At 44.8% G+C, this 144,179-nt stretch overlaps 1 protein-coding gene across 3 annotated transcripts; it reads left to right on the top strand.

Moving 5' to 3' along the window:
• The first annotated feature begins 95,258 nt into the window (after window positions 1-95,258).
• On the top strand, window positions 95,259-139,452 carry SLC14A1 (solute carrier family 14 member 1 (Kidd blood group)). Of its 3 annotated transcripts, XR_010025562.1 has the most exons (11): window positions 95,259-95,427; window positions 105,249-105,427; window positions 106,184-106,328; window positions 113,126-113,315; window positions 115,709-115,837; window positions 117,972-118,164; window positions 130,059-130,206; window positions 130,524-130,658; window positions 133,521-133,570; window positions 137,349-137,611; window positions 138,226-139,452. XR_010025562.1 is itself a non-coding variant. In XM_063128293.1 (10 exons), the coding sequence occupies exons 2-10, from the start codon at window positions 105,254-105,256 to the stop codon at window positions 137,526-137,528; spliced, it is 1,344 nt and encodes a 447-aa protein (XP_062984363.1). In that variant the 5' UTR covers window positions 95,259-95,427; window positions 105,249-105,253; the 3' UTR covers window positions 137,529-139,452. The 3 variants fall into 3 exon arrangements, 2 of the variants coding, with proteins under 2 accessions (XP_062984363.1, XP_062984364.1); XM_063128293.1 differs by having other exon boundaries at window positions 137,349-139,452; XM_063128294.1 differs by lacking the exon at window positions 105,249-105,427 and having other exon boundaries at window positions 137,349-139,452.
• Window positions 139,453-144,179: the final 4,727 nt, after the last annotated feature.

Below are 144,179 nucleotides of genomic sequence, written 5' to 3'. Positions count from 1 at the left end.
AATCCACCCTAAAGCATCCCTGACAGATGGCTGTCCAGCTGCCTCTTGAAGGCCTCTAGTGTGGGAGAGCCCACAACCTCCCTAGGTAACTGATTCCACCGTCTCACTGCTCTAACAGTCAGGAAGTTTTTCCTGATGTCCAGCTGGAATCTGGCTTCCTTTAACTTGAGCCCGTTATTCTGAGTCCTGCACTCTGGGAGGCTCGAGAAGAGATCCTGGCCCTCCTCTGTGTGACAACCTTTTAAGTATTTGAAGAGTGCTATCATGTCTCCCCTCAATCTTCTCTTCTCCAGGCTAAACATGCCCAGTTCTTTCAGTCTCTCTTCATAGGGCTTTGTTTCCAGACCCCTGATCATCCTGGTTGCCCTCCTCTGAACACGCTCCAGCTTGTCTGCGTCCTTCTTGAATTGTGGAGCCCAGAACTGGACGCAATACTCTAGATGAGGCCTAACCAGGGCTGGATAGAGGGGAACCAGTACCTCACGTGATTTGGAAGCTATACTTCTATTAATGCAGCCCAAAATAACATTGGCCTTTCTTGCAGCCATATCGCACTGTTGGCTCATATTCAGTTTGCGATCTACAACAATTCATAAGACAAATCATAAGACAAATGTCTAGAAAATCAAAGTCAACTGTGAATGCTTACATCCATTTTTGAAAACAACACTGGGGTTGAGGATACGCATACGTTGTAACTGGAAACTGAAAATACACCGGGAGGAATAATCATTAAAAGAACAACAATCGTCTCCAAAAAGCCAAGAATAATAATTATTCCTCCCCCCGCCCCCCAAAAAATCTAATTAAAAACAATGCATCCATCTGCCAAGTGTATTGCCTTCAGGGGAGACAGAATACACTAACAAACAAATGACTCCATGTAGCCAAGAAGAAAGGCAAAATTAAAAATCAACACTTAAAAAAAGAACAGGAAAAAGAAGAAGCAAGTTGGTGAAAGGATCATATTTAAGTAAGGGCAATAAGAGCTGGAAAGTTTCGGTCAAAGAAAAGTTGGTTCCTCTTCTCCCTTATAATTGTAGCACAAATGGTAATTAAGGGGACCTTAAGGCGAGTCTTTCAAATTAGTTACATTCTCCAGCAAGGACTGCATGGTGGTCTTTGGAATAACATAAGAGCTGGGCCATAGCTAGACCTAAGGTTTATTCCTGGATCGTCCAGGGGTCAAACGTGTTCATCTAGGTGACACACAGGGGATCCAGTGCTCAGGCAGGGGCGAACCCTGGATGATCCCAGGATAAACCTTAGGTCTAGCTGTGGCCTTGGTCCCATTATGTGTTCCATTTGGCAGGATTCACCATTTGCTACAAATCATACATGTAAGCTTAGGGCTGAGCCAAAAAGTTCTCAGGAGTAGCATGAGCGCTAGGGGTTCATTTGAGCTGGACCTTCTCTCTCAATGCATCCTGTGTCCATCACATTTTTTTCCTCTCCATTGGAGTGCTCTGTGTGCACCCTTCAAATAGAGGAATGCCCTCTATAAAAGAGGGCATGTGGCTACCCTACCTGTTTCTCACTAACTGGAGGCCTGCCTCTCAAGACTCTGTGGACATAAAGCAGTTTATGGACTGTGTTGTTTCATAGAATCATAGAATCATAGAATAGCAGAGTTGGAAGGGGCCTACAAGGCCATCGAGTCCAACCCTCTGCTCAATGCAGGAATCCACCCTGAAGCATCCCTTACAGATAGTTGTCCAGACAGATGGTTGTCCAAACTGATGCCTTTCTGACAGGATTCTCCTGGGCACCTAGTATTCTATGGGAATTGTTTGTGGCATGGGGAAGGTGTGGAGAAAGTGGATAGTACTAGTTCTCATACTGCCTGAAGTCATTCCATGAAGCTGAATGGTGGGAGATTCAAGTCAGATGAAAGGAAGTACTTCTGCACACAGCACATAGTTAAACTATGGAACTCACTACCACAAGATGTAGTGATGGCCACCTACTTGGATGGCTTTAAAAAGGGAATTAGACAAATTCATCAGGAGAAAGCTATCAGATGGCTACTAGCCATGGTGACTGTATATTACCTCCAGTGTCAGAGGCAGTATTCCTCTCAATACTAGTTTCCAGGGAACATGTGTGGGAGGATACCATTGCACTCTGCTTGTGGGCCTCTCATGGGCATGTGTAGGGTGACCATATGGAAAGGAGGATGGGGCTCCTGCATCTTTAACAGTTGCATAGAAAAGAGAATTCCAGCAGGTGTCATTTGTATGCATGCAGCCCTTGGTGAAATTCCCTCTTCATCACATTGGTTAAAGCTGCAGGAGCCCTGCCCTCTTTTGCATCTGGTCACTCTAGTATAGCTCCTTCATGCATACAAATGACACCTGCTGAAATTCCTTTTTCAATACAACTGTGAAAGATACAGGAGCCCTGTCCTCCTTTGCATAGGGTCACCCTAGCCATGTTTAAACAGAATATTGGACTAGATCAGCTTTTGGTCTGATCCAGCACAGCTCTTCTTATGTGATCATTCAGCCATTAGAGCAGCAAACTGCAGTCTGACATGCTACCTCCCAGATACAAGATTGGCCACCCATCTGCTGTTTTGAGATAACTGAATCGAAATCTTAACCCAAAAGTTTGATCCTAAAGACGCCTCATCAAGTTTAATGGAACTTTCTTCCAAGTCAGCATGTCTAGGATCAGGTTGCTACTTTGGGAACATCTAACTGATTTTCTATTTTCCCCTACCCTCCTTTTTGCCACTTCCCTTTCGTATTGTTCTGCAACGCATTAGATGCATCTTGCTGTCAGTAGGTTTTCCCCGGTACTCAGCATAAATTTTCCTTCTCTTAATTTAATCATGCTGCTCTGCTATGCTCCCATCTATCACATTAAATAATTCCTCTTCCCTCACAGTGTTAGAACCCTTCAAAAATACTTGTTGACTGTTCTCATATCCTTCCTCCTTAATTGCCTCTTTGAATGGTGAGATACATATTTTAGCTCTTTTTCAGCCTTCCTAATAAATCAGTCCCTTCAGTTCCATGATCCTTTGGATTATCCTGCCCTGAACCTGTTCCAATTTGCTGAGATCTTTCTCAAACTAAGATACATGTAAGAGAAAACACCTCATTGCAGTATTTTCCCCCTTTGTATGAGATGCCCATAACAGACTCTCAGGGTCAAGCTATATGTTACGTTCATTGTGTAGCGAAGGATAATGAGAAGTATCCAATACTGCCTGTGTCTAGCCGTTGGCGCAGTGGGCACCAAGATGAGCAGGAACACTCATTTCTGGAAGGGCACAGATCAGAGGAGCTCACATTTCGGAAATGAGCATTTCTGCTTGTTTCCAGGTTGTTTTTAGAACAGCTAATTTCCCATTGTGCAAGCGGTGGGTTCCATGAACACAACAGAACTCGCAGAGGCTGAGGGCCTTGCTAGACCTAGGAGATAATCAGTCTGGGAGGAGGGACGATGGCACGCTACAGCTAGCGCGCGCCATCGCCCTTTTCCATACGTCAACACGCGACGGGGCAAGGGAAAGCCCCATCACGTGCTCCAGTTTTTTGCCCCTTAAAGGGACATGTGCACAGGAGCGCACCACTGAAGAAGATAATTGTTTTTTAAAAAATAATAAAGGGTTCCCCACTCCCCCTGATTTCCCCCCCGATGTCTGATGCCCCCCCTGCCTGCTCGCCCGTTGTCCCCCCGTCCGCCATGGCTGTCCCCATCCCCGTTCTTCTTCCCCTGCCCCCCCGTCCCCGATGCCCATCCCCGTTCTTCGTCCCCTGCCCCCCGTGTACCTTGGCTGTCCCTGCTCGCCGGGTCCTGTCCCCATCCTTCTTCCCCCCCCCGTCCTTCTTCCATCCCCATCCCCGTTCTTCTCCCCCCCCTCTCCTGCCGAGTCCGGTCTTTCCCCCGGCCCCCATCTGCCCCCCTGTGATTCCCCCCCCGGCCCGATGGGTGCAGCGCTCCTATGGAGTACTGTTCCTAGTCCGTGGCTTCCTCCAGCTACTCGTGAGTAAGCGAGCAGCCAGGAAAAGCCATGGAAGTCGCTAAACTTTCTGCAGCCCCGGCCTCAGGCCAGGGCTGCGGAAGAGCCAGGCCATAAGTGAATCCGCTTATCCTGGGTTAAGGGAGGACTTAGCCCGGCCAGACCCCAGAATCCCCTGTGCGTCATCTGGATGCACAGGAGGGAGACCAGGCCTCACACCGGGCTAACGCTTCGTCTAGCAATGGCCTGAGTGACAGTATTGGACACTGTCCAAGATTTTATTTTACTTTAGGGTAAGTATGTGTGACCCAAATTTGGAGCAGGACACACCATAAACCAGGGGAGAGGATTAAACCTTCCCCTTGTTCCCCCACACACACACACCCATGCAGGGATTTAAAAAAGAGAAAAGTTTACATAGGTATCAGTCTGAATAAAGGCCATGCACAATTACTCTAGAGTAAAAAAAGAAAGAAAAGAAAAAGGTCATCTCCATGCTGCGCAATTAGATAAAAGCTGCCCTTACATCTGCATATTTTGATCAGGGTTTCAACTAGTAAAAGGTTGCTGCCTACAAATGCAATGTTGCTGTCATTCTTGGAGAGGAGGAAAGTGGTCCTTCAGGTAACCTTGGCAGGATCTACACTACCGCTTTAAAATGCTTTATAACAGTAGTGACGACTGTGTTGGGGCCCAGGACACACTGCACATACAGTTTTCAAACCTTTTTCAAAGTGCTTTATTCTGTTTGGTGTAGATCTGGCCCTGGTCATAGGGATGGGTGAGGATTTTCTTTCAGATCATTTGTTATTACAATTTACCAACATTTGCAAATGTGAGGGGGAAACAAAAACTGACAGAATTGTCTAACGAGGCTCAGGGCTTTTAGTGCTTAGCTATTGAATATTTGGGTTTGAATACCTGTGCATTCAAACATGTTTGAGCTACTGGGTTAGGGTTGCCAACTCTTTTTTATTTAATCTATTTATTACATTTATATCCTGACTTTTTAACCCTCGTCTTCTCCATGTTATCCTCACAACAACCCTGTGAGGTAGGTTGGGCTGAGAGTCTGTGACTGCACCCTCCCCCCCCCCCCAACACCCAGTGAGCTTCCATGGCTGAGTGTGGACTGGAACCTGGATCACCCAACTCCCAATCCAACACTCTAATCGCTACACCATACTGGCTTTTTTTCTGACATGTGCCACATCTTTATCAGCAATAGGGAAGGCAGGTACAACATACTTCTTGATCTTGTCCAGTGCGAACAGGTGAGTATTTTATTTCAGTTTGTTTTGAAAAGAATTTACCAGAATTTGCAAATTTCTTCATATTTGAGATGGAAAGAACTTAAGATCTTTTAAAAATCAAATGTAGGGAAAAGTGCAACTTTCAGATTCAACCAGCATCTATACTATAGAAGTATAGCTTCCAAATCACATGAGGTACTGGTTCCTCTCTATTCGACCCTGGTTAGGCCTTATCTAGAGTATTGCGTCCAGTTCTGGGCTCCACAATTCAAGAAGGCCACAGACAAGCTGGAGCGTGTTCAGAGGAGGGCAACCAGGATGATCAGGGGTCTGGAGACAAAGCCCTATGAAGAGAGACTGAACGAACTGGGCATGTTTAGCCTGGAGAAGAGAAGATTGAGGGGAGACATGATAGCACTCTTCAAATACTTAAAAGGTTGTCACACACAGGAGGGCCAGGATCTCTTCTCCCAGAGTGCAGGACACGTAATAACGGGCTCAAGTTACAGGAAGTCAGATTCCGGCTGGACATCAGGAAAAACTTCCTGACTGTTAGCGCGATATGACAATGGAACCAATTACCTAGGGAGGTTGTGGGCTCTCCCACACTAGAGGCATTCAAGAGGCAGCTGGACAGCCATCTGTAAGGGGCCATAGCTAGACCTCAGGTTTATCCCTGGATCATCCAGAGGTCAAACCTGTTCACCTAGGTTCCACACAGGGGATCCAGTGCTCAGGCAGGGGCGAACCCTGGATGATCCCAGGATAAACCTTAGGTCTAGCTGTGGCCATAGATGCATTAGGGTGGATTCCTGCATTGAGCAGGGGGTTGAACTCGATGGTCTTATAGGACCCTTCCAACTCTACTATTCTATGATTCTATCTCTACCTGGTCCCAAGTCATTTAGGTCTTTATAGATCAAATAGCACTTTGAATAAGATCATGAACACACACACACAGCAAAATGATAAATAACAATTGGAATGGATGTCTGGGTTCACACAACTTGCTAACCCACCCAGTGTGGGTTGGCTTGGTGTTAATCACCCTAAACAGCCCAAGAACAAGCCATGAGTTCTCAAGGTGGCTTGTTCTAGAAAAATAAATCACACTCCTTGAATAACAAGCCACTGCAGCTGCAATTCCAGATTCTGGGTTTGGAAGGTCTTGATCATCAGTTTGCTCTATATAACTCCACTTAAACCAGCTTTCCCCAACCTAGAGACCTCCAGATGTTTTGGACTTCAACTCCCATCAGCCGAAACTGGCATGGCCCAATAGTCAGGAATGCTGGGTGTTACAGTCCAAAACATGTGAATGGCACCCACTGTCTCTCCCCCTCCCAGCCGATAATAGGCAGGTGCATTCTTGCTTGAGGAGGAAGAATGAGAGGGAAGCTTTATCTCACAATGTCAGGGAATACATTCCGAAGATTGATGTCGACGTTCGCCAAGAGTCAGAATTCATTTCACCGAGTTTGTCACTTTTCTTGCTGAAAATGCTTCTTCTGTCTTAAAATACTGAGTGGCAAAATCCCTCGGCATCAGCTACCTGCCACACAAGCTTTCAAGCCATTAAAAGTGGGGCGGGGAGGAGAAAAACACGAAGGAGTGAAATGCCAGGAGCCTGAGAATAATAAGCGCACTGCATCCTTAGAAACCCTAGATCAAGGGAAGACAGCCTTCGTACAAGCCGTCAGAGTCAATGGTCAGGGATTATAAAACCTGTAGTCCAAAAACGTCTGTAAACAGCCAGCTTCTGACTAGGGCATGGCTAGCCAATTATTCTCCAGACACTTATCCAGGGGACACTTATCCAACTCCTTCACGCAAGGATGATAATGCAGCTGGTATCACCAAGCAGCAGGCATGGGCGAGAATTTCATTTTGGTTTGGTTTTGATCAGAAGTTACCCAACAGTGGTCTTGAAATGATGATGCCGCAACTAATTATTGCCCGAAAGCGGTGTGTAGTATATTAAGAGAAAACAACATTGCAAAGCTTGGGCGTGTGATAAGACCAGCAAACCGACATTTGAAGGATCTTGGCAACTTCAAATATTGCTCATTCTCCCATCCCCACAGGAAGCATTCTGCCATAAAGCATTACTGCTGAAAAATGCCGGTCACAGGGCAATAGCTCTTTTTTTAATGTTCAGTGACAGGTTGGTCCTAGAAACCAAATGCTAATAACATACTTGTCTCTGCTAGGAAATAATGGCCGACCAATTCATAAGACTTGTAACATGTTAATAGCCATCACATTGAGAGGCTTGATACTAGGGCTGTGCACCGCCTTAGATCCAAACCCCGAGTCCAAAATGGATTGGGGTGATTCGGACCTCCGAATCACAGATCCGAGGCGGTTCGGGTGAAGGCCGAGGCAGCCCGAAGCTGAAGAAAATCGGCTCCAAACCTTTGGGCCACCTCGGCACTTCAGAGCTAGCCACCTCTGCCGTGGCAGAGGCGGAAGCTTCAGCTAAGATGGGGAGGGGGGAGGCTTACATGCCACTGCTGTCCACCGCCACCACCACCGTCCTTGTGTCGGCAGCATTGGAAGCCACCGGACGCAAGGACAGTGGCAGGGGATGGAGGAGCAGGTAAGCTCTCTCCCCCGTTCCCCACTTACCTGCCTCCGTAGGTAGCTGCACCCATGGCAGTGGACCCCCCCCATGTCCAGCCCTCATGGATCGAGCTGGACAAGACTGGCCCCAGCACAGACCCACACCCAAGCACTTGCAAGTCCCCTGTGGGCACTCCAGTACAGGTCCGCCCTTGCTTCCGGCCCTTCCTTTCCCCTCGGGGAGTTAATAGTTAATAATTATTTACATTAATAGGGCTTTAAGGACCCCACTGGCACGGGTGAGGAAATGCGTACTTTACAGAGGCTCCAGGAAGCACATGTCTCCCCACCACCATGCCGATGGAGGCCTCAAAGGTAGAATGCTGCCTGTCTTCCCATGTTTTGAGAGGAATTCCAGTGTTCCTGTCAGCATTCTGAGAGTTGTGGAGGGGCAAGAGGAAACTGTCAGCTGAAATAAGAGTGAGGGAATGTTGAAGGCTGAGGGAATCGCTCCCGCTGATGGATAGTTCACTGATGAAGAGGGGATAGGGAAGGCCTTTCTGAACATACAGGGACCTATCAATTTATTTGTACACATCATTTCAGTAAATGATAAATAGTTTGCTTTTTAGTTTGTATTTTGTATTCTTTTCTCCCCCACCCCAAGAAGACTGTAATAATGAATTTCATTTTTATTTTATTTTTTTAGCACCAAGGAAATTCAAAGATAAAAAACTGCCAATTAAAGACTAGAGTTACGGCTATCCCATATTGGCTCAAGCTCCAGAAATGGAAGCTAAGGCCGAAGCTTTAGCAGACATGTCCCATGTTCAGTAATGATGCTACATAAGGTCATAAACTGTGTTTGCTTACAAGCCATAAACTGCCTTGGGTCAACTCACAGGAGGATTCTGCGACATTATACCTATACCAGGCCCGCTGCATAAACCCTTCTCAGGCCCAGCGCCACCACTTGAAAACCTGAGAGAGGACTCAATAAAACCTTTCCCCTAGCTATGAGGGAAACAGGTCAAATATAGGATCTGTTTTAAAATGTACGGTGGATATATTATGGTGAGGGTGTTTGATAACTTTGAGGCAGGTAAATAATGCCATGCTGACATATGGTTGGTAGCTAACAAAATAAGAATAAGTTTATTGTCATGTTAAAAGCTTTAAATTAAAATATAATGCTTCCAATCCTGCCTAATACAAATTCCCCAAACACACCAACCACCACTCTCTCTCTCTCTCTCTCTCTCCCTACACCAATCCTAAATCCCTAGCAATTAATCTCCTCTCACTCCACAAACAATTCCAATCTCCACTTCCAACAACTACAACCAATCCAACACCCAAACAACAATTTAACTCCTCCCCTCAGTCACTCTTTATATACTCCTTCCTATGTATTACATCACAAACCACACCCACTCAGTTCTAACATTCCACACTCACCAGACATACTAAACTAGATATATACAGGATACTCAATTGCAGGGTAACTCCACAGATTCCTCTAGCAATACAGTAAGGATCAGAGACTTCATAACACAGTACAGGACCAGGACAATATGAGGCATTTTTGCTGGTCCCAAGCACTCCATCCTCCCCATCTGATTTGGGTCTGAAAGACCCAGGGAAAGTGTGGGTGGGTGCATGGAGGGTAAGTGCATTGAGCAGGGGGTTGGACTCGATGGCCTTGTAGGCCCCTTCCAGCTCTGCTATTCTATGATTCTAAGTTGTAAGCAAGCAAAATTTGTGACATTGCGCATTGCGCAACATCACCATTGGCAAGTTTTTTTGATCATTGAATTGTAATTTGCGCCTGTGGCACGCAACGCCGCAACAAACCTGTGCACTTTCCTTTTGTCTGTGCAAATGTTACTTTGAGTCACATCCCATGATATTTAAAAAGTTACATAAAGTGGGAGAAAATTCTCAGAACTGGAGAATTGACATATTGACATGAATTGACATGTCATATTCAAGCTTCACGAAAAAGTTATCATGAACGTAACTTTATTTAGAGTGATGGAGATTTTTTAAAAATAATAATAATCAAGAACAAGTTAAAAATAAGTGAACCACAAACAAAGTATAGCAGACCTGAAAGCCTCAGCATACACCCTTCCTAGTACATATGATATTTGGACATAAATAATGAAACTTTGCCCTGATATTTTCTGGCATCACACCACCCATTTTATGATGTTGACAACTTCGCATGACTTAGGTTTTCCTTCATCTCTGAAACACTGTTTCAGATTCTCTGAGAAGAATCTCAGATTCTCAGATTCTCCGAGAAGAATCTGCAAGGAATGTCTTTGGCAAGGGGAGAAGAAATGACTAAACTTGGGCCATAGCTAGACCTAAGGTTTATCCCTGGATCCTCCAGGGGTCAAACCTGTTCATCTAGGTGACACACAGGGGATCCAGTGCTCAGGCAGGGACGAACCCTGGATGATCCCAGGATAAACCTTAGGTCTAGCTGTGGCCTTGGTCAGAGTTTGTGGTCCTGAAGGAGCCTGGACTACTCACTTAACTTTTCACTTTTTAAATCAGTTAATCCAACACACCTTTTCCATGACTTGAATTCTAGAGCTGCACAAATTTCCTTTCAGAACTACATATTTTTTCCTCCTGGGACTGCACATTTTGTGCCTGGTTGCACATTTTTAAAAATGCTGTATTTATTATTCTTGAGTGCCATTTCTTTTGTGGAAAGGTGGGGCAATAAACAAATAAATACATTTAACCAGAGCCTCATTGCATCTGCTGTACTACTGCTCAGATAGATTTCTACAATGCTGTGATGGTTACCTGTATTTTAATGTCTTTGTTAGCTGCCTCGGATATTCATTTTGAATAGGAAAAGGAGATATACAGGACGAAAATAACTGAACATTGCATTTATTGCTTCCACACAGGATTCAATCCACCATACCTTATTCATTATTTTCATAACACTTTAAATAAAGGAAGCACCTTATGGAGAATTTAAAAACAAAAACAAATGCCAGCTTAGTGTAAATGTGATGGGAAAAGTGACAGTGTAGCCTAGTGGTTAAAGTCTTGGACTAGGACTGGGAAGACCTGAATTCAAATCCCCACTCAGCCATGAAATTCACTGGGGGCCCTGCTAGACCTAAGTGAGAATCCGGGGGAGAGGAGGGGAGACCTCGCTTTATGAAAAACGCGAGATCTCGCCATTATTCAGACACGAGCTGTGACAAGCTCTGGAGGAGAGCTGTCGCGGCCGCCATTTTTTTATTATTTTTAAAGCGGCAGGAGGCAGGAAAGGTAAGTAGGGGTTGTTGTGGGGGTTTTTAATTCTCCTTCCCCACAATCCGCAATCTCCCCCCCCCAGCCCCGTTCTCCTTCCCCCGCCCGATGTCCCCCTGCCCGCAATTCCCCCCCCTCGATGTCCCCTGGGCCATGATTCCCCCCTGATCTCCCCGGCCTCCGTTTCCCACCCCCAACATGTCCCCCCATAGCCCTGATGGCCGCAGTACTCCTGTGGAGCACTGCGGCCCGTCCGCCGCTATTCCCAGCTACTCGGGAGTAAATCCGGTAGCCGGGAAAAGCAGCGGACCTGGCTACACGCCTGTGGTCCTGGCCTCAGCCCGACCTGAGGCCGGACCGCGGGAAGAACCACGCTACAAGCGGTTCCCATTAGCGCGGTGCCAGGGCAGCTCGAGGCCTGGCTGAGGCCAGGATCCCCTGTGTGTCATCTGGACGCCCATGGACGAGCTCAGGTCTCGCACCGTGCTAACCCCTGGTCTAGCAAGGCCCCAAGTGACCATGAGTTGGTTATTATCTCTCAGCCTAACCTACTTATCTTCCTGAAAGTGAGCCCTCACTTGCTAGGACTTGATGGAAAGTTTCTTTTTCTGATTCTCATTTGTTTATTCGTTCGTTTGTTTTACTGTGCCACAAGTATCAAAAAGGTGAGTTCGTGATGCAAAGATGTGTAATTTTCTACTGGTTTCAGACCACCTAAAGACTTGCTGGTCAATGTCTACATGCACCAATTTTTTTTGTCATTTACTATAGTGCACATTCACACACACACACACACACACACACACACACACTGTGTAGTATATATGGCAAAATAAATTCAAGCAAGTGCCATAAAAATCAAGCTGTAATCCAAACTACCTTTGTGTATCTAAGGTGGTTGGAGAATACTGGGAATTGTAGGACTGTTTTCTCTATATATATGCATGGGATTGCACCTTAAAGGAGCTTTCAAAAGCAGTTTGTGATATGGCATAGGAAGCATGGCTATTCTTTAAAGAGAAATGGTGTCAAAATCCCACCGGGCACACCTGAGCCCTTGGCATGATTTATATAACCTTCTGGCTCCCATCTCCAATGTACCTTCACTAGATGATGCCCAGTCCTTGTCTTTAAACCTAAGAGATTTAGCTTAACTGTAGCTGTTTCCGTACTTGTGTGAATAGCATATTTGGTAGAGCTGTGCAATGCCTCGGAACGAATCCCCGAATCTGAGCCGAGGTAGGCTGATTCAGCACCCAGGAACCCACAAGGCTAACCCACTTTTGCAGGGCAAATCTAATTTCAGCACCGAGGTGAGACAGGCACACACACACCCGAAGTGCCCCGAGTCGATTCGGTGCCATTTTGGAAGCTCTGAAATGGCCTCAGAGTTGAGCTGCAGGGTGGGTGGGTGGGGGAGCTACGTACAGCTCTAAGGTTTGGTGATAACTCTCTACATATTTGATGATGTGGGCTTTCTAGGAACAATGTACGAGATTGTGGCTATTATGTTACAGCTTTTCATTGCGGAAAGAGAGCGCGGGGGGGAGGGAGAGGAGAAGCTTTAGGAGGAGATGAAATGTCACCACATTGCTGCAAAGGTCAAATTAAAGGCACCAGCCAATGCTGCAAAGGTTTTCTAAATTTAAGAGGCCTCTCTCCTCCCTGCCCCCCCCATGCCCTTTAGACCATTGCAGGTAATGGAAACTGTTTATCTAATTTGAACAGAGCGTGGGTCCTAATCCGTCTGTGATTAGACGCTTGAGTTAATCCCACATCTCAAGACACCACCCTTATTCGATGGGGGACATCACATCTTGCTGCTTGAGCAAAGCAAGTAGTTCTGTGCTTTCAGCGAGGAGAAATTTGCTATTGATTTTCGGCTTAAGAGTGATAAGTGGGCAATCTTTAAAATTCTTGCCATGTTTAGAGAGCTATTATTTCAGACATTAGCCTTCTGTGGGAGCGGCAGAAGATCCAGCATATTGCCTCAGAGAAGCTCTCCAGTTCTACAGCCAAGAGTATTGCTGACAGTGGTAACCTTTACTGGTGTACAGTTCACTAACTGATAGTCCATAAGATGTTGAGCATATGAGGACAAACGTCAGGAGACCGTAAGAGCTTGGTTGTCCTTTTCCTTATGATTTACGTTTCAGTTCAATTGAAGAGCACACAGCTATGATCTGAAGTCTTTAAAAGTGCTGATTGCAGCCAATAGCTTCCCAGACATGCTCTAAGGCTGTAAAAAAACAACAACCTGAAAACACCTGAATTTACTTGCAGTCCTTGGACTTGTATTGTATTCTGTCACACATTGACTCAAAGTGACATAAAGCAAAATCATAAAACCTACTAGCCAATGATAAATGTTAACAAGCATCGACACACAGTGGTATATTTTTTTAAAAAACCTGAAAAACTAAAATGCCACAACAACAATGAAAAGGGATCATAGAATCATAGAATCATAGAACAGCAGAGTTGGAAGGGGCCTACAAGGCCATCGAGTCCAAACCCCTGCTCAATGCAGGAATCCACCCTAAAGCACCCCTGACAGATGGTTGTCCAGCTGCCTCTTGAAGGCCTCTAGTGTGGGAGAGCCCACAACCTCACCAGGTAACTGATTCCATTGTCGTACTGCTCCAACAGTCAGGAAGTTTTTCCTGATGTCCAGCTGGAATCTGGCTTCCTTTAACTTGAGCCCGTTATTCCGTGTCCTGCACTCTGGGAGGCTCGAGAAGAGATCCTGGCCCTCCTCTGTGTGACAACCTTTGAAGTATTTGAAGAGTGCTATCATGTCTCCCCTCAATCTTCTCTTCTCCAGGCTAAACATGCCCAGTTCTTTCAGGATGTCCAAGGCCATAGCTAGACAGGGCTTTATCCTGGGGCAATCCTGGGGCAACAGGACAAAATAGCCATATGGGAGCAGACAAGGGAACCAGCCTGCAGCTATCAGGAAGCATTGCGTTCCATGTATCCAACAGATTTTCCCTCAGCAATGGGTCTTTCGAGCCAAACTAAGTATCTTCTCCTTCTGCCTATTGTGTCAGATGATGGGTTGGTTCCAAAGTTATCCTTCCACTCACAGGAGGAGTCACTGACACCGTCAACACAAGGGGTCCTTCCATGAGAGAATGTAGTAAATACTCACGCACACATCTGAGGGTTGAAGTGACTTGAAGCGACCGAGGCCATTCAAGTGCCTTTATTGAGCATACACAGAGTTTAAGTAGGGAAAAAATCTCCTCCTTCTTCCCCCCTCCCTTTCCGCCGAAACCCCTTGGATCACATTGCTTGTATCCTGAATCCACATCTTTAATCCCTTCTGTTTGCTGAGCTAGTCTGCCTTGGTTGTTGATTCCATGTTAGTTACTGGAAGGCAACAGGACATGTCTACCATTTGAACAATGGTCAATTAACAGGGAGGAAGATAACAGCAAAGCCCTGCTTTGCCCGGGCAGTCTTCTGTCAACGTAACTCCACAGGCCTGTGCTGAAATACTTCATCTCCCCTTTTCTTTATTAATTTATTATGCCGAATTGGTGTTGTCCTGATGAACTCCCGGGATGTGATTGGACAGCTGTTTGTATAACATCTGTATGTGTTCTGGACGATAAGGTCTCAGAGGGGTGTTTTTCCGCCAGCAGCGGCTACACATTTGCACCAGATTAGGAATACATTGAATAAGACATTTGGGATACATTGAATAAACCAACAGGCGACTATTAATACAGTGATCAATGCAATATACTATATATAATACTTCAGGAAAGAGTAGTACAATGTAATACATACAATACTTTACTTCAAGAGAGAATTTAGTCAGCTGAGAGGGAAGCATGATCACATTACTTCTCGCTAGTGTTGAAGCACATGTTGTTTGGAAGCTATAACTGTTTGTAAGTCCATGTTAAGTTTGTACTTTGTGGGAATTGTCCTGCAGGTTAAAGCAACACATGCTTTCTATATTTGGCAGCCTAGGTGTTGCTGAAGAAGTAGGTAGTCAGTGGCTGCACGACTTTGCAAGACAAGTCCTTCTTTATACAGGAGTAAAACAATTTTACTCAAAGTTCAATTTTATTCAGCTGAGGTATCAGTTCTTGACGGGATGGAAATTTTTAGAGCAAAGCAAGTCTTTGTGCTGGTTTCAACGGTAACCAAGTTATCTGGAACACTGCTTACAGTCCATTGTGGGTCTTCTCACTGGCTGAAGCAAATAGCCAATATGGAATCTTTGGGGCAGCTGTTTCTGGCTCTGATGGTTTTTTGATGCTGGAAGACTGCTGCAACTGATGTCATCTGGACTCTGGTACTCTGTACTGCAGCTCATCTGGACTCTGGTACTGCAGTTCACCTGGGTTTCATCTTTTATTATTATTTTCTGAGAGGACTTCTTGCGTCTCTAGGCCAGGCTGGGAAAACTCTGAAAACCTGTATTTTGGAAATAAACTACACAAGAGGTGTGGACTTCTCTCCATCGCTTGGATGAAGAGCAATAAAACAAGAACTATGTACATGGATCTGTGCATTTTTCTTTTAAAATAGGGCTAAGTTTTCACTTTGCACATGCTCTTGGCTAGGCTGCCAAGGGCTAGTTAAAGCTGAGTGAAACTTTCAATCAGGGGCTTTAATGGCTCTGCATGTGAGCGACAAAGAAAGGGTTTTGGGAGATTTGTTTGTTATATTAAAGAAGCCATTGTATTTGTAGCAAGTTTTGAGGTAACATAAGCTCTAGGTAAATTTGCAATAATAAAGCACACATTTTGGAAGTCTAACATAAGATTCAATTCTAAAAACAGATACATTGGCAGCGGTAAAATAGCTTGTCACTGCTGGGTGATAGGATTAAAGTTAGTCATTGTTAGCTCTTCTCTCATTTGCATACAAGGTGGGGGCATGAAGGAGTGGAACATGGGAACAGCGGTTAGGGGAAAAGATGAGTCAATACACAGGAAAACAAAGCGTTGGGGGACATGAAAAGAAAAAATCTTTTAAACTCATCTACTGATATTTGCAATGCTACAGACATTTGCAGAAGGCATTCTATCTGTATTTTAGTGAGAGGAAACAAATTAGTTAGGTAGTGAGCTCTCTTAAATTAGAGGCACTCAAGGGGTCGGTGGGCAAGCATCTGTTTTAGGGTGGATTCTTGCATTGAGCAGGGGGTTGGACTTATGGGCTCTTTCTAACTTTGTTGTTCTCTGAAATCTCTTTATGGTAAGGCTTTGAAGCTCACGCTTCTTTTTCTCTGCTCCCAAATCTTCATAAGCTTGTGTTTGGAAAACAAAAGACTGACAGACAGTGGCTATTTAACATACCTTGGGGCAGGGCAGAAACTGTAAGGCAACTTTAATCAGCTTTCGTCAGAGGAATGGTGGAAAAACTAGTCTTTTAGATCAATCACTAGAACTTGAAAATCTTTGGGAAACTAAATTTAGGTTGGGCGGCTAGTCATTTTTGAACTAATTTATGTAGAGCAATGAGTTTCTCTTTAGTGTGGCTATTGCTCTGGCGTTGTTGAAAGCTAGGTAAGAGGGATTGGCGGATGAGAACAAGCTCTTTTTACAAGAGCTGCAACTATAATGGTAATAAGGGGAGAGGCTGTGCCAATATTCTTGTAGGTTTTAATCATATTGGCTGGCTCAGAGTTCATGCCTGGCTCTGTAATGGCATGGATACATCTGAAAAAAGACGTTGGGCTGGGGCAACTCTGCGTTAACGTGTAGGGCTTGGATCAAGTAATTCTAACAATTGAGGGGGTCTGGTGTGAAGGGGGAGGATTCGTGGCAAACATGCTTGAGGCTGCACCATAATGGTGCTGGCACAATCAGAATCAATTACTCTTGGAACAATAAACATTTTCTTTTTTTCACTGCTTAAGCAGGGAAGCACTAGGCTTAAACATCTAGAAGGCAAAGGATCAGAAGGTTGGAAGGGAACTCTTTGCACTTCTCTGGGAGATTTAATTTCTATTTTTTCTTGCAAGGTAGGATCTATCTTTGCACTGTCACTTGTGGTGGCAGGGGTGGAAACTATGCTGGTGGCTATGGTGGAGGACACACCAAGCACACACGAGAAGTTTAAACTCAAACAGGCTTGCTTTTGCAGCTTCAGGGCGCGTGTGGGACTTAAGGTGCGCTCTTCTGGCCTGTTTTTTGCAAGCAGCTGCCTTCTCTGTGCGATGGCGCGGGGCTTGGGCTTACATTTATGGCTGCCGCTGCTGTGCATGCTCTTGACCCAGCCTCGCCTGGAGAAGCGGCGCGGCAGAAGCACTCTTAAAGCACTTCTGAGCTCAGGCCAGTGGTCTGGGCAACTTGCTGCATTCTTACTCCACTTCACTCGCTCTCTAGCACCGACTTGGTGCTTTTGTCGCTTATGGCTGGTGGCAGCTCTGTGACGGCGCTGCGCTAAGGAGGAGGTGGAGGCAGAGTTGGCAGGATGGCGAAGGGGTTTGTGTGCTTGCTGCCCAGGGAGGAAGGAAAGGAGAAAGGAGGCAGTTGCTGGACGCAGGGAAGGGAGCTTGCTTTGTCTGCTTGCCTGCCTAGAGGAGGCATCTGCCTTTAAGGGCAGGGCTGTTACTGCAGGCCAAACACTCTGCGCCTGAGATTTGCTAAGAACAGGGCATGGCAAGGGTTTATAATCTACAATACAGGCATTTTGTGGATTTATTTGGCCAGTATCGTGCGCAGGACTCAAGGAAGACATTTCTGACAATTTTATTATGTCTTCTTGTCTGCAAGTAAATTGGGCTTCTAAAACTTGCTGTGGTGAAACAATTTGAGTTGGCTGTGGGTCAGGAGTTGGTACTGACGTTAAAGTTAGGGCTAGGGAAGATTTTGGCTTACAAATTTCAATTGCATTATAGTACGGTGGCGGATTAACGCTCAAACCGCTAGTAGTCAAAATGTCTTGAGGTGGGTTTTCTTCAGGAGCGGGAGCTAATGCAAAAGCAGAAATTACAGTGGGGGTTGGCTTACAAATTCCAACTGCTTTGTCTTGGGGTGGTAGATTAACACTTAGCCTGCCAGCAGGCAAAGTGGCTGAGTTACTTTGATGAAATTTGTTGAGCGCTACCCAACACTGGAACCAAGAAAGCAAGATTTTAACTGAGGTGCGAGGTTTTTGATGTAAAACTTCCCCTATTTTTTCCCAATCACTTAAAAGTAGCGAACCGCTTTTCGGGTACCATAAACAAAATTTCCCAATCTCACCAACCAGCTTCTGAAGCGAGGACAATGTGGCTTGCCCCCCTGTCTTATTGACTATGCGGGTCAATTCTACCGCGTGCTTCTGCTGGTGGCTTGATAACCTGCAACCCATACTTACCGCTTGGGGTCTTTTGAAGACGGGGGTCTCGAGGAGACGAGGGTGCACCACTGGAAGCCTGTGCCAGGCTGACGGCAAGTATGTTAGGCGGTTGCGATGGTCCCTGTGAGCGAGCGCCACTCTGTAGTAAATACTCACGCACACATCTGAGGGTTGAAGTGACTTGAAGCGACCGAGGCCATTCAAGTGCCTTTATTGAGCATACACAGAGTTTAAGTAGGGAAAAAATCTCCTCCTTCTTCCCCCCTCCCTTTCCGCCGAAACCCCTTGGATCACATTGCTTGTATCCTGAATCCACATCTTTAATCCCTTCTGTTTGCTGAGCTAGTCTGCCTTGGTTGTTGATTCCATGTTAGTTACTGGAAGGCAACAGGACATGTCTACCATTTGAACAATGGTCAATTAACAGGGAGGAAGATAACAGCAAAGCCCTGCTTTGCCCGGGCAGTCTTCTGTCAACGTAACTCCACAGGCCTGTGCTGAAATACTTCAAGAGAAAGCTGTTTCGGTAAATGGAGCGGTAAGTTTTGATCCAGCCTCTTGATTTCACCCCAGTGCCTTATGGGGAAAAATAAGACACTATCCTGAATTAGCATCCCAAATGGCTCAGTAATATTTCCACAAGCAAAAATAAATAAACAAAAATCAATCAAACAGATTTTTTTGGGAAGGAGGAGGGATTCCTTTGTCGCTTCTTTGACCTTGCAGGTAACCTCCCCACCAGCCAATTAGTGCAGTTATAAAGCCTATCATTCTTCCAGGTACTGCAGAGTGTAACACATTCTCATTTTACAACGTTCTTCCTGATTTGTGGCACAAACCGTGTGCTCCTTACGGGGGGATTTGTTGGCAAGAGCTTGCTGGCAGCTGGAAGTGATCACCGCTGAAGCAATTACTGCCTGCACAAGATCCACATCTGGAAAAGAGCTCTGTGAAGATTTTAAAGTCTCCCTAATGAAGAAAGGAGCCTTGCCGTTGACTGGGTAGAAGAGGCGAAGTGGAGCTCAATGACCAGTTCATTAGAAGAGCTGGAACGAGAAGCACATGCCGCCCTGGGAAAAAAATGGAAAGGAGAGGAAAAAGTAAAGGGAAAATAAATTATGCTGAAATGGTTTGCAGGCATTCTTAAAGAAGGAAGCAACATCTTCGGAAAATATGATGGAGGGAAAAGTTGTCCTGCAGCGACAGAAATCTAGTTCTCTCTTAGGGAGTTAGCTTGTGTCTGGGCTAACCCATTTCAGGCTGCAAATGTGAGCTCCCATGAGTGAATACACCACCAAAGAAAGAATATATCCTTCATATAGAGAGGCAAGGGGAAGGCTTGTAGACCACTCTTTTCCATGTTTGCCAATTCCCTCTGTGTAGGGAAGAAATTAGGCAAATTACAGCAACAATTTATATAAATTCATCCCTTGGAAAGATTCCTCTGACATCCCAGAACCTACCTGGACATTGTGAAAGACATCTGAGGCCTTCTTGTGAGTGACTTCTCTAAGGAAGGCTCGAAAGATGGTGACAAGGGACAGGGCCTTTTCAGTGGTGCCCCCCAATTATGGAATGCTCTCACACTGAGGTCTGCCTGGCACCAATACTGTCTTCGCTTCGGTGCCGAGTTAAGATTGCCCTCTACTGCCAGGCATTTGATGGCATTTGATGCAGCATGTACATTAGTTGTTTCAATTAGGACCAGTATCTTTTAGTAACTGTTTTTTAGCTGTTTAAATTCTTTTAAATTTTCAATGTGAATGATTTTATATTACATTCTTATTATTTTGCATTTGTATTTGTGGTTTGTAACTTTTATTTATTTATTTATTTATTGCACTTATATACCATCCCCATAGCCAGAGCTCTCTGGGCGGTTTACAGAAATTCTAAAATTGAGATAAAAACGAGTATACAAAATTTAAAACTCTAAAACACAATATACACACATAAAACATTAAAAACCATTAAAAAACTATACATGTGGGTGATTAAGATGTGAGGCCATCTGCCTGGGCTAAGAGGAAAGTCTTAACCTGGCGACGGAAAGATAGCAGCGTTGGTGTCAGGCGAGCCTCGTCAGGGAGATCATTCCATACTCTGGGGGCCACCACCGAAAAGGCCCTGTCCGTTGTTGCCACACTCCGAGCCTCTCTCGGAGTAGGCACCCGGAGGAGGACCTTAGATGTTGAACGTAGTGACCGGGTATATTCACGTCCGGAGAGGCGTTCCGTCAGGTATTGTGGTCCCAAGCCGTGTAAGGCTTTATAGGTCAAAACCAGCACCTTGAATTGGGCTCAGAAACATGCAGGCAGCCAGTGCAAGCGGATCAGAGCAGGTGTTATATAGTTGAACCTTCTGGTTCCCGAAATCAATCTGGCCACTGCATTTTGCACGAGCTGCAGCTTCCGAACCGTCTTCAAAGACAGCCCTACGTAGAGTGCATTGTAGTAATCTAACTTGGAGGTTATCAGAGCATGGACGACTGAAGCCAGGTTATCCCTGTCTAGATAGGGGCGTAGCTGGGCCACCAACCGGAGTTTGTAGAAGGCACTCCGTGCCACTGAGGTCACCTGAGCCTCAAGTGACAATGATGGATCTAAAAGAACCCCCAAGCTACGAACCTGCTCCTTTTGTGACCCACCTATAGAGTGTCAGCTATTGGTCATCTTAGAGAAGAAATCAATCAATCAATCCATCATCAACCTCATCATCATGGTGTGTTACTGGGAAGCTCAGCCATGATGGCTTTGAACAAGTGTAGTATATATTTTAGTATTTGGTTGGAATAGAGTGACCATATGAAAAGGAGGACAGGTCTCCTGTTTCTTTAACAGTTGCATAGAAAAGGGAATTTCAGAAGGTGTCACTTGTATGCATGCAGCACCTGGTGAAATTCCCTCTTCATCGCCATAGTTAAAGCTGCAGGAGCGCTGCCCTCTTTTACATCTGGTCACTCCAGTATAGGTCCTGCAGCTTTAACTGTTGTGATGAAGAGGGAATTTCACCAGGTGCTGCATGTATACAAATATCACCTGCTGAAATTCCCTTTTCTATGCAACTGTTAAAGATACAGGAGCCCTATCCTCCCTTCCACATAGTCACCCTACTTTTCTGTACAACTGTTAAAGATACAGGAGCCCTGTCCTCTTTTCCATATGTTCACCCTACTGTCGGCTTAATCAAATTGCATTGCATTCCATTTGAACTGGCAATGTTTTCAGTGGTTGCAGTTACTCAACTTAATTTCTTTTCCTTGCAGTGCCACTGCATCATGGGTAGCGCAGTCTTCAGGCTGTATAAACAGCCTGGTTCACTTGCAAGACTGAAGATGGCTGAGGGTTTTTTTGAAGTTAAAATGTAACAAAAGTGCAAGAGGTTTTGTATAATTCCCATCCATGTATATAAGTGTGGCTTTAAAACAGATTTGTTGAAATACTGGTGGGTTTCAGGATGTCCACCAGAGGTTTCAGATTACAGAAGTGACAGAACATCAATATTCATGCTAAATTCTGGATTTTGCAGGGTGGGGCGGGGTGATGATTTGGGGCCAACTCTATTTTCTCACTCCCTTGAGCTCCCTTAATATTTCAGTTAAAGCCGTTCACAATGAAAATATTCATTGTGCTTAGAAAGCAGGTATGTGTGGTGGAAAAAAATTCCACTGCCCGACAACTGACCTTACACACTGCAGTCTTAAAGTTACAGTGTCAAATTACATCCAACAGGCATTCAAAGGCCTGGTAAGGCCAATCAAGTTCTTTCCTGATTTCTGGTCATGTTGATCTTAAGTCTTTGTATTTTATTAAACCCCCTCCCCAAACTTATGCCAACTTGAGAAGGAGGTAATCATTAAAACAGAGGAGGGAGCAAAGTCCTTGCTTGTGTGTGTGTTGGTTGGTGGCTTGCTTGCTTTTGCTTTGAAAAAGTCCACTACTAGGGTGACCATATGAAAAGGAGGACAGGGCTCCTGTATCTTTAACAGTTGCAAAGAAAAGGGAATTTCAGCAGCTGTCATTTGTATACATGGAGAACCATCACAACAGTTAAAGCTGCAGGCGCCCTGCCCTCTTTTAAATCTGGTCACTCTAGTATAGCTCCTGCAGCTTTAAATGTTGTGATGAAGAGGGAATTTCACCAGGTTCTCCATATATACAAAGGACACCTGCTGAAATTCCCTTTTCTATGCAACCGGTAAAGATACAGGAGCCCGGTCCTCCTTTTCATATGGTCACCCTATACACTACCCCCATTAACAGGTTAAAATTATTGGGGCTCTCCAAGGGAATCATTCAGCCCATCTGTAGCCAGACCCAAAGCCCATTAAAGTTAGTGGCGGGGAGGGAAGAATCCCACTGAGTTTGATGGATTATGGACCATATCTATAAACATTGTGTGAAAGAGAGGCAAGCAAGTCCTGAGAAAAGGCTACGTCACGTTTCCCTGGCTACTTGTCTATTCCAAAAGCATCTTTCAGTGTTTTTAACTCATGCCATCTTCTTCCATTTTCTGCTCGGTCCTGCCACTCAATTAGATCAAAATGTCAAACGGCTTTCTGATGATCCACTCAGCCACAGTCCAAAGTTCCTTATGCACATTGTGTGCTCTGAAAGCTGCTATTAGCTCGCATGGCCTGTTCCGTCTTGATTGGAAGGGACACTCAGGGGTTCTGCCAGTGGATGGTGGAGGCTCCAATGTCATTGAGGTGGTGAATCCGCTCCAGTTTTCAGTCAGAACCAGTCAAAAGCAGCTATTCTGACTGAAACCAGGAGCAGATTCACCACCCCGCTGACTTCGGAGCCACCAGCCTCTACTGGGTTCCGCATCAGCTTCTGTTATTCAAAGGAAGGACAGGTTTGTGACAAAGGCTACCTTAGCGAAGATCTGGCTCTGCAAATGCACACCACATGTGGTACTGCCTCTTCCACTCTTTTGTCAAACCCCAACCTAGAACCCACCTCCTCCAGGATGCTTTTGGCCCCAGTAGAAACAAACTCTATGAACATTTGATCCAGATTTATGCTGGATCAACTACACTCCGGAAATGGCCCTTTACAACCGCCGGAGTTTCCAACATTAGATTTACGACAACAGAGAGCCCCCATCTTCATTAAAGATGGTGGCTCTCAGCAAGGATGGTTGGTTGCCCAGCATGAGCAGTTGGCTCAGGTAAGCCGGAAGGCTGGGGCAGTGGTTCACCATCACTCCAGATCAGGTTGAAGTGCTCCAAAGCATTTCAGACCCAATCTGACCTGCTTCGTTCACGATCGTATCTCGGCATGTCTTTCAGATATCTCAGCTTGGCTGCTTCATCGTCGCTTGAAACTTAACATGGCAAAGACTGAATTGCTTGTTTTTCCTCCTAAACCTTCTCCTCATCTCTCATTCTCTCTTACTGTCAATGATGTTATGCTTTCTCCGGTCAAGGAAGCTCGTAGCCTTGGCTTTATATTCGACTCCTCGCTCTCCTTTATTCCTCATATTGAGGCAGTAGCTAAATCTTGTCGATTTTTCCTGTATAATATTGCCAGGATTCGATCATTTTTGTCTGTCTCTTCTGCCAAAACGCTTGTTCATGCGCTGGTTATTTCACGGTTGGACTACTGCAACCTTCTTCTCTCTGGCCTTCCTTCTTCTCACATCAGTCCGTTGGTTTCTGTTCACCACTCTGCCGCAAAGATCATCTTCTTGGCTCGCCGCTCCGACCATGTTACTCCGCTTCTGAAATCTCTTCATTGGCTTCCAATTCACTACAGAATCCAATATAAACTTCTCCTGTTAACCTTCAAAGCTTTTCACGGTCTAGCTCCTTCCTATCTCTCCTCTCTCATCTCACACTATTGCCCCGCTCGTGCTCTTCGCTCCTCTGATGCCATGTTTCTCGCCTGCCCAAGGGCCTCTACTTCCCTTGCTCGGCTTCGTCCATTCTCTTCTGCTGCCCCTTACGCCTGGAACGCTCTTCCAGAACATTTGAGAACTACAAGTTCAACCGCAGCTTTTAAAGCTCAACTAAAAACTTTTCTTTTTCCTAAAGCTTTTAAAACTTGATGTTGTGCAGACTTCTACTGTTACTTTCTACTGTTAGTTTTACCCTACCCTGTGCCTGCTTACCCTACCCTGTACCTGTTTGCATTCTCTTCCCCTCCTTATTGTTTTACTATGATTTTATTAGATTGTAAGCCTATGCGGCAGAGTCTTGCTATTTACTGTTTTACTCTGTACAGCACCATGTACACTGATGGTGCTATATAAATAAATAATAATAATTATAATAATAATAATAATAATAATAATAATAATAATAATAATAATCCAGATTCGTACCGAGCAGCCCAAAGCGATCTGCTTTGGTTTGGGAGTTGGATCTGAAACTGTACATTGCTAATTGTAAGGCACTGTACATAGGGCAACCTTGAAACAGTGGATGATCTACATGGACCAATGGTTTCACTCTGGTTGGTCACTGCATGAACAGAATGCTGAACTAGATGGACCCTTGGTCTGATCCAGCATGGCTCTTCTTACATTCTTATGCTCTCTGTATAAGGCAGTTTCCTATGTGACTATGCTCTTGCAGTGTTTACTTAAACTCAAAGACAAAATAGATACTGTAAGAGTTATAGAAACACATTCCTTTCCAGTCTTATTATGCCACAATGCATATTCCTGTAATTAATGAAACCAGTCCACTCGTCTGCTAAGTCTATTACTCTATGAGATCCAGATCTCCTCTAGAAGGCATCTGCAATGGCACCGAACTCACACAGAAGGCCTTGCCTCGCACGCCCTTCTCAAGCCAAGCGCCACCTCTTGAAAAGCCTGAGGAAAGGGTAAAATCAACACAACCTCTCCCGTATATGTGAAGGAACAAGGTAAAGGGTTTTGTAAAATAGGTTCTATTACTGAGGTACTGAACTGCAGGTGTATTGTTAGATGTTTTTACACTGTGTAATATAGTAGGTAATAAATCCGAGCTGATGCGTGGTTTGTGGTAACAGAACACAATGTAAAGTTTATTGAAATTTAACAAATCTTTAGTATTTCAATTTAGATCAAACCTGCATATTTTTATATTTAAAACAACAATCCCAAGTCCCTCAAAATTCTATCTCTTCTCACTCCTCACACCAAACACTCTCACGAAGCACAAGCCAGGCGAAAACTCCCAGACTAAAACCAAACTAAACTCACAATCCCTTCAGCCAACCTATTTATACTCCTTCCACCCCCCCTCTCACCGCATCACTAGCCACACCCACTCAGTCAAACATTCCACACTCACTAGACATACAAATCCAGAAAGGTGGGTATCACCACAGCATCCATCAACATATCCGTTCCTTCCAATTCCAGAGACTTTAATAAACCCTCTCAGAATGTTGAAGAGGCAGGATTTTTCCAGATGGAAGCCAAAACACATTTTTGCAGATATATGTGTAAGTTTACAATAAGTTATTTCAAAATACTCTGGATATTTTCCTCAGTCACATTAGACACTAGAGTATCTGGAGTTAGTTTATAGACTACCACTTGGGACACGTTCATTGCAACCTGTTCCCAGTTCTGACTGAAACCCGGAGTGGATTCACCACCCCAAATATAAGAACCACAAATGGTATGGTAATTGGAGGTGGGGCAGTTCTGTGAAAAGAACAATAGTTACTGGGAAATGGGGTGAAGACATTTGATGTAGGGAGGAAGTATGGACAGACAGGAAATAATCCATATCTGGAAAAGATGTCATAGGGCCTTGCTAGACGAGGTCTTAGCACGCTGTGAGGCCTGGTTTCCCTGCTGTGCGTCCAGATGACGCACAGGGGAATCCGGCATCAGGCTGCGCTGAGACCTCCCTTAACGCGCCATAAGCGAATTCACTTATGGCACGCCTTTTCCACAGCCCCGGCCTGAGGCCGGGGCTGCGGAACGTCTAGCAGAGTAGCTGGGAAAAGCCACGGACTGGGCACAGCGCTCATACGAGCGCTGTGCCCATTGGGCTGGGGGGTGATCCGTGAGGGAAGGGAGGGGCAGGGGGAAGGCTGGACCAGCCAGGAGAGAGGGGGGGAAAGCCGGACATCAGGGATGGCACAGGGTGGGGGGAAAGCCGGAGAGCCGGGGATGGCACGGGGGGGGGCGAGGGACGGACAGCCGGGGACGGGATGGGGGCGAGAGAAGGACAGCCAGGGACGGGATGGGGGCGAGAGAAGGACAGCCAGGGACGGGATGGGGGCGAGGGAAGGACAGCCGGGGATGGGATCTGGGCGAGGGAAGGACAGCCGGGGACGGGATGGGGGCAAGGGAAGGATATTTTTTTTAAAAAAAACCCACTTACCTTGTCCGGAGTCTTCGGGGAGCACGTGGCCCCTTTAACAACAACAAAAATGGCCGAAGCTGCAGGGCTTCCGGAGTCCCTGCGCATCGTGCGTGTAGGAGGCGGGGCGATGCACGCTAAAGTTAGCGCGCCGTCGCCCCGCTTCCCTGCCGGCTTATCCGGCATGGTCTAGCAAGGCCCATAAACAAATTTGGCATCCAGGTAAAAGAATATTAAGGGATGAAAGGAGAGAGGAGGGTTTTCTCTCCTAGAAGGGTTGACCACTGCTAACAGCATACGGTAACAGGGGTAGAAGCTAGACTATTTATTTATTTATTTATTTATCATACTTATACCCCGCTCCTCAGCCAAAAAAGGCTCTCGGAGCGGCTTACACTTAGCAAAAAAGACAGTCCCTGCCCTCAGGCTTACAGTCTAATAAAGACATGACACACAAGGAAAAGGAGTCCAGGAGGGAGGGAGGGAGAGAGAGAGAGAGAGAGAGAGAGAGAGAGAGAGAGAGAGAGAGAGAGAGAGAGAGTCCAGCAGGAGCAGGCCCCGATGTTACTTCTGCCTGCTCCTGTCCCCTCGGTCCTTCTTCTTCCCCACAGGGCCAAGATGGCAGTTTGCCCTGTGGGGGTGGGGGAAGAGTCCAAGAGGAGCAGGCCCCGATGTTACTTCTGCCTGCTCCTGTCCCCTCGGTCCTTCTTCTTCCCCACAGGGCCAAGATGGCAGTTTGCCCTGTGGGGGTGGGGGAAGAGTCCAGCAGGAGCAGGCCCCGATGTTACTTCTGCCTGCTCCTGTCCCCTCGGTCCTTCTTCTTCCCCACAGGGCCAAGATGGCAGTTTGCCCTGTGGGGGTGGGGGAAGAGTCCAGCAGGAGCAGGCCCCGATGTTACTTCTGCCTACTACTGCTTTATAATGGTATTGACAACTGTGGGGGCCATGACACATTATACTATTTTCAAATGGCTTTCAAAGTGTTATATCCTGCTTGCCTGTGTCTCTTTTAAACTTGTACGTCTTCTTTTAAACTTGTGTGTCTTGTATGTCTTGAGCCATCCCATCAGAGAATATCACCAGGGCCTGACCATTTCTGTGGTCCTTCATGGAAGGTTGTGTCATCTGGAAAGACAAGGAGCAGGTTATTTTCAGTGGTTGCCCCATCTTTAAAGAATTCCATCGTTAGTGATACCTGCAACTGTCCAACCCCATTGGAATGGGGAATGAAGGTTAAAACATTCTCTCTGGCAAGAACTTTCAATCTTTAATTCCTATGCTGAATTAATATCAAGGTTTCGTTATTAAAACATTAGATGCTCTTAAAATGTAAGTGGATTCTTCTTTGTTGCCTTTAACTTTGACATAATTAAAGTTAACATAACTTCCTTGACTTTTTATAAAGATATCAATGTATATATGAATTTATTTATTTATTTATTTATTTGTTACATTTTTATACCGCCCAATAGCCGAAGCTCTCTGGGCGGTTCACAAAAATTAAAACCATAATAAAACAACCAACAGGTTAAAAGCACAAATACAAAATACAGTAAAAAAAGCACAACCAGGATAAAACCACGCAGCAAAATTGATATAAGATTAAAATACAGAGTTAAAACAGTAAAATTTAAATTTAAGTTAAAATTAAGTGTTAAAATACTGAGTGAATAAAGAGGTCTTCAGCTGGCGACGAAAAGAGTACAGTGTAGGCGCCAGGCGGACCAATAACATATATTGATTTCTTTATTGTCCTTATCATGGTTATTGCTATGATATTCCCAGCCAATGAATATGAATCCAGCGTACCAAATCTAAATATAAATGGATTGGAGTAGAATTTGCTCAGTGCTTTTCTCTGGAATGAACAAAAAACTATACCTGTTGCACATTTCCTTTAAATATATGCAATAGTATGAAATTTCACATTAACTACTACTGATGTTGAACTACAGGTGCATAAGAATTCCAAAGGTAGAAAAAAAAATAAAGCAGGTGGCAACCCAGTAAGAACCAGAGGAGAATTAAATGAGGAGGAGAGAAATGTGACTGGAAATACAGAACTAACCCCAAAGGAAATATGGTTTTAAGATATGAGTTTTACATCGGCCTGGCTATGGATTCATTCACATCACTTGACCACCATGTGTATCCAGCTGCAATAAGATGCATTTAAATAATCAATTCTCCAGCCATTTGGAATTTCAATAAATATTACAATATTTAATCATGGACAAGTCACCCTCAATTTTGGAGATTCCTGTAGCTGAAGGAGTCATTTCATCATTGCCTGGCTCTATATGCCAACTATTTTTTTCTTTTATTATTTGCAAATATTATTATTATTATTAATTTATTTATATAGCACCATCAATGTACATGGTGCTGTACAGATTATACACAGTAAATAGCAAGACCCTGCCGCATAGGCTTACAATCTAATAAAGTTGCAGTAAACAATAAGGAGGGACTGAACTCAATAGGACTGAACTCAATAGGACTTACTTCTGAGTAGACATGCATCAGATTGTGCTCCGTATTTGCCTCCCAAGCAACCATGCCATGAGGATGAGAAACCTCAAAAAAGATGGAGGGGGTAGAAGAAAGAAAGGACATATCATAAAAAAATATCCATACACCATAATAATTTACATCCAACTATTCCCGCTATTGGGGGAGGTGGCCATATGGAAAGGAGGACAGGACTCCTCCTATATCTTTAACAATTATTTAGAACAGGGAATTTCAGCAGGTGTCATTTGTATGCATGCAGCACCTGGTGAAATTCCCTCTTCAACACAACAGTTCAAGCTGCAGCAGTGACCAGATACAAAAGAGGACAGGGCTCCTGCAGCTTTACCTGTTGTACTGAAGAGGGAATTTCGCCAGGTGCTCCATGCATACAAATGACACCTGCTGAAATTCCCTTTTCTACACAACTGTTACAGATATAGGAACCCTGTCCTCCTTTTCATAGGGTCACCTAGCTAATGGTGATGCATTACCTTTACAGGTCTCTCAAGGGTGAGTGCGTGTGCATGTGCACAGGTGGGAAGGGAAGAAAAAGAGAGGAGCAGGAAGTACAGTGCACAATTTTTGACCCTGTTCAGACAACACGCTAAGGCATGGTAGTTAAGCATTTTGAGCTAAACATTATGACTTAGTGTGTCATGTGAACCATTCCTAACCATGGTGGCTACACAACCATGGTTTAAATGTGCTAACTAATCATTTGCTGCAAAAGGGCTAGCGGACGAACCATGGCTTAGTGTGTTGTCTGAACAAGCCCATTGCTGCTTTGTTTTTGCTGCTGTCTCTCTGCATCTCACCAGTCACTCTCAGTAAGTGCATATAGATAATAACCGCCCTCCAAATATGTACACACCAAGCCAGAGAGAGAGAAAATATATTTCCCATATACAGCCATTAGAATCACCCATATATATTTTTCCCACCCCAATAGTTGAAAGCCTTTGGATTTTAAAAGTGAATGCCTTCATATTCCTTTCCCTTTCATCTTGGCATTAGCTGTGCTGCCCTCTTCTTTGACTTCTTTAAGCATTCAAAGGATATATATATATATATATATATATATATATATATATATATACCCATCCTCATTTAACTTTCATTTTGCAAAGATTCAGCCATCCTGTAAATCAGTACTGAGCAAGTGCAGGGGAGACACTGAACTAATCAAAAGTGCCAATCTTTTAAATGTTTAAATATAAATCAAAATAGCTGAGGGGGTCTCCTGAGCTTCTGCAGCTGTCTCTCAAAGCTCTGTTCCTTATTTTTCATTGCTTAGCTCCAAATTTCTTTCTAAGAATTTCCTAACAATCTTCTAGCGGTGTAGATGGGTGCACATTGAGATGCTTGCACAAATGTATTATTATTATTATTATTATTATTATTATTATTATTATTATCGGTATCCCGCCTTTTGCCCAATGCTGGGCCTCAAGGCAGCCTTACAAAATTCAAAACATATACATTTTAAAACCTAGGAAAAGAAATGTACAAAATTTAAAATCAAATAAAATATTTAAACATTAAAGGTTTAAAATACATGACAATTTTACAAGTCCTTAACATAGATGGAGGACCAGATTATTCTCCAAAGGCCTGCTTGAACAAAAAAGTTTTCGCCTGCTTCCGAAAGCCCATCAAGGAGGGAGCCAGCCTAGCTTCCCCGGGAAGAGAGTTCCAGAGCACTGGAGCAGACACCAAGAAGGCATATGTGCTATATATACCGTATTTCTTCAATTCTAAGACACACTTTTTTCCCCATATAAACATCTCTAAAAACGGGGTGCATCTTAGAATCACGGGTGTGTCTTAGGGTTTGTTTGTTTTTGCTGTTGGTGGCACTGAAATTAGTGTGCATCTTACAATCGATGGCGTCTTACAATAGAAGAAATATGGTAATGTCCTGGAACATAAAAGCATTTCAGAAGCTGATATTACATTTTTTCCTAAAGATCTATTAATGGGGAAATGAGAACTAAGCTTCTGAGCATCGAATCCTGGAATAAAATTTGCTTATAACTTGTCCATGGCTAGTGGTTTTTCTAGTGTCCGTAGAGCATAACTTTGATTGTCAGTTCCATTCTGAACTCTTTGCTTTTTTAAAGCTCCTTTTTCCTTTCCTTAAAATAAAAAGGCTTCTTCTTTTTTCTTAGCCTCGTATCACTTCTGAAATGTCTATTTGATCAAACATTTAATCTTCTTACCTGACTTAACCACATCTTATTATTCAGGTTATGGGAATTACGAACAGCATAAGCTTCTTTCGCCGGGTCCCTTTCTCTGAAGGAATGGTGCCTTCCTACTCAAATCAGCCGCTACTTTGAAAAGTCAATACTGAAGAACCACACAACTCATTCCACCATGTTTGAGGGGATGTTGTGTTTGCATTTCCCAAACAGCAGCTGTCTCATCCCAAATGGCAAACCATTTTGGAAAACGTCAGGGGTTTTAAAAAGCAGCTGTGAGGGTGTTCCATTGTTCTACTGTTCAAATGCAGGAGGCAAACATTCCACTGGGTACACTTAAGCCCTTGGATTAGGGTGGCCATATGGAAAGGAAGACAGGGCTCCTGTCTCTTTAACAGTTGTATTGGGAAGTTGTCATTTGTATTCATGCAGCACCTGGTGAAAGTCTCTCTCCATCACAACAGTTAAAGCTGCAGGAGACTTGCCTTCTTTTGTATCTGGTCAAGAGGGCAGGGCTCCTGCATAACTGTTCATCATAACTGTTGTGATGAAGAGGGACTTTCACCAGGTGGTGCATGAATACAAATGACAACTTCTCAATACAACTGTTAAAGATACAGGAGCCCTGTCCTCCTTTTCATATGGTCACCCTACCTTGGATGTGTCTACAGTAGCTCTGGATCTTGGTCCATATGATGTTCTGCCTAGGGCAGGCCCCAACATGAAGCAAGAGGAAGCCGGCACAGCCGATGGTGGAGTATGGGAAGACTGGAGCACTCTCCCTCCAAAGGGTCTGCCACCTCTTGGTCATGCCAGCCACCTGCATGGCCGGCCGGCCAGCCAGCTCTGCAGGCAGCTAGCAGGACCAAGAAGCAGCTGCTCACTTGTTCCCTCGCATGCCTTGCTGCGCCTCCCCTCCTGCTCTGCTCTCCTCCCCTCTGCTGGCCCTGCCTACTTGGCTGGTTGCCAGCTGGCTTACTATTCTTTGCATGCACACATGCACACACCTCCTTGGTGCGCTGCTCATCAGATGTTTCTGCCTTTAGGAGCCACACGGCGCCTGCACACAGACAAAGTATAGCGAGAGGTCCTGGAACCTCTCGTGATATTTTGCCCAACACACACCTGCCATGTGGCTCCTGAAGGTAGAGACACTTTATGGGCCGTGTGCTGGGGAGGCATTTATTTATTTATTTATTTATTTATTACATTTTTATACCGCCCAATAGCCGAAGCTCTCTGGGCGGTTCACAAAAATTAAAACCATAATAAAACAACCAACAGGTTAAAAGCACAAATACAAAATACAATATAAAAAGCACAACCGGGATAAAACCACGCAGCAAAATTGATATAAGATTAAAATACAGACTTAGAATAGTAAAATTTAAATTTAAGTTAAAATTAAGTGTTAAAATACTGAGAGAGAAAAAAGGTCTTCAGCTGGCGACGAAAGGAGTACAGTGTAGGCGCCAGGTGGACCTCTCTGGGGAGCCCATTCCATAACCGGGGTGCCACAGCGGAGAAAGCCCTCCTCCTAGTAGCCACCTGCCTCACTTCCTTTGGCAGGGGCTCACGGAGAAGGGCCCCTGTAGATGATCTTAAGGTCCGGGCAGGTACATATGGGAGGAGGCGTTCCTTCAAACAACCTGGCCCCAAACCGTTTAGGGCTTTAAATGTCAATACCAGCACTTTGAATCGGGCCCGGACCTGGACTGGCAGCCAATGAAGTTGTAAAAGGACTGGCGTAATGTGATCTCGCTGGCCAGTCCCTGTTAGTAAACAGGCTGCCCTGTTTTGTACCAGCTGAAGCTTCCGGACCGTTTTCAAAGGCAGCCCCACGTATAACGCATTGCAGTAATCCAAACGAGAGGTTATCAGAGCATGGATAACTGTAGCTAGGCCATCCAAGTAGGAGCGGAACCACTGCAATGCAGTACCTCCAACTCGCAGCTCAGACAACCTATCCAGAAGGATACCATGGTCGATGGTATCCACGCACAAAGAACAGTAAGCCGGTGAGCGGGCAGGCGGTTGAGGTGCATGGACTTACATGTGCCAAGAAGAGTGGTCAGCAGGGAGCAGGCAGATTGGGAGGAAGGCAATAGAGGTGGCAGCAGCAGGTCCCCATTCCAGGCAGCGACCTGCCTTGGGCCAGGTCTGGTTCTTCCTACCTTGTGTATAATGAGAGAAGTTGACCTGACATCTCCACAATATGCCATGCATCGCTTTTGATACATTCCACACCCAACCAGCTTTATTAATTGAAATGTATTCTTTACTGCTTTCGGTACACTACGTCAAATGCATCTAATGAAAAACCAGCTACATCTCTCTAGTTTATTATTATTATTATTATCCCGCCCAGCCAGCCAGGTAACAATTCAGAGACATTCTCACTCTAAAAACCTGGGGATGGGTTTCCCCATTATCCGGCTGTTGGCTGATAATGCATCTGGCAGCCATAATGGAGCTTGATTTTCATACACTGCCATAAATGAGAACGTTTTGATTAGCAGGATAAGCAAAGCATCACACGGAAGGCATTCTTTATAAAGAATGCCAAGACAGCTCTCCGCCGGCAATTTATCTCACCGGCAGGACCTGTTAAGCCAAGCTGATGTCCTTGATGAGATCTAGATCACCTTAAAGAAGACAGCCTCCTTGTGCCAGAGTGCTGGGCAATCAAACCAAGGCCTGGAATGAGGAAGACGGATGTTTCTCTTGATGTTAGACTGGATAAGAACATAAGAAGAGCCATGCTGGATCAGATCAATCTAGTCCAGCAATCTGTTCATACAGTTCGACCAGGGGACCCACAAGCAGGACATAGTGCAACAGCACCTTCCCAACAGGGCCGGTGCCAGACTATTTTGTGCCCTAGGCAGGTGAGCTGCTTTCACCCACCCACACCCACACCCACACCCACACCCACCCCAGCGTACCTGGGCGTGGGGCGCCATCTCGCCTGCCCAGCCAAAGCAAAGCCAGGGTGCTGGGGTAGCGGGGCAGCTTTGGAATGCTGTGCCCGGTCGGAAGCTGTTCTGGGAGAGCGACTTCTGCACGCACTGTTCTGAAGCCGCCCGCCCCGCCCCCCAGCATTCTGGCTTCGCTTCGCCGAAGCGAAGCCAGGATGCTGGGGCGGGGGAACCGGTGGGCGGGCAGCTTTGGAACGGCATGCCCGGCCTGAAGCTGCTCTGGGAAAGCCACTTCTGGTCACGCTGTTCCGCAGCTATCCACTCCCACCCCAGCGTTCTGGCTTTGCTTCGGCGCCCACCCAGCCGAAGCGAAGCCAGGACACTGGAGTGGGGGGGGGCAGGCGTGGCTTCGCTTTGGCTGGGTGGGCACCCAGCCAAAGTGAAGCCAGGACACTGGGGCAGACGGGCAGCTTCAGAACGGCGCGCCCAGAAGCCGTCCTCTCAGAGCGCTGTGGGAGGTGCAGCATTCGGCGCCCCCCCTTACCTTGGTGCTCTAGGCGGCCACCTGAGTGGCCTCTATGGTAGCACCAGCCCTGCCTCCCACCCATGTTCCCCAGCAACTGGTGTATGTAGGCTTGCTGTCTCTGATACTGGCGGTAGCACATAGCAATCACCACTAGTCACCTTCTCCTCAGGGAATTTATCCAACCCTCTTTTAAAGCCATCCACATTGTGGTAGTAATTCCATATTTTAACGCTGAGCTGTGTGAGGAAGTACTTCCTTGTCTCTGTCCCGAATCTCCTACCAATCAGCTTCATGGATGACCCCCTTGGGTTCTAGTATTATGGGAGAGGAAGAAAAATGTCTCCCTAGCCACATTCTCCACACCATGCATCATTTTGTACACCTCTATCAGCTCTCCCCTTATTCTCCTTTTTCCCAAGCTAAACTATCCCAGCTGTTGTAGCCTTCCCTCACAGGGGAGATGCTCCAGCCCCCTTGATCATTTTAATTGCCCTTTTCTGCACTTTTCCAGCTCTACAATATCTTCCTTCTTTTTTTTTAGATGTGGTGACCAGAACCATAGACATGTATAAGGCCAGTATGATATTGGCAGTTTTATTCTCAATTCCTTTTGTAAGAACGCCTAACCTGGGGTTTGCCTTCTTTACAGTGGCCGTACACTGGTTTGACATTTTCATCGAGTTGTCCACCACAACCCCAAGATCTTCAGCCTTGGCCAGTTCTTTGCCTTCGTCCAGGCCCGGAAATCATACAACTCTCACTTACTGCAGCGCATGGAAAATAAAGCCAAATGGGCTAACCCATCCTAAGCATCCTCATAACAGTACCCAGAAAGTGATGCCTCATCATTGATTGGGAAAGTTGGAGAGTGTTGGTTGCACTGCCCCTACTCCATCAGGGTTCCTTTTATTATTATTATTATTTATTTATTTATATAGCACCATCAATGTACATGGTGCTGTACAGAGTAAAACAATAAATAGCAAGACCCTGCCGCATAGGCTTACATTCTAATAAAATCATAATAAAACAATAAGGAGGGGAAGAGAATGCACCAAACAGGCGGTATAAAAGTCAGAGCAAAATCAAGTTTTAAAAGCTTTCGGAAAAAGAAAAGTTTTTAGCTGAGCTTTAAAAGCTGCGATTGAACTTGTAGTTCTCAAATGTTCTGGAAGAGCGTTCCAGGCGTAAGGGGCAGCCGAAGAAAATGGACGAAGCCGAGCAAGGGAAGTAGAGACCCTTGGGCAAGTGAGAAACATGGCATCAGAGGAGCAAAGAGCACGAGCGGGGCAATAGTGTGACAGGTGGCTGCCAGGAGGAAGGCCTTCTCTGCTGTGGCACCCCGGCTGTGGAATGAGCTCCCTAGAAAGGTTCACCTGGCACCTACGTTATACTCTTTTCAACGCCAGGTGAAGGCCATCTTATTCTTCCAGTATTTTAACAGTTTATCATCATAGTCTTTTAAACTTGCTGCTTGTGTTTTAAATCAGTATTTTAAATCTGTATAAATCTCTCCAATACTGCTTGGTTTTACCCTGGTTGTGCTTACCTGTAACTGTAGTTCTTCGAGTGGTCATCTGTGCATTCACACAACCCACCCACCATCCCCACTTTGGTGTTGATATCAATGTGCCGTCGATACCAAGTGGTTTCTCTCCTGGTTAAGAGGCCAGCAATTCGGTCTCAAGGAACTGAGGAGAAGGCCGGGGACCCAGAGTCAATTGATGGTGGGGGTGGGGTTCCCGCCAAAACCGTTTGCCGAAACGAGTTCCACGCATATAGGGGATATAGCCCTCCCCTTTGGGCCCGGTTTTTCTGTGGTCCCAGGCTGAGCCCGAGACCGTGAAATTTGTAGCCACAGATTCCTCGCAAGGAGCCAGGAGCCATGAACAGGGTGCAGCACTCCTCAGGAGCGCCGCCCCCATTGGGGGTAGGGTGGGGGGAGCTGGGAAAATAATTTAAATTTTAAAAAGGACTTGCCTTTAGCGCACAAGCGTTTGTGCACTGCTGGTCCTTTTTTTAAAAAAAATTAAAATGGCGGACATGGCACCTATCCTGCTGAGGTCGTCATGTGTCATGTGTCGACAGAGGAGGGATCTCGCGTTAAACACAACGCGAGATTTTCCCTCCTCCGTCGCAGGATAGCAGGTAGGTCTAGCGAAGAGGTATATTATTTTTATTGTGTGTCTGTACTGTTGTTTGTTTTATACTGATTGTTTTATGCTTTGATTTGCGCCTGATGGTTTCAACTTTTGTGACCTGCCCAGAGAGCTTTGGCTATTGGACAGTATAAAAATGCAATAAATAAATAAATAAATAAATAAATATGTACTATTTTTTTTCTGCAAGGGTATAGATCAGGGGTGAGAACCATATGGCCCTCCAGATGTTTTAGCCTATAACTCCCATTAGTCTGTGCCAGTGTAGTCAATCAGGGATCATGGGAGTTGTAGACCGAAATATCTGGAGGGCCACGCCATGCATGCTTCCTTCTTTCTCTGTGTTTACCAAGGCCACCATATGAAAAGGAGGACAGGGCTCCTGTATCTTTAACAGTTGTATAGACAAGGGAATTTCAGCAGGTATCATTTGTATATATGGAGAACCTGGTGAAATTCCCTCTTCATCACCACTGTTAAAGCTGCAGGAGCTTTAGAGTGACCAGTTTTAAAAGAGAGCAGGGCTCCTGCAGCTTTAACTGTGGTGATGAAGAGGAAATTTCAGCAGGTTCCCCATATATACAAATGACCCCTGCTGAAATTCCCTTTTCAATACAACTGTTAAAGATACAGGAGCCCTGTCCTCCTTTTCATATGGTCACCCTAGTGTTTACCAAATCCTGAGAGAGATGTATGAGAAATTTGCTTCAGTTCGACCAGAATTTACACATTTTTCACCTCTCAGACATGAATGTGACCTGAAGTCATTGCCTAAACATTTCCAAGCATTCAGTGTGATTTGTGGGCCTCCCCAAAAGAAGTTCGACAGCATGTGTACATTTGGGAAATATGCATGGGAAAAATGCATATTTTTGAAAACAAATGAACAGAAACACGCTATACTCGATGGGAGAAAAATGTGCACAATTAATACACACAGTTGGGGAAATGGGCAGGAAAATGGGCACAATTTTTGGTTCAAGGCGAAAAAGGCAAGTTCACAATCTGATACAGACAAGAATCAGAATGAGCTGCAAGGTGGGATTTGGAGATCCTTGACAAGCAGAGGTTTTGCTGATTGTACACTGATGGTGCTATATAAATAAATAAATAAATAAATAAATAATAATAATAATAATAATAATAATAATAATAATAATAATTCACATCTCTATGGCCGTTTCTACACGAGCCCGGAAATCCGGGCTGTTCACAGCTGAGCCCTTGTGCACTCAAATGACGCACAGGGTCTCCCGGGAGGAAGGAGGGATGAGAACGGGTTTTCCCAGGGATAAGTAGTCCCTGGGAAAACCCAATTCTTCCCACAGTCTCGGGATCGTCCTGAGACCATGGGAGGTGTGTGGCCACCCGTTCCGGCTTCTTCCCTCTTCCCTGCGAGTATCAGGGATCAGTAGACGGAAGGGACCGGGCCAGGAGGAATCGGGAGTGGCGAGCAGGGTCGGGACTTTTTTTATAAAATCCCTTACGTTTAGTTGGAGCGCACGTGCGCTCATCTCCTTTGGATTCCTGCATTGAGCAGGGGGTTGGACTCGATGTCCTTATGGGCCCCTTCCAACTCTACTATTCTATGATTCTATGAATGAACGAAATCTTTATTGCTAAAAGCGATAAGCCTTAACAATTTAACATAGTTAGAAAAATAAAATACAAGTAAAAAGATGAGCTGTACGTAAGTGGAATAAAAATAGATAATTTAAAATAAAATAAAAAAGATAAACAAAAATACAAGAATATAAAAATGCAAAATCGTTTTTACATAAATTAAGAGCTCCACAGTGGGGAACTAGAACAACACATTTAAAAAGGGCAAAATCTCCAACTCCCTGTTACAATACTTCCTATTACACGGCTTGGGACCACAATACCTGACGGAACGCCTCTCCTGACGTGAATATACCCGGTCACTATGTTCAACATCTAAGGTCCTCCTCCGGGTGCCTACTCCGAGAGAGGCTCGGAGTGTGGCAACGAGGGACAGGGCCTTTTCGGTGGTGGCCCCCAGACTCTGGACGAGGCTCGCCTGGCACCAACACTGCTATCTTTCCGGCGCCAGGTTAAGACTTTCCCCTTTGCCCAGGCATATGGCGGCACATCTTAATCACCCACATGTTTAGGTTTTTTTAATGGTTTTTAATGTTTTATGTGTGTATGTTCTGTGTTTTAGAATTTTAAATTTTGTATACTTGTTTTTATGTCAATTTTAGAATTTCTGTAAACCGCCCAGAGAGCCCTGGCTATGGGAGTGGTATATAAGTGCAATAAATAAATAAAATAAAATAAAATAAATTGATGCCTTACTTGCAGCCAAGACTAATTTTGCAACCTGAGCAGTAATAAATGCATTATTGCCAGCCAGCAAGAGGGAAGGTTGGTTAGAAAGGTAGCAAAGAATATAGTCAAGAAATTTTTGTCTAGGGGATGTATATAAAGGGCATCGCAACAGATATGGCGTACGTAAGACCCTCCTTCCCGCATGTGGACTAAGGGGAGAATCTCGTGAGCAGGATTTCATGAGATCCTCCCCGCTCCCTCCCTCTACACCGGTATGGTGTAGAAAGGGCCTATGTGTGACTCAGTGGTCCCTCTCAGGAGCCCTTGCCAAAGGAAGTGAGGTGTTGAGTTACCAGGAAGAGGACCTTTTCTGCTGTGGCACCCCACCTGTGAAGTAAACTTCCTAGAGACGCTCGCCTGGGGCCTACATTGTGCTCTTCCCAGCATCAGGTGAAGACCTTTTTATTTTCCCAGGTATTTTTATATTTTAGCATCATAATCTTTTAGCTCCATTTCTTTTTTCCATCTCCTAGTGTATTTTAAATCTCTTGATTGCTGCTAGGTTTTATTCTGCTTTTACTTTTATATACTGTAGATTTAAGCTTTTATAGTTTATATTGCATTTTATGCTGTATTTTATGGTTTTAATTTTTGTGAACTGCCCAGAGAGCTTTGGTTATTGGGTATAGCAATATAATAAATATTTATATATATATATATATATATATATATATATATATATATATATATTAGGATCATTAACATTTATGGCATTTTAACTCATTTAAATGTTTAGAATAAACTGTTTTAACTCTAATAAATATTTTTAATCCTTGTTTCCAGCTTCTTTCTTCCAAATAATCTGCTCATTCTCAGTTGCAAAAGTTATCAACGTCCAAAAGATTCCATACATGTGTTTGAATCAAATATGTGTGTTCACACATGTGTGTCAATGAGCACATGGTTGCTCAAATGTTCACCAACCTGACTTGATGCTGCTCACAGATAAATGATTCCTAAACAGCCAAGAGAACATCTAAAAGAGCATCACAATGACCTTTGCTTGGGCACGCTGATTGGAGTCTACAGAAGAGAAAAGACAAGAGAAACCACAAATTATGAAGCCCCAAAATTCGACAGCTGGGAAGGAAATTACAAGGGAGCCAAGGAGCACTGTTGCAACTTTTTGTCTTCTCAGCAACCTCTCTGAGATGTATTGAGCACTTCTCTGAAGGAGGCCAAAGCCACCTGATCTGTAATGTTTACAATGACAAACACATTGCCCATTTAATCATTTGAGACCCTGCTATGGACCTTGAAACAACCCCCACGGCATGAAATCAGCATGCTTTTAATGTCCTCCCAACTTCTGTGCTAAAGAAGGCACCATTGCAGCCATCTTGTTTCTAGAGTGGCCGCAGCTATAGATGAGAAAAGCTCGCTTCTGCAAAGTGCTCTTAATTTTTTCTACATGGAGGGTGCTGTTGCACCCATGTCCTGCTTGTGGGTTCCTAGTTGACAGCTGGTTGGCCACTGTGTGAACGGAGTGCTGGACTAGATGGACCCTCGGTCTGATCCAGCAGGGCTCTTCTTATGTGTACCATAGAATCATAGAATAGTAGAGATAGGGTGACCATATGGAAAGGAGGACAGGGCTCCTGTATCTTTAACAGTTGTATTGAAAAGGGAATTTTAGCAGGTGTCATTTGTATACATGGAGAACCTGGTGAAATTCCCTCTTCATCACAACAGTTAAAGATGCAGGTGCCCTGCCCTCTTTTAAATCTGGTCACCCTAGTATAGGTCCTACCACTTTAACTGTTGTGATGAAGAGGGAATTTCACCAGGTTCTCCATATATACAAAAGACACCTGCTGAAATTCCATTTTCAATACAACTGTTAGAGCTACAGGAGCTGTCCTTTTCATATGGTCACCCTAGTAGAGATGAAAGGGTCCTATAAGGCCATCAAGTCCAACCCCCTGCTCAGTGCGGGAATCCACCTTAAAGCATCCCTGACAGATGGCTGTCCAGCTGCCTCTTGAAGGCCTCTAGTGTGAGAGAGCCCACGACCTCCCTAGGTCATTGGTTCCATGGTCATACTACTCTAACAGTCAGGAAGTTGTTCCTGATGTCCAGCTGGAATCTGGCTTCCTTTAACTTGAGCCCATTATTCCGTGTCCTGCACTCTGGGAGGAATGAGAAGAGATCCTGTCCCTCCTCTGTGTGACAACCTTTTAAGGATTTGAAGAGTGCTATCATGTCTCTCCTCAATCTTCTTTTCTCCAGGCTAAACATGCCCAGTTCTTTCATATGGAAGAACGGCTGGGGGCGGGGGATCCGTGCTTGCTGTGATTCTGTGGAAGGGCTAGAGTGGCCAAGCGTCTTCTTTAACAGAAGGCAATCCCCTCTTTCCTATCCAATTGCAATTTAAAGATTTGCTGTCCATCAATGGTTATCACCCAGACAGCAGACTGAACAAGCAGACACACAGATCACCTGGTCCCAGTCTTTCACAGTATAGTATGACCGTATTTCTATGAACAATTTAATAATTATTTCTACATTTGGATCGATATTCATAAATTGGCATATGCAAATATTATGTAAATCACTGTCCTCTTTTGTCCTCTTTTTTGGTGATGTTGATGTTGTTGTTGTTATGGTGATGTGGCCACCCTAGCTGGAAAATAGGATACTGACTGAGCATAGGATTCAATAGGGAACATGGCTGAAACACCTTGGACTGAATTCAGAGGGTTGTTCTGCCTCACCACCACCCCCAGCAAGGGTGACCAAAATTGGTGGGGTTTTCACCAAACCATTTCATGTTGGGTTAGGGGAAATGTGTGCTTACTGGAGCGGCTGAACCTCTTCTCTCTCTTTTTAACAAACACCAAGTGAAAAGCCCATTGTGGGACAGCAGCTGCAAGAAGAGAGTTTTCGCCAGCATGTTCCCTCCCTCCTGTGACATTCTGTGATGGAGTTTTCAGTGTTTGGAGTTTTGATGCGGCCACGCCAGTGAAGAAAGCCTCCTTCTGAGAAGAAATGGTCCCAGACTGCCTAAAAGAGCTCTATGGCCATAGCTAGGGTGACCATATGAAAAGGAGGACAGGGCTCCTGTATCTTTAACAGATGCACAGAAAAGGGAATTTCAGCAGGTGTCATTTGTATGCATGTCGCACCTGGTGAAATTTCCTCTTCATCAGAACAGTTAAAGCTGCAGGAGCTATACTGCAGCTATACTGTCACCAGATTTAAAAGAGGGCAGGGCACCTGCAGCTTTAACTTTGTAATGAAGAGAGAATTTCACCAGGTGCTGCATGCATACAAATGACCCCTGCTGAATTTCCCTTTTCAATACAACTGTTAAAGATACAGGAGCCCTGTCCTCCTTTTCATATTGTCACCCTAGCCATAGCTAGACAGGGCTTTATCCCGGGGTGATCCCCGGGATCATCCCTGTGCATCCACATGACAGACGGGATCCTGGGATCAGGGAGGGATGATCCCTCTCTTGCTCTGGGATCTTGCCCTCCACTTTGGCCCCCATTTTTCCACGGTCCCAGGCTGAGCCTGAGACCGCAGAACGTGTGGCTGGGCACCGCAGTTTGACCCAGCTCCGCGTGATTCCTCATGAGGAGCCACGAGCCGCACACGGGGTGCAGCACTCCTCAGGAGTGCTGTGTCCATCGGGGGTAGGGTGGGGGGAGCAGGGAAAGTAATTTAAATTTAAAAGATACTTACCTTTTGCACACAAGCATTCGTGCGCTGCTGCCCCTTTAAGTTTAAAAAATAGCGGACGTGACACCTCTCCTTCTGAGGTCGTTGCACATCGCATATAAACAGAGGAGGGATCTCGCGATAAACACAATGCGAGATATTCCCTCCTTTGTCCCGGGCTAACGGGTAGGGCTAACTAAGGCCTATGTTTCCTAGCCTAACAGTACCCGGACAGTGACTGGGTTCAAACAACATGACAACCCAGAGTATGAGTTCAGTATGGATTGTTGTTGAATCATGGCTTGCTGTGTTGTGTGAACCCAGCCATGTTAACAAACCCTGGTTCTACCTTCGTGTTTCACAGGTATGTTCTCTGTGCTACATTTTAACACTGCAGCAAATTAAATGGAATGCGTTGAACCCAGATTTAGTCACACTTAGGGTAGACCTATTGAAATCAATGGGACCTGTTAGTCATGATTAAATTAAGTCCCAATGATTTTGAAGAATCTATGCTAAGCACGACTGGCAGTGCAATCCTATGCATGTCTACTCAGAAGTCAGTCCCATTGCATTCAATGGATCTTACTTCCCAGTAAGTGAGTATAGAATTGCAGCCTAAATCTCATACCAACTAAAACTGACGTCCTCTTTCACCACAATGATCTTTTTTTTTGGGGGGGGGGGAATGATCATCCACTTTTCCTGTTGGAGAGGCAGACCAATTTCTTGTTTATTTGTTTGTTGGTTTTAATTGTAGGGAGGGGAAAATATCTTAAAAGTTCTGGTGCCTGAACAAAACCGGACAATAAACGAATGTGGCTCTCTGACACACGGGAGTGCAAGGCAAAGTCTGCTCATTATGGGTTATATTTACGGCAGATCATTAAATTACAACTTGGCTGCCTGCCACAAACAGAAATGTGTAGTGTGGTACATCTGATTCTAATTAAGGGGTGGTGTGTGTGTTTGGGGGGGGGGTTTGAAGTTCCTCTGGATATTTATTTTCAGGGGATTTAGTGCACAGAACGATTAAAGTTTCTTCTCGTTAGGAGCACTTTGACGATCTTCAGAAAAGGGAGGCTACAACTGAACCTTCCAATGACTATGTGTATGTCTCTGCGTATATATGTCATCCATATATAAAAAAAGAGATACAAAGGGCCGTTTGTTTTCAACATGGTCCACATCCAAAATTTGTGACCATAATTTTGTTTATAGGAAATCCTTTATAATGTTGGTTTAGTGTTTCCATATGGAATTCTCCCAGGACTCCTTCCTTTCCTTTCCTTTTTCATTTCTTTCCTTTTTTTTATTATTTGGATAAGGCTGGGGAAAAGTGAACGTGCATTCCAGAGATGCATAGTCATTCCAGATCAGATTCAAGAGATCTTGGCAGGAGTTGAAAAACACAGATGCACTGTTTTTAGGGTCTCCCGCAGTGTAACCTCCAGCTGAGTCTGTCTGGTTGAAGCACTTTGTAAAATCATGAAAACCCTATTAAAGGCATGAAATATGATACACTGCATTTTTCCAGGGTAACTTTCTATTGAACTATCCCTGAAGATTGAATTGAGCTGGCTCGTTTATATTCCGGATTGCTATACTTTATCATATTGTTTATTACATGATCTCAATACATAATAGCCAGTTGCCAACACTTGATCTCTTTGTCGTGCTGTTAGAAGCTCAGGATTCTGTCACACTTGAGTGTTGCCAACATTCCATTGCTGCAAGAACCAGTACCAGGAGGTGGGGCTATGCAGATGAGTGGGTGGAGCCAAACTGATGGGAACTGGTTCCATCTTAGTGGCTTCTGTTGAAGCTTCTGGGACAAACTGTGCAATCTGGAGTAAAATACATCCATCACCCCTGACGCTGGGTACATCAGACACACAGCACAGCTATTGCTAAACTCCAATAACTGTACCTCAAGGTAGCTCTTTACTTTCCCCATATAAATAAAATGGCTGCCATTCACTTTGGGGGATGGGGTGGCGAGAGGTGTAAAGTCCTGCATGTATTGTATTCAGGAAGAGTGAATTGCTTTTGCATCTCCCAGCTTTCTCACACCAGCGTTATACTGTGCAATCACTGCGAATTGCATGCAAAGGACTCTGAAGTTTTCCAGCTTATAATTTGCTTTTATTGTGAAGCACTCCCATGCATCCTGCTTTAATTGTGCTTCTTAAGCAAAAGAAGTGCAATATTTTGCTAATAGTTTTTGAGTGTATCATCCGAGCGGCCACTGGGGCGCAGGAGCAGGATTTGAAGAAAAATTAAACAAATGCTTACATCTGCGTAAGCTTTAAAGATAAAGACATCAAAATTGGCACAGTAATAGATATTAAGGAGAGCTTTAAGCATACCAAATTTGAATCAGATTGGGTCATCTGTTGATTTTTAATGATTTTTTTTACATTTTCCCCCTTAAACCCATTTCCTGGTATACAAAGGATCTAGCTCCCCAGTAGGAACAACAGTAATGGAGACAGCTTAGCGCTGTAGGGGATCATTCGAGGGTAACAGGTACGTGGGATGAAGCTCTCCATCTCCAGACTCCTCCTTCTGTTACTTCCTTTGGACTGATGCTGGCATGTGAACCTTAAGAAGAGCCATGCTGGAACAGACCAAGGGTGGGGTGACCATATGGAAAGAAGGACCGGGCTCCTGTATCTCTAGCAGTTGTATAGAAAAGGGGATTTCAGCAGGTGACATTGTTATGCATGCAGCACCTGTTGGAAGTCCCTCTTCATCACAACAGTTAAAGCTGCACGAGCTATATTAGAGTGACCACATACAAAAGAGGGCAGGGCTCCTGCAGCTTTAATTGTGGTGATAATGAGGGAATTTCACCAGGTGCTACGTGCATACAAATGACACCCGCTGAAATTCCCTTTTCTATACAGCTGTTAAAGATACAGGAGCCCTGTCCTCCTTTCCATACGGTCACCCTAACCAAGGGTCCATCTAGTCCAGCACTCTGTTCACACAGTGACCAACCAGCTGTCGACCAGGGACCCACAAGCAGGACACAGTGCAACAGCACCCTCACACCCATGTTCCCCGGGATTTGGTGTGTATACACTTACTGCCTTTGATACATGAAGGCAATTGTACCTTCCTGCCCGTGTTCCTTAGCATCTGGAAGGGAGATGTTTAATGAACATCACATTGCAAATACTTTTGTCCAGTGGAGGCTGGTGGCTCTGATTTAGGTGGGGCTGTAAATCCATTTCTGGATTTTGGTCAGAACCAGACAGAACTCTATATGGACTATCCAAGATGCTGAACTCCTTTTGGGGGTAGGTTTGAGCACTTTGGAAGCCTGCTTTAGAATTCTGGCTGGTTCTGACTGCAACTGGGAATGGATTCCCAGCCCTGATGTAATCGAAGCCACCAGTCACCAGTGCTTCCATGTTAATGGAAGCCCAATTCAAGGTGCTGGTTTTAACCTATAAAGTCCTACATGGCTTGGGACCACAATACCCAATGGAACGCCTCTCCCAACATGAACCTACCCATACACTGCGCTCAACATCTAAGGTCCTCCTCCGAGTGCCTACGCCAAGGGATGCTCGGAGGATGGCAACAAGGGAGAGGGCCTTCTCAGTGGTGGCCCCCTGACTGTGGAATGATCTCCCTGATGAGGCTCACCTGGCGTCAACAATGTTATCTTTCAGGCGCCAGGTCAAGACTTTTCTCTTCTCCCAGGCATTTAACAGCATTTAACAACGCGAAGTTTGTTTTTTTAATGGACCCCAGAACTGTTGTTGTTTTTAAATGGATACTGTTGTTTTTATACTGTTGTTTTTATGTTTTTGATGCTTTTTAAATTTTGTGTATTTTTAATGTTTACTGTTTTTAACTTTTGTAAACTGCCCAGAGAGCTTCGGCTATGGGGCGGTATGTAAATGAAATAAATAAATAAATAAATAAATAAATAAATAAATAAATAAATACACGATTTCAGCCAATGCAGCTGGTCTTTGCTCAACTCCCTCTGCTATTTGCTTTATTCACCCACCCCCAGTACCCTGAACGGGAGTGAAAAGAAGATAGGAATGCATTAAGGATATAGGGAAGCTTCTTCTCTTCCAGCCGTGATGTTCTGTTTTACTTTATTTTCGTTTCCAACAGCAATGAACAAACCCCAGCATGCTCCCACATCTGGCTGCATCACCACTCTCCACACACCAGGGGGGGATCTACACTACTGCTTTAAAGCGCTTTAAAGCGCTTTATAACAGTTTTGACAACTGTTGGGGCCCAGGACACACTGCATATACAGGTTTCAAAACGTTTTCAAAGTGCTTTAAAGTGTTTTAAAAGCAATAGTGTAGATCCCCCCCTGGATTCCCCTAGCACCACTGCACCATGTCTGGCTGAGACGTGTGCACACACACACACACACACACACACACACACACACACACACAAAAGGAGATGTTTCCTTCATTCTAAAAACCAAGATTATGTCAACCAGCTTGACTGATAACTGGCAAACAGAGGGAGAAAACGTGGAGGCAGTGACAGACTTTGTATTTCTGGGCGCAAAGATTACTGCAGACGCTGACTGCAGCCAGGAAATCAGAAGACGTTTACTTCTTGGGAGGAGAGCAATGACAAATCTTGATAAAATAGTTAAGAGCAGAGACACCACACTGACCACAAAGGTCCGCATAGTTAAAGCAATGGTATTCCCCGTAGCAACCTATGGCTGCGAGAGCTGGACCATAAGGAAAGCTGAGCGAAGGAAGATAGATGCTTTTGAACTGTGGTGTTGGAGGAAAATTCTGAGAGTGCCTTGGACTGCAAGAAGAGCAAACCAGTCCATACTCCAGGAAATAAAGCCAGACTGCTCACTTGAGGGAATGGTATTAAAGGCAAAACTGAAGTACTTTGGCCACATCATGAGAAGACAGGATACCCTGGAGAAGAGGCTGATGCTAGGGAAAGTGGAAGGCAAAAGGAAGAGGGGCCAACCAAGGGCAAGATGGAGGGATGATATTCTGGAGGTGACAGACTCGACCTTGGGGGAGCTAGGGGTGGCAACGGCCGACAGAAAGCTCTGGTGTGGGCTGGTCTGTGAAGTCACGAAGAGTCGGAAGCGACTGAACGAATAAACAACAAACAACGTATGTTCAACATTCCCACAAATGTTTCGGCTGAGAAGCACACTCCAAATTCATTTCAAATTTCACTTGAGCTGAAATTTAGTGGTAATTCAAATTCTAGTAATACAACCCCGGTCCAATGATGCATAATGTTCTTGCAGCGTAACTTTGCGTCCCTTTGAGCGTCTAATGTTCTCCAACCTACCTGTCCTCTTAAAATAAGAACCCTGGGTGCTGCCCACTTAATATTTTTATAACTGATCATTTTTTAATATAGTTTGGTGCAGCTTTTTGTCCATGAACGATTGTTGTGCAAATCTTCAAGATTTCCACGAAATGCAGGAGTCCCCTAATACTGTATCTGTCAAGATGTGTATTACTACATAAATATATGTAAATGAAACACACAGAGATGCATTGTAAGAATGAGTAATAGCAAGACAAAAATGCATAGATGTTTCATCTCCTGGTGTCATTGCCCTGTTTTTAAAAGGCGTTGTCTAACATATTGTAACGTACTGTCAGATCAGGCATTTCCGGCACTCCACCCTGGGCTCATCTACACCAAGCAGGATATTGCATTATGAAAGTGGTATGAAAGCGGTATATAAAAGGCAGGAGTCACACTACAGCTTTATAGCACTATTGAAGTGCACTGCAGGGTCTACACTACTGCTTTATAATGGTACTGAAGTGTACTGACAACTGTTGGGGCCCATGACACGTCTACACCAAGCAGGATATAGCACTATGAAAGTGGTATGAAATCAGTATATAGTATGTGTCATGGGCCCCAACAGTTATCAGTGCACTTCAATACCGCTATAAAGCAGTAGTGTGGCTCTTGCCTTTTATATACCACTTTCATAGTGGAATATCCTGCTTGGTGTTGATGAGCCCACTGTAAAGTCCAAACACTAAGGCTGCAATCCTGTACACACTTGCCTGAGAATAAGCTCCACTGAACACAATGGGTCTTACTTCTGAGTAGACTTGCATAAGAGTGTGCTGTAAAAGAGCTTTTGAACCTGAAGGGAAAGTCAATTTTATGTGGAGCATCTTTCCAACACAATAGGGTGACAGCTCATATTTTTTAAGTTGGGGGTGTGATAGTACTAATGCTGAGCTGAAACAAGAGACATTTTTTTATAAGCATTTAATACTGCCCCCCCCTTTTGTGGCGAAGCTAAGAAGAGCAGTAAAAGTACTTGGCCATTCAGAGTAAGAGCCAATCTTATTAGTTACATGGCACAATCACAAAGCCAATTCAGAGTGAGGCAGGAGGTTTTGCCCTTACTTTGAATTGGCTTCATGGTATCACATAGTCAAATCTGATCAGCCAGGCAGCGGTGTGACTTTATCACATTGGTAATGCGATCTCTGATTGGCTGGGATCACATAGCCAGCAGGAAGGAAACAACCGCATTTTCAAAAGGGAATTTCAGCAGGGGTCATTTGCATGCATGCAGCACCTGGTGGAATCCCCTCTTCATCACAACAGTTAAAGATTCAGGAGCCCTGCTCTCTTTTGTATCTGGTCATGCTAGGCAGGGCTTCTGCAGCTTTAACTCTTGCGATGAAGAGGGGATTTCACCAGGTGCTGCACGCATGCAAATGACCCCTGCTGATATTCCCTTTTCAATACAACTGTTAAAGATACAGCAGCCCTGTCTTCCTTTTCATGTGGTCACTCTACCGTTTTTGCACTGAAAATGTTTGCTAAGCTTTCCCCCTAATATGAGAAACATGAATTGTTACCCCGAAGGGGTGGTTTCAATAGTCATATTATTTCCCCATACGAAACTGAGAGGGCAAAATAGACTTGAAATGTTTTCACCTCGTTGAATGGTACCACGTCACCTACTCCTGAGATTACCAGTTTTCCATGTCCATTCCTAACTCATTTAGCTCACGTTCATTGTGTTTGGGTCTGCAAATGCTTCTCCTGGTTTCCAGTTCCTCGTGTGTGTGTGTGTGTGTGTGTGTGTGTGTGTGTGTGTGTGTGTGTGTGTGTTATAATTCTGAGTCAATGCAGAACTTGTTATTCTTGGACTAAAGTCTTGCATCTTATGCTTTGTTTTCCTAGGGCCATTTTATATTCTGCATTAGCAACGGCCCCATGAGCAATTAAAATCCTCACGGACTCCTGATGTTCAACAGAATGAAAGGTGACCTTTCCCCTTTCAGAATGTAGTAATCTTCGACCCGCTTGTCTCTGACGGAAAGCGCAGGACAACCAGTCCAAGAAAAGCACCTCTTAATATGGAAACTCTCTATTTGACTGAAAGCAGTTTGATATTCTTAGTTCATTTCCTATTGAGCTGTAACTCACATCATAAAAACCATAACATGCGAAGTTGCTGCTTTCTTTTTCTTTTTTAATGGAAGAGAGAAGGAAGTCCCTTGAGGTGAATCACTTTGTTGTTAAAATTGTCCCTGGGATACAGGCAATTACGATCACTCACATGTGCAAATCATACGATACGCAGAGATGTAAGAATTTTAATAACGCTTTCTTTAAAAGGACTTTTTTAAAAAAATAGGCTGGAAACTGAAACGAAATGAAATAAATAAATGAAATGCAAATGCAAATAATAAAAAAGGGCAGATAACTAGACTCTTGTGCCATGATCCTGCAAGGAAAATCATCACGTACTTTATGTGGAGGTACAACCACTTTGCAGGGTTCACCCAGCCCCCCATAGAATTGGATGGCTACCATCAGTCAAAGCCAGAAGACGTTTGCATCTACATTCAAGCCAGCTAGCCACATGCACCAGTAACTGGATCACAGCATGGAGGACTAAGGGCTAAATGACACAATAAATAGGGTGGCCATATGGAAAGGAGGACAGGGCTCCTGTATCTTTAACAGTTGAATAAAAAAGGGAAAATCAGTAGGTGTGCAATTCCCCCTTCATCACAACAGTTCAAGCTGCAGGAGCCCAGCCCTCTTTTCTATCTGGTCACTCTAGTAGAGTGGCTTTTTAACACTATTTTTCACTATCTGGATCCATCGCTCCAAATGACAGCAAAGATAGATGCAACGGTTGTGGAATGAGCTCCCCAGAGAGGTCCGCCTGGCGCCTACACTGTACTCCTTTCGTCGCCAGCTGAAGACCTTTTTATTCACTCAATATTTTAACACTTAATTTTAACTTAAATTTAAATTATACTGTTTTAACTCTGTATTTTAACCTTATATCAATTTTGCTGCGTGGTTTTATCTAGGCATGTGCTCTGCTCCAATTAGAAGCACAGAAGCAGGAGCGAATTGGCCTGCTCCGCCTTGCCCAGAGGCAGAGTAGAAGCGGACCGCGGACCCCTAGAAGCAAGGCGAAGAGAAGCGACCATTTTTCGGAGCTCCTCTTTCAGGCGGAGCGCTCCGATCGCCATCTTGAAACATTTCGCCCATAGATAACTGGGTTGTTTTTGAAGCTATCATTCTGAAAATTCTTGTGCTTAGACAGTCATGGATGGGGGTCATTTTGAGACTACTCTCAGCTCTCTGCATCGTGCAGGTCGCGTGCTATATTTTTTTAAAAATCGGGTCAACAAACAGGGACAGCGCGGGTCAAACGGCGGTTTTCACCCATAGGATTGCATTGCGGAAAAGAATCAGGGATAACTGGGTTGATTTTTAAGCTATCATTCTGAAAATTCTTGTGATTAGACAGTCGTGGATGGGGGTCATTTTGAGATACTCTCACCTCTCTGCATGGTGCGGGTCGCGCGCTAGAATTTTTTAAAAAGTAGGGTAAAGGCGGGAAAAAGATTACCTTTTCGATTGCTGAGGGGCAGAGTCAACTCCCGGTCATGATCACATGATCCCAAAGTTGGAGGAGGGGATAGGCAAAACGGGTAACTTGGGATTCTGGGAAACTTCTCTTTCTTAGTCTGAACGGACTTTTCCCAGTGTTTTTTAAAACAGTAGCCCCACCAAATGCACAAACACAACCTGTGAAATCACATACTAAGCCAATAATAAGAGATAGAAACACAGCACAGGATGTGGGATTGCCTTGAAACTTGGCGTGCGTGTGTATACGCCCATGAGGTGTCATGGTGCCAAACGTGAGGTTTCTAACTTGAACCAAAAAAAAGTTGTTTACTTTTTTAGCTTTCAATGCAACCCTATGGGGGGGGGAAACGGAGCTCCGATCCGGATCCAGAGCTCCGAGCGGAGCGGAGCGGAAATGGGTGGAGCGGGGGCGGGGCGAAGCGGCCCGATCCGAAAATCGCGGATCTGGAAGTGAAGCGGAGCGGGGGGTCCGTGCACACCCCTAGTTTTATCCTGGTTGTTCTTTTTATATTGTATTTTGTATTTGTGTTTTTAACTTGTTGGTTGTTTTATGATGGTTTTAATTTTTGTGAACCGCCCAGAGAGCTTCGGCTATTGGGCGGTATAAAAATGTAATAAATAAATAAATAAATAAATAAAAACGGCCAGGGGTGCCTACTATCAACTTTGGCTGATATGCCAGCTGCGCCCCTTCTTAGAGTTGGAAGACCTAAAGACGGTGGTGCATGCGCTGATAACTTCGAGGCTCAACTTCTGCAATGCGCTCTACATAGGGCTACCTTTGTACCTAGTCTGGAAACATCAACTAGTTCAAAATATGGCAGGCAGGTTGGTCACCGGTACACCTGGGGTTGATCGTATCACACCAATTTTAAAATCTCTTCACTGACTGCCAATTAGTTTCTGGGTGAAGTATAAACTGTTGGTTGTTACCTTTAAAGCCCTACATGGTTTGGGTCCAGGTTACCTGCGGGATCGCCTTCTCCTGTACAATCCGCCCCGCACGCTCAGGTCCCCTGGGGAGAACTTGCTTCAGTCAGCCAAAACTAGGCTGACAACAGTTACCCAGAGGACTTTTTCTTCTGCCGCTCCCAGACTGAGGAATGGCCTGCCAGGAGAGATTCGCCAACTTAACAGTCTTTCTGAATTTTAAAAAGCTATAAAGACTGATCTCTTCCGGCAGGCCTACCCAATCGAATTTTAAGATGTTTGGCTGTTATTTTAATAATGTATTAGTTTTATATGTTTTTAATCAGTTTTATGTATTTTTGTATTCAATGTTGTTCTCCACCTTGATCCAGAGGGAGAGGCGAGTAAGAAATTATTATTATTATTATTATTATTATTATTATTATTATTATTATTGAGTATAAATGTTTAAAATAATAAATCGTAAGGGAAAATACACAAGAGCACCCCTATTTTCATTCACCAGTCAAATGTTGGAGGATATGCAGGGGGGTTGGACTCGATGGCCTTGTAGGCCCCTTCCAACTCTGCTATTCTATGATTCTATGATTCTATGCAGTAATTCTCAGGGATAACAACCTTATTTATTATTTTCCTCTACTGCCCAACAACCAAAGCTCTCTGTGTAAGTGTGCCTGTGTTGATGGTTACACTAGGGACACATTCGGAATTTTAAAAGAGTGTTGTGGGCACTGTTGCAAAATGGCTGCTACCGTGGGCATAGGCAGTCACAAAACATGCCTTCTTTCCTTGCAAAGTTGTGGTGGCTTCGTGCAGCTGCTGTAGCAATTTCAGTAGCGGCAGGAACAGAAGGCCTTAAAAAATGGCCTCATGACAGCTGCAAGTGGCCCACTCCTGAGTGTGCTGGCATGACTTCCTTGGAAGAGGGGTGGGATAGAAATGTATGAAATGTATTAAATAAGCAAATGACTCCTCCTAGAGGGTGAAGACTGATGTATCATGTAAGATAGTGGGTCCCTCAGCCATGATGTGAGCCCAGCTTCACCCCTTGAATGACAGGTGTACATCACAGCAGCCTAATCTACACCAAGCAGGATATTCCATTATGAAAGTGGTATGAAAGCATTATATAAAAGACAGGAGCCACATTACTGCTTTATAGTATGGTACGGGACCATTGACACATACCATATACCACTTTCATATCGCTATATCCTGCTTGGTGTGGCTCCTGCCTTTTATATACTGCTTTCATACCACTTTCATGGTGCAATATCCTGCTTGGTGTAGATTAGGCCAGGTCTCAGCCTTGACGCTCTTTCCATGCTGAAAATGAGTTGACTGCCTTTATTTTTTTTCACATGCAACATGTCCATTTGTCCATTTCTACACCTTTGTTCATGAAAACAAAAGCCGAAATAATTAAAATCGTTACATCATTCATTTAAAAAAGTACAAAACCACCCCTGGGGTTGGGTAGGGGATGTCTTTGTGACATCACAGGCACTGGCCAATCAACACCACCCACAGCCAGGCTCTGCTGCAAAAGTTGCTGAACTATTCTTCTTTTCAGAGCTCAGTCTTTGAAAGGGAAAGGGAAATTTGGACTGAATGCACAAAGGGGCCACTTCTAAATCCACTCTGCTTCCCTGCACTCTAAAAATAACCTGCATGGCTTTGCCCTTAGAAAACCAGCTTTGCTCGCCAGCCCTACTATAAATGGTGGACTGTGACCCAGATCTCCACCCCCCCACCCCCATCCCAGCTATAAAACCAAGCGTCTCAAGCTCTTCTTGCTATGGATGAACATAATTGCTTTCATTACTACCTAGGACTTGATTGGGGTTGGGTAAGGTTAGCGGTGTAATTAAATTCATTTTCTTTGGAAGTTATGCATTAGGAACCGCGAGTTATAAAAATGAAATGATACACTTCAGATATCTTCAGGGTTTGGGGAGGTTTATAGGCTTGTTTATATATATTATCATTGTAATGTTTATTACTTCCTCAGCATCGTTTTCCAATTTGCATCTCCACGCTCATTTTGCTTTTATGATCTCTTTGATGGAAATCAATGATGTGCGGGGTGAGGAGGGTGGCAGAGGAAAGCAGAGAGTTATGCTTTTTTTTGGCTAGAGAGTTTCCTGAATATAAGAAATAAATTAAACACGGTGGCTGTGAAAAGGTCTATCTTGAAGTCACAAAAGCTAATCTGAAGGCAATTAATAGCTGACCTTTTATTTTTATGGACTGCCGCGTGAAGAGTATACATCTGCTTTGGCAGGTTGGAGCGATAGCTGAAGTGCATTAAAAAATAAATTGGTCTTTCTGAAAAGCGATGGATTGACAGTCCTCAGAATTCAGCTAGTCTGGGGTTCTTGGGGAGGAAATGGACCTATAGGCTCCTTTTATTTATTAAGCTTGAAATTCTTCACCAAAATACAGCCATTTCTTTTAATGTCAGGACTGTTAGAACCAAAGGTTAATCTATCAACCAGTAAGACCACATTATCTTGCATTTTCCACCTGTGATTTATGTAAAGTTTACATGCGTTCGTTTCAGCTGTTACTCATATATCCTCCCTGAATGCCTGCCTCCCTGCCTCCGTCCTTCCTTCCTTCCATCATCACAGTGACCGATAAGGGCTGGTTCACACATACAAGTTTACTCTTGATGGCTGCCACCTCAGCTGATGACTTGGGTCGTGTGGATGGGCGTCACCAGTCAAATAACCGTAAACACACACGCACCCCAAAAAAACCCAATGTTTTCCAGTGGAATCAGTTCACCCATTGGGCTGCCAGTCATCACGTGCATAATGAGCAAGTCATGTACATGTATATATATGAACCTGGCCTGCATCTTATGTCCACTTTGAAATAGTAACTGAAACCTATTCAGGTGACTCTCCTCCCCATCACACACCTTCCTCGTTGGAGTCACTCAGCTAGGGATGCTTGAGAAATTTGAGAGAGACTAAAATGAGTTCAGATTTCTAAAAACCTGACCTGCTGAATAATAATAATAATAATAATAATAATAATAATAATTTTATTTCTTTCCCGCCTCTTCATCCTGATCAAGGCAGGGAACAATAAATATAAAATACATCAAATATTGATTAAAAACACAGTATACATTGTTAAAACTTCCTAAAAAACATACTAAAAACATACTAAAAGCATCCTAAAATTCCACTGGATAGGCCTGCCAGAAGAGATCAGTCTTTACAGCTTTCTTAAATGCTAAAAGACTATTAAGTTGATGAATCTCCTCCGGCAGGCCATTCCAAAGTCTGGGAGCAGCAGAGGAAAAGGTCCTCTGGGTAATACCTGTCAGCCTAGTTTTCACTGACTGAAGTAAATTCTTCCCAGAGGACCTGAGTGTGCAGGGCGGAATGTATGGTAGAAGGCGATCCCGCAGGTAGCCTGGACCCAAACCATGTAGGGCTTTAAAGGTGATAACCAAGACTTTATACTTCGCCCGGAAACTAATTGGCAGCCAGTGAAGAGATTTTAAACCTGGTGTAATGTGGTCCCCACCCTAGGTGTACCGGTGACCAGCCTGCCTGCCATATTTTGAATTAGTTGAAGTTTCCGGACTTGGCACAAAGGTAGCCCTATGTTAGGGTGACCAACTGTCAGGATTTCCCCGGTTTTGTCCTGGTTTTTGTTCTTTCCATGGTGTCAGGGGGGATTTTCTATAATTTTCAATAATGTCCTGGAATGACACACCTTCCTCTTTAAGGCTGCCATTAGCATGGCAGGAGGGAATGACATGCTTTCTTGAGGCATGTCATTCCCCCACCCCGAGCTCCAATTGAGGTCTTAAAGGGGAAAGTGGGTCATTCGTGGACATTATAGAAAAGGCCCCAATTGGAGTGGATGGTGGTGGTGCAGAATGAAATCCTTTCCCTTCCTCCACTCCAATCGGGTTCTTTAAGGTGGCGGGGGAATAAAGTACTTTCTGCAGGACTCAGAAAGCTGCTTCCCCACACACACACTAGGTGTCCTCTTTTTTGGTTTCCCAAATATGGTCACCCTACCCTATGTAGAGCACATTGCAGAAGTCGAGCCTCGAAGTTACCAGCATGTGCACTACCATCTTTAGGTGCTGCAGACAGAGTCCATGGACTTCCAGATGACTTTTTTTTTTTTACTTTCCTGAAATTTATGCAAATTTATTCACAGGAAAATATGCACGTTTCTTCTGAGACATATGCCATGCTGGATAATGTATGTGGGGAAAAGTTGAATGGAATGTTGCATGCTAATATAAGTTATGGAACTTGTTGTGAACTTTCTTAAGGAATTACATAGTTTTTCTGCATAACTGGGAAAAATTGAATCTGGCTGTGAATGGATGCAGGAATGAATGACACCACACAATCCATGAAACACACCTGGGACAGATTTCACAATTAATTGATTCTGGTAATGGGCAGGGCAGGGAGAGAGTTTAGTTGATATACCAGTTGAGACTTTATCTGGACAGAAATAGCCTGGTGACACTTATCTATGCTCTGATAACCAGATCACTGCAAAGTGTTGTACACATGGGGCAACCTTTGAAGATGGCTCAGAAACTTCAGTTAGTTCAAAATAGAGCTTCCATGCTATTAGCTGAGATTGACTGATTACGTGATGCCAGTGCTGTTGATCTTTAATGTGCTGAACAGCTTGAAACCAGAACATTTAAAGAAACATCTCCTTCCATATGTACCTGCTCAAACCCTTGGGTCATCTTCAGTAGCCTGCTGCCAGGTGCCCCAAACAAAGAACCTTAGAGGGCCTTCTCAGTGGTGGCACCCAGTTTCTGGAATAAACATCCCCAAATAGGCTCACCTGGCACCTACACTGTTATCCTTCAGAGACTTGGGGCCTTGCTAGACCTGCCAGCTTACGCCGGCAGGGAGGCGGGGCCGAGGTGCGCTGAAGTTAGCACGCCTCCCCCAGGCTACCACACGCACGACGCGCAGGGACGTTGCGTCCCTGCGGCGTCCATCATTTTTTAAAAATTTTTTTAAAGGGGCCGGGTGCGGCCCGAAGACTCCGGAAAGGTAAGTGTGGGTTTTTTGGGTTTTTTTACCGGGGGGGCCGAAGGCTGGGAGGGTGGGTGCCAGGGTGGGTGGCACGGGGGGAGGGTGGGTGCGATCGCGCCGCGCGCCGCCCTGGCAATGCCTGGCATGGGGCGGCATGCCGCCCCATGCCAGGCATTGCCCGGGCTCGGGCGGTGCGCTGTGCGTTCGCACCTGCCCTCCCCCCGTGCCACCCACCCTGGCACCCACCCTCCCAGCCTTCACCCCCCCCCCCCCGCCGATGGGCACAGTAAGCGAGGAGCCGCGAAAAGCTGCGGAAGTCCCTAGACGTTCCCCAGCTCCGGCCTGAGGCTGAAGCTGGGGAAAAGGCGCGCCATAAGCGAATTCGCTTATGGCGCGTTGGAGGAGGCCTCAGTGCGGCCTGCCTCCGGATTCCCCTGTGCGTCATCTGGACGCACAGCAGGGAAGCCAGGACAGAAGGCACGCTAAGGCCTCGTCTAGGAAGGCCCTTAGTTTTTAGATTTTTATGACTGTCTGTATATATCTTTATAAATATCTCTGCCAGTGCTGTTTGTCACTTTATATTGTATCTTATTCTTTTAAATATTTGTGTTGTATTGTTATTGTTTTTAACTGTTTGCAGTCTGCCCAAAGAACGCTTGCTATTGGATGGATTAAAAGATAAAATAAATGAATAAATCAATGCATTGGGGGAGGGGGAAGCTGGCTCTGGCCTCACCCACCACTGTTTTTGGACATGCCCACCATGGGCATGTGACCTCCCACCGCTGCCCATTGCCACATTACCCAGGGGCAAAATGACATGCTCCAAATCTGAGCAAACCTCAGCCCTGGTTTAGCACGTTCCCCATCTCTGAAGCACAATCAATGTTTTGCTAAACAAAAACGCCTCTTCTGCTTCTTTAGCTTTGTTCCCGATATTCTTGTTATTGGCTTTCCCAGAGCCACTTTGGTGGCCAAGGGAGAGGGCCTTTTCAGTGGTGGCCCCTCAATTATGGAATGATTTCTCCAAAGAGGCTTGCCTGGCACCAACATTGTTATCTTTTTGGCGCCAGGTCAAGACTTTTCTCTTCTCCCAGGCATTTAACAGCATTTAATAGCGTATGCTGAGTTTTTTCACTGACCCCGGGATAGTTGTTTTAAATGGATATTGATTGCTTTTGTTTGTATTTTATGCTTTTTATGGTTTTAAATTTTGTATATTTGTTTTTCATGTTCAGTTTTTAACTTTTGTAAACCACCCAGAGAGCTTCAGCTATGGGGCGGTATATAAATGTAATAAATACAGAAGAGGTGGCTACTAGGAGGAGGGCTTTCTCCGCTGTGGCACCCCGGTTGTGGAATGAGCTCCCCAGAGAGGTCTGCCTGGCACCTACACTGTACTCCTTTCGTCGCCAGCTGAAGACCTTTTTATTTTCTCAGTATTTTAACACTTAATTTTAACTTAAATTTAAATTTTACTGTATTTTAATACAGTATTTTAATACTGTATTTTGAAACTCTGTATTTTAATCTTATATCAATTTTGCTGCATGGTTTTATCCTGGTTGTGCTTTTTATACTGTATTTCGTAATTGTGCTTTTAACCTGTTGGTTGTTTTATTGTGGTTTTAATTTTTGTGAACCGTCCAGAGAGCTTCAGCTATTGGGCGGTATCAAAATGTAATAAATAAATAAATAAATAAATAAAACTCTGAAATCAATGACAATTTGGTGGACTGGGATGAAATCTAATGAAAGGAGAGGGCTGTTGCTTTCATATCCTACTGATGGACTTTATTTATTTTATTTATTTATTTTATTTATTACATTTCTATACCGCCCAGTAGCCGGAGCTCTCTGGGCGGTTCACAAAAAGGTCATTTTGGAAAACAGAATGCTGGATTAAATGGATCTTCTGTCTGGTCCAGCAGGGCTTTTACGGTGTCCTAATATTGTTCTTATGTTCTTGGCTATTTCAAAACAGCATGTGAACTTCAGCCTTCCTGGTTTACGAAGCTCCAAGCTGTATCCCTCTCTGCTCTTCTTCACCCATTCTCTCTCCCTGTTTTCCTTCAACTTGGACACCGCCGGCCATCTTCCAAATGTCCCAATCCCCCTTTCCATTGGACTGCCGCTCTGCCAGGCCTTTCCCGAGTCCTTTCCTAGGCCCCTCACTTCGTCTGTCTTTTTCCCACCAAAAGGGGCTGGGCAAAGGGAGTGGGCCCAAAAAGTACCAAAAAAAAGGAAGACCGACATATTGCACCTGGGATCTGAGCAGCTCAGCAATGGCAAGTAATAAAGCACAGGACTGGACTAGCTCGGCCAGAGACCAAAGTAAATGCCCAGCCCTTCTGTGACAAGCAGGCAAGGGAACCAATCACTGCCACAGGCTTCATTGCTACTGCCACCTGAACATCCCTTCGTGCACTGCAGCCGAGAGAAGTGTCTGCTGTAACTGCTCCTCTGTCTATCAAATTACCGAAGTCTATCGAGGACCAATTATTTGAACTGTATTACAGCTAACACAGGTGCCTTTCCGCATAAGGTTTTCCCACATCACAGCAGGAGCTACACTTTAAGCCTAAATGGCACACACTTGGTTATCTCAAGGTGGCTTTCTTGCTTTCCGCAGCATCCTCTTTTTTTACATGCTAATCCTCTCAAGATGTCTGAAAATATAAACCTCGTTAATTAATGCTCCTCTGGCATCTGGCGGTACAAGACAAACTGTTTTAAGAAAATTAAAGACTTTCGTGTAATCTTATTACCAGGAATCATAACACCGGTTAAGTCTAAGTGTGTGTGTGTGTGTGTGTGTGTGTGTGTGTGTGTGTGTGTGTGTGTGTGTGTTTAAAAAAAACGTGGCTTTCGTCACTGCAGTGTGTTGTTGCCATCTTGGGAAATAGTACTGTAACTGTGAAGTTGCCATTTTGGCTGCCGTATTTGCCTAACTGCTGCACATATAGGGCCTTTTTTGTGCTGGCACCCCACCTACGGAATGCCACCTGAGACCTAGGCAGGATCTACACTACTGTTTTATAACAGTTTATAATGGTATTGACAACTGTTGGGGCCCAGGACACGTTCCATATGCTGTTTTCAAACCATTTTCAAAGTGTTATATGCTGCTGGGTGTAGATCTAGCCCTGTTTTATTCACTTTGCCATGCCAGGTGAAGACTATTACACTCTTCCGACCTTTTAGAGTGTTCCACCAACCTGGAACCCTCTGGATGTGTTGGCTGCAGCTCCCAGTAGCAATGCTGTCTGGGGGTTATGGGACTTGTAATCCAACGTATTGGTCTGATGCCAGGTTGTGGAACCCTGTTTTAGAAGATAACATTTTAATGCCGGTGAGAGATTGTGAAGGGAGAGAGACCATGCTGGACTGGATCCTGACATTGCTGCATCTGAAGACGATTGTGGTGTCCTGGAAATAGGTTGGGGTGGAAAACCAGGGATGAGCAGTGAATAAACAGCATTTGCATGACAGAAAAGAGAGGGCCAGGGAAGAGAGAGAGAGAGAGAGAGAGAGAGAGGTGTAAGTCCATGTTGTGGACACTGATGAGGACCAAGGCAAGTTTTGTTTTCCTGGGGATCGGTGGAGGCTGGAGTTTTAGGAGATAGATTTATTGAGCTGGCAAGGAGGCAAAGTAAAAGCTTTGACCTCTGTGAGGAGTTAGCCCTCCCTTGTCCTAGGTCTAGACTGGGAGATATTTAGCTCTCTCAAAGACTGTGGAGATGCTAAATTGGCTCGGAGTGGTCATCATTAAGAAAGCTTCCCACAGCTGTTGGCTTCTTCTTTTTTTAATAAATCATAATATAACTAATTCACTGGGGATGGTTTCATAGTTAGCTAACCTGGAACGTGCGTTTCTAAAAGGCAAGGCAGTCACGTTTCAAAACAATAAATGTGGCAATGATACTACAGATGGGCCAAGCTTTTGGATAGTTGGACATTTGGCCTGATTTTGGCCTGATTTGGGGGTGGGGTGTTGGGAGAAGGCTTAGCTAAACAGAGATAGGGGGGAAGCCTTTCTAGAGGTCACTCAGAAAGTGTGGGATGTAAGGCTCTGAGCAGGGGCTTAAGTCCCTTGTCGATTTCTCCTAGATGAGATCTTGGGCTGCAGTTTTCAAAGACATAGTTTAACCCTGCTTTTTCTAGAACAACTTCTCTTCTTCGGAGCTAACCTTGGTCCTAAATAATCTGGCTCTGTGCTACCTGCCTTTTAATCTTCATTGTCTCCTACTCGTTCAATTGCTGCTTTAATTAGTGGGAGGGGCAATGGTTTGGGAGGCACAAGGGTGTCCCCACCATCACCACCTTCAGGAAGTTCTCTCCCTCCTGCCCCCACTCTTTGGTTCATATTTACGAGGTGACAGGTATCTGGAGGTAGGACGCTGCCATGTTCACTTCCCCACAATGCTGCAGAGCAATGCTATAATGGAGCATTGTGAGAATGCCCCAAATACAGGAAACAAGTTTCAGATGTGTTTATTTTATTATTTACAAGATGTATACACCACTCCATATCCAATAAAATATCTGAGTGGTGAAGCAACAAGGCAGAAGAAGAAGAAGAAGAAGAAGAAGAAGAAGAAGAAGAAGAAGAAGAAGAAGAAGAAGAAGAAGAAGAAGAAGAAGAAGAAGAAGAAGAAGATTTAAATCATTAAAACCATTAGTCAGGGAAGGCTTGTTTAAATACAAATCCTTTTTTATGTGTGTGTCTGTGTCTGTTGGCTAATCAACAGTGCCTTGATTCAAACCTGAATGGTGCAGCTTTGGATTCTGAGTTCCTTGGAACCTCATTTAATATCTTTGGGAGAACTACAAAAACTTAATCCCCCCATTTCCAGATTCCCAGCTTCTTAAGTATTTACAGCTCAATAGAGTTATCTCTCCCATTACCTCAACCAGTCTGTTGATCTGTCAACCAAAGAACATGTTGGCAAACCGAACTATAAAATGCTTCTTCTCTGTCGGTGTCTTCCGTCCAAAATACACATATTATGGTATGTGGAACTCACACTAACGCAGCTGGATTTATTCCAGGTCTGTTGGGCCAAGCAGGCTTTGTAAACTCTCTCTCTCTCTCTCTCTCTCTCGTTCTCTTTTTTTAATGGAAACAAATCTCTTTTGCAGCATAAATGTTTGCTTCTGCTGGGACTGAAATGACTTGGGGTGGCTGGAGTGGAATTTGCAAACAGAATTATCCTAGTTTTAATTCACTTGCCAGGGAGAGAGAGAGAAAGAGAGACAGAGAAAGAGAGAGAGAGAAAGAGAACCATTTCCCAATTATGGATGCTGCTTCAGTCAGGCCTGGCCCAAGGCAGATTACTGACTGAAGGGGGGCCCAGAGCCATCACCGGCCACCTCCCACCTCCCTCCCAATCTGCCCACCCACCTGCTTACCTTTCTGGATGCACGAACGCACATGCATGCCTCAACAGCCCATGCATCCATCAGCTGGGTTAGCTTTGTTTTGCACATTCAGGCACAGCCGAGCCTCGTGTGGCGCAGAGTGGTAAGCGGCAGTTACTGCAGCCGGAACTCTCCCCACGGCCTGAGTTCGATCCCAGTGGAAGCTGGTTCTCAGGCAGCCAGCTCAGGTCGACTCAGCCTCCCATCCTTCCGAGGTCGGTAAAATGACTGAGTACCCAGCGAGCTGGGGGAAAGGTAACTGCGACTGGGGAAGGCAATGGCAAACCACCCCGCTACAAAGTCTGCCAAGAAAACGTCAGCCAAAGCAGGCGTCCCTCTAGGAGTCAGCAATGACTCAAGTGCTTGCACGAGAGGTTCCTTTCCTTCCCTTCAGGCATGGCCGCCTCCCCAGCGCATTGCCCATAAGGGCGTCTTGCCTTCAGGAGCCATGCACTTCTTGCGCATTGGGCAAAGTATTGCAAGAGGTCCTGGAACTTCCCAGAATGGCCGGATCTTGTGCAGGGGAGGCAGGTGTGCCTACAAGAGCAAAGAAAATAAAATGGCTGGTCAGCAGCACATGGGGCCATGCAGGTGGGCAGGGTCAGGAGGAGCAAAAGAGGAGTCATGTGGCCAGCATGTGACCAGCTGCTTCTTGGTCCTGCCAGCTGCTTGCATGGCCACCCAGCTCACCCGCCATGCAGGCACTCGGCAGGACGATGACGTTGCAGACCCTTGGGAGGGGGAGAGCACCAGTCTTCCCGTACTCCGCTGCCAGCTTGGACCATATTTGCTGGTCCCAGGCACTCCATCCCCCACGTCTGGATTTGGGACTGAAAGTCCCAGGGAAATTGTGGGTGCATGGAGGATAAATTGTACGCAAGCACAATTTGTGACACTGCACAACATCATGACTGATCGCGGGGCACGTCCGAGAAGGCATTAGCCTTCGCTTCCAACTTTCTCGATATATGGAGTTTGGACCAAGTTGAGAAAGCCTTATCTAGTGGTCTTTTAATCTGGCAGGTGTTTTGATGATCATACACACACAGGCCGGATCTACACTATTGCTTTAAAGCGCTTTAAAACAGTTTTATAGTGCTTTAAAGCAGTTAAAGCACTTTATAACTGTTATAAAGCACTTTAAAGCAGTAGTGTAGATCTGGCCACAGTCACTGAATCCTCAACACACTTACAAATCCCTTCTTGTTCACATTCTGGATAGTAAAAGCAAGATCTCCTTCTCCCTGCCCATACTTTTTTTCCGTTTATGCCTGGAATGAGGATTCTTATATTATTATTTAGATGCTTTTGAACTGTGGTGTTGGAGGAAAATTCTGAGAGTGCCGTGGACTGCAAGAAGATCAAACCAGTCCATACTCCAGGAAATAAAGCCAGACTGCTCACTCGAGGGAATGGTATTAAAGGCAAAACTGAAGTACTTTGGCCACATCATGAGAAGACAGGATACCCTGGAGAAGAGGCTGATGCTAGGGAAAGTGGAAGGCAAAAGGAAGAGGGGCCGACCAAGGGCAAGATGGAGGGATGATATTCTGGAGGTGACAGACTTGACCTTGGGGGAGCTGGGGGTGGCGACAGCCGACAGAAAGCTCTGGCGTGGGCTGGTCCATGAAGTCACGAAGAGCTGGAAGCGACTGAACAAATAAACAACAAACAACAATACCGCTCCAAAGCCGAAGTTCTCCGGGCAGTTTACATCAGATTAAAACAATTAAAAACAATATACAAAATTTAAAACCATAAAAACGTACAGTATACATAAGAACACACATCTAAAAACAACTCTAAGCTGTCAGCCGAACCTAAAAACAGATCTGGGGTCACTTAAGCTCATCACATATTGTTAAATGCCTTGGAAAAGAGAAAAGTCTTGACCGGGTGCAGGTGACAGGGTATTATCGTGAGTACACATCTTGGTTATGGCAGTTGCTTTAGAATGATTGATTCAGAGTAGAAGGACACAATTTTGTGCAAGACTGCGAAGAAGAGTTTGCAGGCTGATACTTTCCCCTTCTGTGACGCATTTTCTGGATTTGTATTGTTTGCTGTGCAATAATAATAATAAAAAATCCTTGGTTTTCCAGTTGTGAAGGCCCCTTGCGTCTGTGTTCATGAACTCACACCAGAGGGCGCCAGAGCATCAGAAATACTAGAGACTGTTGTGAGATTGCTCCATATTTTATATTCTAAATTAGGTTTGTCAGGTCTGAAACAAGAAAGCTGTGTCATAGGTCATAACATGGCAACACCTTCATCGCTTTGTGCATTTCTCTACCTAAGAAACGTCTTCATCCCCAGTTGTTTTATCTCCTCTACTGTAGGGATGGGTGAGCATTTCATTTATACGAACTTCCCAAAATTTGCAAATTTCTTCATCATCGGACGGAAAGAACATGAGATATTTAGAAACTGAACAACAGAGAAAGCAAAACTGGCAGATTGATCCATTCAGGCCAAGGACTTCTGGTGTTTAGCTCTTCATAGTCTGGGATTGAATCCTCCGCATTCAAACATGTTTATGGTCTTGAATTAGGGTTGCCACCTTTTCTTTTCTGATAGGCTCCTCATCTTTAACAATTCCAAGGCAGGGAGATCCGTCACGGCCAACACCGTGCTGGAAATAGCTCTACCTATTGAAGATGGTGAGAATTTTGTTTCAGTTCGTTTTTGACCAGAAATTCTTCCTGTGGTATTTATGAAGAAATTTGCAAATGTCTTCAGAATATGCAATAGAATGAATTTGAGATTTACACAATTAAAATGTGGGAGAAAGCAAAATGAGAGGTTCATCCATCCTACTCTTAAGAATGTCTCTTCGTGTTTCCAGTTGTCCCCAGAAGCCATCCTAATCTTACGTATTCAAAGTTAAGACTCATTTGAAAGCAGAAGAACTTGTATCCAAGCATGGTCACAGAGAAATCCAATGCACATTTACTCAGAAGTAAGCCCCAGCTGTGTTCAGTGGAGTTTACATCCAGGGTCAGTGTGGATAGGATTGCAGCCTCAGAGAGAGGAAATGCTTAGACTTTGGCCATGCCTAAACCAGGCCTTATTTCCCGGGATCGTCCCGGGATCAACACTGTGCATCCATATGATGCACACGGGACCCTGGGAGAAGGGAGGGATGATCCCTCCCTTGGCCCGGGATTTCACCCTACCCTTTAATCCCGCTTTTTTCACAGTCTCAGGATGATCCCGAGACCACAGAATGTGTGGACGGGCATCTCAGGTTGTCACGGCTGCTCGCGATTAACTGTGAGTAGCCGAATCCCGGGCATGGGGCACAGAGCTCCTCAGGAGCTCTGTGCCCATTGGGGGTGGGATGGGGGAGTGGAGAAATTTATTTATTTTTAAAAAACAAACACAAAACTTAGCACTTTTCACTCGAGCACTCGTGCGCTCTGTCTCCTTGTGGGGGGAAATGGCGGCCACAAAGTTGTGTGCCATGTGTAAACCAGTGCAACGATCTCTTAATCATAAAATTGTGAGATCGTCGCCCTCTGACCCCCTGGTCTAGCTGAGGCCTTTGAGTCAAAAGATATCATTACCACTCCTCTCAAATGAGCAAGTTCCAAAGGAAATGAGTTCAAATTCACTGAATTGACCTGGGATGAGATCCAACCATAGCTTTCTTATGTTCTTGGGTTCCCTCCCTGGCACAGAGTATATTTGGGATGCCTGACATGTTATCCTTTCTTTCATCCTGCAGTTGTTACTACTCTGCCTCGCTCCCTTCCTGCATGATGCAAAAAGCAGCTTCATTCCCTCATTAAATTTATAGCACACTGTGTGTGCAGTGTACCTTGAAGAAGAACACTTTTTCTTTTGGCAATCATAAATAAGCCATTTTTTTTATTAGCCCAACCATGTACTTTATAGGAATGAACTCTACCAAAAGTTGAAGTACATCTCACTTAGCTTCTTCATGCGCCAGATGCAAAACATGTACAGCCGGCCATAAATCCGTGATGAGTTTTATGGTTGCGTTGACGTGTGTGCCTTCATCCTTCTGCCGGCTGTATTTCTGCAGAAGTTGAGCATATTTCAAGGAAGATGTCTTCTTCCCAGAGATTTTCCTTTTTCATGATAACGTTTGGTTTGAGATTACGGATTCTGACTCATTATAATGACAACTTTGGGGTGTCTCACATATTCAGCGCTGGTTCCAGATTTTTTTTTCCTGAACAAGTTGCTATCCCCAGTGCCTATGTGATACCTGAAGATGTGGCTCAGAGGGTTGAAAAAACAAACATTTGCACCAGAGACAGACGTCCCTATTCTAAGCTTGGAATTGTTGTAGATCACAAGCTGAATATGAGCCAATAGTGCGATATGGCTGCAAGAAAGGTAAATGCTATTTTGGGCTGCATTAATAGAAGTATAGCTTCCAAATCACGTGAGGTACTGGTTCCTCTCTATTCGGCCCTGGTTAGGGTTCATCTAGAGTATTGCGTCCAGTTCTGGGCTCCACAATTCAAGAAGGACGTAGACAAGCTGGAGCGTGTTCAGAGGAGGGCAACCAGGATGATAAGGCCTATGAAGAGAGACTGAAAGAACTGGGCCTGTTTAGCCTGGAGAAGAGAAGATTGAGGGGAGACATGATAGCACTCTTCAAATACTTCAAAGGTTGTCACACCGAGGAGGGCCAGGATCTCTTCTCGAGCCTCCCAGAGTGCAGGACACGGAATAACGGGCTCAAGTTAAGGGAAGCCAGATTCCAGCTGGACATCAGGAAAACCTTCCTGACTGTTAGAGCAGTACGACAATGGAATCAGTTACCTAGGGAGGTGGTGGGCTCTCCCACCCTAGAGGCCTTCAAGAGGCAGCTGGACAACCATCTGTCAGGGATGCTTTAGGGTGGATTCCTGCATTGAGCAGGGGGTTGGACTAGATGGCCTTGTGGGCCCCTTCCAACTCTGCTATTCTATGATTCTATGATTCTAAGCTGGATCTTACTTCATGTGCAATTTTCTCTCGCAGTTTTTCGACATTTAAAAATGCAGCTAATCTACATGCATGCCAAGGGAGCATGAGACTTCTGCCTGGGAGGCATTTGGGGAAGGGGATTTAAAAATATTTTTTATCATTTTTTTATTGTAAGTTTCAACAAAAGAAAACAAAAAATGCAAGTGTAACTACATACTTTAAAGGAATCAGTTTCAAATATTGCAACTTTCTAAGAAGGGCAGGGGTGGTGGTAAATTACAGATAAACTTCATTAAAGACAGACCAACATCCAAATACAAGTCCATTCGTGAATGACCGCCTATATACCACTCTTTCGAATGTTGCTAGTGTTTTTAAGTCTTCAATCCATTGCATTATAGGTGGTGAGCTTTTATCTTTCCAATGTTGCAGCAGGGCAGATCTACACCAAGCAGGATATGATGCTTCGAAAACGGTTTGAAGACTGTATCTGGAGTGTGTCCTGGGCCCCAACATTTGTCACTACTGTTATAAACCGTTTTAAAGCAGTAGTGTAGATCCTGCCTCAGTCTTTTAGCAATCAAGAATTTAAGAATATTGAACTCTGGCTGCAACCTGAGGGTAGGCACGGGTGAGAATTTCGTATAGTTCATTGGTTGATGAGAACTTACCAAAATCCACAAATTTCTTCATAAACAGGATGGTATAGTTTATATAGATAGAAGATAGATAGATTGATAGATAGATACACACACACATACGCAGGAGAAAGCAAAATTGGCAGAACCATCCATTCAGGCCAGTGGATGCTGTTGGCTACAAATTTTAGGAATTTGGTGTTGGGTTATTGTGCCAGAACTTTTCTCTCTCTGGAACTCTGTTTGTGCTCAGAAACAAACACACATCACGCAGGTCTTACACAGCAGAGCTGGTTTATTTCCTTCAGGCTTCTGTGCAGTTCAATTCAGATCAGCACACTGAGGCATACACAGAGAGCAGTGATCAGTAAGCAGTGATCAGTGAGCAGTGATCAGTTCCATTTTACACAAGTGAGAAACTATATACACATCTTACACAATTCTTATCTACATTACATACAGCTGTGATGAGGCTAACTTAGAATCTTGGCAAGGTTCCCAGAACAGCCTCTATCTCAAGGTAATTGCCCACAGATAGACTTTCTCTGTTTAACCCTGAGATAGCCATACACACACAATTTTAATGACTAAGCAAGTATTTCTTTTCATATACTTAACAGTCCTCCTCTTGCGCATGTTGTTTAAATTGTGTTACAATCTGAGACCCAGCTTTAAAAGCATCTCTTTGTGTTTTACCATTGAATGTTCCACCTGTCCTTCCTCATTTTGTTTTACTTTGAATACCCATTTGCTGTTAATGGCTTTACGACCTTCAGGTAAAGGTACTAGCTCCCACGTTTCATTTTTTTCCATTGCTCTGATTTCCTCTGACATTGCTTCATGCCAGCCCTGAGCTTCTGTAGGTTCCATCTCCTGAATTTCCTCAAATGAAGTAGGTTCATAGGCCACTAGTAAAGCTCTATGAGAAACCTGTTTGCTTTGGTATTCATCTGAGTAACGAATTGGAGCTTTGCGTTCCCTTTCTGATCGTCTTGGCATAGTTACAGGCATAGTTTCCTCCTCTACAGTTTCTTCCCCCTCCCTCTCTTGCTGAGATTGTTCAGGAATTTCTTCTGTTTCTACAGCTTTCTGTTCTACAGGCAAACTTACATACTGTTTTGTTTCCTGCATTTGTTCATGAAAAACTACATCTCTGCTCACAATTACACTTTTGTGATATGGAGACCACAAACGATAGCCTTTTGTTTGTGTATCATATCCCAACAGTTTACATTCCAAACCTCTTTGAGCTAGCTTTCCTGGTCTGTTTTCTTTCTGAATATGAGCAAAACATTTACTTCCAAAAACCCTTATATGTGACACTCTAGGTTTTCTTTTGTAAAACATTTCATATGGGGTTTTTTCATGTACAGAGTGGTAAAGCCTGTTTAACAAATAATTTGAGGTGGACAAAGCTTCTGCCCAGAACAGATTAGACAATCCTGACTCTTTCAATAGAGCTCTTAACATGTTCTGCAAGGTTCTGTTTTTCCTTTCTGCAACTCCATTTTGAAATGGTGAATATGGAGCAGTAAGGTCATGTTGTATACCCTCATCACTGAGGAATTTTTTAAATTGGTTGCTAAGAAATTCACCTCCCTGGTCCGTTCTTAGATTAGCTATAGGTTCTTTAAATCTATTTTTACTCCACTTAACAAAGGCTTTGAACTTTCCAAAAGTTTCACTCTTCTGTTTTAACACATACACAAATCCAAATCTACTGTAATCATCAACAATAGACAAGAAAAATCTGTTTCCTCCTTGACTTGTCTCAAAAGGACCTGCAAGATCTGCATGAATTAATTCAAAAATTCTTTTTGTTGTTCTCTCACTATGTTTTGGAATGTTTGACTTATGACACTTGGTTTCACTGCATACATTACATTCTACATAGTTAGAACATGGTTTGATTTTCACCCCTTCACACAATTCTGGAATCTTAGAAATTATTTTATAGTTGGCGTGACCAAACCTTTTATGAGTTAAATGGATACACTCTTGGTGTGGTTTGCAATTGGCTATTGTTTTTGTTGTTACTTTGCTGGCTACAACTTCATTTTCTGTACAAGTATTAATCACATACAAAGATTCTTTCATTATTCCCTGCACACACACCTTGTTTCCCTGTTTTATAGTACAATTTTCTTCAGTAAAACAAACCTCATACCCCATTTCTGTTAACTGAAACACACTTAGAAGGTTTGTTTCTAATTCTGGTACATATAAAACACTTTGTAGTTCAACTCCCAGACAATCAAAATATACATTACCCACACCACAAATCTGGATTTTTGTTCCATTTGCAAGGGTAACACACTTTTGCTCTGAAGTAGAAGTTTCCAAGGTTACAAATGAAAGTTTGTCTTTTGCCATACTTATTGAAGCCCCAGAGTCCAAAAACCAAGGATTCATTGTCTCTTTGACTCTTGCTAGAAGACACTTCTTTTTTGATTCAGCTTCATTCATGTTGTTTTCTTCTCTCCACTTTGCTGTTGACTGCTTTTTCTTCTTGTTGTTGCAATCCCGCCTTAAGTGTCCTGTGGAACCACAGTTAAAGCATTTCCTTGCCTTTAATGCAGCCACCACGTCAGAAGATTTATGGCTTTGTTGAAATTCAGCCACAGGATTTTTAAAGCTCTGTTGTTTTGAAGCTTGTCTTCTTTCATAGGTTTCCAGTAGTTTTCCAGCTACATACTCAAGGGTTAAATTTTTCTCCTCTTGACTTTCCATCATGGTGACAACCGCGTCGTACGATGAATCAAGACTTGACAAAATCACATAGACTTGGTGTATAGTTGTAAACTCCATCCCTCGTGCCCTGAGTTGATTGAAGATTTCTCTCATGCTTTTCAAATGGTTTGACATAGACTCCCCTGGTTTCAGCTTCATTCCATACAGCTTCCGGGTTAGAATTATTTTACTGCCCGCTGTTTCTCTTTGATATACAGCTTGTAGCGCATTCCAGCACTCTTTTGATGTATTCAGAAACTGAATGAAGGAAATTTGAGAGTCTTCCACAGCTAATGCAATAACTGCCATTGCTTTTGCATCGTCCTTAAACCATTTAGCATTCTGTGGATCTGCTCTATCTGGTGGATCCTCTGTGACTACATACCACAGTTCAGCCTGAATCAGATACATTTGCATTTTGTAAGACCATAATGCATAGTTAGAGTCATTCAGCTTTTCCAACAATTGATGCAAACCAGACATATTAGCTCCTGCCATTCCCTCTGCTTTAGGAATTGGTATCTCACCGTCCTCCTGCTCAGAGTCCTCCTCAGAGTCAGCCGACTGAGATTTTTCCTCACTTTGCAGCACTGGCTTTAGCTTGATGTCTTCCTTCATCAACAGTTTTCTGTTTTAGCAGACTCCTGGTTCTGATTCTGCATCGTTCCCACCAAGTTCTGGTTCTTCTGCCTGGGTTAGGCTGGCGTAGGCTGGTCTAGGCTGGCGTAGGCTGCCTGGACTGGACTGGGCCCATAACCTTTGTTGGGTTATTGTGCCAGAACTTTTCTCTCTCTGGAACTCTGTTTGTGCTCAGAAACAAACACACATCACGCAGGTCTTACACAGCAGAGCTGGTTTATTTCCTTCAGGCTTCTGTGCAGTTCAATTCAGATCAGCACACTGAGGCATACACAGAGAGCAGTGATCAGTAAGCAGTGATCAGTGAGCAGTGATCAGTTCCATTTTACACAAGTGAGAAACTATATACACATCTTACACAATTCTTATCTACATTACATACAGCTGTGATGAGGCTAACTTAGAATCTTGGCAAGGTTCCCAGAACAGCCTCTATCTCAAGGTAATTGCCCACAGATAGACTTTCTCTGTTTAACCCTGAGATAGCCATACACACACAATTTTAATGACTAAGCAAGTATTTCTTTTCATATACTTAACATTTGGTTCATCACCCTGGTTAGCTGCTTTAGATTTCTGGCTGGTTCTGGCTGAAACTCAGAATGGATTTCCAGCCCCACCAATAACCGAGACACCAGCCCCCACTGATCCAGGCAAAGGGCTTTACGTGCTTAGCCCTTAAAAGACTGTGTTTGTACTCCCTGGTTTCCAAAAAAAAAGGAAGAGATAGTCTCTAGTGTTAAAAAGTAGAAAAGTTTTAAACGTTTGCTGCAAATACAATAGGCAAAAAGAACACAAGGACTGCTTCATTTGGAGTTTTTGGTAGTTCATGTTATTCTGTTACCCTATTTCTTCGATTCTAAGACACACTTCCCCCCCCCCATATAAACACCTCTAAAAATGGGGTGCATCTTAAAATCGCGGGTGTGTCTTAGGTTTTTTTTTCTGTTGGTGGTACTGAAATTAGTGTGCGTCTTACAATCGATGGCGTCTTAAAATCGAAGAAATACGGTATATCAGCTCTTGAAGAAGGATCGGTAGATCCGAAACATCGAGCTTTTATTCAAAAAGTCTTGTTACAACAACACATATTTAAATGTTTGCGGTATCAGTACAAAGAGATTTTTCTAGTTTTTAACACTAGAGACTATCTCTTCCTTTTTTTGGTTTCACGTAGTGTTTTCCCCTTATTATTTTGATGTATGCTCCCATGTTTCCAACCACATTTGTGGTGCCTAATTCGGGCTGCCATCCCCTTTTCCTGACAGGCTCTTCATCCTTAACAGCTACAAGGCAGGCAGCTACATCCTGGTACTCTTTGAGATGGTAATAGCTGGGCAGATTGAATTTGGCCAGTGTGAATGAGTGAGAATTTTGGTGTGAGTAGTTTTTTATAAGAATTTACCAAAATTCTGAAATCCCTTCATACTGAAGAACTGGAGACTGGGGAGGAAATGGAATGCATGACTGATAGATATTTCCACCCTTATCTGATAGATATGCAAGATGTTTGTCTGGGAATAAAATGTTCCCCTTGTGTAGATTTGTGTAATCCTTAAACAATAAAACATCTTTTTTTAGTATCACCAGTTTTTGTTGATGAATTCCAAACCTCTTTCCCATCACTAGTCTTCATCGTCAGAGTTTGATTGCTTCTGGCTTCCTAATACAAAGAATAAAAGTGAGGTGAGATTATGAAGATGAATATAATCATCATCATCTAATTCAAAGTCAGGAGTTAGTTAGCCAACACTTTTTGACTGCCTTCCCATTGACTGATTCTCATGAAACATATTTCATTGGAAAGCATTTGACACGCAGATTCCGTGAATAACAATAGTTTTCACTATAATTCAAATTTGGGAGTTTATTTATGTCTATAAAGCTTCTATTTCCTAAGAATTAGGCTATCTTCTATAACAATGTACTATAAAGTTTTATTTTTAATATAAATAATGTCAAGTATAATTAAAAAAACCATAACGAATTGGAGCAAAATGAAATATGAACACACACAAAATGTCTTTGTACACCTTTATGAACACAGGTGCAGGTCAAAGTACAATGATATGCTCGTAAGATGAAGGGATTGAGAGAGAAGTACAATTAAAAGTAATCCAGTCAAAGTTTAGTTATTGCTCAGAAATGAAGTCTCTAGCAGATTTATTTATTTATTTATTTATTTATTTATTTATTTATTTAGAATATTTATATACTGCTTCCCATTGAAAAATTTCAGAGCGGTGTACAAGATAAAATGAAAATAAAAACAGAATAAAACAGTTAAAATAAAATTTAAAAGAAGCAAAAACAGAGATTCAAGGCTGCATATTAAGGAAAAGCTTCTTGGAATAAAGATGTTTTATTTTATTTGTTCGCCGAAAGGAGTACAAGGTTGGAGCCTGCCTGACCTCCAGAGGCAGGGAATTCCACAGGAGGGGGGCCACCACGCTGAAGGCTCTTCCCCTGGTGGATTCCAATTGGAGGATGGATCTATGTGGAACCACCAGGAGAAGGCCCTCAGATGACCTCAGTGACTGGGCAGGTTGGTAAGGGAGAAGGCGCTCTCTCAGGTATCCTGGTTCTTTAGGGCTTTGTACACCAGTACAAGAACCTTAAACCTGGCCCGGTAGCGAATAGGCAGCCAGTGCAGTTCCCTCAGCAGAGGAGTTACATGCTGGAAAGGGGCAGCTCCAGACAACAGCCGAGCTGCAGCTTTCTGCACTAGCTCCAGCTTCCAGAGCAGCTTCAAGGGCAGCCCCACATAGAGCGCGTTGCAGTAATACAATCTTGAGGTTACCAATGCCAGGAGAGGACGTAGTTGGAGAACCAAATGAAGATGGTAAAAGGCACTCTGAGCCGTGGTGGCTACTTGAGCCTCCAACGACAGAAATGGGTCTAAGAGTATCCCCAAACTAAGAACCTGTTCTTTCAGAGGCAATGCAACCCCATCCAGAAGAGGCAATGAGTAAATTAACAAAATAACATTTAAAAGTCTCTGTACACTTTAAAGATTTGATTTCTCTCTGCAAACAGGGATCACAGGGAACCAACTAGTAATCATCACCATCATCTCATTCATAAAGCCATAGTAAAAGCAGATAACAATTACACCCCACTCAGCCTAGCACTACAAAACAAAGACCGACCACTCACACTCACTGAGAAAAAAGAAAAATGGGCACAAAAAGCACTACCCGGAAAGATCAACAACAGAACCCACAAATAAACATAGAACAATTGTTACAAATGGCTCAGGAAGGGCGAGATGGTCCTGAAACAGAAGGATTCCTAATAGCTCTACAGAATCAAGTTATAGCAACCAAGAACTACCAAAAATACATCATAAAAAATAGCAATGTAACAACAGATACATGTAGGAAATGTCATCAGTTCCAAGAGACAATAGACCATGTAACAGGAAGATGTAAAATTCTGGCAAGAATGGACTGTACAGACAGATACAATACAGCTGCAAAAATAATTCATCAACAACTGCCCATCAAATTCAACCTCATCAGACAACCTACACATACTCGCCCAAAACCATCTTGGGAAATGCAGATCACAAAATATACAGAGACAGAACAATTCATATGGACAAGATAGTACTTTGCCTTCAACCAAACATAAGAGTCATAAACAAAAAAGAAAAACAGACCTACCTCATTGACATAGCAATACCTAATGACACAAATGTTGTAGAAAAGGAAGAGGACAAGAGAGAGAAATATACACCACTGGCTATGGAAGTCAAAGAACTACGGCAACAAGAAAAGGTCACAATAATTCCGTTAGTCACATCAGTCACCGGCATCACATAAAAAAAAACATATACAGAAAATCTTCAGAAACTGGGCCTACCAAAATACATCCACACCAACATCCAGAAAGCAGTCATACTTAAAACATGCTCAATTGTCAGGAAATTCCTGAATCAGAAAAAGATAGCCCGACCTGGCAAAGCCCGTCTAGAAAAACTGTCATAGGCGAGAAAAGAGACAATGACAACAACAACGAAATGCTCTTGTACCAGCCAGCCATGCCCTTCATCATGATACTCCATTACACTCCTCCCTCCCAGGCTTCCAATTCACCCCTCGACCTAAAAGAAGCAGCACTCTCAGGCACTGAGCATACTCAGTTCTCATTGCAATGTCACACACACACACACTTAGGATTTTCTTTTCTAGCCTTTTTGTAGTCCTTCAAACTTTAAGGTTCCTCTAAATCCCCTTGATTTCAACAGGAGATTTTACTTAATGCATTTGACTCTCCTTGACTGAAATAGATGGAAATTAATGGTGTTTCTAAGTTAGGCCAGAATACTGTTTGCCCTGCTTGCATTCCACATTTTGTGTTGCATTGCTCACAGCACATTTTATTTATCTGTTTAGGGTTTGATGAATTCATGGCGCAGTTAGATTAATCTTTGCGAACACAGAAAATGGCCCTGGAAGGTGTGCCATTAACTCCCTTATTCAACCCTGACGTTCTTGAAGCGTGATGTTCCAAAACATTTCCTTGCTGTTAATTCGCTAGTGCAATAAATCCCTAAGAAAGAAATTGCTTGGACCCATGGCGCCATGGATATACCTACACTATTTGATGTTGAAAAGAAAATAGCACTTTGGTTTTGTACAAATGCCCTTCTATGTCGATAACCGTGTTCTCTTCCAAATAACGTGTGTGTGTGTGTAAGAGGGAAGGGGAGAGAGAGAGAGAGAGAGAGAGAGAGAGAGAGAGAGAGAGAGAGAGAGAGAGAGGAGGTTCTATGTTACAGGCATCCATGGGACTGGCGGAGGTATAGTCCTGATTCCACCATGGACAGATATGGAACCTCCCCAGAACTTTTGTTGTTTAAATGGATACTGTTTTATACTGATGTTTTTATATTTTTGATGTTTTTAAAATTTAGTTTACTTTTTAAAGTTCACTGTTTTTTAACTTTTGTAAACTTCACAGAGAGCTTCAGCTATGGGGCGGTATATAAATGTAATAAATAAATAAATAAATAAATAAATTCCACAAGATCTAATGATGGCCACCAACTTGGATGGCTTTAAAAGGGTATTAGACAAATTCATGGAGGAGAAGGCTCTCAATGGCTACTAGTCCTGATGGCTATGTTCTACCACCACTATTAGAAGCAGTTGCTGGGGAACATGGGTGGGAGGATGCTGTTGCACTCATGTCCTGCTTATGGGCTTCCCATTGGCAATTATGAAGATCGAGAAGAGATCCTGACCCTCCTTTGTGTGATAATACTTAAAAGGTTGTCACACAAAGGAGGGCCAGGATCTTTTCTCGATCCTCCCAGAGTGCAGGACACGGAATAACGGGCTCAAGTTAAAGGAAGCCAGATTCCAGCTGGACATCAGGAAAAACTTCCTGACTGTTAGACAATGGAATCAGTTACCTAGGGAGGTTGTGGGCTCTCCCACACTAGAGGCCTTCAAGAGGAAGCTGGACAACCATCTGTCAGGGATGCTTTAGGGTAGATTCCTGCATTGAGCAGGGGGTTGGACTCGATGGCCTTGTAGGCCCCTTCCAACTCTGCTATTCTATGATTCTATGATTCTATGAACTAGTTATCCACAGTGTGAACAGAATGCTGAATTAGATGGACCATGGGTCTGATCCAGGATGACTCTCCTTATGTTCTCATGTTCCTATGTTCTCTTTCTTGGCTTTATGACCAAAATAGGGAAGATTTGAGCCCAAAGGAACTGCATAAACATTAAACTGTGGGGAAACCCAGAGAAGAACGGGGACAGAATGGAACAAGAGCCAAGTGTGGTGTAATGGCTACTAGAGTGATGGATTGAGAGTTGGGAGATCCAGGTTCTAGTCCCCACTCAGCCATGGAAGCTCACAGGGTTACTTTGGGCCAGACACAAAGTCTCAGTCCAAGCTGCCTCGCAGGGTGGTTGTTGCAAGGATAAAATGGAGAGGAGGTAGATTATGAACGCCACCTTGGATTCCTTAAGGAGGGGGAAATGTAATAAGACTAAATAAATAAATATTACAAAGGATATCATCAACATTCTTGTAGACACAAGATAACTCCACCATTAGAGCTTTTCAGTTCTGGGCTCCACAATTCAAGAAGGACGCAGACAAGCTGGAGGGGGTTCAGAGGAGGGCAACCAGGATGATCAGGGGTCTGGAAACAAAGCCCTATGAGGAGGGACTGAAAGAACTGGGCATGTTTAGCCTGGAGAAGAAAAGACTGAGGGGAGACATGATAGCACTCTTCAAATACTTCAAAGGTTGTCACACAGAGGAGGGCCAGGATCTCTTCTCAATCCTCCCAGAGTGCAGGACACGGAATAACGGGCTCAAGTTAAAGGAAGCCAGATTCCAGCTGGACATCAGGAAAAATGTCCTGACTGTTAGAGCAGTACGACAATGGAATCAATTGCCTAGGGAGGTTGTGTGCTCTCCCACACTAGAGGCCTTCAAGAGGCAGCTGGACAACCATCTGTCAGGGATGCTTTAGGGTGGATTCCTGCACTGAGCAGGGGGTTGGACTTGATGGCCTTGTAGGCCCCTTCCAACTCTGCTATTCTATGATTCTATGATTCATCCCTTTGTCAAGAGTGATTCCTTCAGCAACTGAACACTCTCCATTGGAAACCAAACTAGGAGCTTCAGGACAATTACCAGTTTATCCTGGTTTTCCCTCGAATTATCGCACTTCGTCTCCATAAGCTTTTGTTGTTGTTGCGAGTTCCGTCACACCAGCCTTAGTCCACCTACATGCCCCTCCCTGCCCTGCTCTGGCGCGCGCCCCGGGCTGGGCTGGCTGGGACTCCGTGGCACATGCTTGGGGGCTGCTGAGGGAGGTGGCCAGGCACCTCGTCTTCCTGTTTCAGCACTTGCTTGCTCCAGGCTGAGAAAATAACGGCTCCGCAATGCTCATTTGGGGGCGGCTCTGCTCCTCCTCATCCTTCTGCGCCCCCCAGTGGCCACTCAGAAAACAAGACTGTTGAGGTCTAAAATTTATCTACAGATTAGTTACAGCCCTGGTGGACTTGGACTTGGCATAAAGCCATGAAAGGTGCTGGTGACTCATGAAGAATCCGGAAAGGTCACAGATAAGAAGTGAAGATTTGGCTAATTTATTTATTTATTTATTACATTTCTATACTGCCCAATAGCCGGAGCTCTCTGGGCGGTTCACAAAAATTAAAAACATTCAAAGTATAAAACAACAGTATAAAACCATACTATAAAATACAATATAAAAGCTCAACCAGATAAAAACAGCAGCAATGCAAAATTACAAATTTAAAACACCAAGTTAAAATTTATTTATAGACTGTTAAAATGTTGGGAGAATAAAAAGGTCTTCACCTGGCATCTAAAAGCATATAATGTAGGTGCCAAGCGAACCTCCTTAGGGAGCTCATTCCACAGCCAGGGTGCCACAACAGAGAAAGCCCTCCTCCTGGTAGCCACCTGCCTCACTTCCTTTGGCAGGGGCTCACGGAGAAGGGCCCCTGAGGATGACCTTAGGGTCCGGGCAGGTACATATGGGAGGAGGCATTCCTTCAGATAGTCTGGCCTCAAGCCGTTTAGGGCTTTAAATGTTAATACCAGCACTTTGAATCAGGCCCGGACCTGGACTGGCAGCCAATGAAGCTGGAAAAGGACTGGCGTGATGTGGTGTCGTCGGCCAGTCCCTGTTAGTAAACGGGCTGCCCTGTTTTGTACCAGCTGAAGCTTCCGGACCGTTTTCAAAGGCAGCCCCACGTATAACGCATTGCAGTAATCCAAACGAGAGGTTATTAGAGCATGGATAACTAGCTAGGCTATCTCTGTCCAGATAAGGGCGTAGTTGGTATATCAACCTAAGCTGATAAAAGGTGCTCTTTGCCACTGAGTTCACCTGTGCCTCGTGACAGTTCTGGATCAAAGAGCACCCCAAAACTATGGACCCAATCCTTTAGGGAGAGTTCAACCCCGTCCAGGACAGGGCAAACATCACCTCGCCGGACAGATGAACCACCCGCTAACAGTACCTCCATCTTGTCTGGATTGAGTCTCAGTTTGTTAGCCCTCATCCAGCCCATTACCGTGCCCAGGCACTGGTTCAGAACAGCCACTGCCTCACCTGGGTTTGATGAAAAGGAAAGGTAGAGCTGGGTATCATCCGCATATTGATGACACCTCAGTCCACAATATTATTGTGGACTCAGTCCGTAATATTAATTGACTAATTGGACAATTGCATGAGTCATGTAGATATGAAAATGTACATAAATGTACTGAAGTGAGAGTCTAGTGTGAGTATTTCTTTGAACACAGTTTTTCTAAACTCTGCTACATTGAGATTCCCAACAAAGATTTGCACTTTATGTGGACCAAAAGATGCAAAGAGGTGGGGGGAAAGACCCGCAATCATAGTACGACATGGTTGCCATCATGCGAGTACTTTGAATGCAATTCACCATATAAGGTCAGCATCATATGAGTCCTTTGCATACCATTCATCGTGAGAGCCCACTATAACGCTGGTGGGATGGAGCTTTAGGTGCGGCATTCATTGCGTGTGCAATTAATGATCGTGGGGTTGTTCTTGTTATTTTACATTTTTGAATAGCCACTTTTAGGAGGGGAACATAATTAGCAACATGGCAGGTGAAAAGTGGGGGGGATTAAAACTTTTCACCCCACTGCAGTCCCAACCAACGCACCACCACCACTCCTGAATGAAGGCTTTGATTTGGCATCTGCAAGTTTTATACTGTTGTTTCATACTGTTGTTTTTATATTTTTTGATGGTTTTAAATTTTGTATACTTTTTTTTAATGTTCACTGTTTTAAACTTTTGTAAACCGCCCAGAGAGCTTCGGCTATGGGGCGGTATATAAATTAATTAATAAATAAATAAGTGTTCAATAAAATGCTCCAACCAACCAGAAAAGAGAAGGTGAAGCTGTGAGCTGTTGCTTGTATGCTAAGCCTTTAGGGTGACCATATGAAAAGGAGGACAGGGCTCCTGTACCTTTAACAGTTGTATTGAAAAGGAAATTTCAGCAGTTGTCATTTGTATATATGGGGAACCTGGTGAAATTTCCTCTTCATCGTAACAGTTAACGCTGCCGGTGCCCTGCCCTCTTTTAAATCTGGTCACTCTAATATAGTTCCTGCACCTTTAACTGCTGTGATGAAGAGGAAATTTCCCCAGGTTCCCCATATATACGAATGACACCTGCTGAAATTCCCTTTTCCATGCAACTGTTAAAGAGGAGCCCTGTCCTCCTTTTCATATGGTCACCCTAGCTAAGCTCTAGGTTTTCCCACTCTGCAACAGTGTGGGCCCCTCCCTCTGGACTGGGCTACAGCTGAACGAGAGATAAAACATTTGCCAAAGCAGATTTTTCGAAAAAGCTCGGTACCCACTACATCAGAAAAAAGACGGGGTTGTGCTAGCTACCATGGCTTGTGTACCTGCATCCAGCCACCAGAGGGCAGCAGAGACAACTGTTTTTAATACAGTAAATTAATGCTGCAATCCTAAACCCAGTGACCAGTGGGACTTACTTTGGAGTGTACATCTATAGGACTGCCCTATAAGTCAACCTACAACCTATGTTTAGTTGTAAATTAATCTCCTTGATTTCAGCAATATTTACTTCTGTGTTCAATTACTTTTGGATTTCAACCTTATATAGCAAATTGTAAGACCATATTGATGCATGCAGCCTCAGCCATGGCTGGTAAATCAGAAGTAAGTCTCAAAATAGTTCAATGATAACTTCTGAGTAAACCTGCAGAAGGAATTTGAAGCCTCCAGGCACAGATCACATCAAGATTGGGTCACGATTATGTAAGCAATGCCTCCAACCGCTAGGCAGTACTGTTCTAAGTGATTAACTTAGAAAAAAGGGTGAGTAAGCAGAGATATGAGAGAAGTGTACAAAATTATGCATGGTGTGGAGAATATGGATAGGGAGATGTTTTTTCTCCCTTTCCCATAATATTAGAAATTGGGGTCATCTCATGAAGCTGATTGGTAGGAAACAAAGTACTATGAAGAGAGATTGAAAGAACTGGGCCTGTTTAGCCTGGAGAAGAGAAGATTGAGGGGAGACATGAGAGCACTCTTCAAGGACTTAAAAGGTTGTCACACAGAGGAGGGCCAGGATCTCTTCTCGATCCTCCCAGAGTGCAGGACACAGAATAACGGGCTGAAGTGTCAGGAAGCCAGATTCCGGCTGGACATCAGGAAAAACTTCCTGACTGTTAGAGCAGTACGACAATGGAATCAGTTACCTAGGGAGGTTGTGGGCTCTCCCACACTAGAGGCCTTCAAGAGGCAGCTGGACAGCCATCTGTCAGGGATGCTTTAGGGTGGGTTCCTGCATTGAGCAGGGGGTTGGACTCGATGGCCTTGTAGGCCCCTTCCAACTCTGCTGTTCTATGATTCTATGATAAAAGGAAGGATGTTTTCCACACAGCACATAGTTAAACTATGGAATTCACAACCACAAGAGGTAGTGATGACCACCAACATGGATGGCTTTAAACAGGGATTGGACAAATTTCTGAAGGAGAAGGCTATCAAATGGTTTCTAGTCTTGGTGGCTACATTCTACCTCCAGGATCAAAGGCAGTATACCTACAAACTCCAGTTGCTGGGGAACAGGGGTGGGAGGGTGCTGTTGCATTCATACACTATTTGTGGGCTTCCCACAGGCAGCTGGATGGCCACTGTGTGAACAGAATGCTGGACTAGATGGACTCTTGGTCTGATCCAGCAGGGCTCTTCTTATGTTCTTATCCTAAGCTAAAGGTCTGTACCTTCTTGTTGTCTTGTCTAGTTATTTTGTCTTGGGGAAGATCCTGAAAAGGGCAGATCTATACTGCGGGTCTGTGCTGCATATGGCATTTGGAAATTTTAAAATAGAACAATGGAGAATTCCTGATGCATCAGAGCTGTGGTTCGATGGTAGACATGGTTTGCATGCAGAAGTTCCCAGGTTCAATTCCAGGCATCTCCAGATAGTGCTGAAAAAAGTTCTCCCTGAAACCTGAGAGAGCCGTTGCCAGCCACTGTCAACAATACTGGGCTAAATGGATCCATGGTCTGACTTGTACTAAGGCAGCTTCCTATGTTCCCATGTAGTTGGGGAACAAGACTAGGCCCCCAACTGTATGACAGCAGGATTGCTTCTCATTTAATTTTAACCTGAATTTTCATTTATTCGAATCTAGGTAGAGCATCTCACTGCAGCAACAACAGCAATTTATCTCCTGAATTTTTTTATAGTGCAGTTATTAATGTGCATATGCGCACATATGCACATACGAAGCTATGGATTATAGACGAGGCAAGCTATACATTTTATCTGTGGAGTTCCACAGATTCATAGAAGAGGAAAAGTGAGTGGGGAAAGGAACGAGGCAGCAGAGGAGGATGTGAGCAGGAAATGGACACGTCTCCTGTCTCTCGCTGCCCGTTCACCCTTCTTTGTTTTCATTTTAAAAGCTCCATCTTAATTCAACATGAAAACGATGGGAAGGAAAGAGGCAGCCAGAAGATGCGATAGGTTAGAAGGCGGGGAATCAGCCAATCTCTTTGTCCTACCCTCAAAGTTCTGCCCACATGTCAAAATGTGATTTAACTCTCCCAACGACACATAACCATAACGCAGTACAAACTCAGACGTGATCCAAAAAGTCACGGTATATCACAAATGCGAATATGCGCATTATTGCGTTAAAAACCCAGCGCTACGGCAAATGTACAGCTGCGTCATGTGTCCTGAAACATGAATATGCACATTTAGGTCAGGGTAAACAAGCTGTATAGACAAGCCCTAGGTCATTCAAAACTCCAAAATGGAGGGAGAAATTTGGAGGAGGAAAAATGTTTCAAATGAGTGCTTCTAAGCTGTGGCACAAATTCATCCTTGGAGATGACCCAAACCACTTGGAATCCAGCTCTGAGCACAACGATAAGGCCCAGCCAACCATCATGTCCCACTGCCCCTTCTGGCATCCAAGGATGGCTTCAAGAATTTGGGCAAGAACATAAAAGAGAGCTGTACTGGATCAGACCAAGATCTCTCTAGTCCAACCTTCCCACAGGGACCAACCAGATGCCTCTGGGAAGCCCAGAAACCAGAGTTGAGAGCAATAGTCCAAACACGTAAAAATTATAATGTGGAAACAGATCTGGGAGTTCCTGTGGAAAGGCATTTCAACGTTTTGGTGGTGCCACAACTGAGAAGGTCTCTTGTAACTGGCTGGCTGATTCCCTGTGTTGATTAGATGGAGATGAACTCCCAAAACTGATCTTAGGTAAGGAAGAGCAAACCTATATTTGCCCCTGCTTTTTCCAATTGTGCTAGTTAGTTTTGATTCATTGATTGATCAATTGCACTTTTTTGGGTGCCCATTAATTAACTTTTCTACAGTTTAAATAAACATAAAATAGGAAGAAGAAGAAGAAGAAGAAGAAGAAGAAGAAGAAGAAGAAGAAGAAGAAGAAGAAGAAGAAGAAGAAGAAGAATACAACCAAGAGAAATTAAACTAAAAGGATGTACAAAGAGACACACTGGATCTGACCAAAGCCCTATCTCAAACAACATCCCATTTGGCTCAGGAAAGCAAGCTAAATTCTTCTTTCTTTTCACATCATCACCTTCCATCTGTCAGTAGCTTAACTGACAGATAGAAGGCCCTGGTTAGGCCTCATCTAGAGTATTGCGTCCAGTTCTGGGCTCCACAATTCAAGAACGATGCAGACAAACTGGAGCATGTTCAGAGGAGGGCAACCAGGATGATCAGGGGTCTGGAAACAAAGCCCTATGAAGAGAGAGCAAATGCTATTTTGGGCTGCATTAATAGAAGTATAGCTTCCAAATTGCGTGAGGTAAAGGTTCCCCTCTATTCAGCACTGAGTATTATGTCCAGTTCTAGGCACCACACTTCAAAAAGAATGCAGATAAGCTGGAGCATGTTCAGAGGAGGGCAACCAGGATGATCAGGGGTCTGGAAACAAAGCCCTATGAAGAGAGACTGAAAGAACTGGGCATGTTTAGCTTGGAGAAGAGAAGATTGAGGGGAGACATGATAGCACACTTCAAATCCTTAAAAGGTTGTCACACAGAGGAGGGCCAGGATCTCTTCTCGATCCTCCCAGAGTGCAGGACACGGAATAACGGGCTCAAGTTAAAGGAAGCCAGATTCCAGCTGGACATCAGGAAAAACTTCCTGACTGTTAGAGCAGTATGGCAATGGAATCAGTTACCTAGGGAGGTTGTGGGCTCTCCCACACTCGAGGCCTTCAAGAGGCAGCTGGACGATCATCTGTCGGGGATGCTTTAGGGTGGATTCCTGCATTAAGCAGGGGGTTGGACTCGATGGCCTTGTGGGTCCCTTCCAACTCTGCTATTCTATGATTCTATGATTCTAAAGGGCAACTGTGAAATATTTCATCCCAGGGCTCCACAGAAACAGTACCGTCTCCCTCTGCCCTCCTCCATGCTCTGCATTCATCTGAAACAAGCCTGGATTCATCTCCACAGTCACTCAGCGGAGATTGGAATCCACCATTTCGCCCAAAGCTATGCACTGGAGGACCCACCCCACCCCCAAAATGCTGTCCTTCTGCCACCCTGATCGTGAGCAGAGCAACATGGTTGACCGGAACTCTACTTCAGGCCAAGAGAAGAACCAAGGTTTTTCCCCTTGAAGTAGGCTGGCTATGTGTCCTACTTTACGGAGGGCCGTCTCCTCTATTGGAAGAGTGCTCCAGTCCAAATCTTGTCTAAAGAGAAAGAACTAAAAGAAGGGAAGGAGCACCAGGTCCTTCAGGCTGCCCATCAACAGATAGGAGCTGGGAAATAGCTGCCTGAGCAGGCCTATTTTAACTGTGCATCTCTACATACAAATTAGCATATGTAGATGTCATGCAAATCAGGGTCCTCTGTTTTCCTCTTCCTTTTGGAGGGATTGGGTTCAGCACCTTGGGTATCTCCTTTGGAGTTCTGACTGAAACCCAGAGCGGATTTGCAGCCCCACTGACATCGGAGCCACCGGCCTCCACTGAATGGCAGTAAGACCTTTAAGCTAAAACATGCTGGTATTTGGGGGAGGGGTGTTTAATTTGGGTCCTGCCCCAGTTTCCCCCAGCCCCACCGACCCACTGCAATATGGCCTCCAAAAGCTTGTCTGAAATTGAATTTGGCTCTTGAGCCGAAAGATTTTCAGCACTGATCCGCCCTCCATTGCTGGACAGCGCTCACTTGCTCAGGACTTTTAGCTGGCTGAGGCAAAGGACAAGATGGCGGCACCCCCACCCCTTTTATTCCAGTACAGAAACCGACTAGACTGGCACTTGACTGGCACGTGTTCAGAGGAGGACAACCAGGATGATCAGGGGTCTGGAAACAAAGCCCTATGAAGAGAGACTGAAAGAACTGGGCCTGTTTAGCCTGGAGAAGAGAAGATTGAGGGGAGACATGATAGCACTCTTCAAATCCTTAAAAGGTTGTCACACAGAGGAGGGCCAGGATCTCTTCTCGATCCTCCCAGAGTGCAGGACATGAAATAACGGGCTCAAGTTAAAGGAAGCCAGATTCCAGCTGGATATCAGGAAAAACTTCCTGACTGTTAGAGCAGTGCAACAATGGAATCAGTTACCTAGGGAGGTTGTGGGCTCTCCCACACTAGAGGCTTTCAAGAGGCAGCTGGACAACTATCTGTCAGGGATGCTTTAGGGTGGATTCCTGCATTGAGCAGGGGGTTGGACTCGATCGCCTTGTAGGCCCCTTCCAACTCTGCTATTCTATGATTACAACAGGATACACCATATTGTTGCTGGGAAAATTCTCCCCCACCCCCTGCTTCTGTGAGGATTGCAGCTAATCTCAGAGAGAATGGTGGGGGGGTCTGAGATGGGGGATAGATTGGCAATATCCCTGCTGATAATAATTTTAAAAAATGCTGCCACTGCCTCCCTGGAAGTTCTGGTTCCACTCCATCATGGCATATTATGTGTCAAGTGACTCTTAACAGGCTGTGAAGATAGACAGTTTTATATAAATAAGATAGGTATCTATATATAGATCTGAGTGCCCCACAATACATTTATATTTGCTGATGTTATTATTTGGTTAGCCTTATCATCGTCTATAAAATTTTTATTCCCGGCCTTGTGAACAGCAAATATCTATTAAAACGTTCTGTCCTCAGCAACGCTGTGTGGCCAGTGAGAGGAGTCTCATAAGAGTGGCCCAACTGCACAGTCAGGTGTCATGGCCCTAATCCAGCTGGGATTGCATACAGCAAAGTTTTTGTAAGTGAAGGCCGAACATATCCTGGATGAATTCGTTATTTCCTCCAAAAGAAATGAATTCGCCCATGTTGATTCAGATGAGAGGTCTCCTTTAATACAAACTCACATTGCGTATCTGTGAGTTTTTCATAGAATCATATAATAGCAGAGTTGGAAGGGGCCTACAAGGCCATCAAGTCCAACCCCCTGCTCAGTGCAGGAATCCACCTTAAAGTATACCTAACAGATGGTTTTCCAGCTGCCTCATGTATGTCTCTAATGTGGGAGAGCCCACAACCTCAGTCATTGGTTCCATTGTCGTACTGCTCTAACAGTCAGGAAGTTTTTCCTGATGTCCTCATGCTTACTATCACAGTGCATCTTGGGAGCTGTAGTTAGGAAATGTGACATGCTGCTTCATCTCATACATCATTCTGGGATGCGCCCCCTTCTTGATTGGTTGTTTTCACTGGGCCTGCCTATGTGATGTTTACTCACCATGGATTACTACTGGTATGTGGAGGAGAGACGAAAACGGACCTGTAGCATTCTCCTCCTCCTCGTGGAGCCAGAGTTGTGGCTATGCTAACAATGAGGGAAGCAGTGGTAGACACACCAGATCATTCCAGGGTTCAAGCTACCAACTCTGCACATGTGCACAAATAACACATTTAGATGCAGATAGCACGTTCTCCAAAGCTCACATTCTCCCTCTCTCAAAATACTAGAATCTGGGGTCATCCCATGTAGCTGATTGGTGGGAGATTCCGGACAAATAAAAGGAAGGACTTCTTCACACAGCGCATAGTTAAAATTGTGAAACTCACTACCACAAGGTGTAGTGATGGCCACCAATTTGGATGGCTTTAAAAGGGGGTTGGATCAATTCCTGGAGGAGAAGGCTATCAATGGCTCCTAGCCCTGATGGTTATGTGCTACCTCCAGTATCTGAGGCTGTAAGCCTGTGTGCACCAGTTGCTGGGGAACATGGGCCGGAGGGTGCTGTTGCACCATGTCCTGCTTTGTTTGTCCCTAGTCAATGCCTGCCTGGCTACTCTGTAAGCAGAGTGTTGGACTAGATGAACAATTGTCTGTCCTGGACAATTGCCTGTCCCTGCCTACACTGCAGGGAGATTAGGTAACTCCCTCGCTCTTTCTCTCCCTTCACTGATTGGCTTATGAATCTTCTCCATCCACACAATATCAATGACGGGTGACCATATGAAAAAGAGGACAGGGCTCCTGTAGCTTTAACAGCCGTCTAGAAAATGTATTTATTTATTTATTACATTTATATACCGCCCAATAGCCGAAGCACTCTGGGCAGTTTAGAAAAGTTGCAGGAACTCTACTACGGTAGTTTTAGTTGCAAACTGCCCAGAGAGCTTAGGCTGTTGGGCAGTATAACTTTGAAATAAATAAATAAATACATAAATAAATAAATAAATACTAGAGTGAACTGATTCAAAAGAGTGCAGGGCTCCTGCAGCTTTAACTGTTGTGATGAAGAGGGAATTTCACTGGGGGCTGCATGCATACAAATGACACCTGCTGGAATTCCCTTTTCTGTGCAACTGTTAAAGATACAGGAACCCGGTCCTCCTTTCCATTGGGTCACCCTAATGAATGGGGATTGCCTTGGACACTTTGCACCTGGATGTAAATTGCTATGAGGAAGCAAGGGCAGATGTGCACCCAGACCTAATCTATCCATTCTGTTTCTGAATCTGTAAGGAAGCCCTGTGCAGAAACTTCATTTCAGGCACAAAACTTCTTTGCTCGGCGATCTCAGGGCATGGTCTGCTGGAACGTTATGCTGTGGCCTTGATTGTGGTCTTGGGACCAATTTAATGTTTCAATCTCAGTTTTGCTCAGGTTTGCATATTTTCAATATTTAATTTCATTCCATCCTGTTTTTGCATCAATTTGCCATTTTTTCAAAGAAATTCCACATTTTTCAAAATTCCGCATTTTTCAACAGTGCAGTCTTATATGCACTTCCCAAAATATATACATTCCTGTACATGATTTTCTCATAAAGGAAAGCATTTTTGTACATACTTTTCCATAACGCAGCCATTTCTACCCTTTTCTGTAACATATACATTTTTGCACACATTTTTTTTCAAAATTCTATGAAGTGGGAATATTGCCATATAGCCGCATTCTGGTTCATCTGTAGATTTGTGAAGTAAAAATGTGGTAAGCTCACATAAAAATGTGAAAGAAGTTAATTTCTTACTCATGCATGGACTGGTCAGTACCTGGGATGACCTTCTCCAGCATCCCATGTTATTTATTTATTTATTTATTTATTTATTTATTTATTTATTTATTTTATTACATTTATATACCACCTCATAGCCAAAGCTCTCTGGAACTTCTATCAAGTTCAATGATAGAAGAAAGATGGGATAAACATAATAATTAAATAGCTGCCAGATATTCTACTACTGATTCCAGCTCAGACATATCTGGTGGTGGTGGAATGGTCCAAAGTTTAAGAAGTTTTGGAGGGAAGTATGTAACACAATATCACTGATGGTACCTTTAGATGTCTGGATAATCCCGCTAGGTTATTTAGAGCAGTTCACTTCACATCAAAGAGAGTTAATTTGGAATGTATGAACTGCTGCAAAAAATTCTGATAGCTCAGAAATGGAGACGCACTTCTATGCCCTCACTTACAGAATGGTTAATGGGAGTTTGGGAAATTACAGAGATGCCAAAACCCATGGAGCGTATAAGGCTGAGGGATGGAAAAGCAAAACTTGGGGGGGGAAACTTAAAATCTCAGGGTTGTGGCTGTGGCTGATAGGAGTGCTAGTCCAACAACATCTGGAGGGCCAGAGGTTCTCCCAAATGTTAATTTCATCTCTTTCGAGAAATTAAGATTGAATTTTGATCTCAGTAAGTATAAGAGTGTGTGTGTGTGTGTGTGTGTGTGTGTGTGTGTGTGTGTGTGTGTGTGGTTAGTATTGTAACACTTCGCATCAGTATTTAAATTCTGGTAGTGATATGAACATATACTATCTGTGTAGTGTGTTCATATATATTTATTATATATTCTGTTTTCGCTCATTATTGGTTATATATTTATTTATTTATTATTTATTTATTACATTTATATCCTGCCTTTTTTCCTCCAAGGAACCCAAGGTGGTGTACATAATCCTCCTCCTCTCCATGTTATCCTCACAACAACAGCCCTGTGAGGTAGGTTGGGCTGAGGGTCTGTGACTGGCCCAAAGTCACCGAGTGGGTTTCCATGGCTGAGTGGGGACTAGAACCCAGATCTCCTGACTCCCAGTCCAACACCTTAACCACTACACCACACTGGCTCTATTCTAATATAATATAATCTATTCTAATGCATAGTGTGTTTTAGGGATGCCCATCACTTGGCAATCCAGCTCTGTTTAGGCTTGACAGAGTTCCACTGACTGTCTGAGTCAGGCCACAGCTAGACCGGAGGTTTATCCTGGGATCATCCAGGGTTTGCCCCTGCCTGAGCACTGGATCCCGTGTGTCACCTAGATGAATAGTTTTGACCCCTGGACGATCCAGGGATAAACCTTAGGTCTAGCTATGGCCTCAGTTTCCATTTATGAGCCAAGCTAGGGGTTTTCTCTGAACTCCAGGATCTCTTTACATATTGGGGATGGGAGGGGGTTGGGCCAGAATTTGCGCAAATAGAGATTTGTGAAAATTGCGACTGAAATTTGCGCAATTTGTGGTTGGAATTTGTGCAAATGTCCCACTAACAGGCAACAGACCATGGCAGGAACTACACTGCTGCTTTAAAATGGTTTCTAACAGTAGTGACAACTGTTGGGGCCTAGGATGCGCACCATGTACAGTTTTCAAACCATTTTCGAAGTGTCATATCCTGCTTGGTGTAGATCTGGCCCAAGTTGGCCCAGTTAGCAGAAAATGGGCCAAAGTCTGGGGAGCTGAACCAAGGGAAGGGCATCAAATGGATTCCTCCAACATCCATTATACGTGAAATTTATATATTAAAGAATAGGTGCATTAGGCAGCGGTCCCCAACCTTTTTGCCACCAGGGACTGGTTTCATGGAAGACAATTTTTTCACGGACCGGGGGTGGGTGGGTTTGAAGGGATGGTTTTGGGAGCCCTCGCCCCCCTCCAGCGTCCTGGCTTTGCTTTGGCTGGGTGGGCGCCAGGCTGAAGCAAAGTCAGGAAGCTGAGGCGGGCGGAAATGGCGTGCCCGGAAGTCACTCTCCCAGAGTGGCTTCTGGCTAGGTGTGCCATTCCGAAGCTGCCCACCTCCACCCCAGCATCCTGGCTTCCCTTCAGCTGGGCAGGCGAAATGGCACCCTGCACCCAGGTACACTGGGGTGGAGGTGGGTGGGTGAAAGCAACTCACCTGTGCGGCCTGGTTCCTAACAGGCCATGGACCAGTACCAGTCCGTGGCCCGGGGGTTGGGGACCCCTGCATTAGAGCACTGATCTTCAACTGGTGGGTCAACTCTTCGGTCAAAATCTGGCCTAAAGTGGGTCACAACAGCAGCACTTCCACCATACAAATACGCAGGGGGGGAATTAAAAGTGGATATTTGGGTGAAAGGTAGGTTCCTGTGGCTGAAAAAAATTGATGGCTATGACAGTAGAGCCAAGTTATTTTATCCCACACTGGAGCGAATGAAACTAGCAATGAAAATCAAGGTCGTCCATTCAAACTAGCGTTGCTTCTCCCCATTAACAACCTGTTAAGTCTTCTCCCTTTGACCTATAGGCCACGGTGGTTTTACAGAAAAGGAAACCAAAGTCGCTGCACAGGAGTGACACTTGTAAAGGTGGGAAGGCAAACGAATTTACTGGGTGCAGTTGGGAATAACTAGCTTCCCATTGTAAGATCACATTCTGTTACATAATACACCACAACCTGTCTCGACATCATTGCAAAATGTGCATTGAGATGTGAAGGCTTGTGGGAAAATGTAAAAATGAGAGGAACTGGTTTTTCCACCAAAATATTTTTCCCCCCAGGAATTTTGGAAAATTGGAGAAAAACAGGTTTCCACCACACACACACACACACACACACATTTTAATCCAGGTTTTATCCAGGCCTTCATATCTCTAAATCCATGATTGCCATTTCCTAGGGGGTAGAAACACCGTGAATACAGGGGTGGGGGCAGAATCTCAACAGGTCCTTTTCAAGACCTAGGCCTCAGCTAGACCTACCAGGCCTAGCACAACGGAGGGGTGAGGATCTCGCGATATTTTTATTGTGAGACACCCCCCTTCTGTTTACACGCGGCACGCGATGACCTCTGAGGGAGAGGACGTCGCACCCGCCATTTTGTTTTTTTCCTTAAAGGAGATGAGTGCTCATGCGCAAAAGGTACTTTTTTATTTTTAACAATTTTCACCCTACCCCCCAATGGGCGCACAGCTCCCGAGGAGCTCTGTGCCCCGTGCGCGGGTCCCAGCTCCTCGCAAGTAACCGTGAGGATCCGGGACAAACTGCAACGCCCGCACACACGTTCCGCAGTCTCGGGATCAGCCCGAGACGGCGGAAAAAGTGGGCTCAAAGGGTAGGGCGAGATCCTGGAGAAAGGGAGGGATCATCCCTCCCTGCTCCCAGGATCCCCTGTGCATCATGTGGACACACAGGGACAATCCCAGGGATCGCCCTGGGATATCGCTCCATCTAGCTATGGCCCAAAGCGTGCAAATGATTATTCACCATGGTCCCGCCATATATGGGTTACAGAAAGCAACAGAAGGGTGGGCATCAGAGGAAGCCACACAGTTGTTCTTCCATTTTTGGAGGGGAGGCAGCAATATAAATCAGTTACATTATAAAACACCCACTCAAAGAACTCTAATGATTGACAAAGACATGGATCCTCCATCAGGGCTGGCCCTCAATGACAGCCAACAAACCACATAACTCAGGCAGATTGGGAGAGATGGTGGTGGCTTGTGCATTGAACCTCTGCCTGCAGCACTGCCCATCACTGCTACCGCTGTGCCACTGTTGTCATGACCACACGCCCCATCAGCCAACCAGCCATAGAGCACTTCTGCCACTTTGCTGCTGTCGTGGCAAACACTGCTGAACTTTAAGCAGAATTTGATGCTGCAGGACAGCAGAGAGTGGTGCTCGTGAAGGGCTCTCTGGAGAAGCCGCACCTTGCTCTTCCTCGAAACGAGACATTGAGCCTGTTCAGACGACATGCTAAGCCATGGTCAGGCTGCTAAGCTATTTGCAGCAAATCGTTAGTGTGTGTGTTTAAACCGTAGTTATGTAGCCACCATGGTTAGGAATGTTTCACATAACATGCTGAGTCATAATGTTTAGCTCAAAATGCTTACATGGCTCTGTCCCACAATACCTGATGAAACGCTTTTCCCATGCACTGTGCTCAACATCTAAGGTCCTCCTCCAGGTGCCTACTCTGAGTGAGGTTCAGAGGATGGCAACAAGGGAGAGGGCCTTCTCAGTGGTGGCCCCCCAATTATGGAATGATCTCCTTGTCAGTGCCCACCTGGCAACAACATTGCTATATTTTCAGTGCCACATCAAGACTTTCCTCTTTTCCCAGGCATTTAGCAATATGTGATGAGCTTAACCAATCCTGGATCTGTTTTGGGGTTTGGCTGACAGCTTATAGTTGTCTATAGTTGTTTTTAAATGTACGTTTTTGTGTGTGTATATACTGTATGTTTTTATGGTTTAAAAATTTGTATATAATTTTTAAACTTATGTAAACTTCCCGGAAAGCTTCGGCTATGGGGAAGTATAGTAATGTAATAAATAAATAAATAAATAATCAAACCATGGCTTAGCATATCATCTGAACAGGGTCAGTGTGGGTAAGCTGGCCACAGAGAGTGCACCGCTTTGCCATAACAATGGGAAATCTTGTTTCAGGCCTAACAGAGACAGGCTGTTTAACTTTTAAAGCATTTGTCATCGCTGAACAATTTAAAAGAGCAAGCTAGCGGTGGCAGAGGGAGAGAGGAAGCAGAAGCTTGGGGTGCGCAGGGCAGGCTTCTGGCACACACAGTTCTATTCTCCAGGCACTCCACTGCCACTCTCTGCCCCCTCTCCAGCATCAGCCGCCTGAGGAAGCTGCCTCACTCTGCCTTATGGTAGAGCCAGCCCTGATAGAGCCAGCTAGCTCCAGTTCAGGAAGCTCTGGCTTGCCAGAGTTTTGGTCTAGCATTTCCCCAGCCTGGCTAGCTGGAGATGTCAGGGATTGAATCTGGAACCTTTGGCAAGAGAAGCACGTGTGCTTCTGCTAAGCTTTTGTCCCTCCTTAACAGGTGGCTTTGGCATTGCAAACTTAGTCCTTTTGATGCTAAGAAATCTCCTGTTCAGCATTCTCTATGGATGGATGGATGGATAGATAGATAGATGACTTTAAAAGACAGTGGACATGATCCAGTCAAAATTAAGCACTTTTACATCCTACAGTTTTCAACAATAATGTTTTGAGCATCGATTGGATTGTGTCCAATGTATCTGTGTGTGTTTGTGTCATACTAAACCTTCCTTAGCTAGAGAGAAAATAGGCAAAGAGGAGAGAAAAATAATGGGAAGCCAGCAAGGGGAGTGGAACGGGATTTTGATAAACAACCTGGTCAAAAACTTAGGAAGGAGCAATGCTCCTGTATTATTGCTTGGGAGACCTGGCTGTATGTGCGCAAAGGGGGGAGGAGGGCTCCTATGAAGACTTATGCTATGCTGCGAGTTGTGAGCTATATAAAGTGAGGCACGTTCACTTCCACTATCACTGTCCCTGCACGCTCCTGTTAAGCGATAAACTTGGCAGAGCAGAAAGCTTCCTGGTTGGACGGCAGCTTGAGGTAAGAGAGCTCAGTTTATTTGCTTGTTTAATGCAAAGTGGTGCTTTAATTCTACAGTGCCCTCTTGAAATTTGGTATGGGGATTGGGGCTACCTGTTTCTTCTCCCTGTCAGCAAGTGCTTGTTGGAAAAGAGTCATTGAAAACAGTCCAGGAGCAAATACAGTAAACCAGAGTAAGGCTGTGTAACCTTTGGATCACACACTAGGCAGCAAGTCCCATTGAATTCAGTGGGACTCCGGTGTAAATATGCACTTACGAATACTGAAGAATACTGAATCCGTGCTAACCAAACCATTCTAATCAAACTGTGACAATTAGGTGATGTTTTCATTGTTTTCCAGTGCAAGGGAAGGTCCCACCACCAGATGGACTGCAGTTGCAATTGGAGGTGCACTTACTTGGGAGTAAGCCTCATTGAAGTCAGTGGGACTTACTTCTGAGTAATCGTGCCTAGGCTTGTACGGCACATCTCACTTATTTGCCCCTCTGAGTTGCCTTTTAATGAAAAACAACCGGTGGGAAGAGATAACTGGCCGAAAGAGACAGGAAACATTTTAAAGTTAAGATAAGTGTCTGGAAGGTTAAATGTTTGTGTTTATATTCATGGGCGGTTTGGGCTTTAAAACATATAAAAGCCATTCATGGTTACAGAAGGGTTCACTCTAACAGTAGAAATGGATTATTGATTTGCTATGAGGTGGAGACTATACAATTGTCAGATTTCCTGCCAATTTCCAGAGGGGTAGCTGTGTCAGCCTGTTGTAGGGAAATAAACCACCAAGGAGAGTTGTGTGGCTACTTAAAGACTAACTAACTTATTCTGGCACAAGCCTTCATGAATTTGAATGCTGTCCACTTGACAGTGTCTATAAAATCTTATGCCAGAATCAATTTGTTAGTCCTTAAAATGCTGCAAAACTCTTCGTTGTTTTAGATTCCTTACCGTGACTATTTGGCAGTGTTACTGTGGAAGACATTTGATTAGGGTGACCATATGAAAAGACGGACAGGGCTCCTGTATCTTTAACAGTTGTATTGAAAAGGAAATTTCAGCAGGTGTCATTTGTATATATGGGGAACCTGGTGAAATTCCTTCTTCATCACACCAGTTAAAGCTGCAGGTGCCCTGCCCTCTTTTAAATCTGGTCACTCTAGCATAGCTCCTGCACCTTTAACTGTGGTGATGAAGAGGGGATTTCACCAGGTTCTCCATATATACAAATGACACCTGCTGAAATTCCCTTTTCTATGCAACTGTTAAAGATACAAGAGCCCTGCCCTCCTTTTCATATGGTCACCCTAATTTAATGGATTTCAGTAGAGGAATTCTGCTTCACACTGTCTGGAGATATGGCCAGTTCCCAACAAGATGATTAAAAGCAGCAAATCCATGAATAACATGATTCATGCTGAGATGTTTAAAAACCTGTTTCTCAGAAATCAGCAGTCCGATAGAGAAGGAATGCTGTTACATGCTGAGTTGCTGATAACCCTTGTCTTACGGAATTTGGAAGACTTGTCCCCCATCTGCACCCCGGGTTAGGGAATTAGAGACCAATTGTATCTTCTACTCTTCTCATGAGGAAATGACATTTCATTTTGGAGGCACAAATGATTTTGTGGGCAGAGGTGGACAAGGTGATCTACATGTAACACGCTGCCCCGAGATGCCAATGATATAGTGTGTGATACAAATGTTTTAATAAATAATAATATTTCTCCCTACCTCCCTAGACTGGAGTTAGGGTGTTGAATGGAAACGCTTGGGAATATTGTTAAAAAGCCCTGCTGGATCAGAACAAGTCTATCTGGTCCCGGATCCTGTATCCTACAGGGGACACAAAATGAAAGAATAATCTCAGGACGCTATAAATGAATTTATTGCTGAAAAGCCTGACACATTTTGGCCTCTTGCTTTTTATTAGCCCTTCTTCAAGAGGCAGTAAAAATACATATATAGAAAAGCAAGAATGAGACAACACAAAAATAAAACTTTTTTTTCAATTAAAAAAGCACATTGCAAGCACAGCCTGTACATACATGTAGACATAACATAATTTCGTTCCATATTAAAGATTGTTTCAGTACAAAGTTTATCCTTATTATAACCTCCTCCCAAAAGGGGCAACAACTGGGCATTGCCAAAACATATGAATTCAAAAAGCATTAGGTGCATTACATCTCCAACAGTTATGTAAATTAGACAAACCGATATTGAAAAGGTTTTGTGGAGCCCAATAGACATGAAACAAGATTTTTTGCTGAATAAGACATAGCCTAAGATCCATAGAATCTTCAGTTACAGACTCTAAGGCAACAATCTATTGATTAGGCAAAGCAGGACACTCCAATTCTCTACTCCAATCCTGCCTTAAACTGTGGATGTCATATTTATTTACTGCTACTAAATGCTTATCTCTATACTGTATATAAAATGCTTAGGTATGTTTCCATAAAGGCTTCAGCTGGTACAGGTTGCTAAGCAACAGTAACAATGTGTAACGTCAGCTGTTACAGGTTGCTAAGCCCCTCGCCCAACTCCTCCAGGCTTTCCAAGGTAATCCTGCCCCCCTTTTTGCCTCTTCACTCCCCCCATGAAGGGGGAAGTGCCACGGTCTGGATCATGAGCGAGGCATGGCCGGGGCCCTTGGTGGCCGGGTGGGAGGCCGCTCACCTGCTGCGAGCCCAGGCCCTGGCCTAATCTCATGTGAGCTGGGCAGGTGGCCCAAGGCTGACAGGAACCCTGGGGAGAGGGTCCGGATCATGAGCGAGGCATGGCCGGGGCCCTTGGTGGCCGGGTGAGAGGCCGCTCACCTGCTGCGAGCCCAGGCCCCGGCCTAATCTCATGTGAGCTGGGCGGGTGGCCCAAGGCTGATAGGAACCCCGGGGAGAGGGTCCGGATCATGAGCGAGGCATGGCCGGGGCCCTTGGTGGCCAGGTGGGAGGCCGCTCACCTGCTGCGAGCCTAGGCCCCGGCCTAATCTCATGCAAGATGGGCAGGCGGCCCAAGGCTGACAGGAACCCTGGTGAGAGGGGGACACCTGCTCCCCCTCTCCCCAACCTCCCTGCCCCCCAGGTCTGCCAGATGGCACTATATCAGCAGCCTCCAAGCAGCCTGCACCCCCACAATGATATTTAATTAATAAACTTTAAGATTATGCTACAACGGCGTATGTTACACCAGGTACAGCTAGTATATATATAATGGGTCATGCGTCGACATGTCTGTTGAGCTGCTATAAGTGTTTCTAACAATAATGGAGGTTCTGAATCTGTAAAAGCAGCTGGACCAAACCTAGATTCCAGCAAGTGTTGCAATTGCAAGTATTGCCATTCAGCTGTAATAGGTAAATTATATTTAGCTTGCAAATCAGAAAATGACAAAAACTCATCATCTGGACCTATTAATTGATCCGAAGTAAAAATTATCTTATCTGTCCACGTCCTCCACAAAAATGCTTTCTTTCCAATTCTTAAATCTGGATTTCCCCATAAAGTCAATTTTGTGTGGGAGAATGGATCAAACTGTAATTACCATGATACTATACGCCATACCTTTCTAACAGCCAAGATTGTAGGAGGGGGGTTATTTATTTGAATGTGTCGAGAACTGAATGCCATCCATTTGGGAAGAGCTTCTAACATAAAGATTCCAAAATTGACCAAGGTGGCAAAACTAAGCAAACAGGAAAAGACCAAAACTTAGTACAAGCCAATAAGTAGGCCTGATTATACAAAACCAGGTCTGGAAAACCAAACCCACCTCCTTTAATTGGAAGTTGCATCCGTTTCAAAGATATCCAAGGTGAGGAAGAACCCCAGAAGAATTTATGAAACAAAGCATTAAGTTGTTGGAAATATTTGCCAGGTATAAGTAAAGGAATCTCACATATAACATAGAGTATTTGAGGTACAATGATCACCTTAAGTGTGTGGACTTTTATACACTAGAACCACAAGGATGAGAAGCAGCTGTCTGAGAAAAGAATTGGAGTGGATTTTGAAATTAAATACCCTGTTTCCGCAGTGGCTAAAAGAAGAGTTGGAGTTTTGACCATTCCTGTAACTGCCCTGTAGTTTCAAGACATTCCCTTGGGTTTGTAGCTCTATCCAGATATGAGAAGACCTTGAGTAAATTGCCCTATTATGGTAACACCTGTAAGAAACTCAAAGAAAAACTTGTCTAACATAGGCTTCAGTACATCCCTTCTAGTCGCCATTACAAGACAATTTGTTTTTAATAATTTCTGCAGACATTGTTACGAGTATGTAATGTTTTAACAGTTTGATACTATTTAAATATATTATTATTATTATTATTATTATTATTATTATTATTATTATTATTTGTTTATATAGCACCATCAGTGTACATGGTGCTGTACAGAGTAAAACAATAAAATAGCAAAACCCTGCCGCATAGGCTTACATTCTAATAGAATCATAATAAAACAATAAGAAGGGGAAGAGAATGCACCAAACAGGCACAGGGTAGAGTAAAACTAACAGCATAAAAGTAAGATCAAAATCAAGGTTTTAAAAGCTTTAGAAAAAAGGATAGTTTTTAGCTGAGCTTTAAAAACTGCGATTGAACGTAGTTCGCAAATGTTCTGGAAGAGCGTTCCAGGCGTAAGGGGCAGCGGAAGAAAATGGACGAAGCCGAGCAAGGGAAATAGAGACCCTTGGGCAGGTGAGAAACGTGGCATCTGAGGAGCGAAGAGCACGAGCGGGGCAATAGTGTGAGATGAGAGAGGAAAGATAGGAAGGAGCTAGACCGTGGAAAGCTTTGAAGGTCAACAGGATAAGTTTATATTGGATTCTGAGGTGAATTAGAAGCCAATTAAGAGATTTCAGAAGTGGAGTTACATGGTCAGAGCGGCGAGCCAAGAAGATGATCTTAGCAGCGGAGTGGTGAACAGAAACCAACGGACTGATGTGAGAAGAAGGAAGGCCAGTGAGAAGAAGGTTGCAGTAGTCCAACCGAGAAATAACCAATGCATGAACAAGAGTCTTGGAGGAGAGACAGACAAAAATGATCGAATCCTGACAATATTATACAGGAAAAAACGACAGGATTTAGCTACTGCCTCAATATGAGGAATAAAGGAGAGCGAGGAGTCAAATATAAAGCCAAGACTACGAGCTTCCTTGACTGGAGTAAGTGTAACATTATTGACAGTAAGAGAGAAACTTTTCTGTGAAATTATGTTATGCCCATGCCGTGCTTGCAATGTGCTTTTTTAATTGAAAAAAACTTTTATTTTTGTGTTGTCTCATTCTTGCTTTTATATATATAGTGTTACAGCCCCCTGAAGAAGGGCTAATGAAAAGCAAGTAGCCAACATGTGTTGTGCTTTTCAGCATCCTGAGATTATTCTCTCTTTTTGTGTTCATCTTACACCTTTATTCCCTACAGTGGCCAACTAGGTGCCTTTAGGAACCCAACCAGCAGGGTGTGAATGTGAGGGCATTCTCCCAATGTTTCTTCCTGGCTACAGGCATTCTGTGGCACGTTGCCTCTGAATAGAGACATTCCATATGGCCTCTGAACATAGACATGGTCTGAAGGCACATGAGGCAGCCACCCTCTGAAGCTAAGCAGGTCTGGGTCTGGTCAGTGCTTGGAAGGGAGACCACTTGGGAACCACATGTCCCAAAATGGAAGAAAGGTGGTATGTAAGAGTAATTAAAAGGGGGAAATGGCCATCACTGCTAATAAGAACATAAGAGCCATGCTGGATCAGACCATGGGTCCACCTAGTCCAGCACTCAATTCACACAGTGGCCAACCAGCTGTCAACTAGGGACCAACAAAGGAGGACACTGCAACAGTACTCTCCCACCCATATTAGTTATTGGCATTCTCCTCCTCCTTGAATTTGTCTCGTCATCTTTTAAAGCTATCAGTCTACGCCAGGGTTGTTGGACATCAGACTTGCACAGCACTTTCTATTAGCCCCACCCAAGTGACTGCTGATCATTTGACAGCTTACCAGCTTCTGCTTGGTTTTCTCCCCATTCTGAAAGGTCTCTCCTGGAATGCGGTCCCCAACATTGCATTTGGGCCTCAGACTGAAAGAGGTTCAACACCCCTGGTCTCAGCCAGTGTGGCAATCTTGTGGCCATGAGTGCCATAAATTCATTCCATGCTTTGCACATCAAGAACAGAGTTTCTTCTGATGACCCAAAGTTCCGGTATTATGGGCCATGGAGAAAAGCTGGTGTCTAGCCATGTTCAAGTCTACTCCCTTAACACAATTTTATTTTGGATGATGCCATGAATGAATTTCTTAGGGCATGGCTAGTCTTTGTTCTCCTTCTCCCAAACTTTCCTCAACTGCCACTCACCCTGCCCACCATTCCATTCTAGCCTCAGCTATCAGTCATTCCTCTTCTGTTTCAATGGCATAGTCCGGCTTTTACATAAAAATCCTAAACTTTATTCAGTAATTCCTGCATCTGTCTTGGATGTTGTGGTTTAGGCCGTAGCTAGACCTAAGGTTTATCCCAGGATTGTCCTGGGGTCAAACCTGTTCATCTAAGTGCCGCACAGGGCATCCAGCACTCATGCAGGGACGAACCCGGGATGATCCTGGGATAAACCTTAGGTCTAGCTACAGCCTTAGTTAAAACAGGAGGGAAATGCAGCATAAAAAATCTCAAGTTAAAAGGCCTTGGAAAATAAAATTTAAAAAATCACTTGGCCAGCCTGCCTGGGAAAAATAAATCCATAAGCAGGGTGCCACAACTAAGAAGTCCCACTCTCCAGTTGTCTCCCACCACACCTCAGATGGTGTTCAAAGATTAACAGGTTATTTATGGACCTAGGCTTACGCCTACACCTCCCAGCATGCCTTGGGTGGGAGGGAAGATTTGCCAGGCTTTGGCGGCCATTTTCTGGAAGTGGCTCGCCATCCTGGGGCTGAAGGTAGAGTGCCTGTGGCCAGCTGCCTTGGTTGCTAGGCACCACCAGGAGTGGTAGAGAAGAAGGGTCCAGCTCCAGGCCTGTTGCCAATGGCAACAACTCAGCCAGCCTGCTCCCTCACAGAGAGAGAGAAAGAGAGAGAGAGAAGAAGAAGAAGAAGAAGAAGAAGAAGAAGAAGAAGAAGAAGAAGAAGAAGAAGAAGAAGAAGAAACTGTATTTAATTCGTTTAAAGTTACCTCACAGACCTAGCACCAGCCTACCTTGCAAGGTTGTCATGAGGGTGAGAGAGGGGGAAAAGAAACAAATTTAATCCGTTTGAAAGTTAACACACAGGCCTAGCGCTGGCCTACTACTTTAAGATGAGTACTTCACAGACATATATCTTAGGGCCCCCGAGTAATGCCGGGTAATGCCTAGATTTGAACTCATTCAAAGAAATTAGGTGTTCCTTGACCATTTGTTTATCAATCTCAAACTGCAATCCTAAAGCTTTTAAAACTTGATGTTGTGCAGACTTCTACTGTTACTTTCTACTGTTAGTTTTTCCCTACCCAGTGCCTGCTTACCCTACCCTGTACCTGTTTGCATTCTCTTCCCCTCCTTATTGTTTTACTATGATTTTATTAGATTGTAAGCCTATGTGGCAGGGTCTTGCTATTTACTGTTTTACTCTGTACAGCACCATGTACATTGATGGTGCTATATAAATAAATAATAATAATAATAATAATAATCTGTTATCAATTTGCCATCCTCATTAAGCAGTTGAACCACCATTTTTTTCCTCTGTCTTTTACTATTCGCGTATCTGAAGAAAGCCTTTTTATTGCTTTTAGCATCCTTCGCTAATCTCAGCTCATTCTTGGCTTTAGCCTTCCTGACGCCATTTCTGTGCCACCTGTCTGTACTCTTCTTTTGTAGCCTGGCTTTCCTTCCACTTCCTATATGTATCCTTCTTTTGTTTTCAAGTCATCGCTAAGCTTTTTGTGGAGCCACATTGGTGTCTCTCAGGAGATCCGAGTTCTAGTCCCCAGTCAGTGTAGGTGCCAGGCAAACCTCCTTAAGAAGCTCATTCCACAGCCAGGGTGCCACAGCAGAGAAGGCCCTCCTCCTAGTAGCCACCTGCCTCACTTCCTTTGGCAGGGGCTCATGGAGAAGGACTCCTGAGGATGACCTTAGGGTCTGGGCAGGTACATATGGGAGGAGGCGTTCCTTTAGTTAGCCTGGACTCAAGCTATTAACCTTTCCTCATAGGGTAGCTGCTCCACCCCTGGGGTCATTTTAGTTGCTCTTGTCTGCACTTTTTTCAACTCTGTAATGTGCCTGCAAGCATTGTGTAAGCAAGGCACACTTCCACTGCTCCACTCAACTCTGGATTATAGAATCATAGAATCATAGAATAGCAGAGTTGGAAGGGGCCGTCTAGTCCAACCCCCTGCTCAATGCAGGAATCCACCCTAAAGCATCCCTGACAGATGGTTGTCCAGCTGCCTCTTGAATGCCTCTAGTGTGGGAGAGCCCACAACCTCCCTAGGTAACTGATTCCACCATCACACTGCTCTAACAGTCAGGAAGTTTTTCCTGATGTCCAGCCGGAATCTGGCTTCCTTTAACTTGAGCCCGTTTTCCGTGTCCTGCACTCTGGGAGGAGGTGCCCCAATCCAGGTGCCCCAATCCTTGGAGCTCTGCAACTACATTTATCCAAATGCAGTTACAGCGGCCTTTTCAGACCCATCTGCCCCATCAATATCGGGAGGTCAGTGAGGGAGAGGGCAGATCCTGCCTTCAGGCTTGCAGGATCTGCTTTGTCTTTTACTGGTATCTTAAGGTTCACCAGGTGCAAAATACGGGCTGGGGGGGGACAGGAAACATTTACTTAGAATTAAGGAACAGGGTGCCCCAGGGATTTGTTTTCAGGACCAGAGCTAAGCTGGCAATCCTGTCATGCCCCGACTCCCACAAGCTTTCTTCTATTTTAGCAGCCGGTGTGTTGGAATGGGACTCAGGAGATCCGGGTTCGAGTCCCCAGTCGGCCTTGAAGCTCACTGGGTGACTTCAGGACAGTCACTGACTTTCAGACTAACCTACTTCACAGGGTTGTTGTGAGGATAAAATGGAGAGGAGAAGGACGTTGCAAGCTGCCTTGGCTACCAGGAGGTCATCTGAGGGCCTTCTCCTGGTGGTTCCACATAGATCCATCCTCCGATTGGAGTCCACCAGGGGAAGAGCCTTCAGCGTGGTGGCCCCCCTCCTGTGGATCTCCCTGCCTCTGGAGGTCAGGCAGGCGCCTTTCGGCGCCTCCCGAAAACATCTTTATTCCAAGAAGCCTTTCTTTAACATGCAGCCTTGGATTTCCGTTATTGCTTCTTTTAAATTTTGTTTTAACTGTTTTATTCTGTTTTTATTTTCATTTTACCTTGTACACTGCTCTGAAATTTTTTCAATGGGGAGCGGTATATAAATATTCTAAATAATAATAATAATAATAATAATAATAATAATAATAATGGGGTGGGGAAGGAGGGATCTAAAGATCATCATCATCATCATCATCATCATCATCATCATCATCCATTTAGAAGGGGAAGAGCCAGGGCCAGCTCCAGATTTTTGGCGGCCAGATACCCTCCATGGGCCCCGTCCCTCGGTGCCTCTACCTTCTCACCACTACTGTCACCATCTGCTCCTGCTCCTCGTCTTGTTTCTCATCATTGCTCCCACCTCTGTGCTTGGCAAGCAGAGATCCAGGAAACATACCCTGTCATAAACGAAATAGTATATAATCAGGGACACCTGACCAAGTGTCTATAAAATAATAAACTTGTTATCAGGGCAGAGCGTGAGTTCTCATACTGACTTCCTTCTCCCTGCCCTTTATCACGCATGCCACGCTAGGAAAGATGGATGGATGTTCTCTCACCAATATTTCCGGGCCCTCCACCATCTCAGTCCCAACAGACACATCACCAGATGGACACAAGCCGTGTGACTCTGAATTTAAGAGCCAGTGCTGGCCAGCGTGTGCCCAAGACCCCTCTCAAAGCATGCCACTACTGGAAAGGCTGGAAGCCCAGGTAGGCATACTTTGAACGTGGCCTGTATCTCTGATTGTCCCATTCAAAGCTCTATCAGGAGCAGTCTAGTTGTACAAGGATCAGGAAAGCCAGGCTAGCAGGTGAGCTGTCCAACAGAGAGCACTATAACAAAGATGTTGCTTCAGCAAGGACTAGATGCCACCTGAGCAGCATTATAAGGTATGCTGACGTCCCAGGCTTTCCTGGCATATCATCAGAGCCCTGATCCAGAGCATCCTTTCTCCTCACAAATAGGAATCAAGGATATTTGACATGCTGCCAGATGGGCACATCACATCAGGCTCTGGGCTTCTGCCTAGATGTGCCACCACCTTTATTCCTGGGGTCTTGGGTATGATCCTCGTGAGCTGGGAGCAGGGGGTGGCTGACCTATTTCAGATGCTTTGGTTCTTGTAATGGTCTTGGGGTGGTCTTGGGACGGCTATCGGCATCCTCTGATTTCCCCTGACCCTCACAACCATTAGGACCAGTGACAGTTGTCCTGCCAGGAAGTTGGTGGGATACAACCATTTTTGAAGTTCAAAGGCCAGGTTGGTAGAAAGCTGTTGGGTGTTTCTGATAATTCCTGAAGCCCTTTGGTTATTCACACTGTGATGTGGACTTTCATAAGTACATGTGGATGGCTACTTCTGTCTCTCATGCTTTTCCCTGCGTTGCTTCCAGTCATAACACCAACCTGGGGGAGCAGTCGATAAGAGTGTTGTGAAGTCTGCATTGCTGTTTTTGTCCCAGCAGAGTCCGAAAATCACTATGGACATTGAAACTGTCAGAGAAAAGTCCAACAAAACACAGAATGGGATGGGGGGAAGTTGGAGGCGATTCTGCAGAAACCTGAGCTACGTCACGGGAGATATGAAGTTGTTTGGAGACTGGCTGAAAGGTAAACATCTATATAATACACCTATTAGAACCTGTGTGGTGTCATGTTGGCGTTTCAACTTGCCCTGGAAAGCTTTGCTTGAAAACCTGCTAATCTATGGATCTTTGGGGGTGATCCTTGGCAAGTGAATCATTTTCTGCCACTTGCCCCAAGGATAAAGCAAGCACTGTCCCTATTTTGCTTTGGGGGTGGGATGGGGGGAATGTTGGCTATCTAGGAGTTAAATCTCCAAGTGAAGTGGAGATGTATCTTGAGTCTGGTGTGCAGCCACATAAATGCACACATATGGACCTCAAATGCCAGCATCTTCAGTTGTTCCATCCTTTTCCTGGTAACCATCTCCAAAAAGTCAATGTTGCTAAATGTGTTTGGAGTTGCAGCTGTTCTATAATTACAGCAACCAGATTTATTATGAGAATAACATTTTGTGCATCTGGGTGGGTGTGGGTGTATAGAAGGTAGATTAGGGTCTATTTGGTAGATCTTTGGTTGATTTGTAGTAAATCAATATGCAACAATAAGAGCTAGACACTTGTTTTGTAAAATAAATAATAAATAAAAGAATTAATGATAAAACTTAGACTTATAGGAAGCACAACAAGATGTCCAATTCTGAGTGCAACATTCTGTTTTTGTTAGGCTTGGGCGATGTGGGGGGTGGAATCACAGAATGCAAGCGGCTCTGATGATGGTCAAAAAATGCAGCTATCCGGAAAAACTGGAGACTTAAAAGAACAAGGTTGCAGGAGCACTGAGAGTCAAAGATATCCTGGACGATAGGATGGTTATCTTTGTGACAAGCCATCAGTAGAAAATAATATATCCATTTCCCCTGGATCCAGGGGAATGTGATAGAAAGGGGTGTGCATACTTTTTAATTGTTTAAAACGTTGCTCCCACACATTTCAAATTCTCAGTTCTGTGATCTTCATAAATCATACAAATTGAACAGCTGTGTTTTGACTTCACCTAGTTTTCGGAATTTATTCTGCAGTTTTTTTAAAAAATTATTTCCTATCCTGCATTAATTCATCCTAGTTTTGCTTTTCATGCTGGGGAAGGCGCTATGTTGGGTACTGAAATGAAAACCCTTCTCCATAGTCTTGGGGAAAAGGATTCAGAGAGGTCCTGAGCAGCAATTGGGAAAAGGGTGCAAGTGCTTTGACAGTGTCCCCCCTCCTGAAAATCAGAAGCAAACTCTGAAACTTTTTAGAGCCTGCTGGTGGACACCACTTGGAATGCTCAAGCAGGCTGGTGCTGCAGCTGAGATGGTGTCCTCAACAGCTCAGGGACAAACTAATATGTACCATGGAGCTACTCCGTTCTTTTTCCTTACTCAAAAGTAAGTGTGGAGGATACAGTCAGCATCATACTTTGGGAGCTAGAGAGCTTTAAAGCTTCATCCCATGTACCTGTTTCCCTCGAATTATCCTCTACAGCGCTAAGCTGGCGTTGTTACTGTTGCTAAATCACACCCCGGGCGGCAGTGCTCCTAAGATCCTTTGCATACCAGGAAAAGGGTTTAAGGGGGGGAAATGTTAAAAAATCATAAAAAATCAACAGATGACCCAATCTGATTCAAATCTGGTATGCTTAAAGCTCTCCTTAATATCTATAACTGTGCCAATTTTGATGTCTTTATCTCTAAAGCTTATGGAGATGTAAGAATTTGTTTGATTTTTCTTTAAACATATCAAATCCTGCTCCTGTGCCCCCAGTGGTCGCTTGGAAAACAACAAATGTTTTGCTCGAAAACTACTAGCTAAATACCTCGATTCTTTTCCCTTTATAGCACAATTAAGGCAGGATGCATGGGAGTACTTCACAGTCAAAGCAGAGTATAAATTGGAAAACTTCAGAGTCCGTTGCACGCAATTCGCAGTGATTGCACAGTATAACGCTGGTGTGATAAAGCTCTTAATCCTGGATTTAATCCAAATCAGATCCTGCATGCCTGAAATTTGCATAGCAAAAAAAGAGGGGCTATTTCCTTCGATGGGCTTTTTTTTCCTATGGGAATTGCAGGCACACAGGTCCCAAAAGTAACTTTTTGCTTAGATGTTGTGGAGGAAAGCATGGCACTGGTGGCTAAGGTTGGCCAAGTGCCCTACCTTCCATGAGATAGATACCTATTTGAGGGTGCCCTCTATTTGATGGGCTGTCCAGGCCAAGTCCAATTTAAACATAAAGAACTCTAAGAAAGGAGAGTAACAGGGGCCCTTGGAGTTGCCCATCCAGAGCCCCTGAACAGCAGATTGGGACACAGGTCACAGGTCATTCCCACTATGGCGTGATGCGTTATGTTTCTATTTAAATTCTTATTACTATTTCTAAATTTGCAGGTAGACATATAAATTAGTATATGGAAATAGTAGGCAAATTAGGGTTCCTCTTTTGTCCTCTATTTTGGTGAACTATTTCCTCTTTGGGGCTGATACAAGAGGTAAAATGCCGGAGATTAATTGCAGTGAGCCCTAATTCAAGGGATGCCCATCAGCTGCCAGTGAGCTCCATCACACCAGTGTTTTATCGCACTTTCGTCCTGCCTTGTTTACCGTTTAGCCCTGCAATCCTCACATGACGTCGTCCCTGTCCTGCAATCATCTCGCCTCTTCCCCTCCATTTTCCGTGTTTTTCTAAACTGGGAAAGCATGATATTTTTTCTCCACATGGGAGAAAACCACTCTTCTGTCCTTGAGTATTGCCATCCTCGCGCTATGTCACAGAACATCCCTTCCTGGGGATGTGTGCATTGAAAGGTAGTCTTGCTGACAAAAGAGGAGGGTGGGGTGGTCCTCCTCCAGTCCGTAGAACCACTCAACTGGGAAGGGGGGAGGGAGACGGAGCGCACAAAGACCACGCGCAGAAGGGAGCATCATCTCACTTCTAAAGGCAGAAACAGAGCCCAGCCGACGAAACGCTAAATTGCAAAAACTCTAGACAACAAAACCAGAGGGGGGAAGAGAAGGTGCCCATGCCAATCGCAATGTCCATCAACCACAAGAACCAATGAACTGGAGGGGGAAGGAGAAGGGGATGGGGTGGGGCGGACAAAATATTATTATTATTATTATTATTATTATTATTATTTATTTATTTATATAGCACCATCAATGTACATGGTGCTGTACAGATAACACAATAAATAGCAGGACCCTGCCGCGTAGGCAGAAGAACGAACAAGCGAAAAGAGGTTTTGCCAATACAATGGCGATACTAGGAAGGCACGTGAAAGGGACCAGTGCTTCACGCACTAATGAAACAACCATCTGTCAGGGATGCTTTAGGGTGGATTCCTGCATTGAGCAGGGGGTTGGACTTGATGGCCTTGTAGGCCCCTTCCAACTCTGTTATTCTATGATTCTATGATTCTATGAAACAGAAGTGGAAACCACGGATTGTACCTGGGGGGGAAAGTAGGTGTGATGGAGCCCAGGAAATGCCCCCCTTCCAAATCCTGGAGCTGCCATTGCTAAACCTGGTTATACAGTAAGCTTTCGGCTGGCCTTTATTTTACCCTAAAATGGTATTGCAAGATAAGTTTCCTTCTTTTGCCCACCATCTGCCCTGGCCCTGTGCCAGACCATGTATTTATCTCGCCTGAATTCCAGTGCAATGCCTAAACTATGCGCACGGAAGGGAGTGTTGCAATCCCAGGGCAAGCTGGCCTGGAGATGTTCACACCATCTGCCATCTTAGATGTAAGCAACATAAATAACCCCCCCCCTTTTTTTTAAATCTTCTGCATGAACTCTACCAGCGGTTGTTGCTCCGCTCAATCAACTTCCCAATGTTTTTACAAACAATAATAAACGTGTGTCAGATTTTACAGCTCCGCTGGCGCTTAGGAGCTCTGCCAGATGTTGTTGGAGATACACACGTTGGCAATTGTCCCAGCCCATAAACCTTCAAACAAGGGAAACAAAGCCCTGCTGGAATTGTCTAAAACAAAACAAATTCACTCCTCTGCATTTTGACATTGCATATTCATCAAATCCATTGGATATTTCAATATATTCAAATATTTGTCCAATATTTGCCAGATATTTGGCTCAACACAGAGTTGGTTTAAGCATTGCTAGCGGAGCTGACGTGTTACTAAGGCCATAGCTAGACCTAAGGTTTATCCCTGGATTGTCCAGGGGTCAAACCTGTTCATCTAGGTGACACACAGGGGATCCAGTGCTCAGGCAGGGGCGAACCCTGGATGATCCCAGGATAAACCTTAGGTCTAGCTGTGGCCTGGGTGACACACAGGGGATCCAGTGCTCAGGTAGGGGCGAACCCTGGATGATCCCAGGACAAACTTTAGGTCTAGCTGTGGCCCAACTCTCTGTTGGATTTAGGCTTTGAGTGATTACATTTAATGAAATGTCATGTATGAAGCAGCAGAGCAAATGCACTGTAATTCATTGGGTAAAGATGATGATGATGATGCATTTAAGGATGAACTATTTCTATATGAGCCTCTGTGTACACTGAGGTCATCTTCAGAATGCCTTCTCCAGATACCCTGGCTGTGGGGTACTGTGGTTGGCAACTGGGGACAGGGCCTTCTCATTGGTAGCACCCTGCTTGTGGAATTCTCCTCCCAGGCACCAACTCATATTCCTGGGCCTTTCAATGGGAATTTTAATCCCCTGGTGATGGGATTTATCTGCTCTTTTTAAATGAAATCACTCAGGTGTATCATATTATCTGCTTTTGAAGGCCACTCTGGTGAAGTGTTTTTTTTTTTAAAAAAAACAGCAGGTTAGAAATAGTTAAACCAAATAACTAAGCAATGCTGCTGTTCAGCTTAGACATGGCTAAGCGCCATACAAAAAGAAGAAGACAAAGCCCTGCCTTACGATCTAAAGGTAAAGACAAGTGGCAGTAGGAAAGTCCAGAGGGCAAAAAAGAAAGAGAATCCGTCAGGATTAAGTGCCACAAAATTCCTGGAACGGCCACTTGGAGGACTGCTTTCTGCTGCGGTTCAGAAGCACAGTCTTCTTCATTGGCTGAAGTCTTCCGATAGGAAAAGAGGACAGGGAAAAGAGGACAGGGCTCCTGTATCTTTAACAGTGGCATAGAAAAGGGAATTTCAGCAGGTGTCATTTGTATCCCGCACCTGGTGAAATTCCCTCTTCATCAAAACAGTTAAAACTGCAGGAGCCCTTCCCGCTTTTGTATCTGGTCAAGAGGGCAAGGCTCCTCCAGCTTTAACTGTTGTGATGACGCAGGAATTTCACCAGGTGCTGGATGCATACAAATGACATCTGCTGAAATTCCCTTTTCTATACAATTGTTAAAGATAGAGGAGCCCTGTCCTCCTTTTCATATGGTCACCCTACTTCAGATGTCTTGGGCTGGCTGTGTGTGTTGGAGCCATGACAGCACCCTTGTGGGTTGGGGAGTGGTTTCAGCTACTCAGGAAACAGTTCTGGCTAGTCACTGTGGGGAACTGTGGGGAACACAGATGACTATTCTAGGAAATGCCCAGGTGGTCCCAGCTGGGTCAATGAGAGGGGCACGGCTGCCTCACCTCTTCCTCTGATACAGCCAGGTGGGCTGACTGCTGATGGGAGTGGAAGATCTCCAGCTGGTCTCCAGCCAAGCTCACTGTCCCACCTCTCTCCTCTGCTACAGCTAAGTAGGACCGATTATTCACTAAACCAGAGGTAGACAATCTGGAGCCCTCCAGTTCTTTGGGACAACTTGTCAATGTGTTTGTTTATGACACGCATATCTTGCCCTTCCTCCACAGAGGTCAAGGCGAGGAACGTGGGGTCCTGTAGGGGACACTGATCAGTAGGGGTGTGCACGGACCCCCCACTCCGCTTCACTTTAAGATCCGCCATTTTCGGATCGGCCCGCTCCGCCACGCCCCCACTCCGCCTGTGCCCACTCCGGTCCGCTCGGAGCTCCGGATCCGGATCGGAGCTCCGGTCCCCCCCCCATAGGGGGGGTTACCGGGCCATGCCGCCATCGCCGCCCATGCGGCGACGGCGGCAGAGCCCGGTAAGGAGGAGGGGGGCCTTACCTGCCTCCGTCCGCGGTCCGTCGCCGTCTTCAATTGAGCCCGTGGTTCCACCAGGAAGTCTGGGCCTTCCTGCTGGAACCACAGGCTCAATTGGAGACGCTGACGGACCGCGGACGAAGGCAGGTAAGGGAGAGGAGGGCAGGGGGGTGACCGGGCCCTGCCACCATCGCCGCCCATGCGGCGACGGTGGCAGAGCCCGGTAAGGGACCAAGGGGGAGGGGGCCTTACCTGCCTCCGTCCGCGGTCCGTCGCCGTCTTCAATTGAGCCCGTGGTTCCACCAGGAAGTCTGGGCCTTCCTGCTGGAACCACGGGCTCAATTGGAGACACTGACGGACCGCGGACGGAGGCAGGTAAGGGAGAGGAGGGCGGGGGGCGTTACCGGGCCCTGCTGCCGTCGCCGCATGGGTGACAGCGACAGCGGCAGGGCCCGGTAAACCCCACTTACCTTTCCGGCGGAGCTCCGGATCGAGGCGAAGGATCCGCCTTCACCTCGATCCTCTTCGCCACGCTCCGCCGGCCCCCCAATCCTCTTCGCCTCCGCCTTAAGGGCAGGCGAAGCCCCCCGCTCCGCTACTGCTTCTCCGGTCCGATTAGAAGCGGAGCACATCCCTACTGATCAGGCCCTCACCTCCTCAGCTTCAGTGAGGTGGCTGCATCATGTGCCTGCAGACCATGCCCTTAGCGTGTTGAGCCCGTGTCTGTGCGTGCACATGTTCATCTTTTTGGACACCATCTCATTTTGCACACCTTTTCTCCAATGGGGATTTCTTTCAGATAAGCCTCTTTTGATCCAGTTTCCAGAGTGGGTCCTGCGAGGTGTATCTCAGGTGATGTTTGTCAGCAATCCACTCAGTGGCCTGGTCATGATTGCCGGATTCCTCGTTCAGAGCCCTTGGCTGACACTCACATGTTGCATAGGCGCCATTGTCTCGACCTTAACGGCACTTATCCTATGCCAGGACAGGTGGGTTTGCCCTTAAATTGTTCTTTAATTGTTCCTAATCTTCCTCATTTTTTGTTTGTTTGTTTGCCATGCTTAGATGAAAGTAACAAAGGGCTGTAGGCCCACTCCTGTTTTGTCTGTCTCTTCTGCCAAGACTCTCGTTCACGCACTGGTTATCTCTCGGTTGGACTACTGCAACCTCCTCCTCTCTGGCCTCCCCTCATCTCACATCAGTCCGCTGGTCTCTGTCCACCACTCTGCCGCTAAGATCATCTTCCTGGCCCGCCGCTCTGACCATGTCACTCCGCTTCTGAAATCTCTTCATTGGCTCCCAATTCATTCCAGAATCCAATATAAACTTCTCCTGTTGACCTTCAAAGCTTTTCACGGTCTAGCTCCTGCCTATCTCTCCTCTCTCATCTCACACTATTGCCCCGCTCGTGCTCTTCGCTCCTCTGATGCCATGCTTCTTGCCTGCCCAAGGGTCTCTACTTCCCTTGCTCGGCTTCGCCCATTTTCCTCTGCTGCCCCTCATGCCTGGAATGCTCTTCCAGAACACCTGAGAACTACCAACTCAATCACAGCTTTTAAAACACAGCTAAAAACTTTTCTTTTCCCTATAGCTTTTAAACTTTGAGTTTGTTCTGACTCTATACTGTTAGCTTCACCCTTCCCGGTGCCTGTTTACACTTCCCTGTGCCTGTTTGCATTCTCTTTCCCTCCTTATTGTTTACTACAACTTTATTAGATTGTAAGCCTATGCGGCAGGGTCTTGCTATTTACTGTGTTATCTGTACAGCACCATGTACATCGATGGTGCTATATAAATAAATAATAATAAATAATAATAACATATATATGTATTTATTTTTTACAAAACCAGATTCAGATAATGGATCTACAAACCTAAAAACCACTAATTTTCTAAGTTCAAAAAGCAGGGTTATATCCAAGCCCAGATAACTCACTTGCATTATTAGTTGAGGTCTCCTGCACCCAAGCATTAATGCTTCCACAAAAACAGAATTCTTCTATGAAAGGAGACCAAGGCCTAACTGAAACAAGTTGGAGAATCAAAGTCCAATTGTCAATAGAATTGTGTCTTTTTCTACAAGGATTGTATCAATTCTTATGCAGTTTGAATGAAAAGTAATACAAGATCAATTACTAATGGAAGAAGGATTCTATGGGCCCATTCAGAAGACACCTTAAACCATGGCTTTAACCATGGTGGTTAAGCCAGAAAGTCAGACCATGTTCAGAAGACACCTTAAACCATGATTTTAACCATGGTGAATAAGGCTTTTTGCTTTATTCACCATGGAACATGCCATAGTTTAAGGTGTCTTCTGAACACAGCCTGGCTTTCTGGCTTAACCACCATGGTTAAAGCCATAGTTTAAGGTATCTTCTGAACGGGGCCACTCTGAACAGGCCTATCAGGTAAGACTAGAGACGTGCAAATCAACAAAACTCCATCTCATCGTAGTTCTCTGAATTCCATCTTGAAGTTCTTTCCAACTCGAGCCTGTATCAGATCGCGAACTTTGCTTTGTTTCTTTTTGCATGGAAATCCGTGTGAGTTTTCATACGGATTTTTCCAAATGAATGCATTGATTGTGCACATCTTTGAAATGGGCGCATTCTTCTGCCATTCGTTAAAGTGAGTTTGTATGCATTTTTCAATGTATGTATGCTGTCAAACACATTGCAAATCACACTGCAAGCTTGGAAATATTTGGGCTTCAACTGCAGACTGCATCTGAGTCCGTGTTAGGTCCGGAAGGTGCAAACTGGGGAAAATCCTGATCCAAAGCAATCTGCCAACAATTCCTCTACGCAGAGTCTCAGGTGGCATCCCAAGAGCATAGAAAAGTACTTACTATGAATCATAGAATCATTGAGTTGATGCCCTCTTCTATGTGACCGAGCGAATCCATCTTCCATTAGTAATTTATCTCATCTTACTTTTGAGTCAAATTCCATAAGAACTGATAACGATCTTTTTTGAAAAAGACACCATTGGACTTTGGTTATCCACTTTCAGGCATTTGGAATTCCAGCCATGGTGGATAGTCCAACTGGAGTGGGATTTACATGTCTCCCAACTTTAGTTTATGTCCCCTGTCTGTGACAAGTAGCTCTCCTACCTGCTTTACCAGTAAGCAACTTATGTCCTGAACATGTTCAACAAATGCAGTCATTCTCCGTTGTCACTGCCTGGGGCAGAGTAAAGGCATTCTGCAATTGTCGACAGTCTTTCTCAGCCACAGTATTTATTTCATACATTTCTATCCTGCTTTTCATCCATCATAGAACTCATGATGAACCTGAGCCTCAGGCTCAGGCCGTGTTCTGGGACCAGAAAAGGACATCATAGTAAGCATCTTTGACCTCCTTTCCTTCTCACACAGGTCAGCCATCGCTGCAGGACTACACGGCTACAATGGGGTCCTCGTTGGAATGCTCATGGCTGTGTTCTCAGACAAAGGGGAATATTACTGGTGGCTTTTGCTTCCTGTTGTCCTCATGTCCATGACGTGGTGAGTCTAGTAGTGGTGCATCTGGTGGGTGCTCCTCCTCCTCTTTGTCCCAGCCCCCTTTGGTGATGCATTCCCCCTTTTGGGGGCAATGCATAATTATTATTATTATTATTATTATTATTATTATTATTATTATGTATTTATATAGCACCATCAATGTACATGGTGCTGTACAGAGTAAAACAGTAAATAGCGAGACCCTGCCGCATAGGCTTACATTCTAATAAAACCATAATAAAACAATAAGGAGGGGAAGAGAAAGCAAACAGGCACAGGGTAGGGTAAACAGGCACTGGGAAGGGTAAAACTAACAGTATAAAGTCAGAACAAAATCAAGATTTAAAAGCTTTAGGAAAAAGAAAAGTTTTTCGCTGAGCTTTAAAAGCTGCGGTTGAACTTGTAGTTCTCAAATGTTCCGGAAGAGCGTTCCAGGCGTAAGGGGCAGCAGAAGAAAATGGATGAAGCCAAGCAAGGGAAGTAGAGACCCTTGGGCAGGCGAGAAACATGGCATCAGAGGAGCGAAGAGCACGAGTGGGGCAATAGTGTGAGATGAGAGAGGAGAGATAGGAAGGAGCTAGACAGTGAAAAGCGGCCACGCTGAGTGGCCACGCTGAAGCACAATCAACTTGTAATGTCTGGAGACCACAAGCTACACCTAAAGGTACAGGAACATGGGCCAGGTTTTTTTTTTTGTTTGTTTGTTTGTTTCTTAAAGGTAGCCTTAGTGATCAAGGAGGGGTTTGAAGTCAATTGACTCTTTGTAGGCATCATGTGGCTTAAGAATATAAGAAGAGCCCTGCTGGATCAGACCAAGGGTCCATCTAGTCCAGCACTCTGTTCACACAGAGGCCAACCAGCCATCGGCCAGGGACCAACAAAGCAGGTTATGGGTGCAACAACAACCTCCGGCCCATGTTCCCCAGCAACTGGTGTATATAGGCTTACAGGCCCCGATTCTGGAGGTAGCACATAGCCATCAGGACTAGTAGCCACTGAGACCCTTCTCCTCCAAGAATTTATCCAACCCCCTTTTAAAGCCATCCAAATCGGTGACCTTCGCCAATTCGTAGCACGTGTAAGCATTAAAAGTACTGAACAGGTGAATCCAGTTTATTTTTAAAGTTTGCCATGCCTTCATGGGAAAGAAGAAAGAGGAGTGATCAAAGAGGAATCAGGTGTCAGGAAACAATCATGCATGCTAGTACCAAGCTCATTCTCAGAAAGCCAGTGCTTGTGCAACCAAAATGGCGCTATCCATGCACCAAAAGGGAGGTATCAACATGATGGGGGAATCCTGAGGTTTGCAAAAGTGCCCCCCCCAAAAAAATAAGGGGGCACAGACACACACACCCAAAAATACCCCCAGCCCAGTGCGAATTGAATATGCTCACTAGCTACAGAATATTGAGTGGCAGTTGGGCTACCGTTGCCATCAGCCTTAGTCAGCCTAGCCAATGATGAGGGTTGATGGGACTGGCCGTACATTCCCCACCCCTGACTTAAAGAGCATATCTACATGAACTAAGGTGACCATATGGAATTGAGGACAGGGCTCCTGTATCTTTAACAGTTGTATTGAAAAGGGAATTTCAGCAGGTGTCATTCGTGGGATTTCCATCTGGTGAAATCACAACAGTTAAAGTTGCAGGAGCCCTGTCCTCCTTTTCATATGGTCACCCTATATCAGTTTTATACCAGTTTAGGTGACTGGGATGCCCCTAGAGTATTCTGGGAATTGTAGTTTAGGGAAGTAACAAAATTCTGTTAGAGATCCCTAGGGCTCATCTACACCAAGTAGGATATTCCACTATGAAAGCGATATATAAAAAGCAGAAGCCACACCAACCAGGATATAGAGGTATGAGAGCGGTATATGGTCTGTGTCAATGGGCCCCAACAGTTGTCAGTGCACTTCAGTACCACTATAAAGCAGTAGTGCGGCTCCTGCCTTTTATATACCTCTTTCATAGTGGAATATCCTGCTTGGTGTAGATGAGCCCCTAGTCTTCTTCTCATAGAACTATGGTTCCCAGGATTCCCCAGGATAGGAAATGTTTTTTAGGCCAGTTTATGTCTGTAGTGTAGATACGTTTCCACTCCCTGCTAAGTAATATTATCTGTTCTTCTTTTCCAGCCCCATTTTCACAAGTGCTTTAGGTTCACTCTTCAGCAAATGGGACCTGCCAGTTTTCACATTGCCCTTCAACTTCGCTCTGAGTCTGTTCATAGCCGCTACTGGCCACTACAATCCCTTCTTCCCCACGGCGCTTATTCAGCCAATCACCTCTGAACCTAACATCACTTGGACAGAGGTCCAGGCAGTTTTGGTAAGTCAATCAATGGGCCTTTCTATTGTAAGATAGGTGGGTAAATCCAAATCGCGTGCGGTACCGGTTCCTCTCTATTCGGTCCTGGTTAGGCTTCATCTTGAGTATTGTGTCCAGTTCTGGGCTCCACAATTCAAGAAGACAAGCTGGAGGGGGTTCAGAGGAGGGCGACCAGAATAATCAGGGGTCTGGAAACTAAAGCCCTGTGAGTAGTGACTGAAAGAACTGGGCATGTTTAGCCTGGAGAAGAGAAGATTGAGGGGTGACATGATAGCACTCTTCAAATACTTGAAAGGTTGTCACACAGAGGAGGGCCAGGATCTCTTCTCGATCCTCCCAGATTGCAGGACACAGAATAACGGGCTCAAGTTACAGGAAGCCAGATTCCAGCTGGACATCAGGAAAAACTTCCTGACTGTTAGAGCAGTACAACAATGGAACCAGTTACCTAGAGAGGTTGTGGGTTCTCCCACACTAGAGACATTCAAGAGGCAGCTGGGCAGCCATCTGTCAGGGATGCTTTAAGGTGGATTCCTGCATTGAGCAGGGGGTTGACTGGATGGCCTTGTAGGCCCCTTCTAACTCTACTATTCTATGATTCTATGATCCATTGAGCTCACATTTTAATGCGAAAGTACTGAATTTTGCACTTTCAATCCAATGTGCAAACCAAAACTGAGTTATCCTTCAAAACTCGGACTTCGCAGAATTTTGCAATGGAGTTTTCCAATCAAAATTGTGTACATAATATGTATATTAGGGGAAATTGCACAAAAAATGTGTATATTAGGACAATAACATACAAAAATGCATTAAATTACTACTCCCCCACAAAACTGATCTTTGGAACAATGTTTGGCTACACAACCCATCTACCCCACACCAAATGCCCCCAGACAGTTATGCCCAGTCACACAAATGTTGCTCAATACAACATTTTTTAATGCATTTTTATTCTTTAAAACATTTTATAGTCAGAAGGCTGCAGGCTGGGCAGGTACATGGCTACAGGTGCTCATGTTCATTTAAATATATAGTATCATTTTCTACAACAAAATGGTGCTATTTCCCATGTCAATGTGTTGAGCAGCAGGGCAGCAGAAGCTAACGTTTAAATTGTGAAAGTGCTCATGTTCAAAATATTATTATTATTTTATATCCAGACTTGGCAAACTGGTTTTAGGTTTTGCTCTATCATATCAGGAATGTAGAAGCAGCTCTAAAGCATGGAATTGGGAGAAGGAGAATGCACTTGCGTGCTTCAGAACCGAAGTAATCCCCATCTAAAGAGGGACCACAAAAAACCCATTAAGCCCAGGGTCTAGAATCTGAACATAAGAAGAGCTGTGCTGGCTCAGACCAGGATTCTTTTCCCACCATAGTCAACCAGCTGCCCACAGGAAACCCAGAAGCCAGACATCAGTGCAATAGCACCCTCCTGACCATATTCCTAAGGAACTGGTGCATACATGTATACCACCTCTGATACTGGAGGTAGCATATAGGCACCAGGACTAGTAGCCATTGATTACCTTCCCGTCCAGGAACTTGTCTATTCCCCTTTTAAACTGGTGAGCATCACTAAGTCTTGTGGTAGCAAATGTCGTAGTTTAACTATGTGCTATGCGAAGAAATTATTATTATTATTATTATTATTATTTATTTATATAGCACCATCAATGTACATGGTGCTGTACAGAGTAAAACAGTAAATAGCGAGACCCTGCCGCATAGGCTTACAATCTAATAAAATCATAGTAAAACAATAAGGAGGGGAAGAGAATGCAAACAGGTACAGGGTAGGGTAAGCAGGCACAGGGTAGGGAAAAACTAATAGTAGAAAGTAACAGTAGAAGTCTGCACAACATCAAGTTTTAAAAGCTTTAGGAAAAATACTTTCCTTTTATCTGTCGTGAAGCTTCTACCACTCATCTTCAAGTAATGACCCCGTTGGGTTCTAGAATTGAGAGAGGGAGAAAAATGTCTCCCTATCCACATTCTCCACTCCGTGAATAATTTTGTACACCTGTCATGTCTGCCTCACTCTCCTTTTCCATAAGCTAAATGGTCCCAGACATTGTAATCTTTCTTCACATGGGAGGTGTTCCAGCCCCTTAATCATTTTAGTTGCCCTTTTTTTTGCACTGTTTCCAACTCTGCAATATCCTCTTTTTTAGGTGTGATGAGCAGAACTGTACACAGTATTCAAAGTGTGGTCGCACCATAGATTTGGAAAAGGGCTGTATGATATTGGCAGTTTTATTTTCATTTACTTTCCTAATGATGCCTCGCATGGAGTTTGCCTTTTTCACAGTAGCCACACACTAGTATAACATTTTCATTGAGCACCAGACCAAGACCTCTTTCTTGGTCAATCATTGCTAGCTCAAATCACATTAGTTTATAAATTGGTAGGGTTCAGTGCATCACCCCAATATGCATCACTTTACACTTGCTTGCATTTCCTTGATAATTCCTCACTTAAATATATATTAAATTTGGTAGCACTGTGGTCACTGTTTACAATTGTTTACAACACACATATATCACACTGGGTCCTGGGCAACACCACTTAGGATTAAGTCCAGGGTCATCACCCCTGTGGTTGGTTGGTTCCATAACCAACTGTTCTAGAGTACAGTCATTTAGAGCATTGAGAAATTTCACCACTTTTTAGTGACTGGAACATGTGGGAGAAACTAAAGTCGCCCATTATAATAACACTCATTATTTACTATTTATTTACAATATTTATAATACCGCTCCTTCATTTGGAGGCCTCCCTCATTTCATTTTCCATCTCAAGATCATGCTGAGCATTCTGGTTTTGGGGGACGATAGCACGTTCCTAGTACTAAACTAGTCTTGGAGCCTGTCATTGTCACCCACAGCACTTCTGTGGGGGAGTCTGCCTGTTTTAGGTTTTCTGGGGGGATTCCACACGTCGTACTGAGGGCGCTTCCATGCAAGTTACACGATCGCTTTGGGTGTGCACGGAAGCGCCCTCAGTACGACGTGTGGAATCCCCCCTAGTCTGCTTGACACTATGCTGTACAGAGCAACACCTACTCCAATACACCCTGCCCTGCCCTTTCTAGAAAGTGTATATCCAGAGATGACCCTATCCCACTGGTTCTCTCCATTCTACTAGGCATCTGTTATGCCCGCTATACCTATATTTTCATTTAAAACTAGGTACTCCAACTCTCCCATCTTGGCTCAGGAGCTTCTATACATGGTGTCCCTCCCCAGATGTCTCTGTCATCAGCTATGGCCCTTTGACCTCTTTGACTGGCTGCCATGTTTCACCAGAAGTTCCTGGAGTATTCCCTCCCCATCCCCATTTAGGCAATTGGAAACATTTTCATCTTCATCCCCTAGGGATGACTCAATCCAACCCAGCCCCTGTTGGCTTTTCCCCAGTGTTGAGTTTAAAGCTGCTCTGCCACTTTTTTTATGTTAAGCACCAGCAGCCTGGTTCCATTCTGGTTCAAGTGGAGACCATCTCTTTGTACAAGCTTGGTTTGTTCCAAAATGTGCCCCGTTGCCCAGTGGATCCTGATGGTTCTGATGCCGTTGGGGTGGTGAATCAGCGCCTGGTTTCAGTCAGAACCAGTGTGAGAAGAGAAACTGGCTCTGGTGCTGTAAAGGATGATGAATCTTTAATGGTATTTATCGAAAGATAAGACTTTTATTTAAAAAAAAAAAACTCAAAAAGCTCAACGTTTCAGATACCAGGATCCTTCGTCAGGAGCAAAGGTTGACACTTTTTCTATGGAGCGTCCTCCTTGAAAGCTGTGTTTTCTATCTAGGAAGCTTTTCTAGTGCCACTAGAGTAAAAGGCACAATATACCACAAGATCTCACACACCCAACAGCTACTTCTCCAGTGCATCACCTGCTGGAGGGAAAAAAGCTAAAGCTTTAAAAGCTCAGGCTATTATACTTGAAAGCAATTAAAACAAGAAATGCACACCCAAAATTGTGTACCGTGGCAGGATCTACACTACGGCTTTAAGATGGTTTATAACAGTAGTGACAACTGTTGGGGCCCAGGATACACACACCATAGACAGTTTTCAAAACGTTTTCAAAGTGTCATAACCTGTTTGGTGTAGGACTGGCCCATATCAGCTCCAAATTCACATGAGCAAGGACTGTCCAGAGCTCTTGCAGATGGGGACACTCTCAGTTGGTGTCATGGAGCCTTAGCAGATCTGAGACCACACATACTACCTTCAGCCTCACACACACACACACACATTGACGGCATCCCTGAGTTCTCTGCACCCAGTGAGAAGGATTATGGATTGCACTGACTCTCATTTCACATGGGGACTGGCCAGGTCACAGACAAGGCACATAGCTGGCAGGCAGCAACAAGGTGCTGGTGGAGAAAGTTGTGCACCTTGTGGCCTGCTCTGCTGCCCTGAAGTTAGCCTGATACCTTCAGGTGCAGTGAAAGACATTGTCCCAGGGATATATAAGAGGTCAAGAAGCCAGTTGGCGGTTGATGTCTAAGAATGAATCAAAACAAGACTTAATGAAACTTATTGCATAGTTTTTAAAGGGGAGTTGTTACATTTTGTTGTTCTTTGTTTAGAAAGATATGTTTTATGGCAACTGTATGTTTTATACAACAGAAAATAAATGCTTCTTAGCATTATACACTGTTTTCCGAGAGCAGTGAATATGCGTTTTGTTCAAGTGCCGATTTACCGAGCTAAATGTTGTCCAATCAAAAAATAATAATAGCAGATTTGAATTCCTGACATCAAAAGACATATTTTAGATCCCCAAATTCAAAAATTTGTGAAGAATAATTTTTAACCCTCTAAATGACACGCCCTATGTCCCATTGACAGTGTTGAAGACAAATTCATGTGCCAGTTCAGTCAGCTTTCGTACATGGAATGGGAGGAGAGCCAATCCTGTTCTTCACCTTAGACAGCAAAATGTCTTGGGCCAGCCCTGGCACTGCCGACTGCTGGTGTCAACCATGAATCCTCAACACAGTTTGAACACTACACTAATTAGGCAATGCATGCTGATATTCCTCCTCTGGCCCTTCATTGTGGCAGCTGCTTTGGAGAGCCATCTGAAGCTGCTGAGGACATCAGGTTGGTGGTGTGGAGAGGCAAGAGAGGCTCCTGCTACTCTTTTCTCCCCTCTTGTTTCCAAAATAGAGATTTAGACAACAGTATTCCAGGCTCTAAATCACCCCTAGGACATCATCCATGGGTGTCTTATTAGCACAGAACACTGCTGTGTAGCAAGTGCAGTAGGGATATAAAGAGTCCCGACTGAACCCTAACCTACAAAACGGTTGGTTGTTGGTTGTATTTCAAGACAATCCCAGAGCCATGAAGCAGCATAGTGTTGCTTTATTGCTGCAATTGACATTTGTTTGTGGCTTGAATGTCAAGACACATAACTACCTAATTGGGTGTCATTGACATGTTGTAACATCCAGGTGATCTTTCCAACTTCTAAGAACTCCCTATTTTGGAGACTTTGATCTCTTGTTATATCAGAACAAACAAACAGCCCAATTCGAACATACGGAAGAGCCAGTGTTATGCCTCCAGTAATCTAACTTATATATAAATCCAACCTCAGCAATGGACCCTGGTGGTATCCCTAGACAAGACAGTGACTGGGTTCACACAACACAATAACCCACACTCAAGGGTTGACAATGGGTTGAGTGTGGGTTGTCACTGAACCCTGTAGTTGAAACATGGTCATTGTATTGTCAGCTGAACCCAGCCGTGCTAACAAATCATAGTTTGTTAAACGTGAACAAACTATAAAGAGAACCCATGGTTTGTTGTGCGTTGTGAACTGTGGATTGTTTATGGTTAACAAACCATGGTTTGTTATTGTGGTTGGGTTCAGACATGATAGCCCACATTTCCACAACAACCCACGGTTCAGCAACAACCCACACTCAACCCATACACAACCCTTGACTGTGGGTTATCGTGTTGTGTGGATACAGTCTCTTAGCTTCAGTTTGCCATTTGTTAAGTAGTTATGACATTGCACAGCCTCAAAAGGCATGATGCCAGGTTGGAAGAGATGAAAAAGATAGCATTGTCAATACAGACAGGCTATTCTTAGGAGTGGTCACAGTGAGCTATTAACTACGAGACGAAGCCAGTTTTACAACTTGTCTTGTAAATCAGACCCCCCCCCTTCCTCTAGGTTTTAAACTCAGGGTACTAAGGGGACAAGACTCCCTTCATACTCTCTCATTCTCCCTCATCCCCTCCTATTCCAGCTTCCCTGGGAACTAGATTCATGGTCACATTATTTTCCTCACTCACTTGCCCAGTTACCAATAATGAAATATTTGGGATATTCAAGGAATGTACATTTTGGAGCCGAGTCCTCATAAAACTGGCAATACGCCATTGACGTGAGCAATGCTGTGCTTCTCAAATGCAGTGGAAAATTACAGCTTAGGCCTCTAGTTGTAAGTGGGTTTTGGAATTAAAGCCAGCCATCTCTCGCTTCCACAGGGAGAGGTATTTATGCAAGATTAACTGGTTATTAGAAATATTTTTTATTCTTATCTCTGCAAGAGACTTCAAAAGCGAATGCCAGCACCATTGAGGAGAATGTGCCCCGATGACTTAGCCAAAGCAGTAATGAGTTTTCGGCTGTCAAGTTGAAATAGACTCATGTGCCGAGCATTTAATTTAATTAAAATAGGAGACCTTTGTTTCAGCAGTCAGCTTGTCACTGTTCAGGTTCCATAACATTGGCTGCCTGACACTAGTTGCTTGTGGGAAAGAATGGAAGGACGCGTGCCAGCTCCCGGGTTGAGAGTTCAGCTGACAAAGAGCTCTGTTCATGCGCCTTCCTGGGACAGGGCAGCTTTCATCTGATGGATGTGCAGCATGGATGCGACTCACCTCTACTGCACAGATAACATCGCATCATGCAGTGAAAGCTCCGTGTTGATGGACTGTCCATGCAGTTCAAATCCCCCTTTGGGGAGGGCGAAGGATTGCACGAATGAGATGTCCTTATGGAAAGCTTGCCACAATTCTGTGTAATGGAAGGGAGGTGTCCCCACATGCCGCTGGCTCACTCTTCAGGCAAAGACTGTTGCCATCCCAGGAAGATCTGAGCAAGGGCAGAGGTTCAAGCAACGCCACGAGTCAGTGGGGGGATGGTATGAGGCCATGTTATGCTGGGATCTCAGTGGCTACTAGCCATGATGGTTGTGTACAACCACCAAGATCAGAGGTAGCATGCCTCTGAGTCCTGGCTGCAGGGAAACAACAGAGGGAAAAGGCTATTGCCCTAATGTCCTGCTTGTCTGAAAAGGAGATGCTAGACTAGAAAGGCCATTGGTTGGATCCAGCTTCAGGGCTCTGCTTACATTCTTAACACTGTTAGGGCTAAGTGGGTTTCAACCTAGCTAGCAGATTTTGAAATTACCAGGAAGCCCCCATGTAAGCCATCCTATTTTCCAAGGAAGTGATAGATGCTAATATAACAAATAAGGTACTAATTACTAATTCAGTATCCCATAGCAATGGCTTGATATGAGGTTGGTTTTTTACTTGGGTAGATGTGGAAGCGTGACAGGAAAGCAAGTGTTTAGGAGAGCATGAAAAGTAGCAACTTTGGGGCTTAGCACTGTCAATCAAAGAAACTTTGGGGCTTGGGGCTGCCAATCCACATCAAAGTGGGGCACAACATCCATTCCTTTACTAGTTATTGTGAGCATCTTAACTTATTATCAAGAAGGACGCAGACAAGCTGGAGGGGGTTCAGAGGAGGGCAACGAGGATGATCAGGGGTCTGGAAACAAAGTCCTATGAGGAGAGACTGAAAGAACTAGGCATGTTTCAGCTGGAGAAGAGAAGACTGGGGGGAGACATGATAGCACTCTTCAAATACTTGAAAGGTTGTCACACAGAGGAGGGACGGGATCTCTTCTCGATCCTCCCGGAGTGCAGGATGCAGACTAACGGGCTCAAGTTACAGGAATAGGAGCTACAACAATTAAAAATTACACCATTAAAATGAAGACGATATCATTGACAATACATAGAAAGTCAATGCACATACCAAGGACATTTTAAACAAGGAAATTTTGAACAAACAGGTTTGTTTATAACAAGCTACCACATGTGTTGCTTTTAGCTTATCATTAGGGCTGTGCAGGGACACCCACCCCCGATCCACTTCGGAGGCCGATCCGGAGCCCCCGAAGCAGCCTTGATCCACCTTTGGGGCTGCCTCAGGGGTTCCCGACCCGCTTCGGTGCCAAAGTCGAGGCGAAATTCAGGCCCTCCGAGGCGACTCAGAGTTTTCTGAAAACTCTCCCCACTTACCTGGTGCCTCCACTATGCGGCGGACACAGGTAAGTGGGGGAGGGGGGCTTAGCTGCGTTCGCCGCCACCACCGGCTTGCGTCTGGCAGTGGATGCAGGTAAGTGGGGAAGGGGAGCGGGGGGCTTACCTGCTGCCTCCGTCGCCGCCATCTTTCTTCTGGCGGCTTCCAGTGCCGCCAGCGGAAATGAAAGGCAGTAGGCCATGCAATATCGCGTGGCCTACTCCCTTTCATTTCCAGCGGTGGCACCAGAAGCCGCCAGAAGAAAGATGGCAGCGGCAACGGAGGCAGCAGGTAAGGAGACTGGTGGAGGGTGGGGGGAGCTCCGAAGCGTCGAGGCAGCCCGACGCTTCGGAGCCAATTGGCCGCCGAGGAGCTTCACCTGAGCCACCTCGGATCCAGTTCAGAAGGGTCCAAACCACCCCGATCCGCTTCGAATTCGGGGTTCGGATCTGAGGCGGTGCACAGCCCTACTTATTGTTGAGTCTGAGGTTTTATCTTTATGAACACTGAACCTTGTAGTGCAATTGGCAAGGAACTTTGTCCAGCTGGTGGATTTATCTCTACCTACAAGGAGCGTGCTGAAATTAGTTTGTAAGACTGATATACTCCATAACTTATCCCGAAGCATTTGTATCATGAAAGAGGAAAACAATCTGACCTGGAATAGGTTGGTAAACTGTCGAAGGCTGCTGTTGTATACAAAGTTCAAAGTTTCTTATCAGCGTTCTGCGTTGTGAGTGTCCTGTCTTGCATTGTACAGTCATCTCTCTGACAGCCTGTAGCCTCCTTGGCATTCCGCACTTCCCACCCAGGAGAAGACATCATAAATGTCTTCCTCCCATGGGTACTTTTCAGATCAGGATGTGCAGGTAGCCTGGGAGACTGCAGAAGCGATGGTGAGACATGCAATAGAAAGAGAGTACCCTCAGCCACCTCAGTGATTAGTTTGGGTCAAAAATACCACCCACTCACATTGAAAATAAATTATAAAATGCCCTGAAAATAGGCGGAAAAGTGAAAGCCTCTTTCATGGGAGGAGAAAGCTTCCAGGAAATTGGTGGACAGATTTGGGCACAGCATTAGCAACGCCATTTCCATGGTGCTGGATGCAACACTGCTCTCCACATCTCACAACTGCTCCAGGGCTTTCAGGGAAGGAGCGGTGTTGCCAGCACCTGCATTATCCACAATCATCCCTGAGTATCCACAATCACCTGTGAGAAATGCAATATTTAGACGATCCTAGAGTGGCAGTGCAAAAAAAAAAAAAAAAGCCCATAAAAAAGGAAGGAAGAAGCTGTTCTGCTCTACCACCCTTGCCAACGGTGATGCCTACCTGTGAGAAACTGTTGGAGATTTTCTTCTCCCCCTTGAGAAATTCAGTGAAATTGTCCCGTCCCCCCAATTTCTCTACCTACAAAGAGGGTAGAGAATTTCAAGAGGCCACTTGTGCACAGCTCTAATCTTTATAATCTAAATGTTGTGTTAAAACTGAGATGCTGTTAGTAGGTGATTCCGCTGAAAGGATGGGGGGGGGGTGTTCTACCGGTTCTGGATGGGATTGCACTCACCCTGAAGGAGCAGGTTCGTAGCTTGGGGGTTCTTTTAGATCCATCATTGTCACTTGAGGCTCAGGTGACCTCGGTGGCACGGAGTGCCTTCTACAAACTCCGTTTGGTGGCCCAGCTACGCCCCTATCTGGACAGGGATAACCTGGCTTCAGTCGTCCATGCTCTGGTAACCTCCAAGTTAGATTACTGCAATGCACTCTACGTAGGGCTGCCTTTGAAGACGGTTCAGAAGCTGCAGCTCGTGCAAAATGCAGCAGCCAGATTGATTTCAGGAACCAGAAGGTTCGACCATATAACACCTGCTCTGGTCCGCTTGCACTGCCTGCCTGTATGTTTCCGAGCCCAATTCAAGGTGCTGGTTTTGACCTATAAAGCCTTACACGGCTTGGGACCACAATACCTGACGGAACGCCTCTCCCGACGTGAATATACCCGGTCACTACGTTCAACACCTAAGGTCCTCCTCCGGGTGCCTACTCCGAGAGAGGCTCGGAGTGTGGCAACGAGGGATAGGGCCATTTCGGTGGTGGCCCCGGACTATGGAATGATCTCCCTGATGAGGCTTGCCTGGCACTAACGCTGCTATCTTTCTGGTGGCAGGTTAAGACTTTCTTCTTTGCCCAGGCATATGGCGGCACATCTTAATCACCCACATGTTTCGTTTTTTAACGGGTTTTAATGCTTTACGTGTGTATGTTCTGAGTTTTAGAATTTTAAATTTTGTATACTCATTTTAATCTTAATTTTAGAATTTTTGTAAACCGCCCAGAGAGCCCTGGCTATGGGAGCAGTATATAAGTGCAATAAATAAATAAATTAAAAGTTCTGGGAAAGTGTTTTGAGATGGTGCACATCTCAGAGCTGTCGGACATGTGCAAGGGTCACATTTAAATCAGCCACATTTTGGGACCCAGTGGGAACTGGCTGCCCATCCAAGTAGGCCTGAAGCAGGAAGGGATCAACTTCTAAGGCAGCAGTCAAGGGTAAGGACAGCCACAGGGGTGTGTGTGTGTGTGTGTGTATAGTCCAAGCTGGACAGGGGTCAGGATCTGAGGCAGCAAGGAGAGAGCAGAAGCTTAGGCAGAGCCCTCACACCAAAAACTGAAGAACAAACTCTGAATCCAGGGCTTTTATAAAACCCGGTGAGCAGGAATTGGTGCTCAGAGTCAGCTGATGGAGTACTCAGGCAAGCCTAGGTGGCACCTTTGAACTACAGAGTCCAGCCTGTCAGGCTTGCAGCAGAAACACAGCGTTGGTTGCACGGGAGGTCAAGTGCCCAGTTTGAGACCCACTAAGCCAACCCACCACTCATGCCCTAAAATTGCTCATGAATGAAGCTTGCATTCTGCAAGCAGAGCCAAAGGTTAGCATGGTTGGACATTTGCTGAGGGCCCACGCCCAAGCAGGGGGCCACTGACAACAGCCCCCTGGACTTGCCCCTCGTCTTCACCATTGCAACCTGCTTGTTCGTTGGTCTCTCGCTCTGGCCCAGCCAATGACAGTGGCGAGAAGGAGGACCGCTGTCTGCTTGCTCATTGGCTCTCACTTCTTAAACAAGCAAGTGGTGTCAATGATGAGAAAGAGGAGAAGCAAGAATAGCTGGTGAAAATGGCGGAGGGAAGGTGGACTCTGAGGGAAGGGGCCCATGAAGGATGTCTTGGCCAAGGGTCCTCAAAAACCTAAAGCTGGCACTGTCTGCAAGCATAGTTTCGTGTTTCTGGGGGATTGTCCCCCTTCCATAATCCAAGAGTTCAAAGCCCCCCGATCTTAAACTATTGAAGACCAAGAATAAACATCAGAAGTAGGATAATTGATGAATGTCCTGTGCTAACATAAATGTCTTGAAGACCAGGAGGTATTCAGGAACAGGAGTCTTGGTAATTGATGGTTCTTATTATTTTGTGAACATCGTTCTGGAAGCTCATATCCCTCCATCTTAAAACCATTCCTTTCCATACTTGTTCCACAGCTTTTGAAGTCTATCCCGGTAGGAGTTGGACAGGTGTATGGCTGTGATAATCCTTGGACCGGTGGCATTATCCTGGTGGCTTTGTTAATTTCATCCCCACTCATCTTCATGCATGCCGTGATTGGCTCAGCCGTGGGGGTGCCCGCAGGTATGAGCAATGCCATGGACTGGCTTAAACCATTATCCTAAGTACTCTGCAGTATAGTGCCCCAGCCGAACAGTGAGATTATTATGTGTTAAGGTTGCCAGTTAAAGTCACATTCTGGGACCTGTGGAAGGGAAGAACTTGCCTTGTGGTGAAAAGAGGTGTCCCATGAATATGGATGTCCTTGCACACAAATTCCCTTGAAATTCTGGGGTAGGAGAACATTTGTGGGGCTGGTCACCCTCCTCAGTGCTATTTCATTGCAGATCATATCCCCTAAGCCCAGCAATAACATGTCTTTGCATCTTCCTTCCTTGCAGCACTGAGCCTGGCCTCTCCTTTTAGCAAAATTTATGCCGGCTTGTGGAATTACAACAGCTGCCTCTCATGCGTCGCAATAGGGGGGATGTTCTACGCCTTCACCTGGCAGACTTCTTTATTGGCAGTAGCTTGTGGTAGGTATCCAGTTTCGTTGCTATTACTCACAACACAGGAAGTGCTTCATGGCAAGTCAGACTATTTATCTATTTAGCTCAGGGGTGGGCAACACAGGGTCTGCGGGTTGCATGCAGCCCTGATGAGCCACTGACATTCACCCCCAAAACTGCCAAAGAATGTCCCTTGTAAGCCTCCATAGCTGCTTTTTCCTGAAATTTGGGCCTGCTGGTAGGGGGTCTGGGAAAAGTGGCCCTCAGCCCCTCCCCAAAGTTCCCCACCCCCTGACCTAGATGTTCTGTTCTGAGAAATGACCACCAGGAGGCCTCTGGCCCAAGTGGTAGGTTCAGAACAAGAGTTAGGGTTCCAGCAAAGCAGTCCGATAAGGCATCACAGGTCAACGTCCAGCTTTCACTAAGGCCAAAGTTCACCATGCAGCCAGCTCTATGGACACCCAAGCTGGAGACTCATAAGAGCAAGTCTCAGATGTTGCTTCAGCAACAGGTAACTTCACAACCCAGCCTTAAATAGAGCTGCTACTCTGTCTGGGTGGCTAGCTCCTCCTCCAGTGAGAGAAGCCACTTCCATTAAAGGGCCTTCCTGGTTCAATAGGCCTCAGCTCCACTGGTGCTGAGGAGGCCGGAGTTCCGCTGGGTCTTCTGAGCTGGCGTTCTCAGGGTCAGAGGACGGTGATGCAACCTCCTCAGACCGGACAGCTACTGTCAAAGAAGAGGGACATAGAAGATGCCTCATTCTGAGTCAGGCCATTGATCCATTTAGAGCAGAAATGTCTGCACTGACTGACAGCAGTAGCTCTCCAGCTTTTCAGACAGGACTCTTTCCCTGTCTTACCTGGAGACACCAAGGAGTGAACCTGGGCCTTTCTGCATGCGAAGCGTGAGCTCTGCCATTATGTTATTGCCCCTCCTTTTGCACTAGACCTTCCAGGGCAGTGGATTGATCTGGGGCTGACCCAAGGGACCATTCTCTGTCCCCCTCAGTTTCTGCCTCTGAATCAATGGCCTCATCCCCCAACACTGGAATGCCAGACTCCAAGACCATGACTCTAGGCCCATGCAGTTTCCTTTAACTGGCATGGCCACAAGCAGAGACTCCAAGGTCACATGTAGAGATAGAACTTTACTATCTCCTGTTAGGTGATCTTTTGAGCTGGAACTGCCAAGGAGTTTGAACCGGGGACTTTCTGCATGCAAAGCATGTGCCCTACCATGAAGTGATGGTTCCCTCCTATGTGAACTTACGCTACTGCCCACAATGGCCAGAGTCTAAAACAAGCATGAGCAACCTCCAGCCCACAGGGGCTCTCCATCTGGCCAGCCAGCTTCTTCTCCCAGCCCCATGTCCTCTTCCCAGGCAGGGAAAAGCTCTCATTTCTCCTGAGTTTGGCTGTGAAAGAGATAAATAGGGGTGTGCACGGACCCCCTGATCCGCCCCGCGGGCCGATCCGAAAATTTCAGATCAGCCTGCTCCTCTCCGCGCCGCTCTGCCCATAGTCCGCTCCTCTTCGCCGCGGAGCTCCGGCTCCGAATCGGAGCTCCGCCCGTCCGCAGTCCCTCAGCTTCTTCAATTGAGCCCGTGGCTCAACCAGGAAGCCGCGGGCTCAATTGAAGAAGCCGATGGACCGCAGACGGACGCAGGTAAGGGAGAGTAGGGAGGGGGGTTTACTGGGCCCTGCCGCTGTCGCCGCATGGGCGACAGCGGCAGGGCCCGGTAAACCCCACTTACCTTTCTTGCGGAGCTCCAGATCGAGGTGAAGGATCCGCCTTCACCTCGATCCTCTTTGCAACGCTCCGCCGGCCCCCCAATCCTCTTCACCTCCGCTTTAAGGGGAGGCGAAGCACCTGCTCCGCTTCTAATTCGCCAGTCCGATTAGAAGCGGAGCACATCCCTATAAATAAGAACATAAGAAGAGCCCTGATGGATCAGACCGAAGGCCTATCAAGTCCAGTGTTCTGTTTCCCATAGCGTGTCAATCGAAAGCCTCTGGGAAGCCCACCAGCAGGACACAAAGGCAATAGCCCTTCACGGCTGTTGCTCCCCAACAACTGATATTTGCTGGCATGCTGCCTGATCCTGTGGAGATATTATAGAGCCATCATTACAAATTCCTGGAGGAGAAGGCCTTCACTGGCTACTAGTCCTGATGACTCTGTGCTACCTCCAGTATCAGAGGCAGTATGCCTATGTTCAACAGTTGCTGAGGAACATGGGCAGGAAGCTGCCATTGCACTCATCTCCTGTTTGTGGTTTTTCCCACAGTCAGCCAGTTGGCCACTGTGTGAACAGAATGCTGGACTGGTTGGATCCTTGGTCTGAACCAGCATGGCTCTTCTTACGTTCTTATGTCTAGTAGCCACTGATAGCCTTCTCTTCCATGAACTTGACTAATTCAAAGGCTCAGGCCTTAACATCGGGCAGACTACATCAAGATGGTACTCTCAAGATGTCTTTGATTATAACTCCAATCATCCCTGAACATTGGCCACCCTGGAAGGGGCTGATAAGAGTTGCAGTCCGAAACATCTGGAGGGCATCATGTTGGGGAAGACCATGGTTCAGCTCTCCTTCTTTAGTCCCACTGATTTCAGTGGGAGACTCAAGCACATGCTTAAATCTTTCCAACTGACATCGATTTTAAAAAACGCTTATCTTTGACCAGATTATGCATAATAGTTTCAGCATCCTTCGAGGTAGATGACTAGGGAGTGAAAGGATGTACTGACAAAACCCAAATCCCATGGCCCCTTTCTTCTTAAAAACAAAAGAAAAATAATTTTCCCCCACTCACCTGTACCCTGCTCCATTTCAGTGTCTGCCACAGCATATAATGAAATAATTGAATTGTCCTTATCTTTTTGCAGCCCTGTTGACTGCGTATTCAGGAGAAACACTGGCCAATATGTTTTCTGTGGTAAGTTTTGCTGGCTATGAGGGTGGAGGCACAAGGGGCGAATTTATCATCGAATATTCACAGGGCTCATCTACACCAAGCAGGATATTCCACTATGAAAGTGGTATGAAAGCGGTATATAAAAGGCCGGAGCTACACTACAGCTTTAGGGTGACCATATGAAAAGGAGGACAGGGCTCCTGTATCTTTAACAGTTGTATTGAAAGGGGAATTTCAGCAGGCGTCATTTGTATATATGGAGAACCTGGTGAAATTTCCTCTTCATCACAACAGTGATGCAGGTGCCCTGCCCTCTTTTAAATCTGGTCTCTCTAGTATAGCTCCTGCAGCTTTAACTGTTGTGATGAAGAGGGAATGTCACCAGGTGCGACATGCATACAAATGACACCTGCTGAAATTCCCGTTTCTATGCAACTGTTAAAGATACAGGAGGCCTGTCCTCCTTTTCATATGGTCACCCTAGCTTTATAGCGGTATTGAAGTGCACTGACAATTGTTGGGGCCATTGACACATACCATATACCGCTTTCATACCACTTTCATAGTGGAATATCCTGCGTGGTGTAGATGTGTCATGGGCCCCAACCGTTGTCAGTGCACTTCAGTACCACTATAAAGCAGTCATGTGGCTCCTGCCTTTTATATACTGCTTTCATACCACTTTCATAGTGGAATATCCTGCTTGGTGTAGATGAGTTCACCGTTGCTTCCCCAGTGAAAAGGTTGTCATCCCCTGAAAAGTGCTAGAAGGGCAAATGAGGGCCCTTCCAATTCACTTCAGAATCCAATATAAACTTCTCCTGTTGACCTACAAAGCTTTTCACTGTCTAGCTCCTTCCTATCTCTCCTCTCTCATTTCACACTATTTCCCCGCTCGTGCTCTTCGCTCCTCTGATGCCATGTTTCTCGCCCGCCCAAGGGTCTCTACTTCCCTTGCTCGGCTTCGTCCATTTTCTTCTGCTGCCCCTTATGCCTGGAACGCTCTTCCAGAACATTTGAGAACTACAAGTTCAACCGCAGCTTTTAAAGCTCAGCTAAAAACTTTTCTTTTTCCTAAAGCTTTTAAAACTTGATTTTGTTCTGACTTTATACTGTTAGTTTTACCCTACCCAGTGCCTGTTTAGTGTTTACCCTACCCTGTGCCTGTTTGCATTCTCTTCCCCTCCTTATTGTTTCATTATGATTTTATTAGAATGTAAGCCTATGCGGCAGGGTCTTGCTATTTACTGTTCTACTCTGTACAGCACCATGTACATTGAAGGTGCTATATAAACAAAATAATAATAATAATAATAATAATAATAATAATAATAATAATAATAATAATAATGGCTGCAGCCAAAAGAATAGAATCACACAAAATGGATCTTGTTTATCTTGGCTCCTGAACCTGAGTGGCTTGACTAAAGGAAAGTCAAACAGGAATTCAGGATGCAATTCCAGAGCAGGCCTCTTCCCATTGAACTCTGTGGGACTCCACTCCGTGTTGGTTTCTCATGGATTTCAGGAAAACATTCAAAGCCAGCTTTGAAGCCGATGAATGATTTGAACTCTCCAGTTCGCTGCTGGCCCACTTCACTGTGTGGGGGTTATATGAGGACCAGCAACTGGTGTGGTCTTCTTCTGGCATCCAGCAGGGTGTTCCCGTTAAATTAAGGGGCAGCAGCAGGAACGGTGACAGCTGTGTCAGTCAAGAGTGCAACTTTGTAGCTGGCTCCATGCCAACTGGCCCGAGGAAGTTATAACTTTGGGTAGAACAGGACTTAGGAAGAAGCAAAATCTCTTCCTAACTCCCTTCCACAATCATCACCTCTTGAGCCCAGCTACGGGGAATTGGATTGAGGATATTTTCCCATTTTCTTTATTGCTCCTATTACCGTCATTATTACCAATATAAAATGGTGGTGACAACATCAGCGGCTGCAACAGCTCCAGACCTGACACACCCTGGGGAATAGCTCTTGATGAGTAAATAACGGTCCAGATAATTATGGTTGTCCCTCTTACTAGTATTGAGGACTAATTACTACGGTCACCATATGAAAAGGAGGACAGGGCTTCTGTATCTTTAACAGTATTGTTGGAAAGGAAATTTCAGCAGGTGTCATTTGTATGCATGCAGCACCTGGTGAACTGCCCAGAGAGCTCCAGCTATTGGGCAGTATAGAAATGTAATAAATAAATAAATAAATAAATTCCCTCTTTATCACAATAATTAAAGCTGCAGGAGCCTTGCCTAGTATGACCAGATACACAAGAGGGCAGGGCTCTTGTAGCTTTAACTGTTGTGATAAAGAGGGAATTGTGCCAGGTGCTGCATGCATATAAATGACACCTGCTGAAATTCCCTTTTCAATACAACTGTTGAAGATACAGAAGCCCTGTCCTCCTTTCCAAATTCATCCATAGATTGAAGAGTTTCAGATTTCTTGGACGTGGCTTCAAAGTGGAATCAATGCATTAGGATTCTTCCATGGCTTCATTAAAAATAAAAATAAAATAAAAAACAAGTCACGTTTTTAGAAAAGAAAAGGAATCCAGCCACACTCACCAGATTCAGCAACCTGCGCCCCGTGAGAATAATTGTGGTGATTGTGCAACTCACGGCCAGTACATGCAAGCTGCAGCTTATTTTCTATCTGTGATTGTGCAAATCTACCCACTGTGACGATTGCCGTTAAGCTCAGATTAGGGTGACCATATGAAAAGGAGGACAGGGCTCCCGTATCTTTAACAGTTGCATAGAAAAGGGAATTTCAGCAGGTGTCATTTGTATATATGGAGAGCCTGGTGAAATTCCCTCTTCATCGCCACAGTTAAAGGTGCAGGAACTATATTAGAGTGACCAGATTTAGAAGAGGGCAGGGCTCCTGCAGCTTTAACTGTTGTGATGAAGAGGGAATTTCACCAGGTTCTCCATATATACAAATAACACCTGCTGAAATTCCATTTTCTATGAAACTATTGAAGATACAGGAGCCCTGTCCTCCTTTTCATATGGTCACCCTAGCTCAGATGAAACAGGAAATTCTGATGTGAGGGGTTGGCAGATAACGTCAGCGTCCCAGCTAATAAAAAAAGAAAGTGCCGGAGCGATATCCCTGTGAGCCCTGTTCCACTACACCATTGTTTCTCTATAGCTGTCACCTGATCACAGCCATATGGTTGTACAAACCAGCTGTCGTGTTGCTCAGAAAACTCCTGCTTTCGATAGGAGGCAAATGACGAGGCTTGCTAAGTAATCCACACAGCTCTTATTAAGCAACAAACATCTCTTCTACCTGAAGAGACTCTAACCTCTTGGAAATGTCCCCCTAGGCAAAACTATGCAAACTAAGCAAGACAATTGTCTGCTCAAGAAGAATGGGAAGCCACTTCCTAAACGCCCCTAACTTCAGAGCGCCTGGTGCGGAGGCAGGTTGTGGCGCAATTCTAGCCGGACCGACTTTCTCAAGCCTTCCTTCCGCCCCGTGCATTTGCGCTTCTGGCGGACCCTAGTTTGTCGGGATGCTCTCCTCTGGAAGAAAGCTAATTTCTCACTGAGTGTGTAGGATTTGGCCTCGAGGAGATAAGCTCTGGAGAGGGCTGACTCCCAGCTGGGGAATCGCCTGTGAGAGCTTCTTCCCCCACTGGTACAGGCTGGCTGGTGTCCGGCGCCGCCGCCTCTATTTCTGAATCTGATTCTGATTGATTACCTGAAACACCTTCTACCCAAACAAGGGCAGTAGGCTTAGACATGACACCAACCTAAGATTGTGACTGTTCTGTTCCCCTCCAGTTTGGAATGCCAATGGGAACCTGGCCTTTCTGTTTGTCTTCACTCATCTTCCTGCTCCTCACTACCAACAATGATGCCATCTACAAACTGCCTCTCTCCAAAGTCACCTACCCAGAAGCCAACCGGAACTATTACTTGACAAGAAAAGGAGAATGCCCCAAAGACACCTGTGATGTGTAGGAGACTGTCATAGGCATTCTCTCATCACTACAAGAGAAGCAGTGTCTACACTTCCCAAGGAAGCACGGAACAGAAACAAGCCAGTCAGTTTTCAATGGCCCTTTTTGGTCCATATTATGTTGTAAACATCTTCACTTGGATCAGAAAGGTTCAGAATTCAGTACATACTTCAGTCAGAAGTGAATGCATTCTCTAATTCACTTGGAAAGTTGCATTACATTTATGGAGCAATTAAGTGCTTAGATCCAGGATGGCCAACTGGAGGCTCTTTGGCTGGATCTCACACTGAAGCAATATTATTTGATTGTTAATCATAGTGTGGTTAGAAGGGGGGCTATAGTGACAGTTGTAAGGGAAAGTAGGTGGGTGGGTGGGGACTGGTATTGGGTTGGATCCAGACTTAGGCCACAGCTAGACCTAAGGTTTATCCTGGGATCATCCAGGGTTCGCCCCTGCCTGAGCACTGGATCCCCTGTGTGTCACCTAGATGAACAGGTTTGACCCCTGGACGATCCAGGGATAAACCTTAGGTCTAGCTGTGGCCTTAGTCCTACTTAGGGGAGAGCCACTGATATCAACAGGACTTTCAAAGGGTCTGCTTTAAATAGGATTAAGTCTCAATACACCCCATTGTCTGTAACACAGAGGAGTATTCCATGCATTCATATGATGTCTTTGTTTTCGCTTCTATGTATAGTGCCCAGCTGTGTTTGCATATATATGCTCCAGAGTTGAGAAGCCCATACTGCTGGAGAGCGTCAACTTTAATACGGAGCCTGCACAAGACGACAGACTACACAAGACTGAGGTTAGCCCACCCTGGGCTCTTCCTTTAAGTGTAGTTGAACACATAATTCATAGAAAACAATATTCTCCAAAAACATAATGAATTATATTGTATAATATATTAATAATACTATAATACTATGAAGAAACACTGTTTTTTCACCTTTTTTGTGTTTTATGTTTAAATACGTTGTGTAACCTCTGTGAGGCTATAATGTAACTGAGTAGGGCAGAGGCCTAGCTTTGTTACTGGTCCTGTTCAAAAGACACCTTAACCATAGTGGTTAAGCCAGAAAGACAGGCTGTGTTCAGAAGACACCTTAAACCACGGCTTTCACCATGGTGACTTAGTTATTCACCATTGTTAAAACCATGGTTTAAGGTGTCTTCTGAACACAGCCTGGATTTCTGGCTTAACCACCATGGTTGAAGCCATGGTTTAAGGTGTCTTCTGAATGGGGCTACTGTGTATAGAGCCTTACACAATTGTGGTTGCCTTGGTTCCTTAGCTTATGAAGGGAAGCTTCAGACTCTTTAAAATGTATAGTAGAAGAAGTTAACTTAGTTTTGATTGGCCTGGTGGGTCAACAAAGATGATTAACAGTTAGAAGTTCCATAAGGAACATAATTGACCAGGAGATTTGGAAAAGTCTGGGAAAGACCAGTTATAGAAATGCTCAGACAGTTAGAGCGGGGGGGGGGGGGCAGAAAGTAGACCTCCAGATGTTTTGTCCATCAACTCCCAGCATTCCTGACCATTGGCTATGCTAGCAGGGGCTTCTGGGAGTTGAAGTCCAAAACGTCCAGAGGTCTAGCTTTTGCCCACCCCTAAGCTAGAGAATGGATGACAAGGAGCTGGAACTACTGATAGTTCGCAGAAGGGAGCTGGGCTCAGAAGAGGGAAAAGAGAAAGAAGGCAGAGGAAATGGTTGTGAGGGCTTGGCTGAGGTAGAATTTAGGGGAATTGGATCTCGGGGGAAATCTATTGACAGCTTATTAGCAGGAAAGACTCTCTTATTAGGTATGGTAACCAAGGATATTTAATTTAAGTGTGTTTAAGCATTCCACCGTATAATCTGAAGAACACTCTGTCCCTTGGTATATATAAACCCCATAATAAAACTCTTGATTTTGTTCATCTTGTCTCTAATGGAGGTGTCAATCGCATTGCAATGGTGTAGTCACCAAGCTACTGAGGTATATAAGACGGAGTTCATTTGGTGGCACCAGTTTTATGACATATATATATTGAGATCGACTTGGGAGTTCAATACACCCAAGTCTCAAAAGTATTCAAAACAACATATAGCGGTGGAAAACCTATGTGGTTTCACTACATTTGGTGGATGTTAGCAGTGGGATATTCTAATGAAGGGATATAAAATGTCCATTGTTCGTCTTTGTAGTGGCCCTGAAGAAGTATTTTCCAAAATGCGTTAGGCCAATAAAAACTTTAATTTTATGCACCCTTGTGATTCAGGTATTGCCTCTATTAGGTAGTGCACTGCTTGAAGAGAGGGTCTGCAAGTCAAGTCTACCTGGGAACGATTCTCCTAATGCATCGGATGTACTGGTGCTCATTGAACAGAGGGTTGGACTCGATGGCCTTTTAGGCCCCTTCCAACTCTATTATTCTATGATTCTATGATTGTAGGTACTCAGTGGTGAGGGAAAGTATCCCTGCACGTGTTTCAATGACACCCTGGTCTCCCTAATAGCTTCACACTTCTAAGGGGGAACCCCTGCACCAAGACCTGGACAAAATTTTAAAGTTGCTTTGGGCAATGGTTTCAGAACATGGTTCGGAGGCATGAACATTTCAGGAAAGTGGATGAAGGAAATTTTGAGAAGCATGGTTTGGAGGATCAAGTTCATGACATCTAAACTGAGCCAACGTGGTTATAGTTTACTATGTTACTGCAGCTAGTGTAATGAGTGTGTCTGAAGGGCCAAATAAACTATAAACTATAGACAAAATTTATGAGTTGTGGCAGTTTCCTTACATCCTTTCTCTGGACAGCAAAAACAAATGCCAGATTGTCTCATTCTAGAAATTCCTCCTTCTCTGCCTTTCCTGCTCCCTTCTGCGGTTTTCCATCTGATGGAAAGCATCTTCTGGATAACATCGTAAAACTGGAAATGTCAGACCAATTCAGCTGAACTGGAATGATGGACCGATTCACTCTGAAGGTGTTCTGCAAAAAGGCTGAACTTTCATCCTGATCCCACGCTCAGTCCATGGTGCGAGGAAGGATCTTTCAGTCTTGTAACATCATCCGTTCTTATTTGGTTTAGTGTTGCACTGCAAAAAGAACTCTGAACAATGCCCCCCTTTTTTGTTATTTATTTATTTATTTATTTATTTATTTATTTAACTTATATACCGCCTCCATAGCCAGGGCTCTCTGGGCAGTTTACAGAAATTCTAAAATTAAGATAAAAACGCATATACAAAATTTAAAATTCTAAAACACAGAACATACAAAAACCGTTAAATAAACATGTGGGTAATTAAGATGTGCTGCCATATGCCTGGGCAAAGAGGAAAGTCTTAACCTGGTGCCAGAAAGATAGCAGCGTGGTGCCAGGCAAGCCTCGTTAGGGAGATCATTCCATAGTCTGGGGGCCACCACCAAAAAGGCCCTGTCCCTCGTTGCCAAACTCCGAGACTCTCTCGGAGTAGGCACCCGGAGGAGGACCTTAGGTGTTGAACGTAGTGACCGGGTATATTCACGTCGGGAGAGGCGTTCCGTCAGGTATTGTGGTTCCAAGCCATGTAAGACTTTATAGGTCAAAACCAGCACCTTGACTTGGGCTCAGAAACATACAGGCAGCCAGTGCAAGCGGACCAGAGCAGGTGTTATATGGTCGAACCTTCTGTTTCCTGAAATCAATCTGGCCGCTGCATTTTGCACGAGCTGCAGCTTCCGAACCGTTTTCAAAGGCAGCCCTACATAGAGCGCATTGCAGTAATCCAACTTGGAGGTTACCAGAGCATGGACAACTGAAGCCAGGTTATCCTTTTCCAGATAGGGGCGTAGCTGGGCCACCAACCGGAGTTTGTAGAAGGCACTCCGTGCCACTGAGGTCACCTGAGCCTCAAGTGACAATGATGGATCTAAAAGAACCCCCAAGCTATGAACCTGCTCCTTTAGGGTGAGTACAATCCCATCCAGAACCGGTAGAACACACACACCCTCCTGTCAGCAGAATCACTTACTAACAGCATCTCAGACTTGTCTGGGTTGAGTTTCAGTTTATTAGCCCTCGTCCAGTCCATTGTCGCAGGCAGGCACCGGTTCAACACATCCACAGCCTCTCCTGCTGAAGATGAAAAGGAGAAATAGAGCTGCGTGTCATCAGCATACTGATGACAGCACACTCCAAAGCTCCGGATGACCGCACCCAGCGGCTTCATGTAAATGTTAAACACCATTTTCAGGTTAGTTTGTGTCAGCAGAAACTCCCCAGTATGGGAACTCTTTTTCAGGTACTCCGAGTAGCCAACTTCCAGCTACTGAATGTAGGATGTAAGAGAGGTTGCTGCTACAAACACAGACTTCCCCAGCCTGGTGCCTTTCAGATGTTTTGGGCTACAACTCCCATCATATCCACCCAGCATGCCCAATAGCCAGGAGTAATGGAACTTGTAGTCTAAAACATCTGGAGAGCACTAGATTAGGGTGACCAACTGTCCGGATTTCCCCGGATTTGTCCTGGTTTTTGTTCTTTCCATGGTGTCAGGGGGGATTTTCCATAATTTTCAATAATGTCCTGGAATGACACACCTTCCCCTTTAAGGCTGCCATTAGCATGGCAGGAGGGAGTGACATGCTTTCTTGAGGCACATCGTTCCCCCACCCCGAGCTCCAATTGAGGTCTTAAAGGGGAAAGTGGGTCATTCGTGGACATTATAGAAAAGGCCCCAATTGGAGTGGATGGTGGTGGTGCAGAATGAAATCCTTTCCCCTCCTCCACTCTAATCGGGTTCTTTAAGGTGGCGGGGGAATAACGTACTTTCTGCAGGACTCGGAAAGCTGCTTCCCCCCACACACACTAGGTGTCCTCTTTTTTGGTTTCCCAAATATGGTCACCCTACACTAGATAGATGAATGCTGACCTATAACACAAGCAAAGAAAGCTCTCGTGCGGGTGGCCATTCAAATGAGTGTCCAACCCATTGAGGCTACGCCCTTGCATATGTATACAAGTCACAGGAAATGTTCCAAGCACTCATCTTCTGTTAAACATGGCACATTGCAACTGACCCGCCTTTTTAAGATGTTGCTTTTAAATCATACAAGTTACATCCATAAATAACGGGGTCAAAAAGTCCAGATTTAGGCATGTGACTCAGCTGGCTGAAGTGGAGAGCTCCACCCCATCCTAGCACAGCAGACACTGTAGCCCCTGGAAATGCTACAAAGAGGGTCATAGAATCATAGAATAGCACAGTCGGAAGGGGCCTACAAGGCCATCGAGTCCAACCCCCTGCTCAATGCAGGAATCCACCCTAAAGCATCCCTGACAGATGGTTGCCCAGCTGCCTCTTGAAGGCCTCTAGTGTGGGAGAGCCCACCGCCTCCCTAGGTCATGGGTTCCATTACTGCTCTAACAGTCAGGAAGTTTTTCCTGATGTCCAGCCGGAATCTGGCTTCCTGTAGCTTGAGCCCACTATTCCGTGTCCTGCATTCTGGGAGAATCGAGAAGAGATCCTGGCCCTCCTCTGTGTGACAACCTTGCAAGTATTTAAAGAGTGCTATCATCCATCCCCTCAATCTTCTCTTCTCCAAGTCGGAGGACCCTGCTGAATGCAGCGAACACAGTGACATAAGGTGCAGAGAGAAAGGAGAACCCGCTCCCCCCGCAAAAAAAAATTGGGCAGGGAAGGCAGATCCTGGATTCCACCTGTTCACACAAGTTAGAACACCATGAGGAATCCCAGAGTCTGAAAAGAAAGGGTCATCTTGTACTAAAATATCCTTAGCTGCAGGTTAAACATTATTTGAGCAGCCATAAGAACATAAAAAGCTGTGTATATTTACTGTTTTATACTGTATGCTTTTATCTGTATGCCGCCCTGAGTTCTTAATGATATAGGGCGGGATATAAATGTTTTAAATAAATAAATAAATAGAGCCATGCTAGATCTAAGCAAGGGTCCATCTATTCCAGCGCTCTGTTCACACAGTGGCCAAGCAGCTGTCGACCAGGAACCAACAAGCAGAACATGGGTGCAACAGAAACCTCTTGCCCATGTTCCCCAGCAACTGGTGCACACAGGCTTACTGCCTCGAATACTGGAGATAGCCCACAACCATCAAGGCTCGTAGGCATTGATAGCCTTCTCCTACAGGAATCTGGTAGGACTTTTGTAGTGCTTTTGTAGGGTTCCGAGTTAAAGAGTTGTGAATAACTTTAATTCCCCCCACAAAAAAATGCTGGAGGTAAGGATTCCTAACAACAATGTGCAAAAGAGATTTGAAAGTGGAATTTTTACAACCGCTGTAGCAGTATTTCATGCTCCACGCCCATGTAGCTGAGCTATTTATTTTCAGAGACGGATGTCGGTGACACACACCCAAGACATTTTTTTTCCTGATTTTATTGGATTTTGGAGGGGGGTTAATTTTTAATTCTCTTTAATTTTCTCTACCATCACAAGTAAATTAGAGATCAGTCCTTCCTCCTTCCCATCGATAGATGGTGTCACGGGCAAGATGGCACACTGGCAACCGGTGTTTATGTTTTGAAGACCAGTTTTGCCACTGAATTCTTCTTTCTGCCACTGTATCCTGTCTATAGTAGCCTGTGTTGCGTTGATCTCTGCAAGGCTCACTCCCCACTGACACTCATATAAGAGTG

This window comes from Elgaria multicarinata, chromosome 6, assembly GCF_023053635.1.
Source record: "Elgaria multicarinata webbii isolate HBS135686 ecotype San Diego chromosome 6, rElgMul1.1.pri, whole genome shotgun sequence".
NCBI classification, from domain to species: Eukaryota; Metazoa; Chordata; class Lepidosauria; order Squamata; family Anguidae; genus Elgaria; species Elgaria multicarinata.
This window is presented reverse-complemented; position numbering and strand designations above follow the sequence as displayed.

What these genes read in the sequence shown, in the direction of transcription:
- SLC14A1 (XM_063128293.1), top strand. Translation starts at nt 105,254, where the DNA reads ATGGATGGATGTTCTCTCACCAATATTTCCGGGCCCTCCACCATCTCA. An exon ending in CTTATCCTATGCCAGGACAG is followed by an intron (nt 113,316 to 115,708) that starts GTGGGTTTGCCC and finishes CTTCTCACACAG; the next exon opens with GTCAGCCATCGCTGCAGGAC. An exon ending in GTCCTCATGTCCATGACGTG is followed by an intron (nt 115,838 to 117,971) that starts GTGAGTCTAGTA and finishes CTTCTTTTCCAG; the next exon opens with CCCCATTTTCACAAGTGCTT.